Raw genomic sequence first — 144179 nt, forward strand, 5'->3', positions numbered from 1 at the left:
TGACACAGATATATATTGCCCAGATACAGTATGTGCAGCTGATGTATGTCAGTGTTCTTCTTTATTTGGGACTTGTAGAAGGTTGCCAAGACTGAACAGTGTCTCTTATTACAATGCTGATGTCGTTATGTGATTCTAGTAGAGGCATCTTCTGATTTAGTTCTCACTTTCAGAAAGTGCAAAGGTACTGTGTCCATAAATTGCTACTCAATAAAAACTGGAAAAGATCACAATAAAATTTCACAAATAGCATTACAATGTATATAGTTATTATAGAAGAGATAATTTCTTTTCTTTAGCTAAAGTAAGTTTCACTATATGAACTGTTCTTTACTGCAGGACATCTCAAGGATATGCGAGTCATTATTGCTGAAATCCTAAGATTGCTGCTCTCCTGCCAATGTTATTTGTGGTCATGGTTAACTGAACTTGCCATTATGTAACTAACTAATTGTGCACTATACAGCTAAGTTTCCTTAACTCCTGCCTCACTCGAAGCTGTTTCCAAGAGGCTCACCGCCCTGGAGAATAAAATCACTGTGTGAGGAACTCCTGACTTCCTGTAACAGCCAGGATCCACCCCATGTCTCCGCACCCAATTAAAGACCAAAGATCAACACCCAACTCGAGCCTGTGCAAAGAGAGACTGAACCCCTGAATGTTTCCCTAGATAAAGCAACATTGCAGGTTGTTGGGAAGATATAAGAATTTTACCATCTCCATCGCCAAAATGAGGTCCCTGTCGGACATGAACATCCAAGTCCTGTGAAAAAGAAAAAAAGAAAAAAAATGTAGTATACACAATACACTAGAAACCACCAGCTCTCAATGAGTGTAAAAATATGAACTGTCTCACTCCTTCCCCATATATATATATATATATATATATATATATATATATATATATATATATATATATATATATATACTATGAAGATAAAGCTGAAGGGACCAGCAAAACTGAAGTTTTTTTGTGCAATATAAATGTATTACAAGCTTATTGCTGTTCTTTTTCTCCCCAAAAAATAGGACCAACAATTCACCTACGATATAGCTGCATCTCGATAGAAATGACATAGTTTTGCTGTCTTCTTTCATAGAGGAAAATGACATACCTGCCTATATATCTATGTACATAGATATATACATCTATTTATATATGAGAAGTATTTATATAAGTGTATGTCTTGGAATGCTAAGATCACATGTTTAAACAAATCTAAGTGATACATTACTCTGCGTTTGTATATATCATTACAGGCAATTTATTATATTGTTTCACACACAGCTACAGACTATCCCCAACCAAACAGGCCCCGTACTAATGTGCATAATAGTGGCCTGTATGTCGCTCTCTGTATGAGTAAAGCAACGAGATCACATGTTTTATGTGCAAAACATGCACAGAAAACTGGAAAATTAAATATTTTAATACACTGTTATTTGTATTCATCTAACTGAAGTGATCTGTAAGCAGAAACATGATAGATTGCACATCATTTGTGATTTTGGCCTGGATGCATTTGACAGTTTTGATGAGTTTTCTCACTCACCTTTATCTTTTTCTTGCCTTAAATATACATTTTCAGCACCAATGAAGTAAAACAAAAAATACCAAGAGAAAAGACATATAAACGTTAGCTAGTAAAGACTTAATTTTAAGTACTTTTTGGCTGGCAATCTGCTTATACTTTCTAGATAAAAATAAGAAAAACTTATGGGAAATCTTTATTGCATCCAGGACATCACTGATTACTCTTAGGTGATGAAACCATTTTGGATTCATATTTTGAGATATTGATATACACATATATATGTGTGTGTATTTGTGAGTATATTTTGTACTGTGTCAGAAGAATATTTGCTTCCCCCCTACTTAAAAAGTTAATATATAAAATGTACATAAAATATAAATATTTCAATGTTTCATTTTGTAAACGTCCTTTTCCATATCCTTTGTGAATTCTACTTTCTGCTTGTCAATTTAAGTTAATTTAAATGTTAAACTTGTTCACTGCCAAAATAAAATAACAGAAAACCAAGTGTGAGTCATTTGATGATGTTGTCTGGTATTGCACTTCACTTAAGTGTAACCACATAGGTGTAACGAACCACAAAACTGAAAAAGACAGAGATAATTAGTGGTGTGTTTATAACATTGATGCTCCCCTCTGGCCCTCGACCCTCCTCAGACGACATATTTTAAAAGAAAAGGGAGTGAGGGAAGGAGGGAGGAGAGACAGAGAGCCCGATATATTGCAGTATGTACTGTTACTGAAAGGTGTTGTTAGTAAGCATAAAAAGAGTATTACTCACAAAGGAGGGTTACTACCTCAAAGGCAACCACTATATAGGAAGGTGGGGCATTTAGACCTGACACTCAGGTTAAGTAGTCACTCTCTGTAGTATAAAAAAAAGGAGTTACACCCCTCCACCAAGGGTTGATATCAACAGGTATCACTGATTGCAATAACAAAGGTGCCAACAAAGAATAAAATACATTTTAGATTAAAAGGGAGGCAGTGGTGGACTTACCTCTAGGTAGTCCAACTGTCCGATTAAATAAGTCTAGTTTCAAAACACCTTTGTTTTGAAAAAACTTCAGTTGCAATGTGTTTTCCAGGAGAAACCTGCTTCCTCATAATTTTGCCTGAGGATGTCAGTTTACCTCCCACGAAACTCAGTGCATTTGGAATTTTTGAGGTGACTGTGAAAATAAAAGTTCTTTTGAAACTACAGTAGACTTGAGTCTGAGACTAGACTTGAGTGTGAAACTAGAGATTGAGTCTGACTATCTGGAAGTAAGTCCACCACTACCTCCCTTTTAATATGCTTTTCAATCTATTTTATCCTTTGTTGATGCCTCAGTTATTGTTATCAGGGAAACATATCCATTTTAGTTTTCTGGACAGAGTTACAGGGGACTTTGAGGTCCACTGACAGCTCTCATTGAATCTGTAATGTGTTTTACAGAGAGAATTATTCAGTAATTCATTAACTGTTAAAATATTAGTGAACTTATACATTTCCTAAATCATCCCTATATTATGCATTATGTGGCTCTGCCCACATAATGAAATCTTAGAACATCCTTAAACTGTTAGCTGTGTATATGTGCTCCTCTCTTATCAGCATCCTATACATCAATCAATATGTGTGTGTTGGCTATGAGTGAAGAAGCCATTAGCAGATAGTAGTGGACTGATTAAAGACACCACCTTTATCATGAGAGTTCACATCCTGGCTGGTTTCAGTTAGAAGTCCCTGTGCAAGACGTTTTCTAATGCTCTAGGTTGGCCTGCTGAGCATGTCCTTAGTGGCTGCAGCTAGTGTTGGCGCTAGGTTCAGAACACAAACACACGCATTCAGCACTATTTCAGGAAAGAACAGCAGGAATGGTGCATTTCATTTATCTCCAATACTTCCTTTTTCCAGCTTGAAAGCCGGAAGTAACAGAGTGATATAAAACACAACCATGCTGCTGTTCCATGCTGAAATGGTGCTGAATTCCTTTGTTGGAGTTCTGAACTTCGCATTGCCGAATTGAAACACCAACACTAGCTGCAGCTCTCAAGTACATTTAGTCGAACAGGAGAAAAGTGCCATGCAAAGGATAACATTTCATTCTATATGCTTTTGTGCATGCTGACAAGAATGTGTAATGTTTAACTTTCTTACACTGGAGTTCCCTTCCTAAGAAGTAAATATCAGGTTGTATCTGCTACACGAGGGCCCTCTGCTGACTTGGTCAGTCACCGAGCTTCGGTAAGGGTAACATTACAAAAATTAAAATGTAATAGTATCCATGCCTCATTGCTTTGTTTCTATGGGCTGCACATCTAGAATAAACCATCAGGATTCAAATCACCCTTAACAGAAACAGCTCCACTACAAGGTGTTCATGTTACCGTTATATCTAAAAGTGTAATTGCTTTTGGACATACATCTATTTTCCACATACGTGTCCTTGCTTTACAAGAGAAGATGTAGAGTAAAATCATTACAATTAATACCTACACGGGGGAAAATATGTAGATATCATCAGCCAGAGCCAGGAGTCCTGAGATGATTGATGTTCAGAGTAAGTTCCTCATTAAACCAAAAACACAAAACCCTGTAGCTGAATACACCGTGCTCGTCTTAATCAAACAGTCACAGCTCTTGCACAGTGTCACAGATGAGGGCACACACGTAGCTGGAAAAGTGCAAGTGCGTTTTGCTGAGTGCTTGTATGGAGAAATTAAATTATGACTTGGAGATTGAAATAGCCATTGTTATACACGGTGGTATGCTGCTCAGTGCCATTCCGCACTATATAGCACAAAAGCTGGACATATAATTAGGCATTATATTAAAATTAATAACGTGCCACATTTGCAGAGCCATTACTGTACCAGCTTTACTTTTGGTTCACTGACACCTACATAAAAGCTCAGCAGATTCTAGAGTGGACAGTATGAGTCCAGGTACTCTGCAAGCAGCTCATATTCAGTAACCTTCTATTTGTTCTAGCATGGCCAGCACAATTGTTTCACTAAGTTTATTCATACAAGCGTATGTCCAACTGGTGTATTGTAAGGCAAAAGAATTAATCATAGTGCTAATTTCCTACTTCCTTTTCTGTGAGTGTACAGACATCTCAAAATGGCTCACAAAGCTCAGAATATTATTGCAGTTCTATCTTTTTGGAAGAGTTGAGAAAGCAATGCTATGTCTGACGGGTTACATAGTTACATATTTACATAGTAAGTTTGGTTGAAAAAAGACATCCGTCGATCAAGTCCAAACAGAAAAAAAAAAAAAAAAAAAAAACCACCATCCTGAACTTGCACGTATCCCAGTTGATTCATGGAAAGGCAAAAAAAACCTTGGGCCAATTACAGTATTTTCCGCCGTATAAAACACTTCGAAATATAAGACGCACCCATGTTTAGAGGGCAAAAATAAGGGAAAAAATTATAAACTAAACCTAGTGCGTCCATTTATCAGGAGTGTCTTGTACATGTCCTCCCCAAATGGTGTCCTCTTATGTCCCTCATGTGTCTTCCTGTGTCCCCATGTGTCATCCTGTATGACCCATGTGTCCTCTTGTCTCCCCCTGTGTCCTCATTTCTCCCCTGTGTCCTCCGCTCTCCCCCTGTGTTCTCAGGTCTCCCCCTTGTGTCCTCGGGTCTCCCTCCTGTGTCCTCTGGTCTCCCCCCAGTGTCCTCTGATCAGCCTCCTGTGTCCTCTGGTCAGCCCCCGTTTCCTCTTACATCCCCGTTGTGCATGTCTCCAGGCCCCCATGCCTGCAGTGGCAGCAGCTTAGCTCCTCCATCATAGCCGCAGTGATTGAAGACATCCAGCTTCTCCGTGCGGCTTCCTTTAGTGCCAGGCTTCTAATGATGCGTCATCATTCTTCTAATGACGGGGATTCCCTGCCATTGTTGTATAAGAAGCTGGGACTTTTTCGCTCCACATTTTGGGGAGAAAAAGTGTGTCTTATATGGTGGAAAATACGGTAGCCTTGAAAGGGAAAAATTTGTTCCCGACTCCAGATGGCAGTCACATAAATCCCTGGATCAACTCTTCTGGAAATTACCTAATAATTATAGCCGTGGATGCCCTTCAATGCAAAGAAAGCATCCAAGACCTCTTTAAAAGCAGGTATAGAGTTTGCTATAACTACTTCCTGAGGTAAGATATTCCAGATTTTAACCACTCTCACTGTGAAGGATCCCTTTCTAAATAGATGGCAAAAGCTTTTTTCCTCCATATGTAAATCATGTTTCCTTGTTTGTTGTACAACCCTAGGAACAAAAAAGGTAATCTGCCAAGCTTTTGTATTGCCCTCTGCATGTTAATCAGGTTACCTCTCAGTGGCCTTTTTTCCAAGCTAAATAAGCTCATTTTGTAAAACCTTTCTTGGTAAGTGAGCTCTTCCATCCCTCTGATTAATTTAGTTACCCGGGTTTATACCCGTTCCAGAAGGTCAATGTCCTTTCTTTAGTGTGGTGCCCAATACTGAATCCCATGCTCCAGATGTGGCCTCACAAGTGATTTATACAGAGGGAGTAGTATATTAGCATCTCAAGTTGCAAAACCTTTCTCTTTAGTGTTTCTTTGTTTTCTGCCATTTACTCACTTCCAACTAGGAATGGTCAGAAAATCTCCAAGGAATACCAATTTCCATGTTTCCAGTCGGAAATGGGCTTACCGCAGCAGTAATTGGAAATCGATCTTGGAAATCGTTTTCCCCCAAAACACTGCATTACCGTAACTCAGAAATTTTAGCCCAATCACCTGGACCAATCACAGGCTGCAGAATTCTTCCATGGAAATCGTAATTCCCTAGAAATTTTAGATCAATCACAAAATTCCGTAAAACTCAATAGTATCTGAGTATTGTGGTTGGTCAAAATTTTTGTGGAATTGTGATTTCTGTGGTACACGGATGCAATTCTCTGATTGGTCTAATACTACCTAATATTTACTCATTTCAAGTGTTATGATTGGCCTAAAATTGGAAACTTTAAGCCAACCACAGGACAAAGAAATACTGTAGTATTAGACCAATCAGAGAATGCAGAGGTTCACCTCAGAATATGGAAACATTTTGAAGCCTGTGATTGGTCCAATGCTTCCAACTCAGTATAAGTATTTGTCCAATCAGAGAATTCGGTACTGTATCAAGCATGTCCATATAATAGCGGACATCCACAAAATTTATATAACAAATATGACAAAAAAAACCCTTTCTGCTGAAATCAGTAATCGGTATCGGAAATTCTGATTTCTACGGAAATCTGCAGAATCAGTAATTGGCATTTCCGGTAATCAGAATTTCTGCAAAAAAAAGAACATAGCATCGATTCAATTTTGGAATGATTACATCGTTCAAACAGAGATTTAGGCTGTATTCACAGTGGGATGTTGCGTTTCAATGCAATGTTAAAGTCGCAACGTGTCTGCGTTAAGAGGTAATGCACTGCAAGCAGTGAGTTACCACAATGCAACATTTTTAACGTGACTTTAATGTCACACTGTGAACGGCCCATAGGATTAGCATTGAAGTGCGTTAAGCTGCGTTATAAGACTTTATGACGTGCAACCATAATGTCCCACTGTGAATGCAACTTTAGGCTTAATGTAACGATTGGTGTCAGCAACACAGATTTTTCTGATTATTGGTGATCTGCAGTATCACCAATAATACAGATGCTATACCTGATTATGTGGTGATCTGCAGAATCAACAATAATACTAGTATAGCTAGACACAGGACAACCAATGTGGAATTGTGTTTTGGTGCAACAGTAATGAGGAGAGGAGATCTCCCGAGGAGCGGGAGATTCAGACAATACTGCAGCCAAGAATCCCCTGAGGGGCAGGGAATTCAGACTGCACTGCAACCAGTGGACACCTGAGGAGCAGGAACCACTGACTGTGCTGCAAGAATAACCACCTGAGGAGCAGGTGATTTAAGACCACACTACAGCCAAGGATCCCCTGAAGAGCAGGGGATTGAGACTGTACTGTAGCCAGTGGACACCTGAGGAGCAGGGACCACTGACTGAGCTGCAAGGATGATCACCCGTGGAGCGGGTGATTAAGACTCTACTGCATCTAGCAGACACTTGAGGAGCAAGTGTTGCAGACAGTGCTGTAAAGACTGATCACCTAGGGAGTAGGTGACAGCTCTTGGAAATTCCTCACTAATGACTAGACCCACTAGTGAGGACAGGAAAGTCAGACAAGCAGGGTCAGCAACGTACGGACAGATAAGGTACAAAGACGGAAAGCTGATTCAGTGTTAAGGTTCAGGCAGTGTCGGCAACAGTAATCAGATAGGCAGAAGTACCGAATCAGCAAACAGGAGAGTAGTCAGGGAAGCAGAAGATCATAACAGATAAACAGTAGCAATATAGCAATATCCTAGTCTAGGTGTGAAGTCCTTGGTTTCAACACCTGGGATCTAGACTAAAGTATAGTACACAGATATCACAATGCAATTAGTACTTTAAGCTATCAATGGAAACTGTCTAAGTGTGAATTCCCAGCTCTAGCTTGTTCTAACACACTGTAGAATCTGACTAGGGTCTGAGCGCTAGCACGTTAACGTTTGCAACAGCAGACAACCAGCAACTGACAGGCAGGTCCTATATATACTCAAAGCGCTCCACAGTGCCGCCCCAGTCACTCAGCCAATCCGGAGCACAACTGGAGTCAGCTGACCGGCTGATCAGCCGACTCCCCTTTTACTTGCATAAAGGTCCTGTCGCCTGGTGCGCGCGCGCGTAGCTTTCAATCTATGTGCACCAGAAGGACCAGGCAAAGCAGCAGCACGTAGCTGGGTGGCAGAGGCCGCCGGCTGATACGCGGAGATAGCCGCCATGCCGCTTGCCCATGCGGCGGTATCTCCGCTATCCTTTACACTTAACTGTGGAAAAGTTAGAGCTAAGCCGCTGCAAGGCAAGAGAGCTAACCACTACGCCACTGTGCTGCTTTCTTTATTGGCAGATAGGTATAATCAACACAATAATAGCTGTAATAATCTGCTCTGCTGTCTGCACAGGCAGGCAGCTTTTTGACCATTTTTCAGGTCTGAATGCTGCAGGTCCCTGGAAAGGAGACCTGTCTTCACTCTGCAACTTTCAGAGTTGCTTTTCTGTTGAGGGATTTGCACCCACTTGTCATGCAAATTGCTTAGCTGCTTTCTTTGAAGGCTTGCAGTATAAATACCATTTCCTTCCAGAATTCCCTGCTGGTCATAAAGGTTTGGTTCTGCTGGACTTGCCTTGAGTTTCAGCCCCTCTGCTGATTGTTTGCGAATATTCTAGTGTAGTTAATTATTGGGGAGTGCATCTTGCATTCTCTATAGTGCAGTCAGGCTTTGTATTATTTGTACTGTTTATTCCTGTGCTGTTTTGTCTTGTCCCTGAGATTGTACTATCACCTGCGGCGGCTGGCAGTAAATCGTTTGGTCTCGTTCCTAGATCGCATTCGACCTGGCGGTAGAGGCGGTGGATCTCCTTTGTCTCTTGGTTGCTACTGGTTACTCCTTTAGTCTGTCTTGTCCAGCACGAACACTTGCTGTTGTCTGGTGGGAGGCAACCGATTAGCAAGCGTTCGCGTTATTTGTCCGTCATCTTTGTCAGGTTTATGTGTTAGTTAGGGTTGGTACGTTTTGTCACTGTTGAATTTTGCGTGCGGTGACCGTGCCTGGCACGCGCTTTGTCGCTATTGCGCTTAACGTGTGGTGACCACATGTAGCTAGTCCTGTCTGCTCCTTCGTGTTGGATTACAGTTTGTCTTGGTTCTGTCTTTATCCTTCCTATGCTCTGTCTTTGCTCAGTCTTGTGTCACTGTTAGCAATCGCCATTCTTGCGATTGCTTTCTCGCTTGGTCTTCGCTGTTGTGTGTCCACTGTCACCTGTTGGCAACTAGATTGGTGGACATACATACATTCTGTCTCTGTGCTCACTCTCTCGAGACAGGCTTTCTTGCCCTGTGTAGCTTCACTTCGTACAATTTCTAACTGGCATCTGTGGCAGTGCAGAGGGTTTATTCCGCTGCACTCCACAGCTCCATCTGCAGGTGGGAATTCCTCTCTACAGGTGCATTGCACCAAAGCTGGGTTCTGTTATTTAAGCGTTTGTGGAGGGTTTCCGCAGTGCCAGCGCAGATCTTGTGCGCTGACCACGGAGGTAATTCCCCATTCGTTACAATAGCTAAATGAAAGGTGTGTCTGGTTTTATACCAGAGATAGACCTGAATTTTAGGAGCCTATTACAAAACCTGAAAATTACATCTCAGAGTTAGATAGGGCTCACAGAGCAGGAAACCCTCCATTTAAATGTTATGATAAGTCAAAGGATGAGTGAAGAGATGTGGTGTGTAGGTTCCATCATTATAATCTGAAAGAAGAAATAATGCAAAGGGCCACGAAGACAGGTCAAGACCTTCTCCAAACACATGAAATATATCTATTTCCAGATTTTTCCTGAGTGGTTAGAATTAAACGTAATAGTGTCCCATACAGTTGGGGGCTCCTCTTCCAGAGACAGGAGGTTATATTTTTGTGATCAAACCTGAGGATCTAAAAATGTGTTACAGTAATGTTGAAATAGAGCAAGACAGTAAAGAAGCCAACATCGAGGCTGAATTACCGGTGAAGCAAACAAGAATCAATTATAAATGGAATTAATGTGTAGGTCTCATATATATATATATATATATATATATATATATATATATATATATATATATATATTTATGTATGTATGTATATATATATGTATATTTATTTATATGTGTGTGTGTGTGTGTGTGTGTGTGTGTGTGTGTGTGTGTGTATGTGTGTGTTTGTGTGTGTGTGTACACACACATCTATCTATCTATCTATCTATCCCTCTTTCTCTCTTTTAAAAAAAAAAGTTAAAAAAGTGAAGCAGGAAAATTAGGAAAAGGAAAAATTGATTAATTGATGTCGTTTCAGATTATCGATGTTACAGCTTAACCAACAAAAAAAAAGTTAGTATTAGAGTTTAAAATTGTGCGCACGATTGTAATGAATGCATTATATTTTTTTGATTGATTAAGTAGTTTCAGATTATAGATGCTACAGTTTAACCAAAAAATGGATTGGGGTTTAAATTTGTGCGCACGTTTGTAATGTGCACACAAGGCCATTTAATTCATTTCTGAGCATTTCCCAGATATTAACAACTTTAACTTCAAATCAGTAGTTGCTCGCCACTTCTTTTTTTCCCATAAGGCAAATGTCTTTTTTTTAGCATAGTGGCCTTGGGGGTTAAGTCCCCTTGGTGAGGCAGCAGAGGTGGCATCACGAGGCTGATTCCCAAGAGATTTAGTGCTGAAAGAAACTGATCATTTGTATTGTTCACAATGATCAAACATGTTTTGTAGCAAGTAGAGAGATTAGCAACAACATGGTGAGGACAGTGATTTATTGTGGCAAGCTACGTACACAAGCTGGTCTGAATTCTGCTCCTTCGTAAGCCACTTGTTCTTTCTACGCCCTCCTCCATAGCAATAGATAGGGACAGTTCTCTGGAGCCCAAAGGCAGAGGCATAGCAATAGGGGGTGCCGAGGTAGAAACCTCATCGGGGCCCTTGGGCCCAAGGGGGCCCCAAAGGGCCCTCCCTCAACTACAATATTAGCTCTCTATTGGTCCTGTGCTCATAATAATCACTTCTATAGATACTTTGAATAGTGGTAATAATTAACAAACTGTTCCCCACCCCCTCCTTGCACCTCAGACACTGTAGTTGCTATTGGCAGGTTTTGGTGTGCCATATCAATTGTCATGTATAGAGTGCTTGGCGGGCCCCATTGTAAAACTTGCATCGGGGCCCAGTGCTCCTTAGCTACGCCACTGTCCAAAGGAATGTGTGTACCAATCCCTGCTGGGCAACAGAGATCCCCAGGAGATACCCCAGTGTGTACAGGGCATTATGGAGTAAACATATTTGCCATTTCGCAGTTATGAAAAGACTGGTCATTCATGTGGGCTACACTGGAATATTTGAGTTTAGAGTATGGGTTTACAACCCGGATAATAATATTCATACTTATTTGTGAGTCCTTTCTTTGCAGAATGTAGAATATATGGTATTATGAATTGTAAGGGCGTGGGGAATACAGTGTGTGGGGGTGGTCAGGAAAATGTTGCGGCTACTTTTGCAGATGACTTATTATTTTATATATTACACAACCAAGAACACAACTACTGGTATTGATGAGAGCAATGGAAAGGTTTAGTAATCTGAGTAATTACTAAATGAATCCTGCTAAATCAAGAAACTTGAACATAAATATTCCTCAGTAAGAAGTTGAACTGCTGAAAACAAAATATTTTCTTTTAGCTGCAATGATAGCTCAATTAAGTATTTGGGAATCAAAATTACATCTAACATACCTGACTTCAACTATATATGATGAATTATCCTCTCCTAAGAGTACTGAGAAAGACTTAACAAGATGGAAACAGCTTCATTGCTGGAAAAGGTAAATGTGGTGAAAATTGACATGCATGCTGTTTATTTCAGACCTATTAAAATACCTTGTGTTTATTGTTTCTCAAAAATAGCATGTACAGTGTGTTAGACAGGTGTTGCTGTTGGAGGAAAAATATCTAGAAGTAAAAGACCTCAAAAATAGGATGGTTTGATGATCAAGTATGTACTAGTATATCTATCATGATATACTAATGGAATAATGACCGGAACCTTTGGTTTACATTGACTGTCCACAATAAAGGAATTACCTTTCTTGATTTACGTTAACAGCCAGTTTCCACCCTTCGCATACCACTCGGGTCCTACAAGTTGGTCAATTTTATCACATGCAATGCAACTGCTCAGATTTGAGTGATTTCATCCAGGAATCCAGATCATTGGCACAGCGATTCATCAAGCATAGATATGATCCATGCTTTCCTTTACAGCCCACATCCAAGGTATTGCCAGATCCTGCAACTTCCACCTCCGCAACATCTCCAAGATCCGCTCCTACCTGTCCCCTGACACCACTAAACTCCTTATCCACGCCCTTGTCATCTTCCGCCTAGACTACTGCAATTCTCTTTTATCTGGCCTCCCCTCTAACCATACTGACCCACTTAAATTGGTAATGAATGCGGCAGCCAGACTGATACATTCTTCTCACCGCAGCGCCTCTACAACTCCACTCTGTAAAGCCCCACACTGGCTCCCCATCAGCTTTAGGATCAATTTCAAAATCCTGTGCTTGGCCTACAAATCAGTGCACAAGACCTGCCCGACCTACATCTCTGATCTAGTCCACAGGCACATACCAGCCCGCCCCCTCCGATCCTCCAATGATCTGCGCCTAGTCGCACCACGCATAACTCAGTCACACGCACGATTGCAGGACTTCACCAGGGCTGCCCCTACTCTCTGAAACTCTCTCCCACCAGCCGTCAGACTCGCCCCCACCTTTAATACCTTCAAACAAGCTCTCAAGACTCACCTCTTCACGCTCGCATACCCCCCTACACCAGCACCATAATATGTTCTGTTTGACCCCCTCTCAAAAGACACACCTATTGTCTCCACCCCAACCTTTAGATTGTAAGCCTCTGGCAATGCCCTCCTCCCTAATGTATCCAGCTTGATTATGCAATCTTACTCACAACCACCCCTCTTGTAGACTCGAACAGTCTCTATTTTGACCTATGACACTGTATTGTTATCAAATCATTTGCATGATCTTGTTTTGTTGTGAGTTTCCGTATGTTCTACCTGTATGTTAACCCATTTATCTATTGTGCAGCGCTGCGTAATATGTTGGCGCTTTATAAATGCAATAAATAATAATAATGATAATAATAATAATGTTAATCACTCCTACGGCCGTGTGTTAAATAAGTCACAAGAATTTCTGCTGCAGCATTGTTTCTCAGTAATGCCCGCTAAGTCCACAATTTCTTTCACTACATGTTTTGACACTCACCATGAGACTGTGATGGCTGTTGCAGACCCATTGGCATGTGCTATGATTGGATCCCCCCTTGCCCCACTTATTCCTCTCTCTCCACACGCACGAATGGAGACTCATTAGTAAATAGTCATTTTTCAGGCTTGACCGTCAGACCTCATTGCTGAGTCCTGGCACCTACACCTGTGGTGGGTGTGCCTACTGTAGGTGGCTTAAGGTAGGGCGAGAACGAATGATTTCCAGCTGGCATGCTTTTTTGTCCCAAACATTAAGTTAATTTTGTCACCCCCTTAGTGGTATATCTGATCCTGTACCACTGCAGGGCTTTCTACGTGGACAAGACCTCAAGGCTATTCAAGGAATTAATTTCTGAGCATTTCTTGGATATTCACAACTTTCACTTCAAGTCAGTAGTTACTCACCACTCACCACTCACCACCACTCACTATTTTTCCCATAAGGTGAATATGTCTTTTTTTTTTTTTTTTTCTTACATAGTGGCCTTGGATCGTGTCCAACCAAACCCCCAGTGGCGGCAACATGGATTGGTTGCTGCTCCAAACCGAGATGTCACCTATTCCTCTGTTGCATCTGTTGCACATTCCCTGCCTGTGATGATGCTACTGCTTCTTCCTGCTTTTTTACCAAGAGTCATTGAGCAGTGATCTATCCCAAATGCAGCCCTGTTGGCATCAGGAAAGGCTGTACACAAGCTTCTGAAAAGCCACCTCCTCATCGTGTTTCCTTCTCATCAGCCTTAAAGAGAAACCATAACCTAAAATTGAACTTCATCCCAATAAGTAGCTGATACCCCGTTTCCCATGAGAAAGCTTTACCTCTGCACAAACGGATCATCAGGGGGCACTGTATGGCTGATATTGTGGTGAAACCCCTCCCACAGTGTGATGTCAGGACCATGGTTCTGACATCACACTGGGGAGCCTTGTTGCATTATGGGAAATAACGTCTCTTTACAGCTGTTTCCAACTACCAAAAAAGCAAGTAGCATCTCCTTTCACTGACATCACCTGCCAGCAGTAAAAATGTCACCATGTGATAAATGTCAGAATGTAAATCAGGGAAAGGAAAGATTTTACAATGGGCAAACACTGACTAAATCCTTTATGTAACGATCGGTGTCAACACGCAGAGAGAATCTGATTATTGGCAATCTGCAGAATCATCAGTAATACACCAGATTATGGATGATCTGCAGTATCACCAATAATCCAGGTATGTCTAACCTCTTGACACCTGAGATACGAGTGTATAGTATAACAGTAACACTTTGAGCGAGAATCACCAGTAGTACTGGAGATTAGGATGTAGAGAGAATTCACCCCAGATTGAGGGTGAATCCCTGTAAGCCAAAGGCTCCCTAGGAGAGGGGCCTAGGCTAGGTTGCAGGAAGCCCTGCTGCTAATAGAACAACTTGCCCTACTGGATGAGAGGCTCTGGCTCTCTACACCCTAGTGGTGGGCTAAGGTAGTACAGATACTCTGTGCTAGTCCTGAGTGTGACGTTTGTAGTAACAGCACCCTGGAACTAGCATACACAATAATGATATAGATTCCTAGTGTTGGGTGTGAGCTCCGTAATCACAACACCCCGGAACTAGTCTATTATATAACATAGCATTGAGACAGTTTCCTAAGCTTGGGTGTGAGGTCCGTAGTCACAACACCCCGGAACTAGTCTAGAGCATAACATAGCATTTAAGGCAGTTTCCTAAGCTTGGGTGTGAGGTCCATAGTCACAACACCCCGGAACTAGTCTAGAGCATAACATAGCATTTAAGACAGTTTCCTAAGCTTGGGTGTGAGGTCCGTAGTCACAACACCCCGGAACTAGTCTAGAGCATAACATGCAAGACATGCGAGAATAATCTAGCTCAGTGTGATTTCCCAGGTCCGTCCTGGTTCTAACACACTGTAGGATCTGACTGAGGTCTGTGTGCTAACACGTTAAGCGTTTGCAACGGCAGACAACGTGAGACTGAGGGACAAGTGGTTATATAGTGCGGCGTTAATCAGCGCCGCCCAGTCCCTTCCAGCCAATCCGCTTCCATCCTCGGATAAGCTGGCCAAGGGAGTCAGCTGATCCGTCTCTGCTTCCCATAAAGCTTCTGCCTCGCCGCGCGCGCGCGTATTCCTCAGCCTGTGTGCACAGGAAGGCTGAACCAGATCAGAGACATGTCGCCGTGTGTAAACCGCCGTCAGAGCACGCGGCGGCTATTCCGCTATCCTTCACACTTTATACATAATTATTGTAAAAATGAAGCACTTTTTTAAATTACATTATTTTCCTCTTTAAAGATTTAAACATTTAGGTATGCAAGTGATAGTTTATCTCCAGTCGGGACCCAGTCAGACTATAGCATAATCTTCACTGATAAGGAATTAGAGCCATAAAACTCTTTCCTGGCAGAGAACTGATTCTGAGTGCAGAGGGTAGATAAAAAAAAGTCAATAGTTCATATGTATTTTAACTACTATTTTTTATCTACTTCTTTAAGTTTTTAAACATAGAATAAAATTGTGGGATATCTAAAAAAAAGTGTCATTATTAGGAGTAGGAGGATAGATACAATTGTTTATCTCATTGGTTTATTTTCATCTCAGGTATAGTTTAATTATTATAAGGCATTTGAAGATAGTTGTTTTATTTATATGTTATGCCAGGCTGAAACTTTGCTTTAAAGTGTACCTGAGGTGGAATAAGCTCAATAACTGGGACACAGAGACATGTTAGTCATTTAATCACATACCTCTGAGTCCTTTCTGTTCTTATGTGTGTGTCTCCGGCTGCTGCATTACCAACAAGGAGCTTGCTAAGGGAATGGTAAAGGCATTGCCCACTCAGCCCAATAAATGCAAAAGGTAAAGCGCTTTCAGGCATCGGGAATGCTTCTTCTCCACCTTTTTGTGCCCCTTGACTGTCTCTCCCCCGACCCTTCACCAACCCTCCCCACCCCTTATCCTCCTCTCCTTGCTCTGTGAGAGCACAAAGGTAAGCTGCAGTGTTGTGACCCCGGAGTCGATGCCATTTAAAAAAAAACTGAAACAAAAAGATTGCAAGGAGCAGCAGGGAGCAGCGGTATGGGAATCTACCTGATCGGATCAGGTAGTATGTTTTTTTAAAAATACTGTACTATTTAGACAGTTAGCAGTAAGGCTATGTTCACAGTGGGATGCTGCGTTGCATTCCCTGTGTAACAGGAACACAACGGAACTGAAAAGTTGATCTACTCATTACAGCCGTGTTGTGTCACATATACTGAAGCATACAGTCAGTGAAAAATATGGCTCACCATGCTTGTTGTGGCCTAACACTAAATTCTGAGACAGAAATTAAATAAAAAATCTCATTGACAATGAGATGTTGTGTGTGGTTGCAAATGTATACACTAAGGGAAAAAACAGCAGGTCACTTTTATAATTGGATGAACTCAACGTTTTGAGCTTTTATATCACATTGCTAATGATGATGGTGAACAGTAAAAGTGATAGGACTATAATGTGCAGACAGTCAGTGGTGCTCACTGGTTGTCTTACAAATACAGTGTGAATGGACCACAAGTTTGGGTCTACAGCAATTTGTCTGGATCAATGTGTCCGTCGATGGTGTGAAGGATCACAGAGGGTCACGAATCAGTAACTGATGCCAATTAAAAACTGATCCATTTCACGGATCAATTTTTACATGGATCAGTTTTCGATCTGTCTAGTGTGAACCGGGCCTAATGGTTATTTATCACTGTGCTACAGACAAACATTCCATTCCACAAACCACAACGTAAAAAAGTAGATACGTAAAATGCAAAAAATAAAAAAAGGACAATCCAGTACTTCCTAAGCGAACATGATTTAATAAAAAGGAATACTATGTATTGAACTAATTAGTGAGCATGTACACAAGAACATGTCAAGACCCGCAATAACAAGGAAAACAATAATAATGTTGTTATAATAATAATATCAAAAATAATGTTCACACTTTAACAGGCACAATCATTTTTGACAAGAAGGAACTCGTAAAGCAAAATAATTGTAATGTTTTTATCAGCATGCTCCAATTTATCCTCATGTGTCACTTACTGAAAATGAAGGTGGGAAAAAAACAAACCTTTCAAAATCCAACTTCTTTTACACAGATATTTAATTCTGTATTAGAGTAGATAGGAAAGAGAAAAAAAATCTATCCACAAGTTAGGAGACATAAATCTAGAAAATAGGTCTCTTATACCCACAGCAACCGAAAGGGCAATCTATATAACATATAATAATTACAAAAGCTTTTTGTAACAGAATTACCTTATATATTAGCACTACAGATTTCCACCAACGTTAACAGTATACTGACCTCTTGTGATGATTCAGCGTCTCGAGTTTGGGACCTGGGGTACTTAACAATTCAGTGCAGACACAGCCCAGGTGTCTAAGCCTTACAATAACACTAGTTTGTTTGCATTACATAGAGTATGCTTACTGGTCTGGCACTGATGTGCTTATTGTAATATTGATAGGCATTTCCCAGATTTTTTTTCAATAAGCACCAGTACAGTAGAACCTTGTTATCATAAACTCTGATATAGTAAACCTCTGGATATAGTAAACTCAGTCCTCAGGTCCCAGCAAATGTGTCTGTATAAATATGCAGTGTATGACTAATACCGTCCGATATAGTTATCTTCTTCTGATATATTAAACTACTTTTCCTGGTCCCTTGGAGTATACACTAAAGGTATTCTACTGTGCATTGGCTGACCAATCTTTAAGTCACTGAACAATAAATTTCTGCTTTCTGAGGTGAATGTCCTTTTCCTTTCCAGTGTTCCTAGCAGCTATTCTGCTGATCGGGTGACTATTCTCTGACCTCGAGCTGTCAACAATTTTTCCTTATAGCAGAGTATGTTGTCATGTTTACCTTAAAGTCATATTGTAGTGCTCTTTTGTGCCCTTTTTCCTCAGTCCTCCATTATTTTCTTATTGTACTCCGGCTCCTATTCACCTACTCGACTCGTATGTGTCCTTGCTGTCTCCTTATCCGTATTCTCCTTACAACATCCATGGATTCTCCTTACAGACATCCATGTCATTCACTACCTTATGTGTCTCCTCCATTTACCTTATCCAGTGTACCCCCTCTACACTTGCTTTTTCCCTGAACCTCATTCATTTCATTGATACTACTTACTGCTTACTCTCAAGCTCCATTCACCTACTCACATTTCCCCCTCTGATCTCTCTTATTCACATCGTTTGGTGTAGTCCTTCAGCCAATATTCACTTCACCAGGTATAATGTCTACTATTATCTTGTGTGGGGCATCCACACTGGGCTACCTGCTGTTCTCCCATTTATGTTAACGCTCCTCATCCACTGACCATTGAAAATCTCTCATGCATTGTCTCTCCTCACCACATCCATTTCATTCTAAGCAGCACTCCCGTTGCTCCTCACTCCACTTTACTGTGTGCTCCCCACTAACCTCTCAACCTTCATCTAATTTGAAATTTGAAATGTCTCCAGCTGTTCTTTTCCATCCCTCTCATGACTGCCCTCTGCTGCTCCCCATACTCACCTCTTGTGACTACTCTTTGCAGCTCCTACCATTTCATTTTCTTTCACATGCCCTCCTCTACCGTGTGCTCCAGGTCTCTAGCTGGCACGTGTGAGGAGGCAGAGGTCAGGATATATTGGTTTTTTTACTAAACTTTTTGACCTCCAGCAAAATCATAATCAACACAACTGACAGCGGACAAGTCAAGAAACATTTATATTGTGCTTTTCTCCTGGCAGACACCAAGCGCCAGAGCTGCAGCCACTAGGTCACGCTCTATAGGCAGTAGCAGTGTTAGGGAGTCTTGTCCAAGTGTGTCAGACCTTCAATTTAGAAAAATGGAGCATCATTAGCATGAGAGATAGCTACCAACACTTCCTGGGTGGAGAGGATAGATAGAGGCTAAAAAGTCACATGACCTTGCACTCAAAGCTGCATCTCTCCAAGAAGCTGAAGCTTTTGAAGTGAGTAGAGCTGCTGCACCTAGAATGAGCAGGATTTACTGGATATAGAGCAGACAATCTAAATCCCCGGAGTTCAGCTTTAGAACGGATATATCCAGTCACCCAGTCACTGCTCTCTCAAATGTCTATTACCAGTCTTGGCTTGAATTATAGTAATGCTTTGTGTGGCGGTAGAGCATTTTCTCATAGAGACAGCTCAAGACTTTGGAAAATATAACCCTTGCTGGCCAGCCTGCACTGCAGAATCTGTCAGGTTAAACTGATCACTGACAGACTCCTGCAGAGTAGAACATTATCATTCACATTTCCAAAGCCTTGAGGGAGGAACAATATTTACGCTCCACAGCTAAATACATTCTGGAGGAATTGAAAGCAGAGTCTGGAAAAGAGCAGGGGAATTTTTAATTAGATCTTAATGGCTCTCTAATTACTCTGCATACAGTGAAGGAGAACTGGTGTTTATTTTACACTGTCAGCTGTAAGTGGGGGGCAATAAATTTAAGAGATCTTTGAGGCAGGAGCTCAGAGTGTTTTTACTGCTGCACTCAGCATGCAGCTCATAGAGAACCGGGCCCAAGCATTAGTGGAAGAGACGGTATAATAGAGCATGCTGTCGGCTGAGACACTCACATCTAGTCGCGTCTCTTGGGTTAGTTTACATGACAAATCATACAGTGTCACAATCTCTGGATAACTATCCTAACAGGGAAGGCTTCATTAGCTCAATGCTCATGCAGTGTGCAATCATAAGTTTAATACAGCACAAGCATTCAGCAGATTAACCCTTCCCTATTATACAGTATTAGTACACAATACGATGGTGGCACCAACACAGCACACATTCCTAAGTGCCTCGCTTTTCCATTCAATACAAATTAATTAAAGTCTTTATGTTTCCTTCTACACAGTAGAAAGCATCAAGTTGTATATACCTTTCACAGTGGGTGTCGGGATTTTATGCATATTTTTTTTATTCCTGCATAATGACAAGGTTGCTGATTGTTTTTTTTTCAGCTGTTCTGCTTGGGTAGAGTGATTATAAGCACTGTAATTGTGCTAATGCTTATGGAGAAGCCCCGTCTCAACAGCACATTTCCAGCCAACATCCTTATTAAAGCCCTCAGCATAGCTGGAGATTTGTGTTAGTGAATGATGTGATCGGGCAGCAGCTAGAATACGCCACTGGGACCTTATGTTAGGTAAGTAGTTGGTGTGTGCTCTTGTCTATACGTGTTGGACCAACACTGCAATATTAAAGAACTAGCAAAAAGGCCCATCCGTTAAAGAATGGGCGCTAGGCCACGGCTGCGCATCTCCACTTGAATGACGGAGCACCGCTAGGAGACTGTTAGACGGCAAAACCGCCGTCTATTTACATAGTACAGCGCTGCAATCTAGGGAAGCACTGTACGGGGGACAACCGTGTGACACGGCTGTCCCCCTGGGATGCACAAGATCAATCAGCTCTTATTGGCTGAAGCCTGTGACGGCTGAGGGAGGGAGGAATGGAGTGTAGGGGGAAAAAAATAGTAAGGCTTATAGAAAAAAAAGAGAGCTTTGTTAATGGGCAGAAAAGGGGGGGGGGGAATCCCTTGTGTGCTTAGTTGTACGGCCCTGCAGGGAGCCCTTAAAGCTGCAGTGGCCTAATTAGTGAAAATGGCCCGGTCACCAGGGTGGTTTAAGCCCAGGGACTTACAAGCCCAAATAAAAAAAAAAAGTTAAGTACCTGCCTGAAATTTGAATGCATGGAGGACACCATCCGCGCCCTCCGTGCAGTTCCGTCGAGACACCCCGTAGTTAAATCGTCCCCCCGGGCCGCTCCTGACCCCACAGCCCGGTTGGGGCTCTCCTGCCTCTAGCAAAATGGCCACCTGAGCTGGCCGCGGCTGCGCAGTCCGCACAGACGCGAGTGCGACTGCGAGGCTCTAGGGCCTCCCCCCAATCCACGCTACAGGAAACAGCCTGTAGCGTGGATCAGGGGGAGGCCCTAGAGCTGCGCAGCCGCACTCACGTGAAACTGAAATAAATGAACATTTGCACGATACTCTAATTTTTCGAGGTTCACCTGTATTCCTTAAAAAAAAAAAAAAGAATCTAAAAAAGAGCAACAATACATCTTCCAAATACTCTCTCTAGTTGGTTGGCCTACTCATAACATATTTACGTGACTCGGTAAGCATAAAAACATATTACGTGAATTGAAGCTTCAGCGAGAATAGTGTTATCTTTAAGCAGAGATAGGGAAAAGTTGAAAGCCCAACAAGGTACAAAAAAGGTGGTTATAATTTGATATCAAATATGTTGTTTAATAACTCCCACATCCTATAAAGACTTTATTTATGAAATGTAAAGGGCAGGATAGACAGACTTCAAAGGAAAACATAAAGGATGTTATAATATCCCGTGTTTCCCCGTAAAAGTGGCCCTTTATGCTTCTAAGTAATATATTTATGCATTCTGAAATCAATAATAGAAGCTGTTTATCATTGTTTACACAGCAGGATGTATTAAACTTAATAATCACTAGTGCCCCAGCTTCATTATATTCACATTTGTTAAGACTGATTGTTAGTTCAGCAGTAAAAATATTAAGTTAAAAGATTTTGATGAGCTCAGTGCACATGTTAGCGCACCCATTCATTTTTCCTATAGGGCTCCAAAATACTCTAATCAGAGATGCCCTCCCTAATGCTTAGTCTTTCCTCTTACCTTAAACTGCAGTTAACTGGGGTAAACCCAGTGCTAGAGTAGGTATTATACTCTGCATATTTGGTGATAGTCTTTATATTTTAGGATACCATTTTAGTTGAAGGATAAGGAAAGGGGAGTTATGGTGGCTACACTTGTTATGGAGAGAGGTGAGCTATTCTGACCACTGTTCTTTGGGGGAAAGGGGAATCTTTTCCGGTTATGGAGGAGGTGGTGTTACGTTGACCACCTTTCTCATGGGTAAAATGGTGACAGTACTTGGTATGGATGGAGGAGGGTGAGTGCCGTTTGCTGTTGGGGGGGGGGGGGGGGGCAAGCTTGCTATGGGGGCGGCGGGTGTAAATGAAGGGTCTTCTGTGACTGAATTTGAAAGGTGGGGGTGGTGGTCATGCAGAATAATAGGGGGAGAACACAGTTGAGGTGGTCATCATGTTATGAGCAGTAAGATGAATTATGATGCCTGTACTTGGCTGGATAACAATGAAGCTACCATAGGTTGAGGGAGTTATGTAAGGAAAAAGAGGCCCCAACCAAGTTTCTCTGAAAAGCCCTATGGGTTAAAAATACAACTCTGTTAAGAGTAGGCTAGAAATGGAAACAAAAAGTAACAGTGAGGAAATTTTTCAAAATGTGTATTACACATTAGACCATTTACAAACCTAGTTCAATGCATAGTTTGTATTTTGTATGCACAGAGTCTCAAGTAAAAATCTGCGACGTGAAGATGGTCCTGAGATCTTCAGAGGCAATCACCAGAGAAGCTGACTATGACTATGGCTGCTCCACTCAGCATTTGGGGTGAGAAAGAGTGAGAGCAGTGGCACTTGTTATCGAGAGGTGGAAAATTGAATTACGCACACTAATGGAAAGGAAGGAGGATGCAGCACCAGAAACTCTCTGGCCCCTTACTTAGACCTTTGGCCTTCAAGCTATGACAAAAATGTAAACAATCATGCAGTGGTCTGTCCCTTGAGAACAGCAATTAACAATATATCACAGGTAAAATCCACCCTTTTTTGTCTTTCTAGAGACGCAATCCTAAAGGTGATTCAGCAGACCATTTGTGGGAAATTACATCTTGGGCAACTTAACAAAAGCATCTTAAATGGTATTTTGCACCTTTTTCAAATTTAAAGCTTATTACATTGAAAACTCTTAAAGATCTTCTTTAAGGATTAGTCCAACCAAAAGTGATATTTCAATGATGAGATTGAGATTGTTGGATGGAGCCATCAACTGGCCATTCATTTCTTGAGATTCAAGCAGTAGCATCTTCCTTTCATAGACTTTAGGTCTGTTGATGTTGAAGTCCATCTTGGAATCCTGGTTTAGTTTGCTCAGGACAGGAATGTTGCCCCATTTCTTGTGAGTACCTGCAGTTTAAAGTAATGAAAGTCTAACAGAGAGAGTAGGTGCAGCTGAGAAACTGTCGTATGATTCCATTCTTTAGCATCTAGCAGCAACTAAAAGATCGGATTCAGAAATGGGTTGAAAATTCAGTAAAACATTATCGAATACATTGCAAGACTTACCAACAGATTGATTTCTGCTTGTGCTGTCCTGAAAAAAGAGACAAGAAACACATGATTGGATCCAATATTTGGCAGTTGTGGAGATGGAAAACTATAAAATACAGCAAGAGAAAGCAAAAATGTGACTGCAGAATGAATAAAACAGATGGTGATGGCCAGAGATAAAGAGAAACAAACAGTCTAGATGGACCAGCTGGCTACTGTCTGACATAAAATTATATGTTGCACTGGCTTACTTAAGCATTTTAAATTAAAATTGCAATTAGGGCATATTTTCCCTTTCATTGCATTTTTAAATCCATGTAAATTTGTTTTTATCATTTATTTATCCTACCTAAAATTAAAGTGAGTGATACACAGACCAGCTTTTACAAGCAAAGCACCATCCTCTATCATACACTGGTCAACCAAAACATTAAATCCTGCCTAACATCGTGTAAGTCCTCCTTGTGCTGACAAAACAGTTCTGACCTTCTGAGGGTATCCTGTGCTATCTGACACCAAGAAGACCCCAAAGGCTCAGGCCTAGGGCAACTACTGCACAAGGGGGTGGCGGGACATGAAAGAGGAGTTGCTACATATGGAAGACTGCAAATGGGGAACAACACATGGCAAAGGTGGCTGCTGCTTAAGTAAGCTGTATATGAAAAAGGGGATGCTGCTGTACATAAATGATACCATAGAAGTGGGGGCTATGCATGGAGAGCGACTGCTGCGTATGGAAGGGAAGCCACAAGAAAGTTTGCCTAAGGGATGGATAAAGTAAAAATCATGCCTAGCGACAATAGTAACAGTTTTTGTTTTTCTAATCAACAAAGCACTGTTTATTAAAGAGAAATACAAGTCACAACAGTCATATGATATAACATCAATTATTATAAAGTCAAAACAAAAAGTCCAACATGCACTATCATTCAGGATCTACACTGTGCCTCCTAGACACCCCAATCCCTAAAAGAATTTGATCCCTAAACAGATCAGGATCGACATAATCGTGAGTTGCAAGCCAAGTTCACCAAATCTTCTCAAATTTAGCGGGGGAGCCCCTGTGTGCGTAAATCACTTTTTCTAATTTCAGGGCATCATTCCCTTGTTTAATCCATAAAATCGAATTTGGAGGCGCAGTGTTTTTCCAGAATTGAAGAATTAGCTTTCTAGCTATAAAAAGTGAGCGAACAACAGCTGTCCGGACATGTTCTGATATACCATCATCCTCACAAGCGCCTAGCAGGTCCATTTAAACCCCAGTGCACTGCACATAAACCAGCAGCATAACAATGGCCCCCACAACTCCCTACCATCGCGGGGGCCCAGGTGCTAAAGAGGCCGCCGGTCCTGTGGCAAGGTGCAAAGCAGTAGCAGCAGAGTGTCATACTTTTCCTTCTGCCAGCGATTCATCAGGCAGAGTTTTGCTGGCCACCATGGACCACATGGCACTGAAGATAATAAAGAGCAGGGCCAGCCTAAAATTTAAAAACACACAGGAGCCAGATGAGTCTGAGGTGCAATGACTCCCAAAGGATGCTGAGTCAAATCCAGTGACAGTGGCAGTGCTCAGACAACTAGATCTGTGCTAGCATTGACAGAGTCTCAGTTCATGTCAGTTCATGTCAGTTCATGGAGAGGAGATGGGTTATAGGCAGCCATAACGAAGTGTCCCCAGTATGCATGGAACAGTTAAGAGAGCTTTCCTGTTTAGTGGCTGGGGCATGGAAGAGAAGCACACAACCGCTGGTGAAAGGGAGCAGCAGGCAGACAGAGAAGCTTGCACAAGATGGAGGATCTGCTGGATCTGGGTGAGTAGCACTATCTAAGAACAAGTAACCTACCAGTGCCAAAGAACTGTATACAAAGCAACCAACCTGGGAACGTGCTGTTCAGTGGGCAGCACACGATAATGCTAAAGTCCTACAAAATACTGCTTGGTTGGCAGCAAGTTCACTGCCAGGGTTTGCCCTGCACTCCATTAGGTACGTATATTAAACAAGTATTTCTTGCTAATTATTGCTCTTTAATAAATATAACATCTTGTAATGCAGACACGTGTCTTCACATCTCCATAGCAGAATACCCAAGAAGCTTGGGGTGACCCAAAACCACTGGGAAAGAATAGGGGACTAAAGGAGACCGAAAAGCTCTCCTTCTAAAAACAATTCTTGGTGGCGTTTGCCTTCTTAAAACAGAAGGTATTTGGGATAATTCATCTTTAAGTGAACATCTGTGGTTACCCACAATGCACCGCTATGGAATATGCAAATTATCTCTTTATGCCCTTGAAGCAAAGCTTACATCCAGAACCGCTGGTGTATAGCATGCCTATAGCTTTACATGTTACAGATCACACATCAACCCAACATGCAGACAGCCTGTTCTGGACTTTTGGTCCTCCTCAGTGCATGGCCAGGATTGATATGGCTCTATGGGATAGGGCTTGGACCAGTACAACAGAATACCCCAAACCACTAGGAAAGTATAGGGGACTAAAAGAGACTGAAAAGCCCTCCTAATAGGCCATGGCCTAGGGCGCAAGAAAATAAGCCCTGTTTAGAGCGGCTGAGGGCAGGATACATTTGTATGCACTAGGCGGAATAAAAGCGCCCATCCGCGCTAATCATTTAAGCTGTAATGACTTCTTTATTGTGCAGCGGCTGCCCTGCATTAGTTAACACATAGCAGTGGCAGCCGCAGGCAAGCAGGTAACTCGCACGCTGGTAGGGGATGGAAGTGCCCGTGGCTGGCAGAAGGAATAAGGATCCCAGTGGCGGCGAGGCAGGGCAGCTGATTGGAGGAGCAGTGTTGGGACGCAGAGGAGCCTGGGAAGCCCAGTGACAAATGCAAATGCACGGAGGCACACGCAAAGAGCGTGGCCTCATTCAGGAAAACTTCACAAGATCAAGACCAACTACTGATTTCGTTTGTCATCGACGTGGGCAGTCAGAGTAAAAGCACACACAGACATGCAGAGCAACATCCATGCTTGCTGCTGCTGCCGCCTCCAGTCTTAGTCCAAGCTGGCTGTTTTTTTTTGGGGGGGGGGGGGGGTTGTACTGTTGGCCCCCTGGAGCTTCACGGAGGAGACCGGAGAAGATGTTGCGCGTCAGGCTTATCACTGCTCACAGCTCCTGTCCTGCTGAGAGGGACGTTCTGTAAAAGGAACTTCAGTACACCCTGGCTGCTTCTGTGGGTATGTGTATAGTGTATTGTATTTTCCGCCTGCCTGTGCTGGAATGCTGTGGGGGATGTGAGAGAATTGCCGGGGACTCAGGCTAAGGTCTGTTTTAACAAGTATTGTGTTATTGGCTGTTGTGCTGTCTGATCTCTGCCCAAGATTGTTATGGTGCTGTATAACAAGCATGCAGACCAGGTGCTTTACTCCCATCTCTTTTTACTGGCTGCATGTTTTCTACAGTTTTGTGATTATATATCCAATTGCATTTCACACTCCTTTTAATTTAGGTTTAAGGCATGTTTCATGGGGGAAAGAGGGAGGGAGTCTGTGGGTAGGGGGTCAGTGGGGGTAGGGGAAGAGATGTGTTCAGATTTACTTACCTGGGGCTTTTCCCAGCCCCCCAGTCTTATCAGGTCCCTTCCTTGCTATAATTCCAATCCCCTCCAGAGTGCCACTGGCCCTTTCAAAAGATCTGATAGTCACCCAGTGTCAGGCACTTTGGCGCATGGGTCAGCCTACGGGTGCCTCCTCAATCGCACTCCCATGGCCAGAAGCATTTGCAGTTCACAAAGACTTAAACCGTGCAAATACAGACCACTCCGAGCTATAGGAGCGTGATCGAGGAGGTGTGCAGATAGGATTGTGCATGCGCAGTAGCCAGATCTATTGGAGGGGACTGCAGCACCATGGAGGGAATCCGAACTAAAGCAAGGTATCAAATAGACTGCTGGGGCTGGATAAAACTCAAGGTAGGGAAATCTGATCTTACCAGCCACCCCTTCCCATGTATTCTGTAATAAGCAGGGCTGGGATGGACATGGGCCATGCAGTGGTACTGCACTCCATCAGTGTGTGTGTGTGTGTGTGTGTGTGTGTGTGTGTGTGTGTGTGTGTGTGTGTGTGTGTGTGTGTGTGTGTGTGTGTGTGTGTGTGTGTGTGTGTGTGTGGTGTGTGTGTGTGTGTGTGTGTGTGTGTGTGTGTGTGTGGTTGGGGTTAAGGCTGCAACAAGGGTCAAAATGTAAAGTGAGATATCTATAGCAATATAAACTAATAAATACCTGTCTGATTTCTCAGTGTGATTACAGCTGAGCACACTCCCGCTCCTCCCTGCCTCCACCTCCCTAATGACGTGGCTGTATTGTCACGCATAAATGGACTTGATCTGTGCGGCTTTCTATTGGCCTGAACATGCTCACGTCACAGTGACAGACAGAGTGTGCAGGTCAATGGAAAACCGCACAGCTCAGGTGCATTTATGGGGCTGATGCGTCACAGGAAGGAGGAGCTGGAGTTTGTTCAGCACACTGTGCTGTAATCAAACTGAGGAATCAGTTGGTAGTGATTAGCTTATATTGAAATATAGATCTACATCTATGTATGTACATGTATAATGTACAGTATATATATATATATATATATATATATATATATATATATATATATATATATATATATACACACACTCACTCACACACACACACACACACACACATATATATATATATATATATATATATATATATATATATATATATATATATATATATATATATATATACACAGGTCCTTCTAAAAAAATTAGCATATTGTGATAAAGTTCATTATTTTCTGTAATGTACTGATAAACATTAGACTTTCATATATTTTAGATTCATTACACACAACTGAAGTAGTTCAAGCCTTTTATTGTTTTAATGTTGATGATTCTGGCATACAGCTCATGAAAACCCCAAATTCCTATCTCCAAAAATTAGCATATTTCATCCGACCAATAAAAGAAAAGTGTTTTTAAAACAAAAAAAGTCAACCTTCAAATAATTATGTTCAGTTATGCACTCAATACTTGGTCGGGAATCCTTTTGCAGAAATGACTGCTTCAATGCGGCGTGGCATGGAGGGAATCAGCCTGTGGCACTGCTCAGGTGTTATGGAGGCCCAGGATGCTTCGATAGCGGCCTTAAGCTCATCCAGAGTGTTGGGTCTTGCATCTCTCAACTTTCTCTTCACAATATCCCACAGATTCTCTATGGGGTTCAGGTCAGGAGAGTTGGCAGGCCAATTGAGCACAGTAATAGCATGGTCAGTAAACCAATTACCAGTGGTTTTGGCACTGTGAGCAGGTGCCAGGTTGTGCTGAAAAAGGAAATCGTCATCTCCATGCGTATGTGTTCTGCTATGTGCTATGCTTATGTGTTCTGACACCTATTTTTAATGCCCAGCATTAAATGTTTCATTGATTTGAGCTCCAGTAGCTGTTCTGTTTCATCAGGCCATACTGACTAACCATTGTTACCTCATTGAGCTTTGAGTAACCATGACTCAGTTCACTAGCTTATTTTCCGCCTTTGGTAATTACAAAAAATTACACTCTTGGAACATCCCACAAGTCCTGTTGTTTTGGAGATGATCTGACCCTGTAATTATCATTTGTCCGTTCTCAGAGGGGCTCAGGTCCTTATATTTGCCCATATTTCTGCTTCTAGCACCTCATCTTCAAGAACTGACTGTTTACTTATTGCCTAATATCCAAAGTCTTGACAGGTGCCATTGTAACAAGATAACTGAACATACAGTATATTAATACACTTCACCTGTCAGTGGTGGGAGTCGGGTAGTATAATTTCAGTTAAGATTATATGAGAATCTTCATCCAATGCAAAATGATTTTTTATAGAACATAGAGATCTTACTTCTGGCTGGGAAAAAAAATCTTTTCCTTCCAAGTTGAGAAAATATGGGTATTATATTCGCCTAGCAGATGATTCAAAGAATAGACTGCAGCAGACTTTGACAGCCCAACAACATATTTCTCAATTTTAATTTTTTGTCTGCTGCTTTTTGCAAGAATTTCGAGCCTACAAGAAATACATTTAAGTTTTAAGGGTTAACAACAATGACACTCAAATATATGCAATATATATATATATATATATATATATATATATATATATATATATATATATATATTGCATAATACATATAAATATACATATGTCAACAGCTTAAAATATTAAAGTATCTGTCATTTTTATCTTAGCAGCCATATTGCAAAATACAATGTCATGTTCATTCAAGCCCTACAGTTCTCAACAGTTATGAGTGAACTTAAATCTGGCCCTGTAAAAACAAATGCAAAGCATCATCAATTCTGTCGTTTGTGCACAGAGGGAGTGTGCGGGACAGTAATTATGTGCCAAGAGGCTGTAGAAACACTGAGAATTTGACTGCTACCAGCACCTGAGGACAAGGAAATCAGAGGTACAGAAACTTGGAACCCTTCCTTAAAAAAGGCCTAGGTAATTTGCCCATCCAATAGTAGAACTACCATCCAATCAAACTGACTTCAAGCCTCCACTCCTCCCCGTTGGCTGCAGCCATTAATACCAGTGCACCGGGCCTGCAGCCAGCCATCATCGAGACCAACAGAGGAGTCAGGCCTTTGCTCCTTATGCTGCCAGAGTACAGCTTACAGCTCACCCCTGTGGCTAAAAACTGCACAGCACTGAGGATATGCCTCCTGCAGGGGCGTAACTAGACATCACTGGGCCCTCTGCAAAACTTTGGATGGGGCCCCCCCCACAAAACTTTGGATGGGGCTCCCCCACCCCCCTAGCTTTTTGCACAGGAAAACTGAGGACCAATGTGTTTTCCCCATGCAGATAATAGATAAAAACACTTAGACTTAAAGGAAACGTCAGGCAATCTATGCTACCCCTAGATCTACTTACCCGGGGCTTCCTCCAGCCCCTTGCAGCCGACAAGTTCCTTGTTGCAGCTCTGCTCCCAGTACATACATACACACACAGCCTTTTTATTTTACTACATGAGAGCACATGCTATATAGAGGAACAACAATGACATGCTGAACATAAGATATAGTATTCACTGTAACTTTGGCAAAGCATTCAGAATGTCACTGATTGATATTGTTATTACAAGAACTTGGACTCAGTATGAGACAAAAAGCTCTCAATGAAGCAGCAACAGTAAGACATCAATCTCCACTCCACTGTGTTGTAAAAGTAATCAGAGCCATAAGGTCATTAGCCTGTGTGTGATAAGAATCTAGAAATCCTTTCGGAGTGATTGCTGAAAAGGGAAAGTCTACAACATTTTTTTCAAAATGTGACTCCTTTGTTTGTAAGGTTGTACATGAAGTCATCAGAAATTTTTAGCAGTGAGAGACAGATGTTTTTTACGTACCCTAGGGAGAAGGGACAGTGTACAAATTCCAAAGTGTGTATGAGTCCTTATCTGTGTTGTGGACACATGCAGTCAATATAACAATGGTGCAAGAGCAGAATACGTTTTTTCTCTCCATGCCCTTAGCTGTCAGTCTCTCAAACTTTTCCAGCTTACCCTTATTAGCTACATCTACCTCTTAGACTGCTAGCTTGAAAGGGAAGGGTCCCTCAAGCTATAGTATTTTGACATACAGTATGTGTGTTTGTATACATGTATATATAGATAGATAGATAGATAGATAGATAGATAGATAGATAGATAGATAGATAGATAGATAGATAGATAGATACAGATATATATATATATATATATATATATATATATATATATATATATATATATATATATATATATATATTCCGCAGCGCTTTACAAAACACAGTAAGACAACACAGGGAACATAGGTATAACAAAAAAATATACAGCAGAGTCTCAAGCAACACAAATATTGCAAAAAAAAAAGAGTAAACATTAGGAGGATGACCCTGCTCTTGCAAGCTTACAATCTAAAGGGTAGTGGGAGACACACTAGGTAAGGAGACGTGGAAGGGAATGGATGAGGCAGTGAGCCTTTGCCTCTGATTACACTGTGAAAAGATAAGTAAACCGGGGCTAAAAAAAATTATAAGCTTGTCTGAAAAGGTGTGTTTGGAACATGACTTACAGGCTGTGGAAGAGAGTTCCAAATGAGGGGTGATGCTCGTGTAAAGTCCTGGATGTAAGCATGAGAGGAGTTGATCAGCTTAGAGGCCAGGAGAATTTCTTGGGAGGAGGGAAGGTTGCGGGAGGGACAATATCTAGAGATTAGTGAGGAGATGTATGGAGGGGACAGCTCGTGAAGGGCTTTGTATGTTAGAGTCAGGAGTTTGAACTGCATCCTCTGGGTAATGGGTAGCCAGTGGAGGGAACAGCACAGTGGGGCTGCATCAGAGGCGCGTGGAAAGGTGAATGAAGCAGGCAGCTGAATTTAGAAGGGATTGGAGAGGTGCTAGCCTGTTTTTTTGGTAGACCACAGAGCAGGGTGTTGCAGTAGTCTAGACGGGAGATAATTAAGGCGTGTACAAGCATTTTGGTGGCCTCTTGTGTGAGGAAGGGACGGATACGGAATATATTTTTGAGCTGGAAATAGCAGGTGGTGGTTAATGAGGCAATGTGACGTTTAAAGGAGAGCTCTGAGTCAAGAATAACCCCCAAGCAGCGGGCCTTAGAGATCAAGGTTATTGGGTTGTTGTCTACAGTTATGGTTGCAATTGGTGGGGGTGTAGATTGTAATGGTGGAAAAATCACAATTTCTGTTTTACTCATGTTGAGTTTGAGGAAGTGGGAGGACATGAATGCAGAAACGACACCTAGACAGTCTGGGACTCTGGATAGTAGTGAGTAAAGGTCAGGGGCTGAGAGATAGATTTGGGTATCATCCGCATAGAGGTGATACTGGAAACCAAAAGAGGTAATTAGTTGTCCCGGGCCACAAGTGTATATTGGGAAAAGAAGTGGCCCAAGAACCGAGCCTTGAGGTACACCAATAGACAGTGGGCGTGGGGAGGAATTAGTGTTAGAGAAGGAGACAGTGTAAGAGCGTCCAGAAAGATAAGAGGAGATCCAGGAATGTGCTTGGCCCTTGATTCCTAAAGATGACAGCGTCGGGAGAAGCAGAGCATGATCAACCGTGTCAAAGGCAGAGGAAAGGTCGAGGAGTATTAGAATGGAGAAGTGGCCTTTGGATCTAGCTACTAGTAGGTCATTAGCAACTTTAGTGAGGACAGTTTTAGTGGAATGGTGTGTGCAGAATACAGATTGAAAGGGGTCAAGTAAGGAGTTAGTAGAGAGAAAAGCAGATAATTCTGAATGGATATGACATTCCAGCAGTTTAGAAGCAAAGGGGAGGAGCGAGACAGGATGGTAATTAGATAGAGAAATTGGATCAAGAGAGGGTTTTTTGATAAGTGGTGTGATGATGGCTTGTTTGAATAAGGAAGGGAAAGTGCCAGTGGAGATAGAAAGGTTGAATAGAGTTCTTAGAGCGGGATTAAAGGAGGAGGAAAACTGGGGGATTAGATGAGAGGGAATGGGGTCCAGGCCACAGGTAGAGAGATGTGCTTTGGAGATTAGTGAGGAAAGACGTTGTTCAGTGAGTGTGGTGAAAGATGTTAGAGTGGTCTTGTGGAGTGGGGGATAGGCAATTAGTAGTGAGTGAGGGTGCAGGCGGACAGAAGGAATTTACAGTTGATGGTTGAGCTGGTAAAAAAGGTTTGCGCGTTGAAGCCATTACTTATTGCATCAATCTTGCTTGTGTAGTATGATGCAAAGTCGTCGGCTGACAGACATGTGGTAGGTAGAGATGGCCCGAATGGTTCGACGGCGAACGGTTTCCGGCGAACTTCCGGGGTTTGCGATCGCGGAGAACCGCAGTGCAGACTCGCTCATAGGAAAAGATTAGTTAGGCTCTTGTAAGCTTGTTAGCTTGCTCCTTGCTCCTTGTTCTATCATTGAGCTACCACAGCCCAGCGACCATATGGGCTTGAAAACCGCCACGGCCTGCACTCTCGCCATGGTGCACACCAGTCTAGCACGGCCGTCACTACGGAAACAGCTGTTTGCGGTGCGTTACACAATGAGTTTGGTGTGTCAGTGTGAAGCAGTACTCTAATTACACTCCCTGATTGAGGTATACACATGCAAGATGTTTTAAAGCACTTTAGGCCTGCAATTTAGCATTCAATGTGATTTCTGCCCTTAAAATGCTGCTTTGCGTGAAATCCAGATTTTTTTCCCGGGAATTTTGGCGTCTATCCCACTCATCCATTCAAAGGCTCAGATGTTAGACCCCTTGAAACATCTTTTCCATCACTTTTGTGGACAACATCAATTTTTCTAGTTTTCAAAGTTTGCCTCCCCATTGAAGTCTATTGCGGTTCGCGGAAGTTTGCTCGAACCAAACTTTGGGCGGAAGTTCGTGAACCTCGACGAAAATCGGAGGTTCTCGGGCCATCTCTAGTGGTAGGGGGAGGAGGTGGAGGATGAAGTAGGTAGTTAAAGGTGTTGAACAATTGTTTTGGGTTGTGGGACTGTAAGGAAATGAGTGAGGAGAAATAAGACTGCTTGGCAGAGGGCGTCCCTGAGCTTTTGCATAGTTTGTTTATAGTGATGAAAGTCCTCTACAGCAGTGCTCTTTCTCCTGCACCTTTCAGCCACCCTGGATCGCCTTTTCAGCTGTTTGATTGGCAGTGGCGTAGCTACAAACCTCTGGGCCCCGATGCGGAATCTGGATGTGGGTCCCCCCCCCCCCGGCAACAACAGCCCCCCCCCCCCTCCCCAACACTCGACGCACACACATATCCGAATCTCTATAGCCAGCTATAGGTCCCCCCAGTATAGGTAGCCAGGCATAGGTAAGCCAGTATAGTTGCCCCCGGTATAGGTTAGCCAGGTAGGTGCCTCCAGCATAGGTAGCCAGTATAGTTGCCCCCAGTATAGGTTAGATAGGCAGGCACCGCCGGTATAAGTTAGATAAGTTAGATAGATAGGTGCCCCCAGTACAGGTTAGCTAGGTGGGTGCCTCTAATATAGGTAGCCAGAATTTTTGCCCCCAGCATAGGTTACATAGGTAGGTGCCCCCAGTATAGGTTAGTTAGGTAGGTGCCTCCAATATAGGTAGCCAGTATAGTTGCCACCTGTATAGGCTAGCTAGGTGCCCCGAATACAGGTTAGATAAGTAAGTGCCCCCAGTATAGGTTAGATAGGTAGGTGCCCCTCAGTATAGGTTAGATTAGGTAGCTGCCCCCCAATATAGGTTAGATGAGGTAGGTGCCCCCCAGTATAAGGTTAGATGAGGTAGGTGCCCCCCCAGTTTAAGGTTAGCTGAGGTAGGTGCCCCCCAGTATAGGTTAGATTAGGTAGCTGCCCCCCAGTATAGGTAGGTTAGATTAGGTAGGTGCCCCCAGTATACGTTAGATTAGGTAGGTGCCCCCCATTATAGGTTAGATTAGGTAGGTGCCCCCCTAGTATAGGTTAGATTAGGTAGCTGCCCCCCAGGATAGATTAGATTAGGTAGCTGCCCCCCAGTATAAGGTTAGATTAGGTAGGTGCCCCCCAGTATAGGTTAGATTAGGTAGGTGCCCCCCAGTATAGGTTAGATTAGGTAGGTACCCCCAGGATAGGTTAGATTAGGTAGCTGCCCCCCAGGATAGATTAGGTAGCTGCCCCCCAGGATAGATTAGGTAGCTGCCCCCCAGGATAGGTTAAAGTAGTTAGCTGCCCCCCAGGATAGGTTAGAGTAGGTAGCTGCCCCCCAGGATAGGTTAGAGTAGGTAGCTGCCCCCCAGGATAGGTTAAAGTAGTTAGCTGCCCCCCAGGATAGGTTAGAGTAGGTAGCTGCCCCCCAGGAGAGGTTAGAGTAGGTAGCTGCCCCCCAGGATAGGTTAGATTAGGTAGCCGCCCCCCAGGATAGGTTAGATTAGCTAGCTGCCCCCCCCCCCAGGATAGGTTAGGTAGGTAGCTGCCCCCCCAGGATAGGTTAGGTAGGTAGCTGCCCCCCCCCCCCCCCAGGGGAGGTTAGGTAGGTAGCTGCCCCCCCCCCCCAGGATAGATTAGGTAGGTAGCTGCCCCCCAGGATAGGTTAGGTAGGTAGCTGCCCCCCAGGATAGGTTAGGTAGCTGCCCCCCAGGATAGGTTAGGTAGCTGCACCCCAGGATAGATTAGGTAGCTGCCCCCCAGGATAGATTAGGTAGCTGCCCCACAGGATAGATTAGGTAGCTGCCCCCCAGGATAGGTTAGATTAGGTAGCTGCCCCCCCCCCGGATAGGTTAGGTAGGTAGCTGCCCCCCCAGGATAGGTTAAGTAGGGGCAAATAGATTAGGTAGCTGCCCCCCAGGATATTTTAGGTAGGTAGCTGCCCCCCAGGATAGGTTAGGTAGGTAGCTGCCCCCAGGATAGGATAGGGTAGGTAGGTCAGTAGGTAGGTGCCCCCCCATAATGGAAGGGGGAGCCACAGCCACGGGCAGGGCAGCCCGACCTCTCCCTCCCTTCCTCTCCCCGGGGCCACCCCTCAGATGCAGAGTGAGCGCTCACTGAAGCGCTGTAGGCAGAACTCACCTCCGTCCCTGGTTCCAATCGCCGCTGATCTCCTCCCGCTCTGTATAGATGCTGATACACACACTGCTTCATATTTAGCCGGAAGCAGTGTGTGTATCAGTTTCTATGCAGAGAGGAGGTCAGCGGCGATTGGAACGCAGGGAGGTGAGTTCTGCCTACAGCGCTTCCGTGCGCGCTCACTCTGCATCTGAGGGGGGGCCCCGGGGAGAGGAAGGGAGGGAGAGGTCGGGCTGCCCTCCCCGCGGTTGCGGCTCTTCCCTCCCAATAGCGCGCAAGAGCCACACGGCCCTCCAAACGGACATGGGCCCCCCGGGCCCCTCCCCCGCCTCCTCAGGAGCCGGGTCTGGTCGCCAAGGCGACCGTTGCGACCGCGGGCCCTACGCCACTGTTGATTGGTTCAGTGAGCCAGGGTTGCCGGTTGGTTCGGCGGGGGAGGGCGGTGGTGAGTGGGGCAGCTAAATTCATGGCATAGGAGACTACACTAAATAAGTAACTGGATGCTGCCTCAGGGTCAGTGTAGGAAGACAGAAACCTTAGAGGTTACAAGGCCTCAGTCAGGGAATTCAGATCCAAGTTGCGGTAGTTCCTGCGCAGGTCCATATGGTGTAGTGTTGGAGGAATTGATGGTAGAGAAGAATTGATTGTGAAGGGAAGAAGTTTGTGGTCTGAGAGGGGAAACAGAGTGTTATGGAAGCTTGAAATAGAACATAGGCGGGTAAAAACAAGGTCAAGAGTGTGGCTGTCTTTGTGTGTGGAAGTGGAGGACCATTGGGAGAGGTCAAACGAGGAGGTGAGAGAGAGCAGTTTTGTGGCAATAATAATAATTACTATCGATGGGTATATTGAAGTCTCCAATGATGATAAAGGGTATGTCAGTAGAGAGGAACTGGAGAAGCCATGCTGAAAAGTGATCTATGAAGGTAGAGACTGGACCGGGAGGGTGGTAGATAACTGCAATCTGAATGTGGTGTAGAGTGTAGAGGCAGAAAGCATGAACCTCAAAGGATGAGAGTGAGAGCGCCGGCAATGGTGTGAGTGGCTTAAAGGAACAATGTTCAGAGAGGAGAATCCCCACCCCGTCTCCAGGGGCATGACTACATTTTAGACCACCATCTGATAGAGCAGCTGGAGACACAGTGTCTGATGGAATTAGCCATGTCTCAGTGAGCCCCAGAAAGGTATTGGAGATACACATACATACATACATACATACACACTGTATTTTTTCGGACTATAGGACACACTTTTTCTCCCCCCAAAAGTGAGGAGAAAACTTCCCTAGATCTTCTTATGAATATAGGGAGTCCCCGACTTATGATCATTCACTGAAACAAACCTTCGACCCGCTGCATGTCGGGGGGCCTCCTGCACTCCCCGTGTGTCTTGTAAGTGTCCTCCTCTGTTTCCCCCTTTGTGTCAGCCTCTGTGTCCCCCTTTGTGATCGCCTCTGTGTCCCTCTTTGTGTTCAGCTTCTCCTCTCTCACTCACTACTTCCCCCAAGTGCTGACACTTCCTGGTCAAGTCATTATGCATGCAACCAACACTAGGAGGAAGGAGTGAGCATGAGAGGAGAAGCCGCTGTTTGCTGTGGGCACCCTCTGTCACAGGAGCCCTGGTGGCTGGAATGCGAAATGCCTTCCAAACGGTTCCAGCGCACAGATTGTGCAAACTGTGGTCGCAGTCAATGCGCAGAAACCGTTGGGAATTGGCCTCAGACAAACCAGAAGGGAGCCTGGGGGTTACGGAAATACACTTTACACACTATTTCAGGGTATATCTGCCACCACCACTGGTATGGGCCAGTGGTCCCTACCGACTGACTGACTGATCCTGAAAATAAAACGGTTAAAACACGCTGTATCCTGTCTAGATATCAATAATAGTAGCGGCTCCTCAGAGACCTGAGTTCAGTTTCTGTGTATGGCTGTATAGCAGGGGTAGTGGAACAATAAACGACTTTGATAAAGTCTTTATTTACGTGCAACATAAATAATTAATAGATACAGAAAATCGTTAAAATCAACAATTATAGAAACAAATGATAACACAGTATAAAAGAAACTAAAAGGGATAAAAAATACTTAGATTTGTGGAAAGATGCCCTTTTGTGGGAAAAACTTGTAGAGTTCCTTTTGTTTCAGTTCAAAGTTCAGAGTTCAGACCAGGTGACAGGCACAAGTCCAGCCTCGGGAGGATGGAGCAGGGGCTGTCCCATCCTTACAGACCCTCAGACTGGCAGAATTCTAGTTCGGCCCATCTTGGGGTGCACGTGGGGGCAGTTAAAACCTATACCGCATATTCACACTCAGCATGATTTTACGAATCCTAGGACATGAAATATGACAGATCTATCATGAGAATTTACCCCCCGTCTCTTCAAACCCATATTGCTATGAGAGTTTAGGGTACAGAGTTCTGGGAATTTCACAGAACAAGCACCGGGACTCATGCTACACTTTCTCCACGCTTGGCGAAGCTGCCATCTCAGGAACCCTAGAAATATGACAGATCTGGGAAGTTATGGATTATGCTATGTGCCTCAGGTCATTCAGGGTGTGTGCTGGCAGCTGGCTTCCCTTTCATCCTTACCAGGGAGCAAGGTGTCAAGACCTCCCGGGGATTCGTAGCCTGCCTGGCTGAATCTAGGCCTCCTTATCAGAGTGAAACAGCTGGCATATCCTCTGAGAGGGGCCATTAGCTCTCCAGGGGGTCGGGGAACCAGCTTGTTACAGCTGTGTGCTAAACGCAATTAACTACCTTTCCCAGAACTGTCTATCTTAAAACCAAAGTTTGTCATTCTGTGCCCTGCAATAGATGTGCGATCGATTGCGGTGATCAGAAACGACTGCTGGATCTGCGATTTTTATGCGTTTTGGACGACTGGGCATTGCCTGACGTCACACCTCCCCCTTCCTGAGCTCTGCTCAGGGAGATGTCACCAGGACGCCTTCCGTAGCAGCCATTGGCGCTGTTGGGTCGAGTTCCCCCTGACACCGGGACAGCCCATCGGCGTTTGGTGTCGGCTGCCTGGCTGGCGGGTCTCCAGCTGCCGGTACGGCGGGAAAACCTATTGGAGCCTGCGGCTCGGTTCACCTGGACAGGTCGCTGTCCACTACCCTCAGGTTTGACCTGGCATGGACCGTTCTGGACAGGACGTTTGTGCCACTGCGGTCGGATGTGGTGTCTGCCAGGACTGCTAACAATGGGCAATAGGTTGGTTAGGTCAACAGCCAGCCCACGCAGGGTTTCCCTGCTAAGTGGCTGTGGACCTAAGGGAACCCCGCGGGAATCCCTGGACCTTTCCAGCTCCTGACAGACGGCACATGCTTTGCAGTAGTTTGCCACATCCCTGTATATCCTGGGCCAATAAAACTTTTTCCGAATACAGGCAAGTGTCTTGCGGACACCTGAGTCAGAGGATTACCATGTGCGGATTTCAGCACATGTCCCCTGAATGCACTCGGGACCACAAGCCATTTGGTATTCGCTTGCGGTTTACTGGTAGGGGGCTGTACAGACTCACTGTACAGTCTCCCACCTTCCCAGTACACCTTGAAAGCGGCCCCGTCTGCGAGGGACTCAGCGGCTTGCTGCCTGTATCACTTTGTAGTGCTGTTGTGAGTACAGCTCTGTCGGTTTCAACCAGCTGGCCCATGACACATGAAGTCAGCGGCTGAAAGGTCCCTGTGCTGGGGTCAGTACTGAACGAGGAGTTCGGCGCTGAGCCCACAGGGCTGGAAGCACCCTGGGTGACTGCCAGTACAGGCACATCATTGTCATTACAATAATCAACATTCTTCACATCATTGACACATGCCTTAATGACAGTGACAGGTACCGACATATTTTCATTACAGACAGTTCGTACAGTAAACTCAGGTACAGTTACATCATCATCACAACAGACAGTCTGTACATCAAACTCAGGTGCCTTTAAAGAAGGCACTATTGAACCTGGTACCCTTGAACTGGGTACATTCAACCCACCTCCCCCTGGCGCCCCCCCCAAGTGTGTAAAGTACCTGGTGGTGGGCGGAGAGTCCGTCTCCTTCCGTGAGCGACAAGGGGGTTGTGGCAGGTTCGTAGTAGGACACAAGCTTGCCCAAATCAGTCCCCAGCAACACAGGGACTGGGAGAACCTTCACAACCCCAACAACCCTTTCTTGGACCCCTACCCCCCAGTCGAGCTTCACTCTCGCTTGGGCTATGTGCAAAAGGGTGCCCTCTACTCCAGTAAGGGCAAGGGGTCTGCTGGAGCTGATGCTCTCCTCTGGCACAAGGTGTGAGTGAACTAATGTGATGTCAGCTCTGGTGTCTCGAAATCCGGTGACAACCTTGCCAATCACTCTAACAGGCTGCTGCTGGTTGGTTCGGTCGCGGATTTCCTTTCCGCGGGCAAACAGAACAAAATCTGATGATCCAGGCTGTGGTTCGCTGGCTGGTTGCCTCTGCTGTGGGTGAGGTACAGGTGGTACAGGTGATGCAGATGATCCAGGTGCTGGTGGAGTCTGCCTCTGCTCCGGACAGTCGAATTTCATGTGTCCGGGCTGCCGGCAGTAGTGACAGGTGACCCCCTCAGGGGCTGCAGCCCTGGGCGCAGCAGCTGCACTGTGTGGCCTCTGTGGCTGACGGCTCACAGGGGCAGGAGAGTCTGCCAGAGTATTGGGCTGACCTCCCCTCCAGCTGGATGGTGCAGTTCTGCGTGTGTCCGGCACCCAGGTAGTCGCAAAAGTTTCAGCATGGTCTGCAGCGACAGTTGCTGACGCAGGCTTGCGCTCTAGCACAAACTGTCGTACATCAGCAGGGCAAATGTTCAGAAATTGTTCTAGGACTATCAAGTCCTCCAGGACATCATAAGACCCTTTGGTGAGGCCTAGAGTCCACTGGTGGAGTGTGGTGAGCAAGCTGCTGACCACATCTCGGTAAGAATCAGAAGACTTTTTCTGCCAGGACCTGAACTTTTGCGATAGGCTTCTGGCGTCAGCTGGTATTTGGTAATGATAGCGTCTTTTATAGCAGCATAATCATTATCTTTTTCCGCAGGTAACTCTGCGAAAGCATCAAGCGCTTTGTAGCGCAGCAAAGGTGTCAGATGTCTGGCCCACTGACGGCATGCTTTTTCAAAAGACCGCAAAAACAAGTCAATGTCAGTGACTTTTTCAATATTAGCAAATTTAAATTTTGCACTTACGGGTGATGCAGTTCCTTTAACAGGGAGGCTGGGCGAGGAAATCGGTCTGGCCTGTTGCACTTGTTTAGCTCATGCTGTCGTTGCTGCTCCCGTTCTGTAGTTTGGTGCTCCCGCTCCTCACGCGCTTCCATGTACTGCAAGTATTTTTCCAGGTCAGTGTCCATCAGCTTCTGTAATGCCTGCTGCATTAGCGGGTCAGCGCAAATGAACATTCCAGTACTTGCCGGTTCTGGGCGAGTACTCAGGGAGAAACTCTGCGATCGGGGTCCACACTGACAGTCTCCTGCGTAACTGTTGCCGCATTGCCCGCAGGTTGCTCAACCTCTGTAAGCTCAGGATCTTCAGTCTCTGGTTCCCCTCGACGTGAGTCAGATGGGCTGGTATCCACTTCAGCGGGCACATCCAGCTCCCGCAGTTGCTGGCTATCCCATCTGTACAAGTCCGTTACCAGGTCCAGTTGTTTCTTGTGGCCGACATCAATGCCTCTCGCTTGGCAAAGATTTTGCAGGTCCGCCAGGCACATGTTCTTGTAGTTCCCAGACATTTCCATGCCAAATAAAATAAAACTTTTGGGTAGGGGTACTGGCTACACAGTCTCTCTGTATATATAAAAAATATATTGCATTCAGCTACTACCAACGAATTTAGTTCGTTTCTCGACAGGGCTAATCTCATAGCGCTATCTGAGATACTTTCAGCTCAACACAGATCCCAACCACTGCCAAACACTGTCACAGGACCACTGGTGGCCAGACCGCAAATGCCTTCCAAACGGTTCCAGCGCACAGATCGTGCAAACTGTGGTCACAGTCAATGCGCAGAAACCGTTGGGAATTGGCCGCAGACAAACCAGAAGGGAGCCTGTGGGTTACGGAAATACACTTTACACACTATTTCAGGGTATATCTGCCACCACCACTGGTATGGGCCAGTGGTCCCTACCGACTGACTGACTGATCCTGAAAATAAAACGGTTAAAACACGCTGTATCCTATCTAGATATCAATAATAGTAGCGACTCCTCAGAGACCTGAGTTCAGTTTCTGTGTATGGCTGTATAGCAGGGGTAGTGGAACAGTAAACGACTTTGATAAAGTCTTTATTTACGTGCAATATAAATAATTAATATATACAGAAAATCATTAAAATCAACAATTATAGAGACAAATGATAACACAGTATAAAAGAAACTAAAAGGGATAAAAAATACTTAGATTTGTGGAAAGATGCCCTTTTGTGGGAAAAACTTGTAGAGTTCCTTTTGTTTCAGTTTAAAGTTTAGAGTTCAGACCAGGTGGATGCCAGCATATCCTCAAGCTGGCACAGATGTGATCAAGATGGTGTTTCAAGGTGGAGGACACTTGCGTTTCAGCCTGTCAATAGTTTTATCACCCATTGCTGCGGGGAGTGGCTATGACAGGCACAAGTCCAGCCTCGGGAGGATGGAGCAGGGGCTGTCCCATCCTTACAGACCCTCAGAATGGCAGAATTCTAGTTCGGTCTGTCTTGGGGTGCACGTGGGGGCATTTAAAACCTATACTGCATATTCACATTCAGCATGATTTTACGAATCCTAGGACAAGAAATATGACAGGTCTATCATGAGAATTTACCCCCCGTCTCTTCAAACCCATATTGCTATGAGAGTTTAGGGTACAGAGTTCTGGGAATTTCACAGAACAAGCACCGGGACTCATGCTGCACTTTCCCCACGTTTGGCGAAGCTGCCATCTCAGGAACCCCAGAAATATGACAGATCTGGGAAGTTATGGATTATGCTATGAGCCTCAGATCATTCAGGGTGTGTGCTGGCAGCTGGCTACCCTTTGATCATTACCAGGGAGCAAAGTGTCAAGACCTCCCGGGGATTCGTAGCCTGCCTGGCTGAATCTAGGCCTCCTTATCAGAGTGAAACAGCTGGCATATCCTCTGAGAGGGGCCATTAGCTCTCCAGGGGGTCGGGGAACCAGCTTGTTACAGCTGTGTGCTAAACGCAATTAACTACCTTTCCCAGAACTGTCTATCTTAACCACTTGCCGACCGCGCACTCATACCGCGCGTCGGCAAAGTGGCAGCTGCAGGACCAGCGACGCAGTATTGCGTCGCCAGCTGCAGGCTGATTAATCAGGAAGCAGCCGCTCGCGCGAGCGGCTGCTTCCTGTCAATTCACGGCGGGGGGCTCCGTGAATAGCCTGCGGGCCGCTGATGGCGGCTCGCAGGCTAAATGTAAACACAAGCGGAAATAATCCGCTTTGTTTACATTGTACGGCGCTGCTGCGCAGCAGCGCCGTAAGGCAGATCGGCGATCTCCGGCCAATCAGCGGCCGGGGATCGCCGCCATGTGACAGGGGACGTCCTGTCACTGGCTGCACAGGACGGATAGCGTCCTGTGCAGCCCTGATCTCCGGGGGGGAGCAGGTAGGAGAGGGAGGGGGGAATTTATATATATATACAGTATATATATATAAATTCCCCCCTCCCTCTCCTACCTGCTCCCCCCCGGAGATCAGGGCTGCACAGGACGCTATCCGTCCTGTGCAGCCAGTGACAGGACGTCCCCTGTCACATGGCGGCGATCCCCGGCCGCTGATTGGCCGGAGATCGCCGATCTGCCTTACGGCGCTGCTGCGCAGCAGCGCCGTACAATGTAAACAAAGCGGATCATTGGACAAACTTACAAAATCAGTGAGGGGTCAAATAATTATTTCCTCCACTGTATATATATATATATATATATATATATATATATATATATATAATTTTCCCTATAATAAAATTGAACCCATTTCCCCTCTATAGTATGGCACCTTCGCCCTCTTTATTTAGTATTTCCCGCTATGTCCCCCTTAACAGGTATGGCCCCATTTGTCCCACTTGTTAGCAATTATGGCTCCCATGTGCCCTTATTAACAAGTGTGGCTGCTTTGTCCCCCCAGTTTGTTTGGCTGCTATGTCCCCTTTGTTTGTGGGACTGCTTTGTCTCCCGTTTCTGTGGCTACTATGTCCCCTGGTTTGTGTGGCTTCTTTGTCTGTGTGCTGCTTTGTCCCACTTTTCTGCGGCTGCTTTGTCCCCCCTTTCTGTGGCTGCTTTGTCTGTTTGTGTGCTGCTTTGTTCCCCGTTTCTGTGGCTGCTTTGTCCCCCCTTTCTCTGGCTGCTTTGTCCCCCCTTTCTGTGGCTGCCTTGTCCCCCCTTTCTGTGGCTGCTTTGTCCCCCCTTTCTGTGGCTGCCTTGTCTGTTTGTGTGCTGCTTTGTTCCCCGTTTCTGTGGCGGCCTTGTCCCCCCTTTCTCTGGCTGCTTTGTCCCCCCTTTCTGTGGCTGCCTTGTCCCCCCTTTCTGTGGCTGCTTTGTCCCCCCTTTCTGTGGCTGCCTTGTCCCCACTTTCTGTGGCTGTTTTGTCTGTTTGTGTGCTGCTTTGTCCCCCGTTTCTGTGTCTGCTTTGTTCCCCGTTTCTGTGGCTGCTTTGTCTGTTTGTGAGCTGCTTTGTCCCCCGTTTCTGTGGCTGCTTTGACCCCCCTTTCTGTGGCTGCTTTATGCGTTTGTGAGCTGTCCCCCCTTTCTGTGGCTGCTTTATGCGTTTGTTCGCTGCTGTCTCCCCTTTCTATGGCTGCTTTGCTCGTTTGTGTGCTGCTTTCTGCCCTCTTTCCCTGGCTGCTTTGTCCCCCGTTTCTGTGGCTGCTTTGCCCGTTTGTGTGCTGCTTTCTGCCCCCTTTCTCTGGCTGCTGTCATTGGTGTCAGCGAGTGCAGGGGAAAAAAAAACCATACTTACCATCTGACGTCCTTTCCTCCTTCCTTGAAGCTGGGATCTTGTTACAACTCCTGCGTGTGCCGGTACTATAGAGCTGGCTTCGGGTGATTCGGCTGCTTTATAGATCCATCCGCCACATCACTCGCAGCAGCATGAAGGAATCCTCCTGCAGCAAACCTATGGAGAAGCGGGACTATAATGTCCCGTGGAAGTGTCAAATTGACACGAAACCCCTGGAGGGTTCTCGCAGAACCCCGATTGAGAATAGCTGGTCTAGCATATGTGCATATAGGGGGTGCTATATAAAACTTTGTATTATCTGTATTGCCCTTGTCTCTGCATGATATTTGTTTGTAAAATATTTATTATACAGCGCTTCAGAAGATGTTGGGGCTTTTTAAACAATCAATAATAGTAATATATATTTTTTGTGTGCTGACGGCAACACTAGTGACCTTGCATTGAGAAATTGTTTTCAATTATTTGACATTAAGTAGCCTAAAATATAATCTGCTGCACTGAAGGGAGTTCTGTTATTCATATGATCTGTGCTGATTACAGTGCAACTTACCTACCAACTACGATAATATAGTGCTCTTCTACACAAACCCACTATGTGATTATTCCTAATTTATTTGACAACTCCTGTCAAGCGAGACTGAAAAAGCATTTCGGATCACTGAGATATTTGGATGTTATTAAAAAATATCTAACCAATTTGGGAACACGTTTCTTCTACTTGCACACCATATTTTATTGGGAATTACACTGTAGAGAGTTCAGGCATTTATGTAATTGAGGATTACAGCAGACCAGCCAAGTCTATGCCGTTCAATAGCCGTCAGTGTTTGGAGATGTTTCACACTTTACAACTCCCAGCAAGCTTTCTATTTCATTTACTGGAGTCATACTTGCAACACTTAGATAGAGCTGTAATCATCATAATTATGAAAGTGCAAATAAAATATTTCACAAGTCCCTGACAGCCCAAACTGCACTCCCTTCATTTAACTGCTTTGCTCTAATATAAGCTGGGCTGAGGGCTCTAATTCTTCCAAAATACGTTGTTATTCAGTAGGTGCACGCTGGAAACTCTAACTTACAAAATGATATGAATAATTACAGATATTTGGTCATTCTACAATATGTATGCTCTCTGATTTAGAACTGCCATTGAAACTGATACTTGAACTTAGAGTTTTGCATTTCTATAAGTTCTTTGGTTTAATCAGCGATGTAGCAATGAGGATTGAGGAAGCCACAACAATGATCATCCTCTGTTCCTTTATAATAATATTATTTGGGATGGAGTGATCTATTTTCACCTGAAGAACATCACAAAAATCAAGCACCTCATCCCCCCAGAAGATCTGCCAACCTTAGTTCATGCCTTCATTACATCCCGACTGGACTATTGTAATGCTCTCTACACCGGCCTTTTTTAAAAAAAAGGACTTGTACTGCCTACAGCTGATACAGAACACTGCTGCCAGACTGTTAACCAACCAACCCCGTCACTGCCACATAACACCAGTCCTGCACTCCCTTCACTGGCTACCTATAATGTGGAAGATCCCATTCAAGATTGGCCTACTGACATTTAAAACACAACATAATCTGGGCCCTGGATACTTGAAAGAAATGTTGCAGCTGCGTAGCAATCACTGCAATCTCAGATCCACAGGTTGTAATAATCTAGTCATACCCAGAGTCCACCCAGAAACTTTTGGTCCCAGAGCCTTCTGTCATGCTGCTCCCACATTATGGAACTCCGTCCTTACCTCAGCAGATCAGGACAGCTCCATCTCTGGACGTGTTTAAATCAAGACTGAAAACCTTCCTGTTCAGTTTGGCATTTGCAGAAATTTTTGTTGTGTTTATACGTCATCCTACTACCAATTACTGAATTTGAGAGAGCTTAAGCGTTTTGAGTCCTTTGGGAGAAAAACACTATAGAAATGTTATTGTTGTTATGATCATGGATGTCCTGGGAAATGTCACTGGAGCGGGAGCCACCATTTTGGTTAGTAACCCAAGCCTAGAGTTTAAGCCTTTGATGAAAATTGTGCAAAGTATAAAATGGTATAAAAAGGAGACACTGAGAGACCAATTTAGTGTAGTATGTAGTGGAAATGTGGGTGTGAGAGGGTGAGTGTAATGTTATACCCACAAGTCAGGGTTATCATCCAGGCAACCACTATATAGGCAGGTGGGGAGCATTAGACCTGTCCCCATTCAGGAATAAGAAATGGCTCTTTGTAGATCAGAAGAAAGGGGCAAAATCCCCTGCTCCCGGGGTGGATAAGATTAATGTACAGTTGTACAGAGGCACCAGTAGTGTAAAAAGAGCTAAAACATTTAAAATGAAGGAGGCAGCGGTGGACTTACCTCCTTGAGGTAGACACAAGTTACTGTCCAGTAGTAAGCTACTAGACCTGCATGAGTTGTGTTCTCCTTGTTATAGCCTGATGAAGTGAGCTATGCCTGCGTAACATGTGGCACTTGTCTGGAGTATGTAAATAAATTGTTTTTTATTGAGAAAATCAACAGTATCTTGTGTCTACCTCAAGGAGGTAAGTCCACCTCTGCCTCCTTCATTTTAAATGTTTTAGCTCTTTTTACACTACTGGCGCCTCTGTTCAACTGTACATTAAAAGTATAAAATGGAGCTTAAGGTGAAAGGAGGTGGCCTAGCCTGTAGTGAGGGATGTCACTATTAATGTTAAAGGACAACTGAAGTGAGAGTGCTATGGAGACTGCCATATTTAGTTCCTTAATACCAGGTGCCTGGCTATCCTTCCGATCCTCTGCCTCAAATACTTTAAAGAATACATCCAAGCTAATAAAAAAAAGATCCACTTACCTGGGGCTTCCTCCAGCCCGTGGCAGCCGTCCTGTGCCCTCACCGCAGCTCCGGTGGCTCCCGGTCTTCTCCGCTGTCTCAGCCGACTGAGCCAGGTCGGGTTCTGGGTCGGCTTCTTCTGAACACCACTGCGTGGGTCACGTGGTCTCTCTGACATCATCAGGATGGTACTGCAGAATCGCAGTAGTTCTGCACCTGCGCAGTACCGTCCTGATATCGTCGGAGAGACCACGTGACCTGCGCGGTGGAGCGCAGAAGAAGCCGACCTGGAACCCGACCTGGAACCTGACCTGGAGAAGGCGGAGAAGGCGGGAGCCACCGAAGCTTCAGCGAGGGCACAGGACGGCTGCCACGGACTGGAGGAAGCCCCAGATAAGTGGATTTTTTTTATTAGCTTGGATTACCCCTTTAAGCCATAGACCCTGAACGAGCATGCAGCAGATCAGGTGTTTTTGACAGTATCGTCAGATCTGACAAGACTAGCTGCAAGCTTGTTTCTGGTGTTATTCACACACTACTGAAGCCAAATAGATCAGCAGGGCTGCCAAACAACTGGTATTGTTTAAAAATAAATAACTATGGCAGTCTCTATAGTCTTCTCACTTCAGTTGTACTTTAAGGTCTCTGCAGTAGGAGCACAGCTTTATATGGTTGTATGTTTAACCACTTCAGCCTTCTTTCACCTCTCATTAATTCGCCAATAACTTTATCACTACTTATCACAATTAAATGATCTATATCTTGTTTTTTTCGTGCACCATTTAGGCTTTCTTTGGGTGGTACATTTTGCTAAGAATTATTTTATTATAAATCCACTTTTACAGGAAGATTAAGAAAAAATTGAAAAAATTCATTATTTCTCAGTTTTCAGCCATTATTATAGTTTTAAAATAATACATGTTACTGTAATTAAAACCCATTGTAATGCTGGTGGGTCATACTTTCTGACCACCCAGTGCAACAAGGCTTAGAGCTGGATAATGGAAGAGGCTCCACAGATGGACACAGGAGTAATGAACAAGGGAGCAAGATGGCCCAGAGCAAATGCAGCGCTGGGCCGCCTATCAGGCTAGATGCCATGTGATACAATACACAACAGACGTAGTTGGTAACAGATTTGGGTCATACACGTTAATTCAGAAGTGTCGTATTGGAAGGATTAGGCAGATTTATAGTCGAGAGGCAGGCAAAGGTCGGTACACAATACAATATTACAATAGATGTTACTTCAATAATATTACTAGAATATTACAAATAAATTACAAGATATATAACTACAAAGTACAAGACTGACTGACTAGAGTACATATATATCATGCTGATGCGCAATATATGAAATGTAGCTCTCAAATAACTCACTAGCTACACACTGAGATAGACAAGACTAACAGGTAGGAGCGAACTAATGGCAACCACTGCTATAGTTCGTCCTCAAGAACAAGGCTAGAAGGACTACTACCAGTCACCAGCGTGGTGCTGGCAGAACCTAACTATCAGGATCAGAAGGACTTCACTGACCCTCGCAGGTCAGCAAACATCCAGCAGACAATACAATACACAGCAAGGCATTATACATTAACAATAACAACTTTCACAGCATAGACCCAATGACAACTCACAGAGCTGAACGCTATGACGGGTGGGGTAGGAAATGGGAGGCAGACTTTTATGCTGGCATCAGCCAATGGATGCAGTTATGCAAATTCCCACACAGCTGAATGGTAATCATTCAATCCTGAGCTGGCTTGATTACTATTTGCTAGTTGACTGTGAATGCAAAGGACTCCCATAAGAAATACATGCAGTATTATGTAACATGCATGCAGGAAATCCAGGGCTATATTGCGAATGCACAACCAAATGCAAGCAGATAAGCCAGAACTGTCCATTTGCAGCTCCACTGCAACGGACAGAACACGCTACAGGAGGGATCCTTACACCCATGTATTTTATTTTCCCATTTGTCCCAGTTATTACACCATTTCAAGTATGTCCCTATCACAATGTATGGCGCCAATATTTTATTTGGAAATAAAGGGGCATTTTTTCAGTTTTGCATCCATCACTTATTACAATTATTTTATTACAAATTTTAAAAATAACAGTAATATACTTTACTATATACATATTAAAAAAAAGTTAAGTCCCTAAGGTAACTATTTATGTAATTCTTTTTAATTGTATATTTTTTTAATTATTTATTATTTTACAAAAAAAATTATGTGTACATTTCGGAGAGTGTGGGAGGTAAGGGGTCAATTTTAACCGTAAAAAAAAAGTCATTATCTGGAAATTTTTATTTCCAGATGTAATTTTACTATTTGGCCACAAGATGCCCTCCCAGCTCACTTCTGCATGCGGAAATTTCTCTACAAAGCGGAAGTGATGCGTGGCCGGGACAGAAGGGGATTTGTGAAAGACAGAACCGTCTCATTGACGGTGTCGGTCTTTCATACAGGAACTTAGATCAATGAATGGGAACACAGTTCCCATTCATTGATCTCTGGGATAACACTCACCAGGGCTGGGCAGCAGTGCAGGCTATCTGGACGGATATATCCATCCACATAGACTTAAGTGGTTAATCACTTCACCACTAAGGGGCTTTTCCCCTTATGCACTAGAGCAATTTTCACATTCCAGGGCTCCTCTCATTCATTCACCATTAACTTTATCACTACTTATCACATCAAAATGATCTATATCTTGTTTTTATTGCCACCAATTAGGCTAAGAGGTACATTTTGCTAAGCAGCTGCTGGTGAGATACACAAAGAGCGCACTTCTCCTGCATAGACTGGAGCTGACTGACGTAAGTAATGGGACCCAGTTCCCGAATCAGCGGGAAGCAGAGGACGGTGGCGTGGGACCGATCAGAGCAGATGGGGCTGGAGGAAGCCCCAGGTATGTATAAATCTTTTTCATTTTGTCAGCTCTGGTACACTTTAAGCCTTTAGCTACACACACGCTAACAAATAGTATTATTCTGCATTTATGGACAACCTTTTTTCATGATTTGTAGGTCTATTTTTCATTCATTTATCTATGCTGCATAACGGTACATAGGTACATTTTTGGAAGTTGCAGCCTTTTTTTCAACCACGTCATCTAAATACGGGTACTGGCTGCTGCCTTATCTTTCTGTAAATAAGAAAAATATAAGAATATTTATTTAATAACATAGTATATCTGTATCATTGCTGACAGCTCCTTTTTAAAGTGTCTAATGAAAATCTTGGGCAAATGCATTTATTCTTTTAATCAATTTTTGCCGTTACAACTCAAAATCATTATTCTTTTCAGCGAGTTACTAATTACAATCCGTAGCCTTTGAGACGGATAACCCTTTTAGACACAGAATCATGAGTTGTTAGAAGTAGTCCAAAGGGTTCACATTTCATTATTGGATGTACAAAGGAAAAGGAACAACCTGCGTCCAATGTCATATTAACAGCTATATATATTCTCTGCTATGCCCTGCAGCTTTGGGAATCTGCAGACATCCAATTAAAAAGTCAACAAGAACACATATAATTCTGTTGTGGGAATGAACCTTTGAGATCCCAGGTATTCTTACAGCTTTCAAGGCTTCGCCAGTCTCAGTAGAAATACAATTGATTTAACGTTAAGAATAGACACTTTGTTTTCTCTATTGTTGGCTTTGTATCCCATATTCCTTTTCATACCATGCTGGTTTCAAACAATACAAAAGTACCAAACATACACTGTGCTTTTAAATGTATGCAGACACACAGACACCATGCCCATATATGTGCCTATTAATCATTACATTTGAAATCATAAGCATTAACATGATGTTACCACCGCTTGCTGCTATAATAGCCTTCATGCCTCTTGAAAAGCTTTTTACAAGGTTTTTTTGAAACATCATTGTAATCAGTCACTGATGTAAGAGCAATGGTGCCAGAGTCACTATTAGGCTAGGTTTCCACTAGTGCATTTTATTAAAGATTTATTGCATAGAAAATTTGCATTGATTTGGCAACTAATGGTAGTGAATGGGGCTGTTTCCATGCAATGCAAATTTTCATACGCATTCATACTCGTGAAAAAATCAGGTGTTGCGTCATTTTTTGGACATTGCATACGATTCGCATACAATGCTTTGCATAGCAATGTGACTTTTTGTGTTATTTGGGTGAAAATTTGCACTAAATTCATGGTTCCAGGAAGTTGTCAGCAGTAATCACTTCCTGTCTGAGTCAGGACTGAGTCAGCCACTTACATACCTGATGTTTAAGTCTTTCAGGCAGAGAAAGAAAAAAAAGAACGCATCCTAGTTATTTGTGTGCTCGGCACTGTTTATCTCATCATGTCACATGTCACCTCGGGTATCCTTTAAAAGGAACCTGAAGCAAGAATTGTATGGAGGCTGCCATTTTTATTTTCTTTTAAACAATACCAGTTGCCTGGCTGTCATGCTAATTATTGAACGATCAGTATTGTCTGAATCACTCTCGTGAAACTAACATGCAGCTAATCTTGTCATATTTTTTGTCAGATACATCTGATTTGCATGCTTGTTTGGGGTCTATATCTAAAATTATTAGAGGCAGTGAATCAGCTGAACTGCCAGGCAACTGGTATTGTTTAAAATGAAATAAATAAGTCAGCCTCCATAACTCCCTTACTTCAGGTTCCCTTTAAGGCATGCTCATGAAAATCTCTTCTAACTTACTTAATATTTGCAGCTAAGCTAATTATCGCTTGCTAGCAGCGATACATTTCTTCTCCCTCTCTTATGGGATGGGTAATCAAAATTCATCAGATTAAAAAATAAATCTGAAGTGATTCAATGGTCAACTCTCCACAAAAGTGGCTACTTCATGAGAATTAGGTCTTCTCCAGCTACATTCTCGGAATCAGATATGTTTAGAAATGTTCACCAATTCTTGCCTAAGCGGTAAAAGGTATTTGATGTGATTCTATTTGTTAGCATCTGTTAAAAAAATCACCTTGTTGCAACTCTTCTGTGCAATTACAAATATATATTTAAACTGAACTCCAAGCAGATAACTAAATATATATATATGAAGTACAGTATATTTTAAATGTCTTGTCTGCAGTGTAACAGAGTAACCAAGCAGCTCAGGGTGACCCAAACTACTAGGAACACCAAGCTTTGTCTGCAGTGTAAATCATAATTCTGTCCAGCCAGTTCCCTGATTCAGTTAGTTAAAGTAAACATGAGACGGAGATATAAAAAAATATACATACCTGAGGTTTCCTCCAGCCCCCTCCTACCTGATCGCTCCCTTGCTACCATCCTCCACTGCCTTGAGCCTCTGCAACTGGCCACGGTAAGTTGTCCAGTAGGGGCCAGTTAGCGCAGGCGCATTTGGGCTGTGTGAGTTCCCCCATCGTGCGCCTGCGCAGCAGTACTACACAGACACAGTCACACAGAACACTCCTGGCCACAAAACAGCAGTCTTGAAAACTATGCTTCGCCAGCCTAGAACTTTGCTCATTTACCTGCTTCCCTTCTGGTGTATAGGCACTGACAGCTCTACTGTATTCACTAGTGTTGCTCGGATAGTGCTTTTTAAAATCCGAATTGATCCGGATACCTAGATATCCGGATCCGGTTCGGATATCTGAATCCAGCCTTTTATATATCCGCGTGAACGCGGATATCCAGTTGCATTATCCGCAGATATCCGGGCTATTCGGATATCTGGATAGAAAAACCGGAAGTGCCCTTTAAATAGCTTTAAAAGGTGTTTTTAGGATACATGAGGCATGTATCATCATTATTTTGCAAAGGGGAACACTAATTGATGATGTGGGGACTTAAAAAAAATGGCTGTCAATTAACATCAGGCCTAGGTTCCAGTCAGCGGTCGTGCAGCCCACATTGTGTCCAAAGTCCAACCGCACAACTGGGACATGACAGTTTTCAGCCAAGACACCTCCAAATGAAATTATGCAGCAATTGTGTTTTGGATTAAATATAGGTGGCATCAGTGGCCTGTGGCACCCTGGCCTGGCGATGGGAGCTGCACAGGCAGCAGGAGCAGGGCAATGCAGCAGCAGCAGGTGTAACGTATGCCAGGAGCCTGCCGGACGTGGCACGTGGCACTTGGCACGTGTCACGTGGCACTTGCCAAGTGTCATCTGGCACTTGTCACGTGGCACTTGGCACGTGTCGCTTGCCAAGTGTCTTGTCACTTGGCACGTGTCACGTGGCACTTTCCAGCCACGTGCCATGTGACACGTGCCAAGTGCCACGTGCCAAGTGCCAAGTGACATGTGCCAAGTGGCACGTGCCACGTGCCAAGTGACACGTGCCACGTGCGAAGAGACACGTGCCAAGTGACAGTCAGACAGCAGAGGAGAAGACACTAGTGCACACTAACACATTAATTAATTAACAATAGTGTAATGATAGTGAAGGGGTTAATCACTGAGCTTATCACTGTGTAAAGCCCTTGGCCCAGCAACAGCACTGCAGCTGTGCAGCACACACTCTAACTGTCACACTATGAGATAATCAATCAAGCTAAATAACGATTACTATAGAGTAGTGAGGGGGTTAATCAATGAACAGCTTTAGGTTTATAACTGTATACAGGCAGCCCTCGCTAGGCCACCAGCACTGCAGCATGTCTCTCAGGAAGCATTCAGCAAGCCAAAACGATCTGTCTCATCATGGCAGCCCTCCTTATTATACAGTGGGGCTGGCCAGTGTTCCTTTCTGTGATTGGTTGCTAGGGCTTCTGCTGGGAGCCCTCTGATTGGCTCCAGGACGTCATCACCTTAGTTACAGTATTTCGGATTCGGATATTTGCGGATATCCGGGTCATGCATCAAACTATCCGCAGATAGCTATGCGGATTTCTATAGCTATCCTGGATCCAGAATCTGATCCGGATAGCGTAAAAATGGTCGGATATCCGGGTTAACCCGGATATCCGGATTCCGGATGAGCATCACTAGTATTCACTTCAGTGCCAGAGCAGTTAGTTAGTTCTGAGCAAAAGTGTAACTACAATAATAGCATCCCATAGCGAACCTTACATGGAGTCCCCTGCACTGGGCACAATCTAATTTTCCACCAAGGATGAGGAAATGAGGCATGAATTCAGGACAGATGTAAAATTACTTCACTACCTTCAACAGTATACAACATACAACTGCCACTGCCACAGGAAGAGGTAATACATGAAACAGGAACTGTGCAAGTTAGAGAACTTGGGCAACCTTTAACCCTAGGCAGAAAAGCAGCTGCCATGGCTATTGCTATGGCTATGCACTTGGCTCTGTACAGCAAAGAATACATGTCAGCAAATTCAACATTTATAGTTTGTTACAACGGAGTGTCCCCATTAATGTTTCTTCACAAAACCTGACAACACTTTCCATACTTTTCCATTGGTGCCTAACCTTAAAGAGGAACTCCAGTGAAAATAATGTAGTAAAAAAAAAGTGCTTGATTTTTACAATAATTATGTATAAATGAGTTAGTCAGTGTTTGCTCATTGTAAAATCTTTCCTCTCCCAGATTCACATTCTGACATGTATTACATGGTGACATTGTTACTGTGGGCAAGTTATGTAGCTGTTTCTAGCTGCTCTGGCTGTTACAGACAGCTTTAAACAGCCATTTCCTGTCTGTGAACATTGTTATATTGTGGCAGTTTGCCCAGAGTACCGCGGTATTCAGAGCCTCTTGTGGGAGGGGTTTCAGCACAAAATTAGTCACACAGCGCCCCCTGATGGTCTGTTTGTGAAAATCATTCTATTTCTCATGTAAAAGGGGGTATCAGCTACTGATTGGGATAAAGTTCAATTCTTGGTTGGAGTTTCTCTTTAAAGTGAACCTCCGGACTAAAATGCTACTCAGCAGAACTGGAAAGGCCTGGTGTTTCTTTAACAGTTTCACAGCATCAGAACTTTGTTTTTCTTACCAAAGCATCATTTTTAGCTGCATTTTTAGTTATGCTCCAACCATCAAAGAAAAAAAGCCCGGGCTTTTTTCCCTGATGCTGTGCAGAGCATGTTGGGATTTCTTATGTTGTTATTCAAGTTGCCTAGCAACTGGGAGAGGTGATCAGCACACAGGACAGTTGTAATTGTGTATCATGCTCCATCTCACCTCCTTTCAACGAAAAAGATGGCTGCCATCATCAAATCAAACATTTGCCTGTTCTTTTAAAACAGTGTGGGTAACAGATTATATTACCTATCTATTTTAATTAACATAACTAATGTAACTTAATGACAGTATGTTTGTTTAGGCTGGAGTTCCTCTTTAAGGTGCCTTTTGGTGCACAGCCTTCAACTTTTACTATGAATCCCTACTTGTATCAATTACTAAGTGAAGTGTAAAACAAAAGTTCTCCATTTTCCTCTAAACACAGCATTTAACTAATGCAAGGGGCCTAATTGATACTGATGCCATGACGAACAGGAGGCAACACCAGAATGACTCAGTACCAGTATTAGAGAGTTGAGATTACAGTGATTGCCGTGTTATATTGTGCAAAGGGTTCGGAGAAAGTGGGAATTCCAGTGCCTTTGCTCTCAGCACCTGAGTCATGTCAGGACCACTCAGGGGCGTAACTAGAAATCACTGGGCTCCCCTGCAAAACTTTGGATGGGGCCCCTTCCCGCCAAACCTCCCACCACAAACCCCCTCCTCCCCTTTCTGCACAGGTAATCAGAGAACCAAAGTTATTCAATTATCTAGTGCACACACAGATAAAAACAGTCAGCAATAAAGCACTGCATGCATCACTACAGTATACAGACCTTGGTGAGGGGCAGAACACCCTGTACACAATACCCTGCTGAACACTGAGTAAGGACTGTCTACAAATCTTTGTCTGGAAAACTTTGCATGATTCCCTATCAGTGACTGAGCAGATGCAGTCATAATAACAATTGTGCAGAGAGCAGAAAGTTTTTTTTCCTCTCTGTGTCCTTAGTTGTCTCTCAGGACAGGGCCCCTGTTTCTTCTGGGCCCCCCTGTGGCTGCATCCTTTTCAGGGTCTATTGTGTTACGCCCCTGGGACCACTACCTCAGGTACTCCATTCCTGTGAATGAATCTGACAGCACTAGGGAGTAAACTGCTTCCTATAATAAAGAGTGCAGTCTGAAGTGCTCACAGTACAGTCCTACCTCACTTAGATAGTAAAGCAGAGTGTGCAAGGACTGTATGAGCTTATATCATGAAGAATCAAGTACTTCTACCTGATTGTCATTTTTATTATGCACATTACTGTTGTTGCCTGGAGCAGAAAGGAATTAGGATGAAATTAGGCCCAAGGCAAGGTAATGGCCCTTCCTTCCTCCTGTAGTCTTTTTGGTATCAAGAGAGGGATCCAAACAATCTGGAAAGCTAGATTATAGTGTACAACAAGGAAGGGATCCGCAAACTTCAGTTGAGTTCATAAAAGCCGGTTATTCCACACATAAGACATAGGCATCCACAGTATCAAACTGACGCATATCGGGTTCAAGGTGTGCCCTTAGTCATAGTCTTTTTGGTATGTTGAAGTGGGAGAGTGGTCACAGAAAGTGGCCTATGGGTCCATCGATGCCCACTAGGCCCCCAGGAGTTGCCTAGGTTTCCTTGTTCTGACCTAGAATACAAATCCACCATTGCAGCAGGGGCGTAGCAATAGGGGGTGCAGAGGTAGCGACCGCATCGGGGCCCTTGGGCCAGAGGGGCCCCGAAGGGCCCTCCCTCAACTACAGTATTAGCTCTCTATTGGTCCTGTGCTCATAATAATCACTTCTATAGATACTTTGAATAGTGGTAATCATTAACAAACTGTTTCCCATCCCTTCCTTGCACCTCTGACTCTGTAGTTGCCATTGGCAGGTTTTGGTGCACCGTATCAATTGCTATGTATAGAGTGCTTGGGGGGCCCCATTGTAAAACTTGCATCGGGGCCCACAGCTCCTTAGCTACGCCACTGCATTGCAGTAATTCATTAATACAATTGTAGTAAAGCTACAAAGTCAGAAACATTACTCATGGCTCTATGCTCATTGCCCCCAAAAGTAGTTTGAGATCAAGGTATGGAAATCCAGACATGTCCACTCTTGGCTGCCTCATCATCATACACTGCAATCTGGTCCAATGCAGTGGTTACACAGAGGTCAAATGGTTTGGATATACAGTATTACTACTATCTTACTTTACAGATTCACCAGTTCAGGAACCTGAAGTTATTGCATTGGGGTAAAGCAGCCTTATCATTAGTCCATGGTTCAATGATCCGTTATAGAGTCACCTTAAATTTTCAACCTTCTTTAATGGGGTGTCTCCAGGGCCGGATTTACCATAAGGCACTATTGGCACGGGCCTACAGGTGCCTGATGTATGAAAGGCGGCTAACTCCTCTCCCCTAGTGCCTTCATCCAGCCTTGCCAATGCAGAGTCCTGAGCAGAGTGCAAATGAAAGGTTACTCATACGGGTCCTGGCATTCCACAGACCAGATCTCCCTTCAGTTGGGGGCACCATTAGCTACTTTATACTGAGGGTACCTCTGGCTACTTAATTCTAAAGGACACCTGTAGCTATGTGGCAAGGGAAGTCAGGGAGAAGTGACAGCAGCACACGTGTGGAGCAGTTTGGTGGGGGTTTGTAGGTTCATGAAGAGCGAAGTCTAGGGTGCCAGGACATCCAGGGCCAGCGCTACCATAGAGGCAGAGGGGGCATTTTCCCCGGGGCCCCGACCCCTGCTGAGGCCCCCGCAGAACCGACCCGGCTACATTTTGCATGCTTCCCCCGCTCGCACTGCTCCCCGGGCCATGAAAGTATAACAGCAGCCATAATTACCTATTAGTCCCGGCAGGTAAGCAGATGGAAAGCGGATGCACTTTGAGACACGCTGTCTCCCTCCCACTCTATGACCCGGCGTGTGTGTGCATCCGCTGCCCATCCGCTCACCTGCCGGGACTAATAGGTGATTATTGCTGTTATTATACTTGCAGGGCCCCATGGAGCAGAGGGGCAATGGTGGGGGGGGGGGGCAACACTACGTTTTGTCCCAGGGCCACAGGGCCCCTTAAACTGGCCCTTAGGACATCTGTGCCTATAGGCTTCTCTGAGGTAAATCCGGGCCTGGGTGTCTCTATTCTGGTTGTTGATGTATTATAATAAAACCCAGCCTGGTGGGAACAGATTACCGTATAGCCACTGAAAGGTTAAGTTAGTTAGAAAAGGCATTTAATGTAATGAATACATAATCATCAAACAGTTTTATTCTCAGGATAAGCCTCAGGCTTTTAAGATTTCTCCTGATAAAGTCTAATTTTTGAATTACGCTTACTTTTCATTTATTGCCAGCACTTGGTGTGCCTTTTTTCCATGTACTGAAATTCTTTATGTACTGTAAAATAATTGATGGTATGAATGGAAGAAATTCCCATATTACCCATTAGGCAAAGTAAATAATATTCAACTGAACTTGTTATTTAAAATGTATATTAACATTAAAGCAAGCACTGGTTATTTTTTAAGAAACAACCACATAATAATTTCAGATTCTCACAATGTGTGTTTTTGTTGCTGTTGGCTTCACTGTTCAGCAAGTTTGTCGATTTTAAATGTGCATTGTACGGTTTTACAATGAAAGGTGTTTCCAAGTTTTTGTAACTTTGCCTACTTTGAGAAAAAAAGGTCAGTAAACAAGCAGCTTTCTGTTGTCTGTCAGGGATGGCAGCAAGTGAGGCTGCATTTAATGTAATACAATAGATAGCTTTGTTTCTTTCTTCTCTTAGCCGGCTACATTCATGGATATTCCTGTATGTCTTTAGATGTGCTGTGACATGATAGCAACCTTCTGTAGCAGTCCTTGACTATGGAGAATATTTTTCTTCCAAAACAACAAGCACTGCATCTGGGAATGAACATTAAAGTGTCTGCACACTTTTACAGAGCAGCAGTTTCCACTTATAATTCACTAATTCCCCATAAACCTGTGTTTGCCAAAAGCTGGTGTACACTCATTTACTAACAAAAAATACATCCAAAAACAGAATCCCAGCTATTAGCAATGATGTGGTGTTCAGACAATGCAAATAAGGACATAGCTCACAGAATGACTTACAACAATCATTTGTTAGAGCAACAGGACAGGACACAATCCAATTCAGTTTTTCTCCTAGGACATATTTTCACATCTTATCAATAATATTTTTCTTAAGCCACCCGCAAGCATACTCAGAATAATTTTGATAGTACTTTTCACCTACTTTTTGGTACTTTTTTAATTGCAGTGGTACAATTTCAATCGAGTATTGAAAAATGATTTTGAACAATAGATGAAAAATGATCTCCTAGGAGAAAACTTAGGAGAAAAAGAGAATTGGATCAGGCCCTACATATTTTAGACATTGCCTTTCATCAGGTGTTACTTCTTTACATTGCCTGAAATATTATTGCAGAAGTGGTGGACCTGCTGGAAGACAGGCACTGGCTGTACCAAACCCAGAGAATTGTAACATCCGAGGTAAGATTTGCACAATGAATTGATGGTGCAATGTTCATCTGCTTATTAGCAATAGAAGTATGTATGTTCTGGTCGCATTTGTTTTAGACACAGGGAGATACTGGAAGATGGCTCTCCCTGCCCAAGGTGATGTAGGGAATTATAAAAAATATATTCCCCTATTGAACACCTAATTTCTTCCCTTCTGCATGTAATTCGGGGTCCGGCTATTGCCAGCACATGAATTACGGTGATCGTACTGCCATGCCCAAATGCAGCACACCGAGTGGGTGCCAAAATGACCTGCTATAGGACCTCCCTACATCCACTTTATACTGTTATCTCCCAGTGTGCTGTTAGCAGCACACTCTTTTAACAAGTTTGTAATAATGTACTAGTTTTATGGATGTGCTCAATTTCCTCTTTTTCCTTGTCTGAAATATTGGATAATCAGCTCCATAGAATGGGTGTCATAAAAGTGCATGTTCACTGTTTTCCTTAAATTGTACCTGAGATGAATATAAAAAAAATACATACATACCTGGAGCTTCATTCAGCCCCCTTAGGCCTGATTGCTTTCATGTCACCGTATTCCGCCTCCTGGATCTTCCGTAAAGGCTCCCAGTATCCCGCATTTGCAGTGCAGCTGCTCCCACAGCCAGGAGAGTTCTGAGCCTGTGCAGTAGTACAGTGCAGGCTCACAAAGCTCCCGGCGACCGGAGCGTGGCGGGGCATGTGCCATAAGCCCCAACTGGTCAACATACCGGGAGCCCTTACGGAAGATCCAGGAGGTGGAGGACAGCGCTGAGGAGCGATCAGGCTGGAGGGGGCTGGAGGAAGCCCCAGGTATGCATTTTTTATTTCTATTAATGTCAGGTTCCCTTTAACTGTTTGATTCAATAGCAGGCTAAGTTCTGCAGCCATATCTTTATACTATGCAGGGGTGTATTTTAAACATTTTTCTAAACAATAAAGTTTCTAAAACATGCTATATTTGATCTTTAACCTCCTTGCCGGTTATCCCGAGCTGAGCTCGGGGTAACCTGCGCAGGAGGATTGCTCTGGCCCTGCTGGGCCGATTTTCACAATTTCTTTTCCTACACGCAGCTAGCACTTTGCTAGCTGCGTATAGTACGCGATCTCCGCTGCTACCCGCCGATTCGCCGCTACCCGCCGCGCCGAGCCACCCCCCCCCAGACCCCTGCGCAGCCTGGCCAACCAGTGCCAGGCAGCGCTGAGGGGTGGATCGGGATTCCCTCTGATGTCCTGACATCCATGACGTCGGTGACGTCATCGCGCCCCGTCGCCATGGCGACGGGGAAAGCCTTGCAGGAAATCCCGTTCTGAACGGGATTTCCTGCTTGCTCTGATCGCCAGAGGCGATCGGAGTAGGTAGGAGTATGCTGCTGCTCAGCGGCTATCATGTGGCTAGTGCTAGGCTAGCTAGATGAATTTAAAAAATTTTTTTTAAAATGCTGCGCTGCCCTCTTGCCGCAATAATTGGACTGGCAAGGGGGTTAAAGCACATCCGAGGTGAAAAACGATCTATAACAAGTAACTTGTCTATATATCTTATCTAAAGTTTAGATAGTTTACCCAGCAAATCTAGCTGCAAACAGAATTAATAGAATATGATTCTTTCTTCCAATGACAGCAGCCATGTTGTTTATAAACATTACACAGAGGCAGGCTTATCTGCACTATCAGCACTCAGCCTGTGAAAAAAACCTAAACCCCCCTCCTCTCTACTCCCCTCTGCCTCTAAAATCAATGGCTAGTAACACCTTCTCCTCCTCCCCCTGCCCAGACTGAGCTCCCATGAGCTCTTGCTACTGCCAAGGCTCTCTGAAAACCTGTGGGCGTGGTTTATTTAGTTTATAGGGAATTAGAGTATTAAAACAAAAACAAAAAAGTATTTGCCTTGAGGAATGCCCTATAAACAATAGGAAAGGAACACAATTATGCAATGAGTAAAAGTTCACCTCGGATCCACTTTAAGGTCTTAAATTTTTTTCAAGGCATAAATTCCCCTAACATTAATTCACACATAGTCTGAATTGTGGGTAGATTTAAAATGAGCAGCAACACGACAATCTTCAGTCTTAGCAGGTCAAATAACTGGGAATGGCCCTGAAATGACAGGATAGATTAAGGATCAGGAAGGCTCGATGCATATGGTATCCAGAGCCTTCTTTCTACACATAAAAGTACCTAGCCCGAAAATGGTTTCCTCACTTCAGGTCCACTTTAAAGTGGGCACCGAGTGCTGTCAATAGTTGCAGAATGTTCTGTTGTCAATATTCTACTATTGGCTTGCCTAATACATAACTCTCACCCTTATCAAAAAATTAATCGCTTGTCTTTATGCCTAACACTAACCTACTCCCTATTAACTCTATGCTCCTCCTACTCTTTTTTTCTAACACAAAAGGTGGCCATACACTGGTCGATTTGCCATCAGATAGACCAACAGATAGAATCTGATCAGAGAGGGATCGTATGGCTGCCTTTTCACTATGAATACATACATTACCTGATCCGGCCGGTGTGAGTCCTCCGGTCTCCGATGTCTTCTTCTCCGCGCTCGGCTCCAGCTTCACTTTACTTCCTGCCAGGGGAATTTTAAACAGTAGAGGGCGCTCTACTGTTTAAACTTCCTGTTGGGACAGGAAGACGTGAAGCCTGCCGGAGCCCTCAGCCCAGCGGAGAAGGAACAGCGGTGACAGCGGGGACACGCACCGGCGGAGCAGGTAATGTATTGCCGCTAGCGTTGGTCATCGGGCATTCGAAAGCCGCTATCGACACACTCCCGACGCGCCGGGGATCGAGCAAAATCTTCCGCACGGACGGATCGACAAGAACAATCGATTTCGGACAGAAATCAATTGTTCGGTCAGCAACGATTTCACAGCAGATTCGATCACAGTGATCGAATCTGCTGTATATCGGCGGGAAAATCGTTAAGTGTATGGGCCCCTTAACCCTCTTTAAAGTCCTTTAAACAAATTAACCTTATCCTATCTCCCTATCACACTATCCAGAATTGTTTGCAAGCCTTTAGCAGGTTCTTCTTATACGTTGAAACACCTGATGAAGGATAGTTTTATCCGTAACATGTAGTGTTCTTGTCCATTCTATACAGGCCCTGTACTGTGGTAATGATCCCTGACTCTCAGATACTGTGGTGTTGGTTTCAGCCAATAACGATTGTAAGTCGTTTAAAGGGAAGGTTCAGGGAGGGTGGGTAAAAAATAAAAATCAAATTCCACTTACCTGGGGCTTCCTCCAGCCCGTGGCAGGCAGGAGGTGCCCTCGCCGCCGCTCCGCAGGCTCCCGGTGGTCTCCGGTGGCGCGCCCGACCTGGCCAGGCCGGCTGCCAGGTCGGGCTCTTCTGCGCTCCAAGTCCTGGTACTTCTGCGTCCCACGCCGACGCTCTGACGTCATCGGACGTCCTCCGTGCTCTACTGCGCATGCGCAGTAGTTCTGCGCATGCGCAGTAGAGCCCGGAGGACGTCCGATGACGTCAGAGCGCCGGCGTGGGACGCAGAAGTTCCGGGCCTTGGAGCGCAGAAGAGCCCGACCTGGCAGCCGGCCTGGCCAGGTCAGGCGCGCCACCGGAGACCACCGGGAGCCTGCGGAGCGGCGGCGAGGGCACCTCCTGCCTGCCACGGGCTGGAGGAAGCCCCAGGTAAGTGGAATTTGATTTTTATTTTTTACCCACCCTCCCTGAACCTTCCCTTTAAGGTTAAACAGTCCTCAAATGACCAATTTGGTTGAAAGCCAAGATGTCCAATCGTTTACCCCCTTTCCACAGTAGAATGTCCACCAAACTTCCTGTGGATATTCATGTTTCTGATGTTTTTGTATAAATCAATCTCAAAGCGGGTATAATCAAAAGTTCCAGACACTACAACATTTAGACCCTTCTCCAACACTTCAATACAGGCTTTGGGCAACACAGTTCCAGACAAGTTCATCACTTGTAGTTTGTCAGCATAACCGCCAGCCAGGCTTCAGCATCATGGCCAGCCAGGGTTCAGCATCACCACAGCATAACTGCCAGCATAGCATCAACGCCAGTCAGGCCTCAGCATCACTGCCAGCCAGGCCAGCACAGCATCTCCACCAGCAAGCACTGCGTCATCCCTAGCCAGGCCTCAACATCACCGCCAGCCAAGCACAGAACACGGGCCAGCCAGCCGAGGACAAGAAAGAAGCCAGGTGAGGGGACTCTGCCTATTAACGCCCTTGGCGTTATAATTCTTTCCAGATTTTAGGATCTAAAAGTGGTGCAAATTTTTGCACCCTTTCAGACCCTAAAACCTGGAAAAATAGCATGCTGCCAGGGAGATCTGCAGCAGTTACAGTAATCACTCACCTCCCTGGCTCCAGCGCTGCAGTTAGACTTCAATCCTCCGGGTGGCACTGCAACTCTAAAGTGATATTGCCAGCTGTCGTCATGACGACAGCCGGCAATCTCAGCAGCAGGAAGCAGAGCCCCGGAGGAGAGGAAGAAGAATGCCAGGCGACGTCAGGATCCCCGGGAGGTATGTAGAAACGCTCCCGCTGCACACATTGCTCTGCATACAGCCTCCGGCGGCTACCTCGAGCAGAGGTCGGAATTACCACTCTTAGCTGTGGTTTTCCACTCCGACCCTAGCTCGGGACAACCGCCAAGGAGGTTAATGTGAAATGCTGCCTATTTAATATATTTAAGTTACACGGCTGCAAGGTTTGTGTATATTTGGGTCCACTTATGACCACGTCCACTTTTCCACTACATGACCAAGCCCATTTTTTTGCTGCAGCACATTGACTCTCCGATAGTGTCCAGTGGTGCCTCAGAACTCCCAGGATCGGTAGCAGGAAAAAAGGGCTCCGGCTGAGGGTGGACGAAAAGGGCGCCGCCATAGACTTTAATGCAATTATCGTTAATACGGCGAAAAAAGCAGAATAAAGGGCGCCGCGAAAAATGTCGTTAATAACACTAGAACATTATAGTTTTTGAGGTAGTTATCGTTTTAGAAGTTTACAACGTTATAGTTTTTGTCATATTATTTTGTTGATAAGTACAGATTTTCCGTTTTCAAAGGTATTATCATTAATATATGTAAAAGGGTGCTTCTGCAGAGGGAGTGGTTAGGGTTAGGCACCACCAGTGGGAGTGGTTAGGGTTAGGCACCACCTAGGCAGTGGTTAGTTTTAGGCAACACCAGGGCTGGTGGTTAGGGTTAGGCACGACTAGGTAGGTGGTTAGGGTTAGGCAGTACCGGGGGGGGGGTGTTAGGGTTAAGCACCACCAGAGGGTGGTTAGTGTTAGGCGCCACTAGGGGAGTGGTTAGTTTTAGGCACCACCAGGGGAGGGTTCTGTGTGAGGGTAGGGTTGGGTTAAGCAGTATTGACGAAAAATGCAACGACATTTAATGTTAATATTTATTCGTTATTATACCTCGTTTGTTTTTTGCAACAGTAAATATCGTTTAAAAAGCTTGACAGCGATGGGTTTTGTCATCAAATTTCGTTAATACCTGGCGCCAAATTCATTAATAAGTCGGGCCCTTTTTTCACGGCGCCCTTTTTTCATGCACACCCAGGATCCTAGCAAGGCTCCTGATTGTATGTATGCCTATTTATTGTCCAGTACTGCATAATATGTTGGTGCTTTATACATACTATGTTAGCGCTTTATAAATACATTAAACAATAATATTAATCCAGAGCTCTGCTACATAATAGCAAAGCCCTGGCACCCATTAAACTGATATCTGGAGGTGCTTGGCTATATAATAGCAGAGTGCCAGAGCCTGATAATACCCTGACCAGAGCCTGATTATAAAATAGCCAAGTCTCAGCACCCCCAGAGCAAGCGCCCAGCACTCAAATTACTTTCCTAGCAGTGTGCCCACTTTGACAGCGTGCCCATTTTAGCTGTTTTGTAGGCCGAGAGGCTGCTGTAAATCATGAAGGCCATCATTAAGGCAGATGCTTGAGGTGCTGAAGGCACAAGGTGAAAAGGCTTTTGAATGGATGGAATGGGGAATATTTTCCATTTACAGTTATGTCCATAAATATATGGACAGAGACAACTTTTTTCTAATTCTGGTTCTGTACATTACCACAATGAATTTTAAATGAAACATCTCAGATGTAGAAGACGTGCAGGCTTTTAGCTTGAATTCAGTTGGGTGAACAAAACGATTGCATAAAAATTTGAAGCAACTGAAACATTTATTTAATAGAATCCCTTCATTTCAGGGGCTAATTGGACAATTAAATCAAAGGCTATTTCAAGGGAAGGCGTGGGCAAGTCTGTTGTTATGTCATTATCAATTAAGCAGATAAAAGGCCTAGTTTATTTAAGGTGTGGTACTTGCATGTGGAAGATTTTGCTGTGAACAAACAACATAGGACAACAAAAATCTACTCAGCAGAACTGAAAAGGCTTGGTGTTTCTTTAACAGTTTCACAGCATCAGAACTTTGTTTTTCTTACCCAAGCATCATTTTTAGCTAAGCTCCGCCCCATCAAAGAAATCTGCCCGGGCGGGTTTTCCCTGATGCTGTGCAAAGCATGATGGGATTTCCTATGTTGTTATTCACGTTGCCTAGCAACTGGGAGGAGTGATCAGCAAGAAGGACAGTTGGAACTGTGTCTCATGCTCCCTGTCATCTCCTTTCAACCAAAAAGATGGCTGCCATCATGAAATCAAACATTTGCCTGTTCATTTAAAACAGGGTGGGTAAGAGATTATATTACCTATCTATTTTAATTAACATAACTAATGTAACTTAATGACAGTATGTTTGTTTAGGCTGGAGTTCCTCTTTAAGCTGCAAAAAAGAAAAAAAATCCAACCAAGAAATTGCTCCAATATTACGAGTGGCAACATCTGCAGTTTGGTTCTGGTGAGGTGAACCCACCAACTGCAGGGAGAGCTCATTTGACCTCATGATCTATTCTCTGTACAGCTTCTAAACTATCCCCACCAACACTTCACAGGGCATCATAATATTAAAACAAAGACATAATTACCCCTTCACAACTAGTGCTCTGCTTCTCTTCGCAGACACACAGTGATGATGTTGTTTCCTGCATCTAGTGGGCATGTGCAAGATTTACATAATACTACCCCTACCAAAGATGAATTTGTAGTCATGTCTTCCACTGCCCTATCCAACATGGCCACTCCCACAATGTGCATCATTGGGCCAATACTACATCTGGCATTCACATGATGGGGTAACATGTCACTATTTATATCATGTCTATATATGCCTCTATATTTGATCTCTGGGTTCAATTGGCATAGTGTTATTTTTCACTGATGGTCCTCTTTAACTGGAGGTAGTCGCTGGCACAATAGTGTGCCGCCTCCATTTTTTCATTATTTGCTTAACACACATTATACTGGTAACATGCACAATGCGTACAAAGTTGTGCTACGTGTGCAATGCAAACTACATTCCTTGTTTGAACACAGAAATTCTACCTTTCATGAATATACCCCTTCATTTCTAATGTAATTATTGGATTCTGGGAAAATTGTAGTCTGACATCTATTGTTCTTCCTACTTTGTTGGTCACATAGTCACGGCTGCTTAACCTGCAAACCGCATGATGCATGACAAGAAGAGAATGCTGGGTATTACAAAGTATTATCCATGCAATATTATAATAGCAGGTGATGGGTCTCATTTACTACTGAGATAGATAGTCTTCTTGGCCATATTTTCTGCTTTGTTTCCTACATGTGCATTGTGATCTCATTTACTAGTATCCCAACCCTACCTTTGCTGTCATCCATTATTGTTTACAGATCTTTATAGAAAGGCAATTTATTTTCCAAGTTGTCATACTCTATACACAATAATGACAGTTCTGTTTGTCTCACTTTTACATTAACTGCCATTAACCTTTCATTTAGAAAGTTTCAATCTGCACTTTTTCTTCATATTTGGATGTATCCGTTGCAGCTGCTTTCAGCACTCCACTGTACAATACTATATCAATTTCAACCTAACTCTTTGCGTCTGTTGCGTCTTTCATTTCTCCAATGCAAGATAACTAAATCTTGTATTAATTTTACTCAATCAATCTCTTTTTCCGCCAAACATATTATATTCCATGTTTTAAATAATCTATGATTTTGTAGACGTTTCCAGTGCAGAACCTGTTTCCAGTTTTTTTTCTCTTTCCTATTCTTTTAATCCATTTTTATTCTGACTTATGAGGGACTGGCACACAGAGCAGAGCCGGGTCATCCACAAGGCAATTCTAGGCAGTTGCCTAGGGCCTGGAGAGAATCTAGGGGCCTGGTGGATGCCCTCACCAAGTCTTACTAAAAAATCCAGGTAACCATTAGTGGTGGGCAAAAACTGCTATCTTGCCTAGGGCCCCATGTCATCTTAATCCTTTTCTTACACAGAGTACTAGTCTAAGGGGAATGCCACTCAAGGCCTCCAAGTCTGCATAAACTAATCTAGCTTTGATCATGGCTTTTTCCCCCAGATATTGGCGACTAAATATTCCACTGATAGACAGCAGGCTTGATCTGTCACAGGAGAGGAGGTAACTGAATGATTTCTTTGGGCATTAAAAATCTAAGTTGTACGTTTGCACTTGCTATTTGCACTCCCTCCTAAATTGTTGTCAAAGCCATTCACCATTTACACTTTTAGGCTAGGTCCACACTAGGCACGGTTGCAGGATGGAGCCTGCAGTCCATGAACCTAGCGGTCCATGGACCTAGCCAAACCTGAATGCAAACGGATCCATGCTGCTTTTTGCAGCATGGTCCATTTGCGTTTTGGGTGGAGGGGCATAGCATGCAGGACAGGGGTGGCAGCGGTCAGCGGGGAGGAGGGACGTCCCCCCTTCCCTCACCTGGGTCCCCCGTTGCCCCCTCCAGCTAGTTTGCGCAAAAGTTCCCCCTCCCCGCTGACCGCTGCCACCTCCTGTCCTGCCGGCTCGCCCCTCCAGCATGGCGGCCCCCTCTCTCCTCTATAGGTTGGGACACAGAAATGGATCCATTTCTGTGTCCAAAATGGCCTGTGTAGAGGGGGATCCGTTTTCCCATTGCCTGCCACAACCCCTGCGTGCATCTGGATCCATATGCGTTCTGCAAAAATGCTGCAAATGCATATGGATCAGTTTTTTGTGTGGATGAAGACGGCTGCTATTTTTAACATTGCTATCTGTGTCTCCGGGTTTGATTCGGTTTTAAAAACGGAGACACGGATACGGTTCCAGACGTAGTGTGAACCAGCTCTTTAACAAGGTGTAGGGGTGTTGTTTATTTGATGTCAGCACAAATGTGCTGTCACAGGCAGTTGCGGGGCCGCAGACGTGTCCTGGAACCGCCCGTGAAGGAAAAGCGATCGCACTCGATTCTCTGCATCGATTGCGCTTCAGATCAATAGAATCTGCGTTGATTGTGTAAGAGGATCTATAGTCTTTTCTTAGCTGAGAGAATCTCTGTAAAAGCCTGGGGGGAGGTGTTAATTAGCTTGGACATATTCCCTGTGGAAGGCAGAATTAACATGGAGGCATGAATTCCCTTTTCTGTTCTGGGAACCAGGTGCCACCTAGCTGATCTCATGTAGATGTTAATTAACCAAAGGGTGATAAGGAGGCCTAGGTTCAGCCAGGTAGGCTACGAATCCCCCCGAGGTCTTGACACCTTGCTCCCTGGTAAGGATCAAAGGGAAGCCAGCTGCTAGCAGCTAGCACACATCCTGAATAACCTGAGTCTCATAGCATAATCCATAACTTCCCAGATCTGTCATATTTCTGGGATTCCTGAGATGGCAGCTTCGCCAAATGTGGGGGAAGTGTAGCATGAGTCCCGGTGCTGGTTCTGAGGAAGTTTCAGAACATTCTGAGGTAAAGACTGCCAGTTAGGTAGTTTGAAAGTGCCCTGATGATACCACAGGGGTCCCACCCCTCATGTCTGGTATCAGGGCGCTGGGTAAATCGAGACAGACCTGAAAATGTTAATAAATCCGCCCTGACCTGTACCGTTCTGTGAGATAGAGCCCATGTATGGTTAGATATGATTTCTGGTCCCCAGGACAAGGGGAGGGCTCATCTTCTAAGGGGGTGTGTGGCTCCCCGCCCTCACTCCCTCCTACTGAATCAGGGGCATAAGAATGGCAGAGGACCCAAACTCAGTGTCCTCCACCCTGAAACATCATCTTGATTTCATCTGTGCCAGCTTGAGGATATGCTGGCATCCACCTGGTCGGAACTCTGAACTTTGATTGAAACCAAGAACTTTACAAGTTTTCCCACTAAAGGACATTTTTCCAGGAACTAAGTATTATTTCTCCCTTCTTTTATTTTTCATACTGGCTATTACTGTTTTAATAATTGTTGATTTTAATAATTGTCTGTATATATTAATTATTTATATTGCTTTCAATAAACCGACGCTATCGTCAGTTGTTGTTCTAGCTACCCTACTATTCAGCACACACACAGAAACTGATCCCAGGTCTCTGGAGAGACGCTACTACTATTGTTTGTTGTTGGCTAGACAGAATAGAGTGTGTTTAACCGTTTTCATTCGCAGGACTAGTCAGTCAGCGGGCTCATCGGGCCCATGGTAACCGAGGTGGTGGCAGTTATACCCTGAATCGTGTGTACGTTGTAATTACCTGTACCTCACAGGCTCCCTTCTGGTCGGGCTCCTGCCCAAATTTCTGTCGGTTTCTGCGCAAAGATCGCGGCCAAAGCTTGCATGGTCTGTGTGCTGAAACCGATTGGAAGGCAATTTGAGGTCTGACCACTAGGGGGTCCTGTGACATGTGCCATTTCACAGTGTTGTCTATGGGTATAATAATATTTAATAAAGGTAATCCTGCCAGGGGTTACCCTCTCTATACACAGCTAATGCAGCTGCCTTAAAGGGAACCTTAACTGAGAGTGATATGGATGTTTCCTGTTAAACAATACCAGTTTCCTGGCAGTCCAGCTGATCTCTGTGGCTGCAATAGTGGCTGAATCACACCCTGAAACAAGCATGCAGCTAATCGAGTCTGACTTCAGTCAGAGCACCTGATCTGCATGCTTGTTCAGGGGCTGTGGCTAAAAGTATTAGAGACACAGGATCAGCAGGCGATTCAGGCAACTGGTATTATTCTAAAAGGAAAAATTCATATCCTTCTCAGTTTAGGTTCCCTTTAATACGCTACTGCTTATTTCATCTTTATCTCTATATCTAAAGACCATCCCATTACCACCAGCTGATTAGCTGAGGCTTGCCCTGAGATTGCATACATCTCCCTATAAATACACTAAAAACTGAAATCTGATTGGATGCTGTCCTAAAGACTTATTTACACCAAATATATTTCCTTGGTCTGACCATGTGGCACAACAGGCACTGCAACTGTTCACAAATAAAGGCCTGGACTATTGCTGCCAGCTATGGGGAGGGCTGCCATGATGATGGTTTAGCAGCCAAGGAGGTAGAAGTGAGCAGAAGGGGGGTGATATGGATTAATAGTTTAGGGCAAGTTAGTGTATGTGTTGTAAGGTGCAGGCAATTGGGTGCTAGGAGGCAAGGAGAAACTTAGGCTGGAAAAGAAAGGGAGGGCTCACCATTCCCTGTTTAGCTTTTGAGGAGTTTCCCTCCCACCCACTTACCCTTAGTTTTCCCATATTTGTTTTCCCTAGCTTACTGCAGAGTGAGTTAAAGCAGTAGGATTAGCCAAACTATGCCAATGAAAAAACACATACTGTATATAAGGAGATAAATAGCTGATCTACTTACATAACACGTGTATTGCACCTCATACCCCCAGAAGATCTGCCAACCTTAGTCCATGCCTTCATCACATCCCGACTGGACTACTGCAATGCTCTCTACACTGGCCTTCCAAAAAAGGACTTGTTCCGCCTACAGCTGATACAGAATACTGCTGCCAGACTGCTAACCAACCAACCCCGTCACTGCCACATAACGCCAGTCCTGCATTCCCTTCACTGGCTACCTATAGAATGGAGGGTCCTATTCAAGATCGGCCTACTGACATTTAAATCCCTGAATAATCTAGGCCCTGGATACATGAAAGATATGTTACAGCTGCGTAGCAATCCCCGCATTCTCAGATCCACAGGTTCTAATAATCTAGTCATACCCAGAGTCCACTTGGAAACTTTTGGTCCCAGAGCCTTCTGTCATGCTGCCCCTACGTTTTGGAACTCCTTACCTCAACAGATCAGGACAGCCCCATCCCTGGACGTGTTTAAATCCAGACTGAAAACCCACCTGTTCAGTCTGGCATTTGCAGAAATATAACTTTTGTTGTGTGAATACTTCATCCTACTAATTACTGAATCTGAGAGAGCCTAAGCGCTTTGAGTCCTATGGGAGAAAAGCGCTATAGAAATGTAATTGTATTGTATTGTATTGTATTGTACTGTCCACATTTTGATTTCAGTGAATTTTATATAGTAAATGAAGAGAATTCTGTTCCTGTTGGGAGCCATGTCTTTTGCCCACAGCTGAGGCTGAATCCTGATGTTATTTCTGCCCTTTACTTTTTTTCTTTTCTCCTCCAATCGCTGAGTCGCCTCAGCTTTGCTTGTAAACACAAGCGTGCAGGGGATCAGGTTTCAGATAAGCAGCCAGGCAGTGAAATAAAGGGAAGAGGGGGAATATATTATAGATAAAAAGAACCTCCAGCACGCAACTGTTTGGCACTGACTACTAAAGGGCCAGTGCTCCTTAAAGCGGAATATAACCCTGCATTTCAACTTTGCTCTAAAATATTATTTACAGCATATTATATACAAAAAGCATTTTTTTTACTAGCCCAGCATTGGAAGGGTTAAACACAGAGGTTTAAGGCTAATTTCACACCAGGACGTTGCGTTAGAGGGGGCATTAAGGTCGCATAATGTCCCCCTAACGGAACGCCTGGTGGTGCTGGATCTGGACGTCAGAGTGAGCCGCGTTGTGCAGCTCACTCTGGCGTCAGTGATGTCGTGATGCGCACTCTTGTGCGCATGCGGCATCACGTGGTCCCGCCAGCCAATCGCCGCACAGAGCGGCTGCTCCAGGAAGTAAACACTGCACGTCACAACGTGCAGTGCATATTAATTAGCCATGTGCCTGGCCGCTCTCCGCTCCTCCACAAGATTACTGAGCATATGCAAGCAGTCTAATGCGGCTCAGCCGCATCTAAAGTACTGCATGCAGTACGTTGTCTTGTGACGCAGCGTTACAATGTAACGCAATGTGGGCACTGTGAACAGCCCCATTGATTTTTCATTACTGTGCGGTGGGCTGCGTTACAGGCTGCTCTAGCGTGCACCTGTAACGTCCCACTGTGAAACCAGCCTAAAAGTCCGTGGAGAGATATGCAGAAGTTCAGATAGATACATTCTATTTAGTTACATGTATCTATTGATAAACAGTTACACACTCTTTGGCTGTCCTCCAAGCTCCTTCTCAGTCAGAGAGATGAGTCACATTTAACACTTAGATACATTTATGTAAACAAAATGTATCTATTTCAGCTTCGGATGCGTCTGCAGAAATCTCCAGGAACTTTAAAGCCCTGTGTAACCCTTCCAATGCTGGTCTAGTAAAAAAAAAAAATGATGGTTGCATATAATATACTGTAAATAATGTTTTAGAGCAAAGTTGAAATGCAGGGTTATATTCCGCTTTAAGTATGTGATAACACCAAATCAATGATCATAACAGCAGAAAAAGTTTTGAAAGTTTTTAATGCAGGATTTTATCACTTAATACACTCAGACCAGTTGCTGTTGAAATTTGATTTTTATGGTGACACTCCCACTTTAGGATAGTTTAATTTGTCATTGCAGCAAGAAGGGATGAGACTTTGTAAGTCAGATAACAAAAGACCTGTATTCAGTATGGATTCTTCTAGATAAGATGTGGTTGAGGTTGGGGAGGACCATTTTGTGTATCAATGCACAGTTGTAGACCATTTGGTGTTTGCGATTATGGCCAGTTTAGAGACTGTTTTGTGTCCTCTGGAGCCCCTCCCCAGGTTTTGTGTATTTTCTGATGTTTTGAAGGTTCTTCTCATTGTTGTGATAAATGTATATATGAAGATGTCATGATTGATGTGCTATATATATATAATTTGTTGATTTATTATTATTGGTTATGTAAATAAAGGTATACTTTTGGCATTAAATTCTATTGAGAAGTTTTCACCTGCCATACATGTATAAAGGGAACCCAAATAAATATGGCACTGGATCAAAGAGAAAAACAGCAACTCACCTCTACCACTGGACTTCCAACATCCTACTCTTAACACTATCGGCATGTCTCACACACACCTGCAATATCTGCTGTCATCATCAAAGTCATTCATATGCTGCTTAATGAGCCCTGCCACTGTTCTCTGCCATTATCCAAAGTCGTACTCTGCTTGGTGCAAACCTCCCCTGCCACCACCGCTATATATAAGTTAAACTCTTGGCCCAAAATACCACCACCGCTGCTCCCACTGCTAAACCGGAGTTTAGTTATCCCAGTGCCCATAGCACCAAATATACTCACCAGGCGTCACCATAGCCATGAGTGACATTGTGGTCTACGAAGGTAACGTATCTTTTCAATGGCCCATGCGCCATAATTACCTGCTTCGACTCCCTCAGAGGCCCACCTAGGGCCCTGCATCAGCTACTGCATTAGTGCTCCATTCTGATGCAGTGGTAATGGTTAGTAGGAAACTGCTCTTCTCCCTGTGCTGACATCTCTTACATGATAGTTGCCTTTGGACAGCAAGTTTTACTGCTCTGTATCATGTCGTAGTTATATATATGATCCTGGGGATTAGAGTTGCTTAGTGTAAAATTCACTGAGGCCCATAGCTCTGAAGCTACACCACTGCAAAAATCAATGCTTGTCTGCACTTCTTTTCCTTCCAAGATATCATCCTGAAACACAACAGCTTGATACTATTCAAGTCAAGACCAATAGAACTGATTACAGCTACCATCCTGCACAATGTTACCCGTTATCCACGTGAGCACATTAAAAATATGCGGCAGGTAAAGAAAAGGTTTAGAGATCATGTTACATCTTTTGATAAACAGTTGAAGTGGGCACATGAAATATTGTAGTTTAGCCACACTCTCATTTATCGACTCCAACTAACCCTAACTTTGATCTTGTGACTAACCTCAACCATCTCTCCTCAAAAGCCTATCCCTAAACTTAATTTTCAGTTAACAATAACCTTAAGGCCTCATTCACATCTAACAAGCGCAGATAGCTGTGCAATCGGAACGCAATACATGCGATAGCACAGCATCTGCGCCGCTACCCACTCCGCTGCTGATCCCATTCATTACAGTTAATAGGTCAGCTCTGCACTTGCGGGCAGAATGCATGCAGCAGTATGCAAGTGCATCATAGCGCATTGTACTGCTGTACAGCGCATATGATGTGAACATCAGAGTGGCTGTCTATGCACTTCTGCCATTCTTGCGTGTCACGCATGATAGCTCCCTGTATTCTCCTTCATTACTCCAGCTGCAGTGCTTTCCACAACTCCCTGAAGTACCTTCTATTAACCCCCTTTAGTTTCCACAATTGCCCGCTATAGTGCTATCCATAGCCCCTTGTAATTATATTAGGTGCTGCCTTTAGTACCCTCCATAGTCTTTTTCTGGTACCCTTCATAACTCAATTTAGAGTCCTAACTCCATCTCCCTTTGTAGTGTTCTAATTTGCCTCCTTGTAGTGTCCTGTATTGTCCCCTGTAGTACATTACCCTCCATAACCCCCGGTAGTGCAAACTATTGCTGCAGTGCCCAATAGCTTTCTCCAGGACAAAATAGTCCTACTTCAAGATTTCCTATGTGCGGCCAGTCAGGAGGCAGAAGTAGCAGTCCTTCATGCACCGAGGCTTCATGCTTCGGTGAAAATAGGAAAACCCAATCAGATCTGCTCTACTGCGCAGGTGCAGCGTGTGCCTGCCCAGTAGAGCTTACCCTATTGGCAGGGCCGGTTCAAGTAACAATTAGGTCCTAGGACACAATTAGCCTGGGGGCCCCTCAACAGACACCCCCGACCAAAAAGCGCCATTAGAGTCCCTTTGTTGCAGCCAAATTTCCCTCCTGGGCCCCTGAGCTGGCTGCTGACCCTCCCCCAATCACCTCCCAACTTAACAGACTCTGCAGAGTCCCTGGGGAGCAACAGTTAATATGGGGGAGGGACACCTTGGGGGCCCCTACAGGCTGTTTCCGACAGAGCCAGGGGGAAAGCCGCTAGTAAGCCTGCGTAGGAGCTGTGATAAGTGGACTTTCGGGGGAACCCGTTCTGAATTCCCTCCTCTGCTGAGGAGGACGGAGGAAGCCTATTTAGTATCCAGAGGCTTCCCCCTCATAAGGTAAGTACCCCCTACGAGCACTTGTTTCCCTTCAGGCACACCTTCAATGTGTTCTGAGTCTCAGAGATGCTCAGCATGCAAATGAGTTCTTTTCAGAGTCATGAAGCCCAGAAACTACTTCATCAGTAGTATATACTGAGGCAGAAACAGAGAGACAATTTCAAATCCAGGGAGCAACTTACCACACAAGACTTTTCATGTCGTTATAATACAATTTGTGTTTGCCAATAATTCACCTAATAATAATGCAGTTATTTGCTGAGCTCCAACTTTCACCATCCTGGGTGAAGCTAATGGAAGATGGGACAATTTGCACATCACCGCTGGTCACTGCAACTGCTTTTGGTGACCACAGATTTACTAAACTCAGCATTTGTAACTACGGAAGAGTGATCAAACCCAAATAGTGGCAATGTGCGAGCATCTTTTGTTCTGAAACCTGCCTGTAACAACATTTATGAATGGTGACTTGGCTTAGCTAAGATTTATTTTTTCTTTCACGGTCTCCAGAAAGCATAGGCTGACTGCAAAACAAGAAACGCAATACCTGCACAAGGAAAGTCTATTTGTCTCCACAAAGCTCTGGAAGAAAATGTATTGTGGAAGAAAACATATTGAAGGAGGGCAGCAAATAGTGTGATACAAAGACATGTCTTCTGCTGTTTATAGTGCTGTGTTGGCTTGTGAGTTTCAAGTATTCTATAAGGGAAGGTAATATGTCAGAGACAGCTGGATATCCTTTCACTAACATTGTGTTCTAAAGGTAAAAACAAGTCTTCATCACTACAGACCTCTTTGATGTAAATTGATTGACTGTAATACCACTTCTATCCACTTGATGGACACAGAGAACCATAATCCAGAGACATAATATACAAACTGCTGCCTACAACTACTATTTTGACTTGGTCTGCTGTGTCCACTGTTGTCAAGGTACCTTAAAATGTTCCCATTGTCTGCCAGCCAAATAATTCATTTCACATACATACAGTGTCTGTATATCTTCTTAATCAGTCTTTTGCTTTATCTCCTTATTTTGCTTAGTGCTATGAGGTTTTATGTCTCATAAATGTCACTTGTAGGAACCCAGGGATAGATTGTACATACTGACTTTCACTTTTGTAGCTGGATAAAAATATCTTTGTGTTCCGGCATTTGAAATATAATTCTGCCTATTAAAAAAATGGAATATATCTCTTTCATTATAACTTACAAAGATTCTTCAGTCCTATCTATATAATACGTCTGTACAGTCTGTCATCTCTTCTCTTCTTATCTATTCATAAAACTGCTGTCTTTTTATTTCTGTCTATAATTCTCTGGTAATTCCTTCCTTTTTCTCCATGCCACTGCAGTTCTGCCTACAATATCTTTTCTCCTGCCCTGTGTCTCTGACCTACACGCTATAGCAGTTGAAAACTGCTGAGTTTTTTAGATTTTATTATATCCCAAACTCTACAGAGAGACTTCGTCCTGAACTCTGCAACCTCATATCTCCCAGAATCCTCTGGTTCGGCAGTTCAGGAGTAGCCTGCGGGAAAATTTTGGGTTATATCAGTTCTCCTTGGTAAATCCCATAAGTGAACAACAATAAAGACGTAGATACACTAGTAAAACAGCTGCAGCATTTAATGGGGTTGGCACTTTATTAGGTTCTGACCCTTTTTTGCGCTGTAGGGCCTTATAATTTATATAAGAGCGGGCAATGAAGATAAAAAATAATGCAAAATCAGAGAGGAGTGAGTGAGTGAAGCTGCCAGAAGGGAAGTGAACAAGGAGGGAGGGAGGATCTGAGAGGGAGAAGAATTGATGTAATAAAGGAGAAGACAATTATTTTGACTGTCATGTAAATCAAAAATTACGCCTAATTAATCGGGAGCTAACCTCTTAATTGCAAACAGCCACAGGGCAGTGTTTAACCCTTGGCATGCTAAGAAGCACTTAGAAGAATGATTTCTGACCCGTGCCTAAATAGAGCAGCCTTTTCTGTACAAAACAACCCTCTTGACATAGAGCAGCTGAGCAGCTAATATAGTACAATTCAGAGCTCCTCATCTAACACACACCAGCTGCCCTATAATTCTCTAGGATCTTGCAAATACTGAGTGCCCTACTTTAATTGGAAGCCCCTCTGACATAAACACCAGCTGCCCTAAAATATTTTTGAAGCAGACCTCTTATAATTGTGGCCCCAGGCCTCTTTAAAATTGCAGTTGCTGGCCTCTGATTGCCATTAAAAGGAGACCAGCTCTCTCCAAAATTCTCAGCACCTTGCTCCGTTAAAATGATTTGTTTGCTTTAACAGTTGGGCCAACAGTTGCCGTGTTGATCATGTTTCTGGCTCTGCTGCTGTTAGCTCCAATGGAATGAAAGCTGAAATGTGGAGTATTTCGGAAAACCAAAATTAAACAGACCATTGTGATTCAAAAAGCTATTTTCAAAACGACTGTAAAAGATTGGAAAGTGTAATTTTGTTCACAGCTCTGCCAAGTAAAATTCAACACTGTGTACTGAAGACAACAAAGCCTACAACTACACTCTGGTGATAACTACAGGGTGTGTTTTTTTTCTGACCGACCCCGGGCAAAAGCAAAATAATCACTGTAATTCAATTATCTTTTCAATTAAGAACTATTTAGTGTCTTTATATCAGCTTTATGTAATCACTGCACAGCAGCAAGCAGCCGAATTGAGGAAAAACAGTAATGTGGGCCAATCAGGTGCTACTGAATTGCCAAAGTTATTCCAGTACAATTATGGCCAAAACACATCAATTTTAAAAGGTTTTTTTTTTTGCAAAGGGATTATACAGCAGAATACAAGCAAAAACAATCAACATATTAAAGCACACCTAAAGAGATTTAAAAAAATAAATAAAAGTTATATAGTTAGCTCAGTAGTTAGAAGCCTCTGGTACAGCTCACCATTCTAGTGCAAGGGCCCCTCTTCATCTTCTGGGCACTCTACCGGACGTGACCAACATTGAGGGCATCTGGCCAAGGCCTTCATGACTAAGGTCCATACATGCCCAATAGAACAAACCCTCTGTGCACAAGCGTGTCATTCTACTGGCCATGTGCAGACCTTACTTGTGCATGCCCTCAACCAAGGCTGGACTTGTGGCCAGAAGACACCTACTCTACTGAATTGAATAGGGCTCTGTTCCCACTAAAGTGTACAATGGACATTGTTTTGTCCATTCTTAGCTCATCGAATTAATGGCTTCTCTTTCATAAATAGGAGCTGTTCACACTTGTCATGCTGCAATGGATCTGCAGGATTTCTGTGCAGTCCGCCACAATCTTGCGCAGGCGGATGTGTTTTCTATTATAGCCCATGGAGGAACGCATTCATTTTAATGCCAAAATGTCTCCAGTCTGATAATTTGATCAAATCATATTAAGCAATGAAATGATAGGATTGCTACATCTATGGCTCCAATAACAGTAGCAGCTTGGTTACACGAAGAACACTAGAATGATGAGCTCATCCTTGTGCTGCTTCACTTCATTGTCTAATCAACAACCATAGAGAAGGATTCTGCCTAGGCATCAGTGTGTCAATAGGGTATGCAGAGGTTGTGACTGCACCATGGCCCCTAGACCTGAGGGGCCAATATGGGACACACTTCCAGTGGCTGTGTTAGCTCTTTATTGATGCTGTAGATGTAATGATCACCTTTATATGTGCTTTGAATAGTGGTAAATAATCATTAATAAACCAATCCCTTTCCTCTATTTATATCTCTGCCCTTGGAGATCTGACTCCAGTGGCCTTCTCTATGTAATTATTAAACACACACAGTGCTGGGGCGGAAGGGCTACAGTGTACAATTTGCACTGGTGTCTACAGTTCTCCAGCTATGCCACTGCACCTGGGCTACCTTCTTTAATTGCAGGACAGGAAGCTAAGACCCTCCTGACTGGCTAGGCTGTTTGATTAGGGGATCTGTATCACAGGACTGTCTATACAGATTTAAAAACAGTTAAAGAGGAACTCCAGTAAAAATAATGTAATAAAAAGTGCTTCATTTTTACAATAATTATGTATAAATGATTTAGTCAGGGTTTGCCCATTGTAAAATCTTTCAAAATCCCTGATTCACATTCTGACATTTATTACATGGTGACATTTTTTACTGCTGGAAGGTGATGTAGCTGCTGCTTGCTTTTTTGGCATTTGGAAACAGCTGTAAACAGCTATTTCCCACAATGCAGCAAGGTTCTCAGGCAGGAAACTGCCAGGAGTACCACGGTCCTCAGAGTTTCTTGTGGGAGGGGTTTCACCACAATATCAGCCATACAGAGCCCCCTGATGATCGGTTTGTGAAAAGGAATAGATTTCTAATGTAAAAGGGGGTATCAGCTACTGATTGAATGAAGTTCAATTCTTGGTCACGATTTCTCTTTAAGACATTTCTCAAGTCATGTGTTTTAACTGTTGATTTATCAACCTGCCTTAGGGTTAACCATTGAGGAGATTTTTCTTCTAAAAGTGTTTACATCAACTAAGGCCTGGGACACAATATGCAATACCTAATTAATGATGTATTAGTTTGTTATAAGCAGTGTCAGTTTTACTTCATGTGCCAATAAAGGTAGTCAATCCTTTAAATTAATTTTCTGGCAGATTCAACCAGTTTGATCAAATCTTCCAGTAACCTGTTGGCGGGGCAAGATGAATCATTATTGATTTTTGATCCCTAGCAATTTTGGCTCAAATCATTTTTAGGCATGGTAGCAAATCTGAATTTGATGAGTTGGATGCAGATTTAATGGCCACATAGTATTTTACTTCAACGGTACAAAGTTAGGCCTTTTTCGCATGGAGGCTGAAGGTGGAGAATCCACCACCTGTCAGCTGCTCTTGTGCACTGGAAAGGCATCCTGAATGTGGCTACAGCCACTGACATGCATGAGGTTACAAATGCTACCATTCAACTACATGAGACTGCAGCCAGACTCAGGGGCGAAACTAGGGGGGAGGGCCAGAGGTGCGGGGGGGAGGGCAACTACTAACCTTCCCTTTCTCTGATACTCCAGGTCAGGTGTATTTATGGCTACACATGTTATGGGCTATGAAGATCCTATTTTACATACTTGTTTTATGATCCTTGTGAGATGCCCCCCCCCCCCCCCCGGCTGTGAGGGTCACCAAGTAGAGGCAAAGTCAGGGTTTTGAACATTAAGGGGCCCCATCAAGGTTTTGCTGGGCGGGCCCCAATGATTTGTATTTACGCCCCTGGCCAGAATACACTCGGTGGCCAGCAGATGGGAGGCTGACCTGTTCACCAAGAACTCAGTTCAGCTTCCCATGTGAAAGAGGTCTAGCAGCAATCTGATATTTCTGAGTTCATACAGGATTATGCAAATTCTGTATGCAAATGTTTGCAGCTTGAAATAAGTCCCAGCAAGGTGTAAATTGTTTGGTCCATTTTTAAACTGCATACATTTGCATACAAATGCTACATAATCCTGCATGAACTTGGAAATATTTGCATCTCCTTGATCATCCCTACTAAAGAGGGGTTATAGATGGGAGCAGTCAGTGTGGGGTGTGCTTAGAGTGGGAAGCAGTCACTATAAAAAGGGGTTACATGGGGGAGTAGTCACTACATAGGGGTAACAATGGGAAGCAATCACTACAGGAAGATTATAGAGTTAAATAGTAACTATAGTGAGGATACACTATGGGAGACTTTTTACAGAGGAGAGCAGTCACTACTACATGGGTGGTTACAGAAGGGGCCTATCATTACAGAGCTAATTGAAAGAGGGGAGAAGTCACTATGTAAGGATTTCAAGAAGACGCAGACTAGCACAGATGACAGATCATAGGAGCAATGAGGTTAATAGGGGAGCAGGATGGAACACTGGAAGGGTAGTCGGCTCTACCCCTGATCCAGGTGGTTAGAAATTGAACTAAGCAGTGTGTGTGTGTGTGTGTGTGTGTGTGTGTGTGTGTGTGTGTGTGTGTGTGTGTGTGTGTGTGTGTGTGTGTGTGTGTGTGTGTGTGTGTGTGTGTGTGTGTGTGTTTGTGTGTGTGTGTGTGTGTGTGTTTCTGTGTGTCTGTGTGCATGTGCATCTGTGTGTGTGTGGCTGTGTGTGTGTCTGTGTGTGTGTCTGTGTGTGCGTGTATGTCTGTGTGTGTGGCTGTGTGTGTGTGTGTGTGTGTCTTTGTTTGTGTCTGTATATGTGTGTGTGTGTGTGTGTGTGTGTCTTTGTGTGTGTGTGTGTGTGTGTGTGTGTGTGTGTGTGTGTGTGTGTGTGTGTGTGTGTGTGTGTGTGTGTGTGTGTGTGGCTGTGTGTGTGTGTGTGTGTGTCTTTTTGTGTGCGTGTGTCTGTGGCTATGTGTCTTTGTGCGTTTGGCTGTGTGTGTGTGTGTGTGTGTGTGTGTGTGTGTGTGCAGGGGGGAGATAAGTCATTTATCCAAGACACATTATTTTGTTGTTGTTTATTTAATTCCACTTTAAATTATACCTTCTATTGACTAAATAAAAGACCTAGGTCCATATGCAATTAAAGGATAACTGTAATGAGAGGAAGACTGCCATATTTAATGATTTTTAAACAATTCCAGCTACCTGGCTATCCTGCTGATCATCTGCCTTTAGTACTATTAGCCCTAGCCCCTGAACAAGCATGCAGCAGATCAGGTGTTTCTGACATTATTCTCAGATCTGACAGGATTACCTGCATGTTTGTTTCTGTTGTGATTCAGACATTACTGCAGCCAAATAGATCATCAATACTGCCAAGTAACTGGCATTGCTTAAAAGTAAATAAATATGGCAGCCTCCATATTCTTCTCATTACAGTGGTCCTTTAACTCTGCTGCTGAGTTTTCTCCCAGATATTTTTTCATCTTCCATTTCAGCACTTTGTAATTGAAAATCTACCAAAACGAAGGTAAAAAAGTACCAACAAAATTATCTTTCTCTCTGGTGTTTTAAAAGGCATTTTATTGACAAATTTAAAAATAACACCTCGGGAAAACTCAGGGCATACATGAAAAAAGGGGCGCAGGAGTTTGCTGCTAGTAGAATCTTGCTGAAGTTAGCAATATTCTACTACTGAATTCTGAATAATATTAACCAATATTTTACTATGGCTAAACCTAACCCTACTCTCCCACAGAACCGTCCCTCTACCGATGCCTAAGCCTAAGACCCACCTGGTGTTGTCTAGCCCTAAGAACCCCCTTGGTGGTGCCAAAACCCTCCATGGTGCCAAAACCCTCCCAAAGTGCTAGCTGCGTGTATTAAAAAAAATTATCAAAATCGGCCCACAGGGGCCGGAGATATCCACTGCGGCGGTAATGGACGAGCTGAGCTCGTCATTACCGCTAAGGTGGTTAATAAAATGGGAATGGTTGGTGATATTAACTTCCTGTTTGTGGCACATTAGTATATGTGAGGGGGAAAACGTTTCAAGATGGGTAGTGACCATGGCGGCCACTTTGAAGTCGGCCATTTTGAATCTTGTGAAATTCCTAATAAGTTTGATGTGTCAAATGACCCTCTTCCTATTGAAAAAACAAAAGTTGGATTCAAAATGGCCGACTTCAAAGTGGCTGCCATGGTCATCACCCATCTTGAAAAGTTTTCCCCCTCACATATACTAATATGCCACAAACAGGAAGTTAATATCACCAACCATTCCCATTTTATTAACGTGTATCCATATAAATGCCCCACCCTGTATATCGGACCATTATAAAAGCTGCGATTTGTGGCAAAGAAGGTACATTTCGGCGCAGCCGCAATGTGCCCAAATTTCCTTTCTTTGCTGCTAATCACAGCTTTTATAATAGGCACCTCCTGCCTTTTAGAAAAAAGGGCTTCGAAACTCAGAAGGTAAATTTAATTGCATATGGGCCCAAGACCCTTATTAAATTCACTTTTTCTCCTAAGTTTTCTCTTAGGTGATATTTTCACACCTTATTAATACAATTACCAAAAAGCAAGAAAATACTCAGAAAAATTTTGACAGCACTTTTTCACGTACATTTTGGTACTTTTTCAATTGCAGAGTGCTGGATAGGTATTTTAAACAGAAAATAAAAAATATGATCTCCTAGGAGAAAAGTTTGGAGAAAAAGTGAATTGCATAAGAGCCCTAGTATTTAAAAAAAAATACATTACATAAATGATGGATGTCATATTGATAACAACATTATTACTACTGTTTCAGTTAGTAAAAACAATATTTTGCATTTCAGGATGCCCTGTCTCACTCAAGCTGTCTCCAAACCTTGTTATTGTAATCAGTTAGAGAAGAGAAAGTATTATTTAACAGTATCTCTAATCAAAGTGAGAAGTGGCACATTTTTTGTTTATTTGTAATTTGTTATATTAATTTCTGTGCCACCCACAGTGAGTTTCAAGATAGGAAGTGGGCAGACATCTACCAAGCTGAGACACGGGGTAGGATTTAAAAGTCATATAGCTTCAGACAGCCCAACGACATAACTATCGTCGCCAGTGTGCAGTGCACAATCAATTTTTATTGAAACTAGAGAAATGAATGAACCTTTAAACACATGCTCCGACACTTTCATCAGTGTTATTGAATCAGATCATTTGTCTTTAGATTTCTACTGATGGATAGTAATACTATAAATATGTGGTCTTGGTTGCACAACATAAAGCAAAAAAGGTAATAACTGTAATTTCAGTGTCATCTTACCATCCGCTGAGAGCAATAGCGATGTACAATGAAACTGTGACGCAGTAGCAGAGCAGGGACAAGCTCCTCCAGCACCCAAGGCTGAGACACCAAAGTGCGCCCCTCCATCCCTCCCACCCCAGCCATCACACACTGATTGCTATTAGACTAAGAGGCCCACAACCTCCCCAACACCTTAATATCTAGTTATCTGACTTGCAGTCACTGCTATGTATCCCCTTTTCTTATTTCTCTCTGCTTCATACACAATTAGGAATGACAGCTGAATGAATTGTGCGCCCCCTCATACACTGCGCCCTGAGGCTGGAGCCTCTCCAGCCTATGCCTCGGCCCGGCCCTGCGCAGTAGACAGTTGACTCAAAAGGAATTTTAAAGAGTAACTGTCAGGCTGCAAAAGCTAATTTAAACCTCTATTCTCCTGTGTTAAACAGTTTAGAAGGAAGCCAAAAATGCAATACTGAAGTTAAAAATCTCTCTTACTTTTGATGTGTGTTGAACAGCAAGGCTGTTATTCCCAAGCTCTTAAAAGTACGAGAGGCAGCATAACATACTGCAAAGCATTCTGGGGCTTTCTCCCCACCTTGGGTCCTCCCCTCGGCTGCTAGTGAGAAGTTACAGGCTCATGTTACAGCAGCTTGTAATGCAGTCCTCACAGCACTGAAAAATCACAGGGCAGAGTATACTGCATGAGTCCGCTATTGTTCCTATGGCTAATTAACCACTTTACCCCCAGCGGTACGAATTTCTCCGCCCCTTTTTTCCCTCCTAAAAAACCAGGGACGGAGAAATCCGTACCTTCCGCGCTACCGCCGCTGTCCGCGCTCCCGCCGCTCGTGCGCGCGCACCCGCCGCTCGTGCACGTCCCCACCCGCTCGCCCGGAGATCAATGAACGGGAAAATCCATTCCCGTTCGTTGATCTAGCCCCCGCAATGATCTGCTGCTTCTTTCAGAAACAGCGAGATCATTGTGCGTCTCCCAGCCTCCTACTGCTTCCTGTAAGCGTCCTTCCGGACGCTTACAGGTCGCATGTAAACAAACACTCTGTGGCCATCTTGTGGCCAAATAGTAAACTACACCCTAAAAGCATTTTACACATACAAACATTACATTTACACAATAAATTAACTCATTACCTCCCACACTCCCCAATTTTTTTTATTTTTTTTTTGTAATTAAAAAAAAAAACAATACAATAAAAAAAAAAACATAAATAGTTACCTTAGGGACTGAACTTTTTAAATATTTATGTCAAGAGGGTATAACACTGTTACTTTATAAACTGCGGGCTTGTAATTAGGGATGGATGCAAAACTGAAAAAAATGCACCTTTATTTCCAAATAAAATATTGTCGCCAAACATTGTGATAGGGACATAATTTAAATGGTTTTATAACCGGGACATATGGGTTAATACATTTCATGGGTTTTAATTACAGTAGCATGCTTTATTTAAAAACTATAATGGCCGAAAACTGAAAAATAATATTTTTTTCCCAAATTTTTTCCTATTTCCCCATTAAAACACATTTAGAATAAAATAATTCTTGGCATAATGTCCCACCTAAAGAAAGCCTAATTGGTGGCGGAAAAAACAAGATATAGTTCATTTCATTGGGATAAGTAATAATAAAGTTATAGACGAATGAATGGAAGGAGCGTTGAAAGGTGAAAATTGCTCTGGTGGTCAGGGGGTAAAACCCCTCAGTGGTGAAGTGGTTAATATTCACTGCACACAGTAGTGTTGGCCATTAGGATCTTTTTTGTGAGTCGAATCAACAGGAAGCAGGGAGGACATGACGACACAATTGGCTTCATAGGAGACAGACAAACATGGAACCTGCCATGAGCTGTCAGGAGCATCATTCTCTGCAAATACTATATAAAAATTCTGTGAAATCCAAACGTGGTCAGTGAAATGCATATGTAATGTAAGTACAGCCAATATTTAGCTACTGATATATGTGTTTTTTTTTCCTCTGAGACGTTATACCTAACAGCTCCTCTTTAAGTTCACTCTTTTTTCAACATAGAATTAAAGTCAACGTTTAAATTAAAGAGGAACTTCAGCATAAACAAACATACTGTCATTAAATTAAATTAGTTATGTTAATTAAAATAGACAGGTAATATAATCTCTTACCCACCCTGTTTTAAAAGAATAGCAAATGTTTGTGATTTCATGGGGGTAGCCATCTTTTTGGTTGAAAGGAGGTGACAGGGAGCTTGAGACACAGTTCCAACTGTCCTATGTCCTGATCACCCCTCCCAGCTGTGCGCCCTAGGCAACGAGAACAACATCAATAGAAATCCCATCACGTGTTGCACAGCATCAGGGGAAAAATGCCCAAGCAGATTTCTTTGATGGGGCGGAGCTTAGCTTCTATGCAGCTAAAAATGAGGCTTGGGTAAGAAAAACAAAGTTCTGATGCTGTGAAACTGTTTAAGAAACACCAAGGTTTTTCAGTGCTACTGAGTAGATTTTTAGTCTGGGGGTTCACTTTAAAGTCAGATAAACAAAGAAGCCCACCATAGAGCAATAGTAAAACTAGTAACAGATTTAAAGCCTACCTTGCAATTAAACCATTTTATAGTTTCAAAATGCTTTATTGGAAGAGTTTGCAGAATAAAACAGCAACAAATATAAAAGTCATCCCACACAGGGGAGTCTTAACATCAAACACATAAACACATGTGAAAAAAATCATATGTATGGTCAAAAGACCGTACAAACGGTAATAGAACAAATACAAGATACATCCTTATAAGCTCTCAGGACTATTCAAAAACAAATTTCCTACAGAGATAGTGGCCCATATGCAATTCCAGTTTTCTCCTATGTTTTCTCCTAGGAGATAATTTTTCATCTTCTATTTGAAATAATTTTCCAGCACTTTTTAACTGAAAAAGTACTGAGAAGTAAATACAAAAGTATTATCAAAATTATTCTGAGTATTTTCTTGCTTGCTGGTGGCTTAAAAGGCATTTTATTGACAAATTTAAAAATGTCACCTAGGAGAAAACTCAGGTGAAAAAGTGAATTGCATATGGCCCAGTGAGTTTAAAATTATGAAGGGCAAAGCTTAATCCAGTATTTTCTAGCCAGAGGACCCAGGAATCCCACGTATTGTAGAAAACCAGCATGTTGTCCTGGAGCTTTGCAAACAGATGTTCAGATGGCATGGTATCAGTGAGAAACTCACACACCTGATCTGGAACGAGATGTTGGGAATACCATTGTCTAGAGAGAGTAGGGTAGGGTATTTAGCATTTTGGAGTTTAGCCCCCAGGAGAAGTATGCAGGGATCAAAAGAGATGTTGAACGATATGGCCTCACATATTCTATTCCAGACATGTCGCCAGTAGCAATGGGCATTGGGACACGCCCACCATATATGCCAAAGGTTACCTCTCCTGTTGCATCCTCTAAGCATAGGTGAGACTTTGAGCTATCTATTTTAGCAGGTGTATCAAGTGTAATATAAGTGTGTTGAAGCAATTTAATAGAGGATTCCAAAGTGGAATAATGGATGCTGTTTTTTGTTAAAGTGGAACAGCAGTAGGCCCATAGCTTTTCAGGAATTGAGCGGCCAATATCTTGTTCCCATTTATGTTGGAAAGGTAGGCCTACATTAGATGGAGGGGTATTTAAGATGGCATATAGATCAGAAATGAGCCATTGTCCAATGGTTGATCCTTACACCAGGCCTTAAAGTGTGAACAGGAGAGGACATCCTGGGCTATATTAAGTGACCTAAGGTAATGGAAGACCTGTCGAATTCTAAAACCTTTAGAGTTTGCATGTGCAATTGTTAGGCAAGGAAGTTATCTGGCCTTATTATTATTTTTGTTCCCGTATCCTAACTCTACATCATATAAACCTGAATGTTTATTCAAAGCATTCTTTTCAGGTGGTATAGGATTGTTTAATAAGAGAGGGTGTGGCCTAAAGTGTTTCACACTAAAGGCACCTATACATGGTAGAATAAAAACATTAGATTTTCCTGTTTATTTGACCAAAATGATCGAATCAAATGAAAGTTGAAAAGAATCTTTTTTTTCAATTAAGAAAATTGAACGATTATCCCTTTTTTCAATAAAAATCCAATCGGACATGTTAGAAAAATCTTTATATTCGATCTAACAAAAAAAATCTAACTAAATTATCTAATGAAAAAAAATGAAAAAATTGTACCATGTATGGGCACCATTAGGGAAGATTCTGAGATGATGCAATTGTTATGCTAATTTTATGAAAATGTATACAGCATGGTAATGGATCAATCAAATGTAGCTGCTACATTTGATTAGTCAATTTCCAAGCTGCATTAATTCGCATAAAATTTGCATTAACTCAGGATTATTAGCTTCTCATTGACCATCCCTTTTCCCGCACATGTTAAGGTGTGCATAATTATTAGTCAGTTTCATTACCTCGAGCTAAAGAGAGATTTAACCTAGAATAAAAATGTTGTGCTATTTGCACAACATACACTACAGGTGTGTAACTTGTGTAAGTACCTGTAAATTGCTGTATTTAAAAATAGATTTCTTAAACAGAAATCTGCCCTCTCTCCCTCTTTACAATATATGGGGAAAACAGTGACTGGGGGTACTATTACAAAGGGCGATATATGGGAAAGATGCTAACTTAGGGGCACTTTAATGGAGACAATATGGGTAGAAACATGATCTTGGGTCACTATATGAGGAAGAAGCACCTACTGGGGTTCTGAAATATATGGAAGAGATGCTAACTTTAAGGCACCACAACGGGGCAATATGTGGTGGATACACCAACTGGGGACATTACAACAGGGGGCAATTTGTGGAGGAGACACTGGGGCACTACAATAGGGGGAATCACTAAGTGAGGAATTATAATATAGCAATATGTGGGGGTGGGAGTTTATCCTTAGGTGCTATGGGGATATACTAACTGGGGGAACAATAACAGGTGACACTATGGGGGTAGGCTAGGGGCACTAAAACCGGGGGCAAACTATTGAGAGCCTCTAACTGGGGACATTATAATAAAGGGAAGTCAGTAACTTGGATGATAAAACAATGGGCAATCTTTGGGTGAGACACTAACTGGGCAATTTATGACAATGGACACATTAATGCATGGAGACATTAAAATGGGAGCTCTATAGAGGGAAACACTGACTGTGACAGCACAGTTAATGACACAGTAATGTTTACCTTTAAAAAGTCTAATTTACAGCTTTGGCCCCACCCCTTTCTGTCCTTGGCTGCTGTATTGTATTGTATTAACACAATTACAACTGAAGAATACTTCTAGTAGGATCTGGGAAACCTCTAGACCATCCAGAAATTTTCCACTTCTTAGGTATATATATACCTTTTAACCTTTTCTTCCTCACAGGTTTGCTTCCAAAGAAAGTCTAGGCTCACATGCTTTTATGTTGCAAGCATAACCTATACATGGTCATGCTCACTTTACAATGTACTACGTGCACTGCACATATCTCCATCCCTTGGTGTACAGAGATGCCTGAGCTCTTTTTCAATCCTAGCAACCCCCCTTTGAATAGTTATTTGACATACCAATTAAAATGGAGACTGTACCTTGGACCACTCAGAAAATGCCATCAACTCAAGTGTGAAGTGGAGAATGCTGGCGCAGGGGAGGGGTGTCTCCTACAGATTAACTCAAATTTCTGACCCAATCAGTTTTCATAGCCTGCATTTTTATCACTACAAGTTGAACTTGAAACGATTTACACACATATTTCCTAGACTACACTATCTATTGGTATCTATCTACAGACCTTGCAATTGACATTTGCCCAACTTCGTCTAGCACACAAACACCATCAATCTTCTCTTGCCTAGTTCATGCAGACTTGCTCTTTAAGAATTCAGAGCAATTTTACTCTTAGCCACCTATTCAATGAATAGCCATACTCTGCAGAATTTATTAGTGCTATTCCTCTGACATACACAATGCAGCAGCCTAATGATTGCTCCCCGGCCACGCCATTGGGCTGCAGCAGCCAGTCCCCATCACCCTTCACCAGCCTGTAGGTTCCTAGCACCGCTCTTATCTTTCCTTGCAGGGAGAAGCGGTTAATAAAATCTCCCTTTCCACTATAAAACCTTATTTAATCTTTTCTCCTCCACTTTTAATAGCTCATCAAAATCTCTTTATTATAAGATTTCTGTCTGGATTGATATAATAAAACTGTAGGTCTGTGGGCAGGGAAGATAATATCACTTATTTAATGTGAGGATCATAAATCAAAGTCAGCGGGATTCTCTTCTCACTGACAGGCACCTTGGAGAGAGAGAAATCCTATTTGGGATTAATTTAGTAGTGGCCATAATGTTTATGATTCACATGCATCCTGTGGACATAATAAGAGGCAAGATAATGATTTGAAATTGAGATTTTGTAGCATTAGAATTCAGTTTTTCTTTTTAATATACCGCAGTCCCTTAAGTACGCTCTTGACAACTTGTAAAGAAGAAGCTGATGAATCTGAGGGAGTAATATAGAAATACAGGGAGGGGGTAGCATTGCCGGGCGAGGTCCCTCATTTCATTCAGTTTTTAAGGCATTGTACTGAAAACTGAGGGCTTTGCTGATGTGTGCACTACAAAGCCTTTGTCAATGAGATACACCCATTCTGTTGTTCAGACATAATGGTCTGATCAGGATTCAGATTACCGCTCTCACTTTTCTTCACACTATTATGTATTGGGCAGAAAGATTTCTGAAATGTCACACGTTTTCACTTCATAGATTAAACTGAGAAGAGATATGTGGCCGCATGACTGTCTGATCAGAATTAAACTCAAACAAAACTCTGTAAATTAAATGACTCCCCCTGTAGTAAGTCCATACAGTGGCAAGCTTAAAGAGGCATTGTAACAACATATAGTAGAATGTAGTAAATCATTCAGGATACCCACTTTTACATTAATTATCCATGTCTCAGCACCAGAAACACTACCTATATTGCTGTATATTGGTATGCAGCCCTACCCTCCCAGTGATGTTTAGCCTAGGTTATTTAGTTATGCACCCTTGTCCTCCCACTGCACTCTGGGAAACCAGGTGTTGTTTCTGCTCACTTTGTAAGACACAAAGAAACATTTCACAGTGATGCTCCTTGTCAGCAGTAAATATGTTGCCATCTGTGAGGAAAGATTTAACAACTGACTAAATAATGTATACCTGAGTATTGTAAAACATAAGCAATTTTATTCACTAAATTATATTCAATAAAGTTCCTCTTTAAGTTCAATTAAACCCAAAATCGTAAAAAAAAAAAAAAAACAAGTCTGTATGCTAAACAGAAGAAGCATAGGTAGTATAGTTACTAGCATGAGCTCTAGCCCATCTCTTGTGCATTAAATGGAATATGTATGAGGTAAGAGGAAACCACTTGTTTCTATACCTTGTTTATGTGGCTTCACTTATCAATCTGATTGTTTTTAGAATTTGCCTTTATGTGTTTTGTTTCTAATCAATTCATTGCACATGTTTTGTGGCAGATATCATCCACACATGATTCCTTTGCAGCCAGAAGCATAGCTAAGAAGTTTCATGTTGGGCCTCCTCAGTCTATCCATGACAATTGATAGAGCACAAAAACCTGCCAAACATAACTGTAGCATCATAAAATTTGAGCAAGAGAGGGGACCAGTTTGCTATTGATTTACTAATAAAAGCAAATATAGGGCTGATCATTACCAGCATAGCATAAGTTGAGATAATGTAGCAGTTGATGGAGCGTCACTGTGGTCCATTGGGGCCCAGTGTGGTCACAACCTCTGCATCCCCTATGGATACACCAATGTTTACAGTCATAGATGAAACCTGTAGTGAAACAGGGATGTGGGAGGGATAAGTAGGTAAGTGGGAAGTAGGTAAACCTATATTCATCCTATAGTCATCACTAGTTCACTGTAAGTGCAATTTCACATGTGAAGATTCAGATTATTACTTATACTTTTTTACTACTTCTTTTTAAAGAGAACCTGACAGTAAACTGAAGACAGCTTCTCATGAGAGCTACATAATTACTTCAGCAGCCAATGGAAACAATGAGAAAGAACCTCTCACCCACCATAGCAGAATTTAATTGGTTACTAATCTTCAGAGATTACATAACAGACTCTGGCTGCTGAAATACAATATGAGGTCTAGAAAGCTTGCTCTATGTAGTGCAAATATTAAAAAGACTATTAGGTGTAAAACAGACATGGTATGCATGGTGTTCTAAAAAGTTATAATGACTTTGGCAGTGTTTTCAGTCTAACTCACCCTACAAGACCATGTTTGTGCCAGCTTCCGGTGCTTAGCCCCGCTCCCGGCATATGAGTGTCATGGTACTCTCTGTCTCGGAGATACAGAGTGTCACCGAAGTGCCATGGCACACTTCTTCAAGGAGGCGTGGCTAAGTGATGGAAGCTGGCACATACATGGTCTCATAGGATACGTTAGACAAAGACCGCCAAAGTCATTATAACTTACGACGAACACCATGGAAGCCATGTCTATTTTAGACTTTACAGCCTCATTAATTTAGCGCAATAAAGTGGTTCTTTAAATAGAATCTGACACTAAAAATAATATTTACGATGAATCAATGGAGTGCCTCTCAAACGTAAATTATCTTTACTTAAAATATACCTCTCTCCTGATATGACTAAAAGCATCACTCTCAAATTTCTGCTTTTATTTTCATTGTAGGTTCAAAAAAGTCACATTGTAAAGCTCATTGAAGTCAAAGGGTGCAGAGAGTCACACTTATCCAAAGTCCTTCTTGAGCTTTACATTGTAAAGCTCAAGAAGGACTCCATTGCACATTGCAGGCACAAGAGATAGCATAAGGTTCAGATAAGCATGATAGTCTGGTCAATTGCTGCATGAAACATCTTTCCCTATCAAAATTAAAGATATTTTTCGGCTGAAAACTCAATCTGTTGGAACAGTTCCTTTTTTTCTAGGAATCTGGGGAACATCGCTCAGCAGTAGCATCCCATCTGGTGGTGAATGAAGGAATTCCAACACCATGGCATCGGCATACCACCAGCTGAAGTTTGTCAGTTGAAATTGAGCCAGTAGAATCTGTTTCAGGAGCCTTTGGTCTGCAATGTCACATGAATAGGATACATATAGCAGGCCAGGCACAAGAGCTTTCTAGCCCATCATCTGTATTTATATGGTGCTGACAATTTACAGAATTCACTTAAAAATATATTTCACTGGCTATTCCTGAGAGTAGTAAACATTCTAAAATCCCTATCATAGTTATAGTCCAATATCTATACATAGAGTCAATATGGTCTAAAGCCAGTTAACCTACAAGTTCTTGGATATGGGAACACACCCTTGCAAACACCGGGAGAATATACAAATAATGTCTTGGCCAGGAATGAAACCTGGAATTTCAGGGCTGTAAAGCAAGAGTGCTAGCCACCTGGCCATCATTGGACTCATCTGTAGACTTCAAGTGTACCTGAAGCAAAATTTAAAATACAAATCGGATACTTACCTCCAGAGGCATCCCTGATCTTCCTGAAGCCCACAACTCTAGTAGTGCTGCATCCCTCTGAACATTATCAACAAGAGCTTGTTGAGTATGCTTTCATGATGGACCGCATTCCCCCATGATCAGTACAGACAAGTTCATAGATAGAAGGGAACATAGCCATTAAAAGGTAAGTACAGAAATCAAACTTTATTTTGGCGACCATAATGATCTTTTGTGATTATTTTGGCAGTCGGTGTGACGTCTCTAGACCATGCACCATCATCTGCACCCAACTTAATGTGGATGACCGGCAGTCAACCAGGCTGAATATTTTCAGGTATTTTGCCCCATGCACTGTGGAGACTCTCCTGCTTTTCCTACCCCTCCTTCCTCCACAGTGCAAGGCATACTTGAACTATCACTACATGGCAACAAACTGACAATTCCAAATGGTTGTTTTGGCCAGAAGAACTTTGATGCCAGTACAGTTCTTTACGTATAATATATATGGCAACTTTAGTGGAGTTTTTCTGTCATATTTATATAAACATTATATACTGTATATGAATGAGAAGTGTTTAGTAACAACTCAAATAATTGTTCTTACTCTGTACCTCCTGTCTTCTGTTTTATCCAGTCACATGAAGCTCCTACATTTCAATCTAATGAGTAGTCAATTTACAGCTGAGCTTGCTGACACCCATGTGATCATCGACCCTTATCCTCTATCTTCTGTCGACTCATTATGCCTAGGTGGAGAGAAGACAGCATGAGTCATCATCAAAAGGGAGGAAGTCGTGATCATGTGGAAGTCAGCAAGCATGCCTAAGCGAGCTGCAGGATTTTTTCATAAGTTTAGATTAAAAAAAAAAAGAAAAGTAAAACTGTTTAAAATAAGAAATATTAGTACTTTTATTTGAAACATCCTTTTCAGTATATACAAGCAAACTTATATGCATGGATCAAAAACATAGTCACTTTAATCAATGGCACCTGCCTGGGTGAGATAAGGGACCCAAGAACAGATCAGGTGCGCATGACAGCGGCCGCATAGCGCCAGATGACAGCGTGGCTATAGCAGTAATGCTGTAGTTCGTGCCCCACACAGGGGCAATTCGGGGATCTGGCAAGTGCAGGACCCCAAATTACTTAATCCTCAGAGGGGGAATAGTATTTAATGCCACCGGGTGACAGCAGGGCGAGCCATCAAACTGTACGTACGCACGCAAGAAGTATTGCAGTAGTAAAATGCCAATGTGAAGCATTGCTGGATAAAAATTTGCAAACATGGCAAACCCACGTATGTTTGTGATTACAATTTTTCCAAAGGAACAATGTGTTTACATAGCCAAGATTATCAACACTGAGATCACCTTTTTCACATGCATACCTAAAAACATTTCAGTGTCTAACGTGCTGCTTTAAATCCCACCTGCCTTGCTGCTTCCGAGCGCAGCAGTCATAAATTGACAGTGTTAGCTCAGGAAGCAGCAGATTGCCTATGAACATGTTCATCCAGCTGCACAAGAGGTCTAGGTGGTGGGGAAGCATTTAATGAAACCATTAACCCTTTCATTTCTGGATCACTAAGCCTTGATGGAACAGTGCCCTACAGTGATGGCTTCTCTTGTTTGGCATAAACACTTTAGTCGTGGAGCAACCTCTCATTGCCTGATCTTATGCTGGAAGTCACCTGGAGATTCTGGGAACGTCATGTGCTATAAACATGGCTCTTTAGAATCTACAATAAACTTTACAATGGAGCAGATAGCACTCCCCACTATAAACTCTTTAGAGTGTCACACCGCAGGAAGGCTTCATAGGGGCTGCAGAAAATCAGTTTACATATGAAAAATACAATGAACATCTCTTTCTGCGCAGCTCTACTGTATAAAAGCTACGTCCATCTGAGTGGAGAGTTTTCAACAATCATGTGGGTCATACAAAACAGCGTTTCTTCCTATGCAATGAAAATGTAAGTGTTCTTTATGGAAATATGATTCACATCTGTGCTTCATAGACACTAGCATTAGAAGGCAGTGGAGAATTCCAGTCCTTATGGAATATCACTCTAATAGGCTGAATTGCAGCAGCAATCGTTTCCTCTCTCTGCAAGTGAGCAATTAACTGCTGAATACAAACTGCCAGTCAAAACTCAGAGTTGCAAGAACGTTTTAAAAGTATCTTTGATAAACATTTGGAGAATAGCTAGATATTGGCCATTGTTAAAGGTCTGTTACGAGAGAAACATATGCATATGCATGATATGCTTCATCACTTAACCACTTCCCGACCGCCGTATGTACAATTGGCGGCCGGGAAGTGCACCCCGCAAGGACCGCCGTATTGACAATTGGCGGCGGTCCTTGTAGGGGCATGGGCGGAGCGATCGCGTCATCAGTGACGCGATCCTCCGCCTCCGCCTGGCGCCGCTCACCCGCCGCAACATCCCGCCGGCCATACGGAAGCGCCGGCGGGATGTTAACCCCGCGATCGCCGCATACAAAGTGTATAATACACTTTGTAATGTTTACAAAGTGTATTATACAGGCTGCCTCCTGCCCTGGTGGTCCCAGTGTCCGAGGGACCACCAGGGCAGGCTGCAGCCACCCTAGTCTGCACCAAGCACACTGATTTTTCCCCCCCCCTGCCCCAGATCGCCCACAGCACCCATCAGACCCCCCCCTGCCCACCCCCCAGACCCCTGTTTGCACCCAATCACCCCCCTAATCACCCATCAATCACTCCCTGTCACTATCTGTCAACGCTATTTTTTTTTTTATCCCCCACCCTGCTCCCTGCCCCCTCCTGATCACCCCCCACCCCTCAGATTCTCCCCAGACCCCCCCCCCCCAGACCACCCCCCCTGTTTACTGTATGCATCTATCCCCCTGATCACCTGTCAATCACCTGTCAATCACCTGTCAATCACCTGTCAATCACCCATCAATCACCCGTCAATCACCCCCTGTCACTGCCACCCATCAGCCAGCCCCTAACCTGCCCCTTGCGGGCAATCTGATCACCCCCCCACACCAATAGATCGCCCGCAGATCCGACATCAGATCACCTCCCAAATCCATTGTTTACATCTATTCTCTCCTCTAAACACACACTAATTACCCATCAATCACCCATCAATCACCCCCTATCACCACCTGTCACTTTTACCTATCAGATCAGACCCTAATCTGCCCCTTGCGGGCACCCAATCACCCGCCCACACGCTCAGATTGCCCTCTGACCCCCCCTTATCAATTCACCAGTGCATTAATTACATCTGTTCTTCCCTGTAATAACCCACTGATCACCTGTCAATCACCTGCCAATCACCTATCACCCATCAATCACCCCCTGTCACTGCCACCCATCAATCAGCCCCTAACCTGCCCCTTGCGGGCAATCTGATCACCCACCCACACCATTAGATCGCCCGCAAACCCGCCGTCAGATTACCTCCCAAATGTATTGTTTACATCTGTTATCTTCTCTAAACACCCACTAATTACCCATCAATCACCCATCAATCACCCCCTATCACCACCTGTCACTGTTACCTATCAGATCAGACCCTAATCTGCCCCTTGCGGGCACCCAATCACCCGCCCACACGCTCAGATTGCCCTCAGACCCCCCCCTTATCAATTCGCCAGTGCATTAATTACATCTGTCCTTCCCTGTAATAACCCACTGACCACCTGTCAATCACCTGCCAATCACCTATCACCCATCAATCACCCCGTCACTGCCACCCAACAATCAGCCCCTAACCTGCCCCTTGCGGGCAATCTGATCACCCACCCACACCAATAGATCGCCCGCAGATCCGACATCAGATCACCACCCAAGCGCAGCGTTTACATCTATTCTCTCCTCTAAACACCCACTAATTACCCATCAATCACCCCCTATCACCACCTGTCACTGTTACCCATCAGATCAGACCCTAATCTGCCCCTTGCGGGCACCCAATCGCCCGCCTACACGCTCAGATTGCCCTCAGACCCCCCCTTATCAATTCGCCAGTGCAATATTTACATCTGTTCTCCCCTGTAATAACCCACTGATTACCTGTCAATCACCTATCAATCACCCATCAATCACCCCCTGTCACTGCCACCCATCAATCACCCCCTGTCACTTCCACCCATCAACCACCCGCTGTCACTGCCACCCATCAATCAGCCCCTAACCTGCCCCTTGCGGGCAAACTGATCACCCACCCACACCAATAGATCGCCCGCAGATCCGACATCAGATCACCACCCAAGCGCAGTGTTTCCATCTATTCTCTACCCTAAACACCCACTAATTACCCATCAATCACCCCCTGTCACTGCTACCTATCAGATTAGACCCCTATCTGCCCCTAGGGCACTCAATCACCCGCCCACACCCTCAGAATGCCCTCAGACCCCAGCCCTGATCACCTCGCCAGTGCATTGCTTGCATCTATTCCCCCCTCTAATCACACCTTGAGACACCCATCAATCACCTCCTGTCACCCCCTAGCACACCTACCCATCAGATCAGGCCCCAATTTGCCCCGTGTGGGCTCCTGATCACTCGGCCAATCCCTCAGATCCCCCTCAGACCCCCTTCCGATCACCTCCCCAGTGCATTGATTGCATCTATTTTCCCCTCTAACCACCCCCTGAGACACCCATCAATCACCTCCTGTCACCCCCCTAGCACTCCTATCCATCAGATCAGGCCCAATACAACCTGTCATCTAAAAGGCCACCCTGCTTATGACCGGTTCCACAAAATTCGCCCCCTCATAGACCACCTGTCATCAAAATTTGCAGATGCTTATACCCCTGAACAGTCATTTTGAGACATTTGGTTTCCAGACTACTCACGGTTTTGGGCCTGTAAAATGCCAGGGCGGTATAGGAACCCCACAAGTGACCCTATTTTAGAAAAAAAGACACCCCAAGGTATTCTGTTAGGTGTATGACGAGTTCATAGAAGATTTTATTTTTGTCAAAAGTTAGCGGAAATTAATTTTTATTGGTTTTTTTTCACAAAGTCATTTTTCACTAACTTGTGACAAAAAATAAAATCTTCTATGAACTCGCCATACACCTAACGGAATACCTTGGGGTGTCTTCTTTCTAAAATGGGGTCACTTGTGGGGTTCCTATACTGCCCTGGCATTTTAGGGGCCCTAAACCGCGAGGAGTAGTCTAGAAAACAAATGCTTCAAAATGACCTGTGAATAGGACGTTGGGCCCCTTAGCGCACCTAGGCTGCAAAAATTGTCACACATGTGGTACCGCTGTACTCAGGAAAAGTAGTATAATGTGTTTTGGGGTGTATTTTTACACATACCCATGCTGGATGGGAGAAATTTCTATGTAAATGGACAATTGTGTGTAAAAAAATCAAACAATTGTCATTTACAGAGATATTTCTCCCACTTAGCATGGGTATGTGTAAAAATACACCCCAAAACGCATTATACTACTTCTCCTGAGTACGGCGGTACCACATGTGTGACACTTTTTTACACCCTAAGTACGCTAAGGGGCCCAAAGTCCAATGAGTACCTTTAGGATTTCACAGGTCATTTTGCGACATTTGGTTTCAAGACTACTCCTCACGGTTTAGGGCCCCTAAAATGCCAGGGCAGTATAGGAACCCCACAAATGACCCCATTCTAGAAAGAAGACACCCAAAGGTATTCCGTACGGAGTATGGTGAGTTCATAGAAGATTTTATTTTTTGTCACAAGTTAGCGGAAAATGACACTTTGTGAAAAAAAACTATTAAAATCAATTTCCGCTAACTTGTGACAAAAAAATAAAAACTTCTATGAACTCACCATACTCCTAACGGAATACCTTGGGGTGTCTTCTTTCTAAAATGGGGTCATTAGTGGGGTTCCTATACTGCCCTGGCATTTTAGGGGCCCTAAACCGTGAGGAGTAGTCTTGAAACAAAAATGACCTGTGAAATCCTAAAGGTACTCATTGCACTTTGGGCCCCTTAGTGCAGTTAGGGTGCAAAAAAGTGCCACACATGTGGTATCGCCGTACTCGGGAGAAGTAGTATAATGTGTTTTGGGGTGTATTTTTACACATACCCATGCTGGGTGGGAGAAATACCTCTGTAAATGACAATCTTTTGATTTTTTTACACACAATTGTCCATTTACAGAGGTATTTCTCCCACCCAGCATGGGTATGTGTAAAAATACACCCCAAAACACATTGTACTACTTCTCCTGAGTACGGCGATACCACATGTGTGGCACTTTTTTGCACCCTAACTGCGCTAAAGGGCCCAAAGTCCAATGAGTACCTTTAGAATTTCACAGGTCATTTTGAGAAATTTCGTTTCAAGACTACTCCTCACGGTTTAGGGCCCCTAAAATGCCAGGGCAGTATAGGAACCCCACAAATGACCCCATTTTAGAAAGAAGACACCCCAAGGTATTCCGTTAGGAGTATGGTGAGTTCATAGAAGATTTTATTTTTTGTCAAAAGTTAGTGGAAAATGACACTTTGTGAAAAAACACAATTAAAATCAATTTCCGCTAACTTTTGACAAAAAAATAAAATCTTCTATGAACTCACTATACTCCTAACGGAATACCTTGGGGTGTCTTCTTTCTAAAATGGGGTCATTTGTGGGGTTCCTATACTGCCCTGGCATTTTAGGGGCCCTAAACCGTGAGGAGTAGTCTTGAAACGAAATTTCTCAAAATGACCTGTGAAATTCTAAAGGTACTCATTGGACTTTGGGCCCTTTAGCGCAGTTAGGGTGCAAAAAAGTGCCACACATGTGGTATCGCCGTACTCAGGAGAAGTAGTATAATGTGTTTTGTGGTGTATTTTTACACATACCCATGCTGAGTGGGAGAAAGATCTCTGTAAATGGACAATTGTGTGTAAAAAAAATTAACAAATTGTCATTTACAGAGATATTTCTCCCACCCAGCATGGGTATGTGTAAAAATACACCCCAAAACACATTATACTACTTCTCCTGAGTACGGCAATACCACATGTGTGGCACTTTTTTGCACCCTAACTGCGCTAAGGGGTCCAAAGTCCAATGAGCACCTTCAGGCTTTACAGGGGTGCTTACAATTTAGCACCCCCCAAAATGTCAGGACAGTAAACACACCCCACAAATGACCCCATTTTGGAAAGTAGACACTTCAAGGTATTCAGAGAGGAGCATGGTGAGTCCGTGGCAGATTTCATTTTTTTTTGTCGCAAGTTAGAAGAAATGGAAACTTTTTTTTTTTTTTTTTTTTTTTCACAAAGTGTCATTTTCCGCTTACTTGTGACAAAAAATAATATCTTCTATGAACTCACTATGCCTCTCAGTGAATACTTTGGGATGTCTTCTTTCCAAAATGGGGTCATTTGGGGGGTATTTATACTATCCTGGAATTCTAGCCCCTCATGAAACATGACAGAGGGTCAGAAAAGTCAGAGATGCTTGAAAATGGGAAAATTCACTTTTTGCACCATAGTTTGTAAACGCTATAACTTTTACCCAAACCAATAAATATACACTGAATGGGTTTTTTTTTATCAAAAACATGTTTGTCCACATTTTTCGCGCTGCATGTATACAGAAATTTTACTTTATTTGAAAACTGTCAGCACAGAAAGTTAAAAAAATCATTTTTTTGCCAAAATTCATGTCTTTTTTGCTGAATATAATAAAAAGTAAAAATCGCAGGAGCAATCAAATAGCACTAAAAGAAAGCTTTATTAGTGACAAGAAAAGGAGCCAAAATTCATTTAGGTGGTAGGTTGTATGAGCGAGCAATAAACCGTGAAAGCTGCAGTGGTCTGAATGGAAAAAAAGTGGCCGGTCCTTAAGGGGTGGAAAGCCCTAGGTCCTCAAGTGGTTAAGGTGGCCACACATGATACAATAAAATGATCCGATTTTACGTTAATTCAATAAATAAGATCGGATCTCCGCAAAAGATCGAAAGCTTTTTTTGAATACAATACAATATAATGGTCACCTGTGTAGGTCTACAGAATTAAGTACCTAATCAGTTTTATAGTCTTTTCTTCTCAGACTAGGATGGGCAAGAGCCTCTTGAAGCCACTCCAAAGATGTCCAGAATATTTGGCTGAATAGTGAGAACCCACCCTGTCCCATCGATTCAGTTACAATCTGATTATATATCCTTGGGTCTGAAAGGATTTTTGATACTCAAAATGGCCCTGTAAACACCTCTAATTTTATTTATAGCAACCAATAACTAAGACATAAATCTAGGAACAAATGGTCAATGATACACAGCCAAGTCAGCCATTATGAACGAGAATCTAGCAAGTGTAGAGGAGTCTTTCCTCCGCACCACCACCTCAACATCTGGCATTATCTTGGTCTGGATCTTCAGAGACAAGGATTCCTGATCGACTCCCAAAGTACATTGTTCCCCTCTTCCCCACCAGCCGGAAGCGGCTCCATTGTAGGGGGCACGTTGTCCTTCTGACTCTCTCCATAACAACAGATGCCTCTAAGCTAGCTTAGGCGTGCTACAGGCCAATCAATAATGGAAAAAGAAAGAAGAAAAAGAGGCCATACGAGCACCACTCAGGACTAATATGAGATAATGTGGTATAAATTCATCTTTATTAATGATCCAATAAATTAAAAACATATAAAAACAACAACCACAACATGGGTCTGGGGTCCCCAATACAATAAATGAAATTGACTTTTTTCTACAGGATCACGTGATCAGCTTGGACTCATATGTGAGGGACTCCTCAGATTTAATCACCAAATTGGATGATGTTGTCTTGCCGCCGGATTCATTACTCATTACGTGTGATGTCGAATCCCTTTACACAAATATCGACCACAGAGATGCCCTATCGACAGTCAAATACTTTCTACAGACGACGTCAACCACAATGGATGACTTTAACACCTTCCTTCTACAACTACTAGACTACGTTCTCAATCATAACCTCTTTCATCTTCAATGGTAAATATTATCTACAGGTGCACGGCGTTTCAATGGGGGCCAAATGTGCCCCATCAATCGCCAACCTATTTCTAGGTTGGTGGGAAAGGGAAATTGTGTGGTCATCAGACATGGCGAATTTTCATGATAATGTATTGGGCTATTTCAGATATGTGGACGATATATTGATATTATGGAATGGAGATATTGAGAAAGCTAAAACATTTGTTTCTACATTAAATAATAATAAACACAATATCTTTCTTACTGCCAATTATTCTCCTTCTCAAGTTAACTTTTTGGATCTCAAAATAGCATTGGATAGGCAGGGCAACATACATACTTCATTGTATCGTAAGGAAACCGCTGTTAACAGCCTGTTACATTTTGACTCTTTTCACACAGACACACTTAAACGTAATATCCCGGTTGGTCAGTTCCTTCGACTGAGACGGAACTGTTCAAACCTGCTGGATTTCGAGAAAGAAGCTGAACTACTTGCTCAACGCTTCCAAAACAGAGGTTATTCCAAGAACTCTATCAAAAAGGCTCTGTCTAGAGCAAGATCGAGTAATAGAGTGGATTTGCTGCAGCCGAAGGTAAAGAAAAAAGAAGATGTGGTTAGGTTCTGTACGGTGTATAATAACCAATGGAGTCAGATTCGTCACATACTAAACAAGCATTGGCCAATAATCCGTAGTGAACCAATCATGTGTGACTACGTTACGGAACATGCTTCGCTAACCGCAAGGAGAGCTCCCACCATCAAGAATATGGTGTGTAGAAGCCATTATAGTAAGCAAAACATATCCACGACTGGAGTGAGAGGTAGTTACCCTTGCAATAGTTGCAATATATGCTCAACTATGACACCTACGAAACTAGTATGGAATGCATCCCATACGAGATTTTTCAATTTGAAACAATATATTAATTGCCTAACCCCAGGTGTCATCTATCTTTTGGAGTGCCCCTGTGGGCTCAAATACATTGGCCAAACAAAAAATATGCTTAAATTACGTATGCAGAAGCACTTCTCCACCATCAGATTATCAGCGAAAGATCATTTAGAAGGCAAAAAGATTACTCCTGTGGCCCAACATGCCCTAACATATCATAACAGTAGCACAGTGGGTTGGAAGGTCACTGGCCTACAGAAGATTACACCTCCATTACGAGGAAGAGATATCACCCAGTCCCTACTTAGGGCGGAGACAAGGTGGATATTTGAAATGGGCACACAAACTCCTGGCGGTCTGAATGAAGATTTTTCGTTCAGCAGCTTTTTGCATTGACCTTCTTAGATAATTATTCATTCTTTTCCCCTTTCCCCTTACTATGTATTGCCATGCGGAGTTTTTGCTTTTTTATGCGATGCATCCTACTATTTTGGACACAAAAGGAGTCATTGTCTTTGTGCTACTCTAGTTTGATGCATAATTTTGCCTTTGTATTTATGGGACATATTATCTTTCCTTGCTACAGCTGTGGTATTCTCCTCTTTCTCTCTGTTTCTCTCTCTCTCCCCCCTTTTTTTCCCCCCTTTGGATATGTGGGTACCTCTGTTCACTCCCTTTTGGAGGTCTATATTATATACATATCTTACCCTTTGTGCTATCTTTCCTCCACCCATTTTGCCATGCTATGTTCCTTATTATGGATTATCAAACAACCATGGATCACCTATCAGGCCAGTGTTTCCTCAGTTACCTATACTCTGCTACAGCTATATTTTCTTCTTTTCTTCTGGTTCTCATATCCCATTTTTTGGTTTCCTTTGGTCCATCATTATTACTGATAAAGTTCTGCCAGCGTAATGGTTTGTACATCATTAATGATTTTTCATTCTTTTTACCTTCTCTCTCTCTCCCTCCCCCCCCCCCCTTTCTTGTTTAGGTTTTTATTGTCTCTTTTGAGGATTACTTCATCTACCTTCATAAAGAATGCCAAGTTGATGAAACGGACTATTGAAAAAACAAGATTTCACCATCAAGAAACATATACATCTTTATTACAGAGACTTTTTTGATCTATATGATTGTGGGCCACTAGATGGCAATGTTTCCCCTTCTTTTTTGTTTTCTCCTATGTTGGCAGGTCAACCACCACTATTGTATATATTTGTTTCCCATTTATTTGCTATTATATAAATATATTTATGTGTATTTCATATTTTTTATCCTTCATCTTTATTTCCATGTTCCTTTCTGCCCTTCCATTATTTCCCCGATTATCTTCTTTGCGCATGCTTCCTGTTATTTTATTATTTGGCTCCCAAGACAGCGCCGCTATTTTCGGGTTGTCATGACAACCCGACGTAGCTGGCGCCATGACGCGGCCGCGTCTTGTCTACGCATTGCGCTCACGTCATTTCCTTTTTATCAGTTTAAAGGGCGGCACATTACGCTTACCATTCAGCCTCCTCAGAAGCGGGCGTCTTACCCGCGAGGTGCACTAAGGCTTCCCGGTGAGCCTGGGGTCCCCCTCCTTCTTGCCTCCTTTTGCTTCCATAGTGAGTATCCCTCATTTCCCTTTTTTCACCCTCCGTGGTGCATCTTATGTACATTGTTTGTGTGTTTTGTCTGGTGCACTTGTTCAGCCGATGGCTGTCGTATGTATTACTGTTTGCTCAGCATATTCATTGTTCTTATTGTTGCACATAGTCACCTTATTTTTGGTTTACCTCATTGTTACTAGCACTTTATTGCTCTTGGAGTGGTTTCATCCATTTATTCATTGATTCATTCATTACCCATGTGTATGATCAACTTGTATTTACCCATTTATATATATATATTTATACTTTTTCTTGCTATACATATTATACTCTATTGAGGCAGTAGGTGTTCTCGATTCATTTATACCTCCTGTTTACACCTTGCACCAGTACATACATTTTTATGACTTTATTAGTGCAGGTGTTTCATTTATTGTATTGGGGACCCCAGACCCATGTTGTGGTTGTTGTTTTTATATGTTTTTAATTTATTGGATCATTAATAAAGATGAATTTATACCACATTATCTCATATTAGTCCTGAGTGGTGCTCGTATGGCCTCTTTTTCTTCTTTCTTTTTCCATTATTGATTGGCCTGTAGCACGCCCAGGAATTATCTATTATTATTCATTTAGTGGTGCTACGTTCCACATTTTTTGTTTAAATCGACTTATTGAGCGCTTCTCTGCTTTTTTTCAGGAACTACAGCACACCTTATTTGTGGAAATGAATTTCTACTTTATCTTTTATTCTTATTTTTCACTTTTTTGTTTGGCCGCCTTTGTGTACATACTGACATTATTTAGGGGTCACGGTGTACATTTGGTCCCAGCATCTATTGGGGTAATTTTACATCCCCACTATGGAGGTCCTTAGCCGTATGGAACAAATATGGAGTTCTCAATTGAACTCGGTCTTTGGTGTACCAGAGAGAGATAACCCTTCTAGAATTCCTTGCTCCCAGGAATTTAAAAAGTTATGTGTAGAAATTAAAGATGCCCATGCTGATTATATCAAACTGTGGTGGAATATCCACAGTTTGGAGCACTATTGTAAAGAAGGTATTTTTCCCAGAGGCTTACGTATTCAAATCTTTCCCTCATGGGAAGTTGATCTTAAGGAGAGGGGAGATTGGGAAACAGGGCTAGCCAAATGCTCGGTAATTATTATACAAATGCTCTTAGGCCATGATAAAAAGCTACTCCCCATCTTAAAGGGTCGAATTAATAGCCTTCTCCAAGATTTGAATAAATATGACTCTGTCACTCTGGTACAACCCTTTCTGAACCAATTACAGAGAGATGTAGCTAAGGTTGAACAGGACACTATAGAGATCAAAAAGAAAAAATTACAACGAGATCGAGAAGATTATAACCAAAATAAGGCATATCTATGGAAGCATAGAGGTAATCGTAGGGGGCGCAAATATGGCAAAAATCCAAGGAGATATCCCAAGGCTAAACCAAAGGAGGGGGCTATGGGAGGCGAACTACCCGCCAAACCCTCTAGTCATCTATCCTCTGATACGTCTGATTTTTTAGAATCAGAAAGCGAAGGCGAAGGGGTGGTAGGAGATATCAAAAGAAGATTGGCAAATTATGCCCAGTCCCCGAACAAGAAGAAGAGATTATTGGGGAGTCCGGGGGCCATGTAACAGCAGAGGAATTACAAATTATCAATCTATCTGACCAACCCCTCACATATGACGAAGCCAAAGTCTTGAGTAAGGGCCTATCGTTTTCTCTGACCAAAGATTTCGACTTGTTTGAATTAGTTAAGGATCTTTACCTCTTTTGTCGCAAATTAACTCTTAAATTTACTTACCACAACAAGAAACAGACTTCTCAGCAATTAGAAAGTACACTATTCCTTCCAGAAGCTATTGATCGACAGGTTCTACAGGATCTGCTTGATCTGGTAAGTGAGAATGAGTCTCCACAAGATGATCGACCTCAGACCAGTTTTAGGTCTCCTTCAAATTTTATGCCGTCTCTTGCATTATGTCCACAGGTAAAGGTTTTCTTCGAGATGATGCTGCAGGATCTGAAGAAAGTCCGAAATAACCCTAACAGACAGGATAATCTATCCAAAGGGGAGAAAGCAGCATTACAGGTATTGAGATCACGGACGGACATAGTTATAAAGGAGGCAGACAAAGGAGGTAACATAGTCATTTGGCCTACTGTACTGTATGAGAAAGAAGCCACTAGGCAATTGAGCAATAACAAATTTTATCGTAGACTACATACCAATCCTACGACCGTTTTCAAAAATAAGCTAGACTCAATTTTAAGAGATGCCAAATCGATGGGCCTCATTTCACTCAGAGAGTGGCAGTTTCTGACTGTTAAAAATCCGGTTATACCGACCTTATACCTACTACCGAAAGTACATAAAAGCAAAGAAACACCACCTGGGAGACCGATAGTGGCAGGTATCGGTAGTTTGTTGGAACGTTGCTGCTCATTTATTGACTTTTTTCTACAGGATCACGTGATCAGCTTGGACTCATATGTGAGGGACTCCTCAGATTTAATCACCAAATTGGATGATGTTGTCTTGCCGCCGGATTCATTACTCATTACGTGTGATGTCGAATCCCTTTACACAAATATCGACCACAGGGATGCCCTATCGACAGTCAAATACTTTCTACAGACGACGTCAACCACAATGGATGACTTTAACACCTTCCTTCTACAACTACTAGACTACGTTCTCAATCATAACTTCTTCACCTTCAATGGTAAATATTATCTACAGGTGCACGGCGTTTCAATGGGGGCCAAATGTGCCCCATCAATCGCCAACCTATTTCTAGGTTGGTGGGAAAGGGAAATTGTGTGGTCATCAGACATGGCGAATTTTCATGATAATGTATTGGGCTATTTCAGATATGTGGACGATATATTGATATTATGGAATGGAGATATTGAGAAAGCTAAAACATTTGTTTCTACATTAAATAATAATAAACACAATATCTTTCTTACTGCCAATTATTCTCCTTCTCAAGTTAACTTTTTGGATCTCAAAATAGCATTGGATAGGCAGGGCAACATACATACTTCATTGTATCGTAAGGAAACCGCTGTTAACAGCCTGTTACATTTTGACTCTTTTCACACAGACACACTTAAACGTAATATCCCGGTTGGTCAGTTCCTTCGACTGAGACGGAACTGTTCAAACCTGCTGGATTTCGAGAAAGAAGCTGAACTACTTGCTCAACGCTTCCAAAACAGAGGTTATTCCAAGAACTCTATCAAAAAGGCTCTGTCTAGAGCAAGATCGAGTAATAGAGTGGATTTGCTGCAGCCGAAGGTAAAGAAAAAAGAAGATGTGGTTAGGTTCTGTACGGTGTATAATAACCAATGGAGTCAGATTCGTCACATACTAAACAAGCATTGGCCAATAATCCGTAGTGAACCAATCATGTGTGACTACGTTACGGAACATGCTTCGCTAACCGCAAGGAGAGCTCCCACCATCAAGAATATGGTGTGTAGAAGCCATTATAGTAAGCAAAACATATCCACGACTGGAGTGAGAGGTAGTTACCCTTGCAATAGTTGCAATATATGCTCAACTATGACACCTACGAAACTAGTATGGAATGCATCCCATACGAGATTTTTCAATTTGAAACAATATATTAATTGCCTAACCCCAGGTGTCATCTATCTTTTGGAGTGCCCCTGTGGGCTCAAATACATTGGCCAAACAAAAAATATGCTTAAATTACGTATGCAGAAGCACTTCTCCACCATCAGATTATCAGCGAAAGATCATTTAGAAGGCAAAAAGATTACTCATGTAGCCCAACATGCCCTAACATATCATAACAGTAGCACAGTGGGTTGGAAGGTCACTGGCCTACAGAAGATTACACCTCCATTACGAGGAGGAGATATCACCCAGTCCCTACTTAGGGCGGAGACAAGGTGGATATTTGAAATGGGCACACAAACTCCTGGCGGTCTGAATGAAGATTTTTCGTTCAGCAGCTTTTTGCATTGACCTTCTTAGATAATTATTCATTCTTTTCCCCTTTCCCCTTACTATGTATTGCCATGCGGAGTTTTTGCTTTTTTATGCGATGCATCCTACTATTTTGGACACAAAAGGAGTCATTGTCTTTGTGCTACTCTAGTTTGATGCATAATTTTGCCTTTGTATTTATGGGACATATTATCTTTCCTTGCTACAGCTGTGATATTCTCCTCTTTCTCTCTGTTTCTCTCTCTCTCCCCCCTTTTTTTCCCCCCTTTGGATATGTGGGTACCTCTGTTCACTCCCTTTTGGAGGTCTATATTATATACATATCTTACCCTTTGTGCTATCTTTCCTCCACCCATTTTGCCATGCTATGTTCCTTATTATGGATTATCAAACAACCATGGATCACCTATCAGGCCAGTGTTTCCTCAGTTACCTATACTCTGCTACAGCTATATTTTCTTCTTTTCTTCTGGTTCTCATATCCCATTTTTTGGTTTCCTTTGGTCCATCATTATTACTGATAAAGTTCTGCCAGCGTAATGGTTTGTACATCATTAATGATTTTTCATTCTTTTTACCTTCTCTCTCTCTCCCTCCCCCCCCCCCTTTCTTGTTTAGGTTTTTATTGTCTCTTTTGAGGATTACTTCATCTACCTTCATAAAGAATGCCAAGTTGATGAAACGGACTATTGAAAAAACAAGATTTCACCATCAAGAAACATATACATCTTTATTACAGAGACTTTTTTGATCTATATGATTGTGGGCCACTAGATGGCAATGTTTCCCCTTCTTTTTTGTTTTCTCCTATGTTGGCAGGTCAACCACCACTATTGTATATATTTGTTTCCCATTTATTTGCTATTATATAAATATATTTATGTGTATTTCATATTTTTTATCCTTCATCTTTATTTCCATGTTCCTTTCTGCCCTTCCATTATTTCCCCGATTATCTTCTTTGCGCATGCTTCCTGTTATTTTATTATTTGGCTCCCAAGACAGCGCCGCTATTTTCGGGTTGTCATGACAACCCGACGTAGCTGGCGCCATGACGCGGCCGCGTCTTGTCTACGCATTGCGCTCACGTCATTTCCTTTTTATCAGTTTAAAGGGCGGCACATTACGCTTACCATTCAGCCTCCTCAGAAGCGGGCGTCTTACCCGCGAGGTGCACTAAGGCTTCCCGGTGAGCCTGGGGTCCCCCTCCTTCTTGCCTCCTTTTGCTTCCATAGTGAGTATCCCTCATTTCCCTTTTTTCACCCTCCGTGGTGCATCTTATGTACATTGTTTGTGTGTTTTGTCTGGTGCACTTGTTCAGCCGATGGCTGTCGTATGTATTACTGTTTGCTCAGCATATTCATTGTTCTTATTGTTGCACATAGTCACCTTATTTTTGGTTTACCTCATTGTTACTAGCACTTTATTGCTCTTGGAGTGGTTTCATCCATTTATTCATTGATTCATTCATTACCCATGTGTATGATCAACTTGTATTTACCCATTTATATATATATATTTATACTTTTTCTTGCTATACATATTATACTCTATTGAGGCAGTAGGTGTTCTCGATTCATTTATACCTCCTGTTTACACCTTGCACCAGTACATACATTTTTATGACTTTATTAGTGCAGGTGTTTCATTTATTGTATTGGGGACCCCAGACCCATGTTGTGGTTGTTGTTTTTATATGTTTTTAATTTATTGGATCATTAATAAAGATGAATTTATACCACATTATCTCATATTAGTCCTGAGTGGTGCTCGTATGGCCTCTTTTTCTTCTTTCTTTTGCCTCTAAGCTAGCAACATGTCTATACAGCACTTGGCCACGGACCTTGCCGGAAGGGTCGTGTGCCAATCCCTGCAGGCAACAGTAATTGTAAATGTGTACTAGGCCCACAGGCACACACAATACAATTTTTTATATATTTTTTTTAATTCAAGAATTACGATACAATTTTCCAACTTGTAACTTTTCCAACTTGTAACTTTCCACAGAAATGGAAAAAAACATTGGAAACTCCAAAAGTAATTCTTGGGTCAGTGAAAAATTAAATTTACCATCTATCCTACAAAATTAAATCTTCTGAAAAATCAATCAAAATTTTCCACAACAGCCAATCAAAAAATATTAAAAAAACAGGAAATGAATTTGCATTTCTAGATCAAACATTTTATTGTACCCTATGGGGTCACCTTTAAGGTGGCCACTATGGGAACCGTTCACTGGCAAACCCCTCACCCTGTACTACTTCCGGAGTAGTATGGCTGCACTGGGCCGGTGGTGCGCATCCTTGATCGCGCGCCTGTTGCCGGGCACTTTCTGCGCATGTGCGTGACGTCATGAGTGACGTCACTCTCATGCGCAGATGCAGCCGTACTACTCTGGGTCATAGTGACCCGGAAGTAGTAGCGGCCCATAGAGATTCGCTGGCGAACGGTTCGCCAACATCTCTAGTGGCCACACATTAAACAATAAAATGATCCAATTTTATGGCAATTCAATAAAAACGATTGGATTTCCTGGAGGTTCGAAACTTTTTTTTATTCGATCAAGAAATCCAATCGGATTTACCATTTTTATTTGATAAAAGTTGACTGGGAGTGGTGGATTTTTCTGATCGATTTTTATGAAAATTGAATGGTGTGCGGTAGATTGTCAATTTATTAATATATACACCCAAGCAATTTTATCAGAGTTTTCAATCATTTTTTTCATAATTGGGGAAATATTGAACACATGTGTGGTACATTGGTCAGATTTTTGAAACGTTACAATCAGTCAGAAAAATTGATTGCAAATTTGCAATTCTTGAATTGGAAAGATATTAAAAAAATTGCATGGTGTGTGGCCACCTCTAGAGTGGGTCCTTTTTGATACATGACATTATTACATGTTGCCCTCTCTGCTCAGTGAAGCACCAGAGAAGGTTGACATGGCTTACTTCACAAACACAAGATTTTATGTATAAGTGTATAAAAAAGAAAAGAAAGAAACAAAACCCATTAACTTAAAGGAAATGTACCCACTTCTTACCAAGTTACCAACACAGCCATGAGCTCTTCTGATTGCCCATTACTTTTGGGGATATAACAGGTCTTATCTTCTTGATCCGAAGTGAGATTATGTTTACACATGAGCTTTGTGTGGTGGGTGCAGTTTTTTCTTTCTGTGCACACTGAGGGCTGGTGCACACCAAAAACCGCAAGCAGATCCGCAAAACGCTAGCAGATTTTTAAACGCTTTTTTTTATTTTTATGAGGCATTTTGCTAGCGTTTTGCGGATTGCTGCTGCGGTTTTCAGTATAGTAGATTTCATATATTGTTACAGTAAAGCTGTTACTGAACAGCTTCTGTAACAAAAACGCCTGCAAAACCGCTCTGAACAGGCGTTTTTCAGAGCGGTTTGCGTTTTTCCTATACTTAACATTGAGGCAGAAACGCATCCACAATCCAAAAAATGCCTCACCCAGGCATTTTTCGTTTCTGCAAAACGCCGCCTGCTCCGGTGTGCACCACCCCATTGAGATACATTGACCAAGCGGATCCGCAGCCGCAAGCGGATCTGAAAACGCCCAAAAAGCCGCTCGGTGTGCACCAGCCCTGAAAACACACTCATAATGTAGCCATTTCACTAAGGTACCTATACTTGTTTAATTGTTTAGCTGTCTGTTATATTTTATATCCATAAAGGAAAAAAGAACTATTGGATCATATTCATTTGGGCATACACCTTTTTTTGCTGTTTTTATTTTTCCACTTGACAAATAATTAAAAAAAATTGTGTTTTTTTCATTTCATGTTCATTTGTCTTTGAAATAGAATTCAAGGCTATCAATAAAAATGTAATCTGAAAGAAGAAAAGTATATACTCACATCTCAACAAGACTCCCCTCCTTCCTTTGCAGGGGTTTTCTCCATTGACACTGTGCCATGACTGAAGAGCTATCTTCCAGATAAGTGTCACCATTTTAGAACAGCTTTAATTTAATGTGGAACTACCCACTTATCTTTCCCAAGCCTTGGAATCAGCTTATTTTGTTTTAGTTAAATAACCCCTCCTACCCCAACCATCTATTCCAAACCAATGTTGGCACTTTGTACTAATACATACACACTGCAACCTGTGACACAAACTGCGACAAAAGTATCTACTTCAGAGGATGTAACCTTTCATTGTGAATTGGCTTGAAGCAAAAACGCTGTAGTTTTGATTGAAAACTTACTTTCCATTGTTATCACTATGTGTGTTACAGGCAGTGGTGGCGCCAGGCGGGTGCTTGGGGGTGCTCAAGCACCCCCTAAATTTTTCCAAGCACCCCCTGGCGTGAACTGACTTCAGGCGTCTAAGAGACGCCGAGTCAGTTCACAGCAGCAGCCCGGAGCAGCAGGCAGGGCTACGGTAAGATGGCCGCCCGAAGCCCTGCTCTGCAGACTTGGAGTCTGCAGTGCAGGGCTTCGTTCGGCCATTTTCCCATAGCCCTGCTCGCCGGGTAATGCAGGCTGCTGCAGGAAGGAAGAGGATCGTGGGAGCTGAGCTGCGCGCCACAAGGAGGTCGGAAGAGGAGGTCTTCTGACTAGGTGAGTAAATGGGTTTTTCTTTTCTTTTTCAGGTGGTGCTGCTGATTGTGGTCAGATCTGATTAGGATTGTGCATATTGGGGTCAGATCTGATAAGGATTGTGCATATTGGGGTCATATCTGATAACGGTTGTGCATATTGGGGTCATATCTGATAACGGTTGTGCATATTGGGGTCATATCTGATAACGGTTGTGCATATTGGGATCATATCTGATAACGGTTGTGCATATTGGGGTCATATCTGATAACGGTTGTGCATATTGGGGTCATATCTGATAACGGTTGTGCATATTGGGGTAATATCTGATAACGGTTGTGCATATTGGGGTCATATCTGATAACGATTGTGCATATTGGGGTCATATCTGATAACGGTTGTGCATATTGGGGTCATATCTGATAACGATTGTGCATATTGGGGTCATATCTGATAACGGTTGTGCATATTGGGGTCATATCTGATAACGATTGTGCATATTGGGGTCATATCTGATAACGATTGTGCATATTGGGGTCATATCTGATAACGATTGTGCATATTGGGGTCATATCTGATAACAATTGTGCATATTGAGGTTATATCTGATAACGATTGTGCATATTGGGGTCATATCTGATAACGATTGTGCATATTGGGGTCATATCTGATAACGATTGTGCATATTGGGGTCATATCTGATAACGGTTGTGCATATTGGGGTCATATCTGATAACGATTGTGCATAGTGGGGTCATATCTGATAACGATTGTGCATATTGGGGTCATATCTGATAACGATTGTGAATATTGGGGTCATATCTGATAACGATTGTGCATATTGGGGTCATATCTGATAACGATTGTGAATATTGGGGTCATATCTGATAACGATTGTGCATATTGGGGTCATATCTGATAACGATTGTGTATATTGGGGTCATATCTGATAACGATTGTGTATATTGGGGTCATATTTGATAACGATTGTGCATATTGGGGTCATATCTGATAACGATTGTGCATATTGGGGGTCATATCTGATAATGATTATGCATATTGGGGTCATTGAACGTGTTTTTTGTTCAAATCTGCTCACATTACGTGTATTTTCTTGAGAAAACCTGCACAATTATGTGAATTTTCTGGGGAAAGGGTCACCAAAACTTGGGCCCTCTGTCTTTGCGTTGCACTTTTAAAGGGAACCCGAGGTGAGAATAATATTGAGGCTGCCATATTTATCTCCTTTTAAGTAATACCAGCTGCCTGGCTGCCGTGTTGGTCCTCTGCCTCTAATTCTTTCAACCATAGACCCTGAACAAGCATGCAGCAGGTCAGGGGTTTCTGACAATATTGTCAGAACTGACAAGATTAGCTGCATGCTTGTTTCTGGTGTAATTCAGTTCACTACTGCAGCCAATAGATCAGCAGGGCTGCCAGGCAACTAGAATTGTTAAAAAGGAAATAAATATGGCAGCCACCATATCACTCTCACCCTGGGTTCACTATAAATTACAGTTAGCCCCGCCCTCATCCGGTCATGACCACGCCCATCTTTTCGCCGCGGCGTGCTTCGCGCGCTGCAGGTTGTAGCCACACCCATTTTTTGCCGCGGCACGCTTCGCACGCCGCAGGTCGTCAGCTCCCCCGGAAATTGGTCCAGCACCTGCAAAGCACCCCCTAAAAAAAATTCCTGGAGCCGCCACTGGTTACAGGTTGCTGTGAGTATGTATTACTATTCCCTTTTAAAGGTCTCTGCAGAAGGAGCACAGCAATATTTGTTTCTGAATATACACTCTCCCTCTAGTCACATAGGTGAATTTTGAATCCTTAAAGAGTACCTCCACTGTAATTTGGTGAACAAATCAATTCAACTAATCTTCCCCAAATAGTACCCTAATAAAGGTTCGGCAGACGAACAGGGATTAAATTACCTTTTCATTTGGAAATGACCATAATTGGTAAACCCTGCCCCAATGCAAAGCCGAAGCCTCTTCATTGAAGTTCTGTTGCCGCAGCCCGCCCCCAGCTTTGCAGCTGACATACATGCTGCAGCTGCTGAGCTGTGGGTCAGGCCACAGCACACAGTGGGGGTGGCCACAGAGCTCCAGACTTCTCAGCAGGTTTCAGGCATAAACCGCTGTGGCTTTTTTTTTAAACTGGAGGAGTGGAGTTTACCAGTGATGTTAATTTCCTGACAAATGAGTGAATTATATCCCCATTCATTTGCTGAACCTATATTAGGGTACTTATATCAGAAACACAGAGGCGGCAAAAGGCTAAAAAAATGTTTGAATTAAAATTAGGGGAAGAGGTACTCACCTCCCCATAGAAGATTCATCAAGATAAGCATTTTAAAAGTATTCTTTAACAATATACTCCAATAACTGTGACGCAGTTCGTGGGACACAGCCCACTTCCTCGGGCAGTGGAACAGGAGCAGCTGATCCTGCTCACTTTGATAATGGATCAGCTACATTGGAGGTACTCTGTTACATAATCCAAAATATATTTACTTTGAAGAAAGTGACAGTCTCATTTACATTACATTCTTGTTTCTGAGTGCAGCCATTCAACATTGTCTTCTGGGAAGCATAGTAGCCGGACTTCTGCTCACTTCCATTCCTAGTCAGGACATGGAAGAGTCCCTACTCCCTAGCATGCTTTTCAATCCCTCTCCAATAGGGGTCTATAGACAGTGGTGACACAGCCAGTGGGAGAGGAGTGTGGTTATGTGGATGGCATGCTCTCATGATGTACATAAAATAATCTACTTCTCATTGGGAACAACATGGACCACCATTGCTTCTTTCAAGATAAATTGTATTCATTATTACTATTATTAGCAATGTAGAAAATAAAATGTAAAAAATGAGTTAGCAGACTGGAGGGAGGGATGCTGGACGGGAGCTATAAAGAAGAACTCTGCTTGAAAAATTGTTATTGTTTGCCAGAGTACCATGCTGAGCAGAACTACTTATGTACACATTGTTTTACACTAAATGTGGAAGGTAGAAGTAATGGTTATTTTTAGAAATGACAGCATACCTGTTTTAAAATGCTAACCTATATTAATATAAATCTAAATTTCCTCTATAAATAGTAAGAATACCCTTTTCATATTCTAACTACTCTATGCAAAACAGCAGAAAAAATTACATTCAGATGAGTTACCTGTTCTGATACTACTGTGATGAGTGTTGATAAGGGACAAGATTCTTATTAAAGGACCACTATAGCAAAAAATTGTAAAATGTAAAATACATGTAAACACATACAGATAAGAATTATGTTTCTTCCAGAGTAAAGTGAGCCAAAAATTACTTTTCTCCTATGTTGCTGTCATTTACAGTACAAATCTGACAAAACTGACAGGTTTTAGACTAGTCTATCTCTTCATGGGGGATTCTCAGCATGGCCTTTATTCTTTATAAAGACACTAACTGAAAAGGATGTATACAAAGATGCTGGCCAGCCTCCCTGCTCACTGCACATTTCTTTGACAGTTGGATGGTACAACTGCCATTCACTAAGTTCTTTTGAAAATAAAGAAAACTCGGAGAATCCCCCATAAGAAGATGAGCTAGTCCAAAACCTGCCGGTTCTGTCAGATTTCTACTACCTATTGAAAGTGATGGCAACATAGGAGAGAATACATGTATGGCTTATTTTACTTTGGAAGAAAAGTACTTTTTATTTGTATGTTTTTACATGTATTTTACATTTGACTATATTCGCGATAGTGGTCCTTTAAGAATAACTAAGAGCCAATTTTTTTTCTGCCAACAATAACCTCCAATGGCTATGCACAACAGAAGATGATTTCTATTACCAAGATTTCTGTAGCTTTCTGCAACAGGCCAGTGCTAGAAGACCCAGAATTCCATGATATGTTATTATATTCACTTTTCTGCTGCTATCCCAATACTTGCTACTATAATCTGATGATATTGTGTTTTGTAGTTCAGCTAGAAATGATGTTTTGTTTATTTTAAAGTAACTGTATACATTACAAGCTCTATGCCAAGTCTGCATTAAATATACACATTTGTAGATTAGCCACTAGAAGGAGAACTGTATTCCACTGGAATTACTCTGCAGGATTCACCAGCTATCAACCATAAAGAGAACCAAACCTGACCTACAGACCTCAACTACCCCTATTCAACACCACAAACCAGAAGCAGAACCCATCAAAGCAATACAGCCACTGCATGTTACTGCAGGGGCGTCGCTAGCCCTATTTTGGGGGGGCACGTGCCCCCAATCTGTCCTGGGGTGCCACGGATCTCCGCCCGGCCGCCCCCTCTGGCAGCGGCTCCCTCCAGCCGCGTCCGCCGCGTCACTCAGACCTCAGGATCAGGCGGCGAGCCGGCGACCAATCGTGCGGGCGCTAGGACGCAGCGCCTGCACTGATATGCGGAAGTGACATCACTTCCGCATATCGAGCGGGTGCGTCCGGCGCCCGCTCTTACCGGTCGGGTCGCCGCTGATCCTGAGGTCTGGTAAGGGGGGTGGGGGGAGCAGCGGCGGCTGGAGGGGGGCCTCCCTGGCACTCACTCACTCCCTAAAGGGGCTCCATGGCACTCACTCACTCCCTTAAGGGGCTCCCCCTGGCACTCACTCACTCCCTAAAGGGGCTCCCCCTGGCACTCACTCCCTAAAGGGGCTCCCCCTGGCACTCACTCACTCCCTAAAGGGTCTCCCTGGCACTCACTCACTCCCTAAAGGGGCTCCCTGGCACTCACTCACTCCCTAAAGGGGCTCCCTGGCACTCACTCACTCCCTAAAGGGGCTCCCTGGCACTCACTCACTCTCTAAAGGGGCTCCCTGGCACTCACTCACTGCCTAAAGGGGCTCCCTGGCACTCACTCACTGCCTAAAGGGGCTCCCTGGCACTCACTCACTGCCTGAAGAGGATCCCTGGCACTCGCTCACTACCTAAAGGGGCTCCCTGGCACCCACTCACTACCTAAAGGGGCTCCCTGGCACTCACTCACTTCCTAAAGGGGCTCCCTGTCACTCACTACCTAACTGGAGGCGCCTGTCACTCACTAGCTAACCTGGGGGTCCCTGTCACTCACTACCTAACTTGGGGGGCTACCATATTAAGGGGGCATTCAGCCTATTTATGTGAAATGCTGTCTATTTATGTGCCTCATGACTGCTGAATTTGTCTTGTTGGGAGCCTTATGATTTGTTGGGGGCCTCAAGATTGCTGAATTTGTCTTGTTGGGGGCCTCATGATTTGTTGGGGGCCTCATGATTGCTGAATTTGTCTTGTTGGGGGCCTTATGATTTGTTGGAGGCCTCATGATTGCTGAATTTGTCTTGTTGGGGGCCTCATGATTTGTTGGGGGCCTCATGATTGCTGAATTTGTCTTGTTGGGGGTCACATGATTGCTAACTGCGAGACTATGGAAAAAGCTGAATCCTTATCATATGAGACAATAGCATTAAACCTACTTTTTTAGCTTTTTAAAACAGAAAATAAAACTGGGAGGTTCTAAAAAACTGAATACATTTTTCAGGAGTAGGATGGATGAAATTGTTTATCTTCACAGTTTATTTTCAACTTGGATTTTCCATAATGTTCATGTATGAGTTAAAACGTTTGTACAGTATTTAGTTTAAATTCTGGTTGCCACTTTGCGATAGATAAGTGACTTTTGGATTGCAGTTTGGGCACTCGGCCTCCAAAAGGTTCGCCACCACTGTCATAATCTAATGTCCCACCAGGACTAGGTTCATGTAAATTTGTCTCCACCCGGCCATTACCACACCTATATTCTGGTCCATGGCCCACCCATTTTTCGGTGCGGCACGATAAGCACGCCGCACAACGTGATCCTCATATTTTTGGCACGCTAGCTGCAGTGTGCTGAATTCTGCTGCCTACAGTATGTACAGTATACGCTGTTCTCTAGTGCCTGCACTGTGTGCTGATTTACCTCCAGTGTGTACAGTGTAAGGTGTTACTCTGTGCCTTTATTGATTGTAAACCAGCTATATTGTATGCTGATCCCTGCTACTTTCAATATGTACAGTATTAGCTGTAAAGCCTGGTACACACATACAATTTTGATTAGCCAATTTTAGCTCTGTTCATAAAATTAATTGTCTGTTGGCCCACTTACTGCACGGGGGGTGGTAAAATTGGGGGTCAGTGATTGACCAATCAAAATTGTATGTGCGTATACATCTTTGATCTATGCCTATACTGATTGTAAATTATCCAAATAAAGGACAGGGGGCTCCATCCAATATTTTGATGGGCAGGCCCGTTATCTGTAGCTTACACCACTGCTAAGTTCATGTACATTTGGCCCCACCCATGGCCACGCCCGCTCACCGCATGGCCACGCCCATTTTTGCTGCGGCGCATATACCTCCCCGCCTGGTGCCCACAGGTGCCCCCGATCTCCAAGGACCCTAGAAACGCCCCTGTGTTACTGTAACGATTGGTGTCAGCACGCAGAGAGAATCTGATTATTAGTGATCTGCAGTATCACCAAGAATGCAGATATATACCCGATTATGGATGATCTGCAGAATCACCGATAATACAGATATATTGCTAACCTCTGGACACCTATAGGTATGTGAGTGTTTGGTGTAACAGTAATACTTTGAGTGATGCACCTGCTGAGCAGGTGATATAACAGTAAAGAGACACTGCTCTGGGAGCACAGGAACCTTCCAGCAGCCTGAGGCTCTCCAAGGGGAGGAGTCAGGCTGGAGACAGGAAGGGCCAGAGAGTGAGTGACACCTAAAGGTAGATGTCACTATCTGATCTGGAGACTATCTCTTAAGGGGAGAGATAGCTCTCGAGGTCGGACACGCCTGGTCGGCAACACACTGACAGAAAAAGTACAAAGATAGAAGGCTAAATCGGTATCCAAGTCAAGCAGGGTCTGGCAACGGAATATCAGATATGCGAGGTACCGAATCAGAAGACAGAGGAGTAGTCAGAAAAGCAATAAGTCATAACATATATCAACAATGCCTATTCTGGGTGCGAGGTCCTTGGTCTCAGCCCCCCGGAACTAGTCTGAAGTATACACAGATGATAATACAGTTCCCTAGACTGGGTGCGAGGTCTTTGGTCTCTACACCCTGGAACTAGCTTAACTACTTCCCGACCGCCGTATAGACAAATGGCGGCCGGGAAGCAGACGCCGCAAGGACCGCCGTATTGACAAATGGCGGCGGTCCTTGTTTGGGCATGGGCGGAGCGATCGCGTCATCCGTGACGCGATCCTCCGCCTCCGCCTGTCGCCGCTCACTCGCCGCAACATCCCGCCGGCCATACGGAAGCGCCGGCGGGATGTTAACCCGACGATCGCCGCATACAAAGTGTATAATACACTTTGTAATGTTTACAAAGTGTATTATACAGGCTGCCTCCTGCCCTGGTGGTCCCAGTGTCCGAGGGACCACCAGGGCAGGCTGCAGCCACCCTAGTCTGCACCAAGCACACTGATTTTCTCCCCCCCCCCGCCCCAGATCGCCCACAGCACCCATCAGACCCCCCCCTGCCCACCCCCCAGACCCCTGTTTGCACCCAATCACCCCCCTAATCACCCATCAATCACTCCCTGTCACTATCTGTCAACGCTATTTTTTTTTATACCCCCCCCCTGCCCCCTGCTCCCTCCTGATCACCCCCCCCACCCCCCAGATTCTCCCCAGACCCCCCCCCCAGACCCCCCCCCATGCACTGTATGCATCTATCCCCCCTGATCACCTGTCAATCACCTGTCAATCACCCGTCAATCACCCATCAATCACCCATCAATCACCCCCTGTCACTGCCACCCATCAATCAGCCCCTAACCTGCCCCTTGCGGGCAATCTGATCACCCCCCCACACCAATAGATCGCCCGCAGATCCGACATCAGATCACCTCCCAAATCCATTGTTTACATCTATTCTCTCCTCTAAACACACACTAATTACCCATCAATCACCCATCAATCACCCCCTATCACCACCTGTCACTTTTACCTATCAGATCAGACCCTAATCTGCCCCTTGCGGGCACCCAATCACCCGCCCACACGCTCAGATTGCCCTCAGACCCCCCCTTATCAATTCACCAGTGCATTCATTACATCTGTTCTTCCCTGTAATAACCCACTGATCACCTGTCAATCACCTATCACCCATCAATCACCCCCTGTCACTGCCACCCATCAATCAGCCCCTAACCTGCCCCTTGCGGGCAATCTGATCACCCACCCACACCATTAGATCGCCCGCAAACCCGCCGTCAGATTACCTCCCAAATGTATTGTTTACATCTGTTATCTTCTCTAAACACACCAACTAATTACCCATCAATCACCCATCAATCACCCCCTATCACTGTTACCTATCAGATCAGACCCTAATCTGCCCCTTGCGGGCACCCAATCACCCGCCTACACGCTCAGATTACCCTCAGACCCCCCCCTTATCAATTCGCCAGGGCATTATTTACATCTATCCTTCCCTGTAATAACCCACTGATCACCTGTCAATCACCTGCCAATCACCTATCACCCATCAATCACCCCCTGTCACCCCCTGTCACTGCCACCCAACAATCAGCCCCTAACCTGCCCCTTGCGGGCAATCTGATTACCCACCCACACCAATAGATCGCCCGCAGATCCGACATCAGATCACCACCCAAGCGCAGCGTTTACTCTCCTCTAAACACCCACTAATTACCCATCAATCACCCATCAATCACCCCCTATCACCACCTGTCACTGTTACCCATCAGATCAGACCCTAATCTGCCCCTTGCGGGCACCCAATCACCCGCCTACACGCTCAGATTACCCTCAGACCCCCCCTTATCAATTCGCCAGTGCAATATTTACATCTGTTCTCCCCTGTAATAACCCACTGATTACCTGTCAATCACCTGTCAATCACCTATCAATCACCCATCAATCACCCCCTGTCACTGCCACCCATCAATCACCCCCTGTCACTGCCACCCATCAATCACCCGCTGTCACTGCCACCCATCAATCAGCCCCTAACCTGCCCCTTGCGGACAATCTGATCACCCACCCACACCAATAGATCGCTCGCAGATCCGACGTCCGATCACCTCCCAAGTGCAGTGTTTACATCTGTTCTCTACCCTAAACACCCACTAATTACCCATCAATCACCCCCTGTCACTGCTACCTATCAGATTAGACCCCTATCTGCCCCTAGGGCACTCAATCACCCGCCCACACCCTCAGAATGCCCTCAGACCCCAGCCCTGATCACCTCGCCAGTCCATTGCTTGCATCTATTCCCCCCTCTAATCACACCTTGAGACACCCATCAATCACCTCCTGTCACCCCCTAGCACACCTACCCATCAGATCAGGCCCTAATTTGCCCCGTGTGGGCTCCTGATCACTCGGCCAAACCCTCAGATCCCCCTCAGACCCCCTTCCGATCACCTCCCCAGTGCATTGATTGCATCTATTTTCCCCTCTAACCACCCCCTGAGACACCCATCAATCACCTCCTGTCACCCCCCTAGCACTCCTATCCATCAGATCAGGCCCAATACAACCTGTCATCTAAAAGGCCACCCTGCTTATGACCGGTTCCACAAAATTCGCCCCCTCATAGACCACCTGTCATCAAAATTTGCAGATGCTTATACCCCTGAACAGTCATTTTGAGACATTTGGTTTCCAGACTACTCACGGTTTTGGGCCCGTAAAATGCCAGGGCGGTATAGGAACCTCACAAGTGTCCCCATTTTAGAAAAAAAGACACCCCAAGGTATTCTGTTAGGTGTATGACGAGTTCATAGAAGATTTTATTTTTTGTCAAAAGTTAGCGGAAATTGATTTTTATTGGTTTTTTTCCACAAAGTGTCACTTTCCGCTAACTTTTGACAAAAAAATAAAATCTTCTATGAACTCGTCATACACCTAACAGAATACCTTGGGGTGTCTTCTTTCTAAAATGGGGTCACTTGTGGGGTTCCTATACTGCCCTGGCATTTTAGGGGCCCTAAACTGCGAGGAGTAGTCTAGAAAACAAATGCCTCAAAATGACCTGTGAATAGGACGTTGGGCCCCTTAGCGCACCTAGGCTGCAAAAAAGTGTCACACATGTGGTACCGCCGTACTCAGGAAAAGTAGTATAATGTGTTTTGGGGTGTATTTTTACACATACCCATGCTGGGTGGGAGAAATTTCTATGTAAATGGACAATTGTGTGTAAAAAAAATCAAACAATTGTCATTTACAGAGATATTTCTCCCACTTAGCATGGGTATGTGTAAAAATACACCCCAAAACGCATTATACTACTTTTCCTGAGTACGGCGGTACCACATGTGTGGCACTTTTTTACACCCTAAGTACGCTAAGGGGCCCAAAGTCCAATGAGTACCTTTAGGATTTCACAGGTCATTTTGCGACATTTGGTTTCAAGACTACTCCTCACGGTTTAGGGCCCCTAACATGCCAGGGCAGTATAGGAACCCCACAAATGACCCCATTCTAGAAAGAAGACACCCAAAGGTATTCCGTACGGAGTATGGTGAGTTCATAGAAGATTTTATTTTTTGTCACAAGTTAGCGGAAAATGACACTTTGTGTAATAAAAACTATTAAAATCAATTTTCGCTAACTTGTGACAAAAAAATAAAAACTTCTATGAACTCACCATACTCCTAACGGAATACCTTGGGGTGTCTTCCTTCTAAAATGGGGTCATTAGTGGGGTTCCTATACTGCCCTGGCATTTTAGGGGCCCTAAACCGCGAGGAGTAGTCTTGAAACAAAAATGACCTGTGAAATCCTAAAGGTACTCATTGGACTTTGGGCCCCTTAGTGCAGTTAGGGTGCAAAAAAGTGCCACACATGTGGTATCGCCGTACTCGGGAAAAGTAGTATAATGTGTTTTGGGGTGTATTTTTACACATACCCATGCTGGGTGGGAGAAATACCTCTGTAAATGACAATCTTTTGATTTTTTTTACACACTTTTGTCCATTTACAGAGGTATTTCTCCCACCCAGCATGGGTATGTGTAAAAATACACCCCAAAACACATTGTACTACTTCTCCCGAGTATGGCGATACCACATGTGTGGCACTTTTTTGCACCCTAACTGCGCTAAAGGGCCCAAAGTCCAATGAGTACCTTTAGGATTTCACAGGTCATTTTTGAGAAATTTCGTTTCAAGACTACTCCTCACGGTTTAGGGCCCCTAAAATGCCAGGGCAGTATAGGAACCCCACAAATGACCCCATTTTAGAAAGAAGACACCCCAAGGTATTCCGTTAGTAGTATGGCGAGTTCATAGAAGATTTTATTTTTTGTCACAAGTTAGCGGAAATTGATTTTAATTGTGTTTTTTCACAAAGTGTCATTTTCCGCTAACTTTTGACAAAAAATAAAATCTTCTATGAACTCACCATACTCCTAATGGAATACCTTGGGGTGTCTTCTTTCTAAAATAGGGTCATTTGTGGGGTTCCTATACTGCCCTGGCATTTTAGGGGCCCTAAACCGTGAGGAGTAGTCTTGAAACGAAATTTCTCAAAATGACCTGTGAAATCCTAAAGGTACTCATTGGACTTTGGACCCTTTAGCGCAGTTAGGGTGCAAAAAAGTGCCACACATGTGGTATCGCCGTACTCAGGAGAAGTAGTATAATGTGTTTTGTGGTGTATTTTTACACATACCCATGCTGAGTGGGAGAAAGATCTCTGTAAATGGACAATTGTGTGTAAAAAAAATTAACAAATTGTCATTTACAGAGATATTTCTCCCACCCAGCATGGGTATGTGTAAAAATACACCCCAAAACACATTATACTACTTCTCCTGAGTACGGAAATACCACATGTGTGGCACTTTTTTGCAGCCTAACTGCGCTAAGGGGTCCAAAGTCCAATGAGCACCTTTAGGCTTTACAGGGGTGCTTACAATTTAGCACCCCCCAAAATGTCAGGACAGTAAACACACCCCACAAATGACCCCATTTTGGAAAGTAGACCCTTCAAGGTATTCAGAGAGGGGCATGGTGAGTCCGTGGCAGATTTCATTTTTTTATGTCGCAAGTTAGAAGAAATGGAAACTTTTTTTTTTTTTTCTCACAAAGTGTCATTTTCCGCTTACTTGTGACAAAAAATAATATCTTCTATGAACTCACTATGCCTCTCAGTGAATACTTTGGGATGTCTTCTTTTCAAAATGGGGTCATTTGGGGGGTATTTATACTATCCTGGAATTCTAGCCCCTCATGAAACATGACAGGGGGTCAGAAAAGTCAGAGATGCTTGAAAATGGGAAAATTCACTTTTTGCACCATAGTTTGTAAACGCTATAACTTTTACCCAAACCAATAAATATACACTGAATGGGTTTTTTTTTATCAAAAACATGTTTGTCCACATTTTTCGCGCTGCATGTATACAGAAATTTTACTTTATTTGAAAAATGTCAGCACAGAAAGTTAAAAAAAATCATTTTTTTGCCAAAATTCATTTTTTGATGAATATAATAAAAAGTAAAAACCGCAGAAGCAATCAAATAGCACCAAAAGAAAGCTTTATTAGTGACAAGAAAAGGAGCCAAAATTCATTTAGGTGGTAGGTTGTATGAGCGAGCAATAAACCGTGAAAGCTGCAGTGGTCTGAATGGAAAAAAAGTGGCCGGTCCTTAAGGGGTAGAAAGCCCTAGGTCCTCAAGTGGTTAAGCATAAACAGAATACAATTCAAATAATCTGGCTAAGTGTGAATTCCCAGGTCCACCTGGTTCAAACACACTGAAGGATCTGACTAGGTCTGAGTGCTTCCACGTAGTGATCGCAACGGCAGACAACTTGCAAGTGACCAGCAGGAACTATATATGGAGTAGTGCTATCCAGCACCACCCCTAATTGCTCAACCAATAGTATCCTGCTCTGGAGTCAGCTGATCGGCGTGGTCAGCTGACTCTTCCTGCTTAGTATAAGAATTCTGCCTCTCAGCGCGGGCGCGTGTATTCCTAAGCCTATGTGCACTAACAGACTCAGCCACACCAGACACGCCGCCGCGTGCAAACCGCAGCGCTGGACGCGGAACCAGCCGCCTTACTGTTGTTACATGCGGCGGCTTTTCCGCGTTCTGCCCCGTTACCAAACACACGCTTCCACGAGCAAACCACCGCACTGGACCAGGAATCAGCCGCCTGCTCAGTAGCACATGCGGCGGCTTTTCCACGATCTCTCACAGTATCCTTCCCCCCCGAGGAGTGGACTCCGGACATCTCCTGCTCGGCTTCTCAGGATGCAATTTATGAAACTCCCTTTTCAACTCCTCTGCATGCATGCGACATTCTGGCACCCAAGTTCCCTCCTCAATGCCATACCCTTTCCAATGCACCAAATACTGCACGGAGTTATGCACAAGTCGGGAGTCAAGAATCTTCTCAATCTCATATTCAGGTTGGTCATCAATTAACACGGGGGGGGGGGAGCGGAATCCACATGCACTGCCGGCTTGAGCAAGGACACATGGAATGATCTCACACCCCGCAAGCTGGCGGGGAGATCAATGGCATAAGTGACATCATTAATTTTCCTTATCACAGGAAACGGACCCACAAATCTGGGACCTAACTTGGGAGACAGTTGCTTCAGAGCCAAATGTCGTGTGGACACCCAGACCAAGTCACCTGGAAGAAACTCCCACTCTATGGAACGTTTTTTATCAGCCTGTTTCTTCTGACTCTGAAAAGCCCTCCTCAAGTTTCTTTCTACCATTCCCCACGTCTGCTTCAAGGACCTCTGCCAATCTTCCAGGGCTGGAAACGGGGTGGCAGCCACTGGCAGTGGGGTGAACTTAGGTGATCTTCCAGTCACCACCTGGAATGGAGAAAAACCTGAAGAGGAGCTCCTCAAGTTGTTGTGTGCAAATTCTGCAAATGGCAGGAATTTGACCCAGTCAGTTTGAACATCTGCCACATAACATCTCAAAAACTGTTCCAGGGACTGATTGGTTCTCTCGGTCTGGCCATTGGTCTGTGGGTGGTAGCCTGATGAAAAAGATAGCTCCATGTCTAACTGATGGCAGAATGCCCTCCAAAACTTAGAAACAAATTGGACTCCCCGATCTGACACAATATTTTCCGGAATACCATGCAGCCGGAAAATATGTTGGATGAAGAGATCGGCCAACTCCTGGGCCGAGGGGAGGCCCTTAAGGGGGACGAAAGGGGCCATCTTGCTGAAACGATCGACTACCACCCAAATGACCATCATGCCTTCAGACCTAGGGAGTTTGCCCACAAAATCCATGGACAGATGGGTCCATGGTTCCCTCGGGACTGGCAGTGGTTGTAATGTCCCAACAGGTGCCTGACGGGAGGGTTTGCTTCTCGCACACACTGCACATTCTCTTACATACTCTTTGCAGTCAGTTGCCAATGAAGGCCACCAGGCACATCTCGCTATGAGGTCCTGAGTTCTGGTGGCTCCTTCAGGCTTTCCCTCAGGTACATCCTGTTGGAACGGACTCAACGTCTTAGTCCAGTCCCTCCAGGTCTCAGTGGTGGCCAGAACCACTTTCTGCGGCAGAATGGTTTTTGGGTCTGAGGGCTGTGCTGTCTCGGGCTCAAAACATCTGGACAAAGCATCAGCTTTGATGTTTTTACTACCAGGGGTATACGTGATTACAAATCTGAATCTCGAGAAGAACAATGACCACCGAGCCTGTCGAGCTCAATGTACTCCAAATTCTTGTGGTCAGTATAGACAGTAATGGTATGTTCTGCACCCTCTAGCCAATGTCGCCATTCCTCAAAGGCCAACTTAATGGCTAGAAGTTCCCTATTGCCTATATCGTAGTTTTTCTCAGCGGGTGAAAACCTACGTGAAAAATAGGCACAAGGGTGTAACTTTCCCTGCAACCCAGAACGCTGAGACAGCACAGCCCCGACCCCTACCTCTAAGGCATCTACCTCCACGATAAAGGGGAAGGTGGTGTCAACATGTCTCAAAATGGGTGCAGTACAGAACAATTTCTTTAGAGTGGAGAAAGCATCATGGGCCTCAGGGGACCAGTGGTGAGTATCTGCCCCTTTCTTTGTGAGACTGGTGAGAGGTGAGATCACCGTAGAGTACCCCTTTATGAACCTTCTGTAGTAGTTAGCGAACCCCAGGAACCTCTGGAGAGCCTTCAATCCCACAGGTTGAGGCCAATCTAACACAGCTGAAACTTTCCCAGGGTCCATAGAGAGGCCAGAGGTTGAAATTATGTACCCTAGAAAGGCGACAGAGGTCACTTCAAATATGCATTTCTCCAGCTTAGCGTACAGCATGTTCTGTCTCAACTTCCGTAACACAAACCTAACATGATCTCTGTGCTCTGAGAGGTTGGACGAGAAAATCAGAATGTCGTCCAAGTACACCAAGACAAATTTGCCCAATACCTCTCTAAAGACCTCATTGATCAGTTCTTGAAAGACAGCCGGGGCATTACCCAACCCGAAAGGCATCACTAGGTCGGGTGTGTTAAAGGCCGTCTTCCATTCATCACCGTCCCTGATTCGCACAAGGTTGTAAGCACCCCTCAGATCCAATTTCGAAAAAATCTTAGCATTGGTGACTTGAGTAAACAAATTGTTTATTAACAGCAAAGGATAGCGATTTTTTACTGTGATTTTATTTAAGCCCCGATAGTCAATGCAAGGGCGTAGGCGTAGGCCACTATCCTTCTTTTTCACAAAAAAGAACCCTGCCCCGGCCGGAGATCGAGAGAGCGAATAAAACCTTTAGCTAAGTTTTCTCGGATGTATTCCTGCATGGCCAATTTCTCTGGCCCAGATAAGTTATAGAGGTGACCTCTAGGGGGCATACAACCACACCTAAGATCAATGGGGAAATCAAAGGGATGGTGTGGAGGAAGTTTATCTGCTGACTTGGGGCAGAATACGTCTGCAAATTCTGAATATTGATCTGGCAATCCCTCCATGTGAATCTTGGTTTTACCAAAGGTTACTTTCGCAAGACAATGATGATAGCATTGGGCAGACCAGCTGGTTAGCTGACCCGTGGCCCAGTTGATCTGAGGCGAGTGAGTCTGTAACCATGGCATGCCAAGAATGATCATGGAGGTTGCCATTCATAACACAAAAAATGATAAACTTTCTTTATGCAAGACCTCTATTGTGACCCCCAAATCTGGGGTCTGGGAAAGAGGGTGATTACTCTGCAGAGGGGAGTCATCCACCGCAGTGACCCGAATCTGTTGTTTTAAAGGGGAGATCGGGATCCCCAATTTCTTAGCAAATTCGTAATCCATAAAATTAGCTGCTGAGCCTGAATCAATGAAGGCCTCAGTAGTCTCTGTCTTATCTTGCCAAGATATAGTGCAAGGGAGAAGAAAACGTTTATCATCGAGAGGTAACGACTGCTCGCATAGGGTATTACCTCCAACTACACCTAGGCGGCAGCGTTTCCCGACTTCTTGGGACAATTCTGTACCTTATGACCCCCCTCTGCACAGTAAAGACAGAGCTGCTCTGTTTCCCTGCGTCTCCGTTCCACCTGAGACAATCTCGACCGACCAATCTGCATTGGTTCCGGTGAAGGCGAAGCAGGTGGAGATGGAACAGAAGGAGACGTTGCGTAGGACAAGTATCTCACATTGTTCCTACCCCGGGTCTGTCTTTGGTATCAATGGCGTAGGGCCCGCGGTCGCAACGGTCGCCATGGTGACCAAGTCCGGCTCCTGAGGAGGCGGGGGAGGGGCCCGGGGGGCCCATGTCCGTTTGGAGGCACATGCGGCCATGCGGCCCGTGCACGCTATTGGGAGGGGGGAGCGGCGGGGAGGGCAGCCCAACCTCTCCTTCCCTTCCTCTCCCCGGGCCCCCCCCCCCTCAGATGCAGAGTGAGCGCGCACGGAAGCGCTGTAGGCAGAACTCACCTCCCTGCGTTCCAATCGCCGCTGATCTCCTCTCTGCATAGAAGCTGATACACACACTGCTTCCGGCAATGTGTGTATCAGCATCTATACAGAGCGGGAGGAGATCAGTGGCGATTGGAACCAGGGACGGAGGTGAGTATTGCCTACAGCGCTTCCGTGAGCGCTCACTCTGCATCTGAGGGGGGGGGGGGGGCCCGGGGAGAGGAAGGGAGGGAGAGGTCGGGCTGCCCTCCCCGCGGCTGCAGCTCCCCCCTCCATTATGGGGGGGGGCACCTACCTACCCTATCCTGGGGGGCAGCTACCTACCTAATCTATCCTGGGGGGCAGCTACCTACCTAATCTATCCTGGGGGGGCAACTACCTACCTAACCTATCCTGGGGGGGCAGCTACCTACCTAACCTATCCTGGGGGGGGGGCAGCTACCTAATCTAACCTATCCTGGGGGGGCAGCTACCTACTCTAACCTATCCTGGGGGGCAGCTACCTACTCTAACCTATCCTGGGGGGCAGCTACCTACCTAACCTATCCTGGGGGGCAGCTACCTACCTAATCTATCCTGGGGGGGGGGCAACTACCTACCTAACCTATCCTGGGGGGGCAGCTACCTACCTAACCTATACTGGGGGGGCAGCTACCTACCTAACCTATCCTGGGGGGCGGGGGGGCGCAGCTACCTAATCTAACCTATCCTGGGGGGCAGCTACTCTAACCTATCCTGGGGGACAGCTACCTAACCTATCCTGGGGGGCAGCTACCTACTCTAACCTATCCTGGGGGGCAGCTACCTACTCTAACCTATCCTGGGGGGCAGCTACCTAATCTATCCTGGGGGGGCAGCTACCTAATCTATACTGGGGGGCAGCTACCTAATCTAACCTATACTGGGGGGCAGCTACCTAATCTATCCTGGGGGGCAGCTACCTAATCTATCCTGGGGGGCAGCTACCTAATCTAACCTATCCTGGGGGGAAGCTACATAATCTATCCTGGGGGGCAGCTACCTAATTTAACCTACACTGGGGGGCACCTACCTAATCTAACCTATAATGGGGGGCACCTACCTAATCTAACAAATACTGGGGGGCACCTACCTAATCTAACCTATACTGGGGGGGGCACCTACCTAATCTAACCTATACTGGGGGGCACCTACCTAATCTATCCTGGGGGCAGCTACCTAATCTATCCTGGGGGGCAGCTACCTAATCTATCCTGGGGGGCAGCTACCTAATCTAACCTATACTGGGGGGAACCTACCTAATCTAACCTGTAATAGGGGGCACCTACCAAATCTAACCTATACGGGGGGGCACCTACCTATCTAACCTATACTGGGGGGCAGCTACCTAATCTAACCTATACTGGGGGGCAGCTACCTAATCTAACCTATACTGGGGGGCACCTACCTCATCTAACCTTATACTGGGGGGCACCTACCTCATCTAACTTATACTGGGGGGCAGCTACCTAATCTAACCTATACTGGGGGCACCTACCTATCTAACCTATACTGGGGGCACTTACTTATCTAACCTGTATTGGGGGCACCTAGCTAGCCTATACAGGTGGCAACTATACTGGCTACCTATATTGGAGGCACCTACCTCACTAACCTATACTGGGGGCACCTACCTATCTAACCTATGCTGGGGGCAACTATTCTGGCTACCTATATTAGAGGCACCCACCTAGCTAACCTGTACTGGGGGCACCTATCTACCTAACTTATACCGGCGGCACCTGCCTATCTCACCTATACTGGGCGCAACTATACTGGCTACCTATGCTGGAGGCACCTACCTGGCTAACCTATACCGGGGGCAACTATACTGGCTTACCTATGCCTAGCTACCTATACTGGGGGGACCTATAGCTGGCTATAGGGATTCGGATATGTGTGTGCGTCGGGTGTTGCCGGGGAGGGGGGGCTGTTGTTGCCGGGGGGCCCACTTGCAGATTCCGCATCGGGGCCCAGAGGTTTGTAGCTACGCCACTGTTTGGTATCATACATAACGGTCAATTCTGATGGCCAATGAAATGGCCTCATCGAGAGACTTGGGCTCAGGATGATTCAACATCAAGTCTGAGACCGCGTCTGACAGCCCTGATAAAAAACAGTCTAATAAAGCGAATGAGCCCCTTCTGGCTGAAACTGCCCACTTCCTGAACTCAGCTGCGTAATTTTCGACCGGATCTCTGCCCTGCCGCAACGTCTTGAGCTTCCGCTCAGCGGTAAAGGCAATATCTGGATCATCGTAAATTATGGCCATAGCGTCAAAAAATCCCTCAACTGAAACTAACGCACTATCACCTGGCTGGAGACTATATGCCCAAGTCTGGGAATCTCCTGATAATAGTGTCTTGATAAAACGTAATTTTCTGTGCTACAGTTCCTGAGGAACTAGGTCTTAACTCAAAGTATGACAACAATTGATTTTTAAAGTTTCGAAAGTCAGATCTGTGGCCAGAAAACCTTTCAGGTACGGACATACGTATGTCTGTGCTAGGAGGAGATCGCACTGTACCCACAGCCATCTGTTGGGCTTGCGCAGACCCATTTAAGGTGTTGATCTGGGTCTGATGATTGTTCAGCACTGAGATGAAATTTTCCACCGAGGTGGTAAGTGCATCGAGACGGCTGCGGAGTGCGTCCATTTGGGTTTGGTCTGCCGTTCTGTAACAATTGGTGTCAGCACGCAGAGAGAATCTGATTATTGGTGATCTACAGTATTACCAAGAATGCAGATATATACCCGATTATGGATGATCTGCAGAATCACCGATAATACAGATATATTGCTAACCTCTGGACACCTATTGGTATGTGAGTGTTTGGTGTAACAGTAATACTTTGAGTGATGCACCTGCTGAGCAGGTGATATAACAGTAAAGAGACACTGCTCTGGGAGCACAGGAACCTTCCAGCAGCCTGAGGCTCTCCAAGGGGAGGAGTCAGGCTGGAGACAGGAAGGGCCAGAGAGTGAGTGACACCTAAAGGTAGATGTCACTATCTGATCTGGAGACTATCTCTTAAGGGGAGAGATAGCTCTCGAGGTCGGACACGCCTGGTCGGCAACACACTGACAGAAAAAGTACAAAGACAGAAGGCTGATTCGGTATCCAAGTCAAGCAGGGTCTGGCAACGGAATATCAGATATGCGAGGTACCGAATCAGAAGACAGAGGAGTAGTCAGAAAAGCAATAAGTCATAACATATATCAACAATGCCTATTCTGGGTGCGAGGTCCTTGGTCTCAGCACCCCGGAACTAGTCTGAAGTATACACAGATGATAATACAGTTCCCTAGACTGGGTGCGAGGTCCTTGGTCTCTACACCCTGGAACTAGCTTAAGCAAAAACAGAATACAATTCAAATAATCTGGCTAAGTGTGAATTCCCAGGTCCACCTGGTTCAAACACACTGAAGGATCTGACTAGGTCTGAGTGCTTCCACGTAGTGATCACAACGGCAGAGAACTTGCAAGTGACCAGCAGGAACTATATATGGAGGAGTGCTATCCAGCACCACCCCTATATGCTCAACCAATAGTATCCTGCTCTGGAGTCAGCTGATCGGCGTGGTCAGCTGACTCTTCCTGCTTAGTATAAGAATTCTGCCTCTCAGCGTGCGCGCGTGTATTCCTAAGCCTATGTGCACTAACAGACTCAGCCACACCAGACACGCGCCGCCGCGTGCAAACCGCCGCGCTGTACGCGGAACCAGCCGCCTTACTGTTGTTGCATGCGGCGGCTTTTCCGCGTTCTGCCCTGTTACCAAACACACGCCTCCGCGAGCAAACAGCTGCACTGGACGCGGAATCAGCCGCCTGCTCAGTAGCACATGCGGCGGCTTTTCGGCGATCTCTCACAGCTCCTATACATAATTACAAGCTGTATAGAGAAAAAGGATTTATAAACATTTTTTAAAAATAGTAATAGGCAGAAAATAATGACCCCTGTACACTGCATGACACTAAATCTTCCTTTTCAAAGCCAATAGTAGAACAATTATGGTGACAATGAAATGGAACAGTGCAGAGGGAATTAAAGTTGCGTTAGCATAATGGATCTAACACTGACTTTATTTTAATATGTTGATGTATTTTATACAGACAGAGATATTGATGGCAACATACTACAAAATAATTTCAACAAAAAGTGAAAGTGAGCAATGTAAGGTTATTTATATAAGTTGGGTTTCCCTGTCCTTATTTGTATATGTCAACTGCTGCTTCACTTCCAACAAAGGGATGTGGCATTCAACCCCCCAATCCCCATCCTCCTATTGTTAACCCTGGTGGAGTTGTGTGAAGACAGTAGCCTCACAACCCCCCCCCCCCCCTCCTCCTCCCCTTCAAATCTCTGGGAGAGGACATGGCATTAGCATGGCATGGTGAGATGTAGAGTTATATGTTGAGGTTCGGGGAGGAAGTTTCAATAACCCACTATTCAACTTTTCCTCTCATTTCTAGGAAAAGAATAATTGCTGTAAACTGGCTTTAGGCTCCATCTACACCGCCATTACTGAACCACTCTGCACCACCTCCCTACTGCCATAGGTTAGATTGTCCAATAACTATTTAGCAGGCATTCACACCAATGCTGTGTGCTGTGGCTTGCTAAAAGAAATTATCCCTTTATCAACAATTAGTGAAAGGTGTTAAAAGGTCGTACAGAGATCGACAGCCTTTTTGCTCCCACCATGTGGTGGTTTGTCAGAACAATAAGCCCGCTTTCTGACTTAATTAACTTACCAGTGTGGGTGGGTGCAAAATAGCTGTTGACCTCTGTATGTTTTGTTAGCACCTCTCTCCTTGTGTGAGTCAATATTGTTATCAATATACTGACAATTGTTTTACAAATGTTCCAATAAATCCATGATTGTACGCTGGATGTGCGCTGCCGCTGTGACTTCTAGAGACAATGGCATCCAGTCAACTAGTATTTTTTAGAAGGAATTGTGCATGTAAATATGAACCGTAGGATAAACAACATGTATATGAAGAATTAATTAAGTATCCTTTTTGGTGGTCACCGAATGGGTAGCCACTTGGACCTTTGAGGATAATAAATAGGATATGTTGATTGGAGTTGGGTTGTTTCAAAAATTTGTCAAGTGGACACCAACTGGCCGTATTTTAATTTTGGTTTTCTACTTTTTATAAAAACTGTTTCCATGGTAAGGCTACATAGACACAGCCTTGCTGTCCTTAGTCTGTTGCTTCCCGCATATCTCTTAAAGTGGATCCAAGATAAACTTTTACTCATTGCATAATTGTGTTCCTTTCATATAGTTTATAGGGCATTCCTCAAGCCAAAAATACTTTTTTTTTTTGTTTTAATAATCTAATTCCCTATAAAGTAAACAAGCCTTGCCCACAGCTTTTCCAGAAAGCCTTGGCACTTTGAGCCTTAGTAACAAGGGCTTAAGGGAGCTAAGTCTGGGCAGGAGGAGGAGGAGGTTACTAGCCAGAGATTTCAGAGGCATAGGGGAGGAGGGAGGAGGAGAACGGAGTGAAGTTTTCAAAGGCAGAGGGCTGGAGATACAGATCAGCTTGCCTGTGTGTTATGTGACAAACAGAACATGGCCGCTCTCATTGTATCACAGGAATAAATAATAATAAACTGTTGAAGGTGTTTGCAGCTAGATTTGCTGTGTAAACTATTTCAACTTTAGATAAGATATATAGACAAGTTACTTCTTATAGTTAGTTTTTCATCTCGGATCCCAATAAGTCCCCTGTGTTTCAGCACATTCATCCATTCTGGGCACACATTTAGGGAAGTACCATAACTGTTAAACTGCTTTGCAACTTCCACCCTTCCTCTGTTGTTAGGCAGGGAATTGGAGCGATGTCACATAGGGAGATAGGGCAGGATCCTACAGATGTGAGTTTAGGCACAGTACTGTTGCAGGTACACAACTGGAGGAACAACTAGTAGAGTTCCTGAGCCGAAAGTTAAATGACCATGAAAAAATAATGATGAGAAAGGAAGTTTGGCCAAATTAGTTTTTGAAGAATTGTGCTATTATTTCCTAGGTTGACATTATGACCCACTGAATGATCACGCCCTATTAAAGTGTATGGCAGAAAACAAACACAGCAGAAGTATGAATTGGTGGTTCATAATACTGCAGGAGTTCAGCTACTCTATCCATCAACATACTCCAATCTGGCAAATGTAAATGACCTTTACCAGATTCACTCTTTGTGAGCCAGCTGTTTCCACCCAAATCTTTTCTCTTTTCTGCTTTGAGAAATTGCTCCAGTTAGGAACCATCTTCTGTGCTAGAACCTTCCAGGATTTTCTTTCCTCCTATCGGAGTTGCCTGGGAGGTATCACAGAATTGTGACCCGGCCTCAACGTCAGTCACGAAATCTGCAGCCTCTATCATCAAATTTCTCCTCTGACATTTTCAGCATCAATCCAGCCTTGCCATAACTACAAGAAATGATCTTCTGACCTGAACTGGAAAGTAGGCAGCACTCCCATGCAAGTCTTTTATGACATTCAGCCAGGGTGGATGACCATTTGTAGCCAACTGAATGCCACCATGATGATTGGTCTGATCATTTCACTTGAAATATATTGCATGATTACTAGTGAATGAGAACTGGTGTCCTTTAAGCAACACAAATTGGTGTGAACGTAGACTAAAAAGTACAGGGGCATCACCTACATCTGTAAAAACATAATTTTACAATGGCATTGGTAAAGTATTCTTTTAGCTAATGGGTGAAATTTGAGGTTACATTTCAGGCAGGTAATGGTCCCAAGGCACTATATCCTGACAGCAAAAGCATCTTAGTAGTAACTCAGCAGCATCCCACACATCTCAGCAGGCCAAGTACAGCAGCCCTGTGGCTAAATCAATCAGACTTTCTATGAAAATAATATTTTTTATAATGGTATCCTACTTATAATAACTGAACGATGCAACAGGAATGTTTGGATCCAGGGAAGTCATTTTACTGCAATGGTGGGATGAGGGGAAGTTTTTTTTCTTTCCCCTGTGTAGAAGAAATGGGTCTGCTTGCCTGAGGGGGTTTTGTTTTTACCTTCCCCGTGACTGAACTTGATGAGTATGTGTCTTTTTTTTCAGCCTATATAACTATGTAATTTAGCATCAGGCGCATATTCGGCCTCCACAAATCTGCTACAGCAAAAAGAGGATTTATGGAATACATTTCATTTTGTGAAATACGGCCTTTTGAACAATCTTCAGAGCTTAGAGAGAGGTTACATAGAGTGCAGAAATAGTTATCCGATTTGCAATAAGACCTCGGCTCACTAACGACGCCTAATTAATTGACTCCCTTCATTTCTCAGTCATTATCAGCATTGTGCAGCAGTCAGCTTTCTGTGCCCTGGATTTACATTCTATCTTCACTAATGATCTCCTACATCTAACCTGTGTTGCGCCTATAGTCTGCGATACAATACAGTGCCACAAAAGGACTATAATCAGCAGCAATATCTGTCACCGCAATAAAAAGAATGGTGTGAGCAGCTGACCACATTGGCCATTTACGCTAATGCACCTACAGAATAAATATACCCTAGTTGCCCTAATTTCTCAGGTATGCCAGCAAGAAACCAATCTGGTCATTATATTTATGTCTGTCAGCACAATTCAGTATAATCAATGCAAAGACTGAATCTTTTCTAAAGCTGAGCATAGACATCCAACATAAGGAAAACTTGTAGGCGTCATTTGACCAACCTCAGTACTAACAGATACTTCTTTCTTACAGTAAAACTCCACATTATTTAAATAAAATTGCTATAAATAAAGATTGGTGCTGCACGGGTAATATTGTAGTTTCATTTTTATTACAAATGATTCTCCATTTTATTTCCAGCCAGCTATAAAGTTCCAAAAATGACTGTAATGTAATTTCTTTGCAACCAAGTACTTAGATGCACAAAGCAGGAGTACATATTTTTAAAACCTGAACCAATGCAGTGAAAAGCAAGAAGTTTTTTTTCCAATACCATCTGGCAAAATGTGTAAGAAACACTATAAAAAGACTTGATGTACCTGAAAAATGAACAGACGCCTCTCCGTAAAGAGATTCAACAACCATACTCCTGCTAAGCAAGCCAAAAGAAGGGTTTTTAACAGTCAAATAAATAGTAATAATACTTAACTTTTATTGAACAACCTATGTAATAACACACAGAAAATAGGTATTGTGTATACCATCCACACTAAAAACATGTAAATGCAATGAGTCTATAACTGCTGAGACTGTATCATCAAGTAATCAGTTGCATAATGCACATGTCACAGTTATACTGAATGCTTCATCAGAGGAAGAATTCATTACATACAGAACCTTGCTGGGCTATTAGACACAATGAATAGAATACAATATGCCAATCCAGTCCCAGTCTCCTAGCAGGACGCGGGAGAGTGTGTGGGAGAGTGTGCTATAGGCAGCACCAGTTAATAAGGATGGTGAGTGAGATGCAACTGACTCTGAGTTGATGCAGAATTATGCACATTTTCTGTGGAAATGTATGCAGCTTAAAAATGACTACTTGAATAAAGCCACAATGGGATTCGATTGGTCCACTTTCTAGCTGCATACATTTGCATTGAAATTTTACATAATGTTTCATCAGTTTAGAATTATTTCCATCTCATTGACCATCCTTACCACCCAATGGGAAATACATGGTGGTGGCATATACTTGAAACCATTAACAATAATAAAAGGAGAAACAATTATATAAATTCAATAAGTTCTATACAGTACATGTGTATTCATGGCACCCAAACACAACATTATTTTCCTTAAACGTCTACATTTTTTTAGTTTAAAGTTACTCTTCTTTATAAATATGTTCCCTCTTGCTATCAGTGCAAGGTATACGTAGATAGCAAAATTTGCACTCTTTATATATAGACAGACATGAAGCTGGTGGAGTACCTGTCTAACCTGAGACAGGTAACAAAAATCAGGGCAGCAGCTGGCATCAAAGAAGAGGATGCTGGACAGAGGACACTAATTTAGCAATCTGAGCATCAAAATTTCAGGATATATTGAAAACACAGTCTAATAATTAAACACTAGATTTCAGCTTGGCCACCTGGAAAGCAAATTTAAATTTTTCTGTAACCAGGGATTCAGTTTAATAATTCATAAAGAATTCATTACCCAGCTTAGTGGTGTAGTGCCTTGTATACCAGCAGTTACAGCTTTAGGCTAAGTTCACAGAGGAGAGATGTGTTGCATTCCCTGTAAAAACGCAATGGAGGGGAAAAGTTGGATTGTATGTTATGTATGGATAATGCCCCTCTGCTGGCATCAGGGCCAGTCTCCTAGAGAATGCTCACCACAGGTATTGCCATGGAGAATCTTACCGCTCCCCATGGTTTTCATCATATGGTAGTGCCTTCTTGATTATGGAGAAACTGCTGGCTTCCCATTTTAGATACTGGGACATTGTACATCAGTGATTACATGCACCAAATTATAAATCTTTGGAGTCAGTGGGGGAGAATCTATACTGTATTTGTAAATTCTAAACCAATACAAAAAAATTCTGAAATGGATTGTCATTGAAATAGCATGAGATTCCTTCACAGCAGTAGGGACAAATGGTAATTAAAAAAAATCATTAAAAAAAACTGTCTTTGGTTTTCTTTAGTGTTGTAACTAGTTTTCAAAACATGCAGTCTAGGTGGCAAAGGAATCAATAACTAGTCAAGTGCATATGCCATTCAACATGGGGCTACCTTGCAAAAGGGACAGGGAGCAGAGCACTCATGTCTCCAATGGGGTCCACTTCTTCACCTGTATGCCTCCATCATAAGTATGGAGATTCCTCCAATCCTAGCTGATGCTTGACTTCCTGCCTGGTATAGGGATTCCTGGTGGCAAATGAAAACTCAGTTTCAGGTTTGAATGCCAAAAAATAACATCATCTGAGTAGAGTTTGCTTTGTATTTATGAGAGGTTTATCCAACATCCCAAAAAGTTATTTGGTGTCTCTCAAATGAGCACTGTGGTAGGCGCAGTAGATTATAAGCCCTGCTAAAGAACACTTAATGCTGGGGCTAGGGCAATGTACGTTGTAAAGCAATGTGGAAAAAAACAGACATAGCTGCATGAATGGTTTAAAAATAAAAACAGAACAATAGTATTTGGAATTAATCCCTTAGTCGTTGTTTATACTCATTACCAGTATTACCTTAGTTCCATATCAACTGCAGAGTAGTCATACTCATTATCTGAACTGTGGGAAATTGTTGGCCATGGGGTCACAAATCAGAAGCACATTCCCGAAAGACAGGCGGAGAGACAGTGACATTTTTACATTCTAGAGCATTCATTTGTTTGCCACGGCTGTTACAAAACCCACACAACACTTTTCACCACTGGAAACGCAGTCACGAAAGCACTCATATTAGGAAGATTAAAATTCCAGGTGGCTTTGTCTGGTTTGTTTATTTACAAATTAATTTTTGTTTGAAAAGCATGGCTTTGCTGTGAGAATAGGCCAAGCAAAGCAGCATACTGTGAGGAGAATTTTTTGTGTTGTTTTTCCTTTAGTATTTTCTGTGATTAAACAGGTTTGTCATCATATCAAAAAATAAAACAGTGATGAGTGAACTGATAATGACACAGTGGGCACTGCGCTCGGGATGTCTGCCTGAGCTACCTACAGGGCATAAACAGCACAGACCAAGCCGGCGGATCAATAGAGATGAGAGAAAAAAAGGTGGGAGGCAGGATAGTAGCTTTGTATATATAGATATGTCAAGAAAGAAAGCAGATATGAAAATAGATTAAGAGGAAGAAATAGGCAGTGATGCCGAGGACTCAAAATATAATGGCAAAGCACAGCGTAAAGTAAATGTAGAATGGAAGGAGCCACCTATAAGGGACAATATAAAACAAATGTGATGCAGAAGTAGGACATTTCTTGTAGAGTACCTACACTGATGTGTCAGATGCAATAATGATAACAGCAATAGTAAAATCAGTAGGAGTAAAAGCAGTAACAGTAACAATGGTAGTAGTCAGGGCCGGATTTACCATAAGGCTATGTAGGCACGCGCCTATAGGCGCCTGATGATGGAGGGGCGGCTCTCACTCCCTTTCCCTAGCGCAGACTCCTTAATTCCCTATGCAGAGTCCTGAGCAGAGCGTAAATGAGAGTTTAGTCACCTGGATCTTGGCATTCCACTGACAAGATCCTCCTTCAGTCGGGGCACCACTAGCTGGCTGCCTAATGCTACTGGTAAGGGAGAAGTCACAGCTGGGTAAGCCAGCACACTTGTGGTGCAGTTCAGCGGGGGTTTGTGGGTTTCCGGAGGGCAAAGTTAAGGGTGCCAAAATATCTGTGCCTATAGGCTCCTGTGATGTAAATCCGGGCCTGGTAGTAGTAATGCAGTTCATTGCACTGTTTTGCACCTGGACCCCAAGATTCCCTTCTCACACACTGGCTCATTCTCTAAAGCTCCCCCAAATAATGATGCACTCAGTGAGGCATTCTTCACATGCGGTTTTTCAGAGAACTTAAAGGGACACTATAGTGAGAGGAATCTGAAAGCTGCCATTTTTATTTTATTTTAAACACTACTAGTTGCCTGGCAGTCTTGCTGACCTTTTTGGCTGCAGTAGTGTCTGAAGTGCACACCTGAAACAAGCATGCATCTAATGGCCAGATGTTAATCATGACACCTGATGTGACAGAAAGTATTAGAGACACAGGAATTGGCAGGACAGCACAGCTCATAACTGGCCCTCTAATGGAGGGACAGTTCCTCTTTTGGAAATTTTTGAAAACAGGATATTTAGTTGCAGGATTTGCATTTTACACAAATATATAACATTTGATCTCTGTGTTTACTAGACTCAGGATGATACATTTAAATCTGTGCCTGAAGTTTAACTGCTTGCATACCACATGTTGGTCGAAATCCATGTCCTACATGTGGCTGAGTGGTTCTGACAGGAGGTAGATTTAAACTCACACCTCCTACCTCCCCCCCCCCCCCCCACACCCTGCACGCGTTCCCGCCGCTACTGCCATTCACATTGCTCTCTCCCCACCGCAGTTCACTCGCCCTGTCATCTATATGACGGCAGAGCTCTGTGAGCCGGTCAGGAGACGATTTCATTGGCTC

General features: G+C 43.6%; 1 protein-coding gene across 1 annotated transcript in view; it reads left to right on the forward strand.

The window, feature by feature from the left end:
* Positions 1 to 1868, forward strand: part of MATN1 (matrilin 1) — a 25610-nt gene extending 23742 nt beyond the window's left edge. Inside the window, exon 8 of the mRNA XM_068265456.1 lies at positions 493 to 1868. Coding sequence (XP_068121557.1) covers positions 493 to 545 — 53 coding nt within the window. The 3' untranslated portion in view covers positions 546 to 1868. The remainder of the gene's footprint in view (positions 1 to 492) is intronic.
* Positions 1869 to 144179: the final 142311 nt, after the last annotated feature.

This window comes from Hyperolius riggenbachi, chromosome 2 (assembly GCF_040937935.1).
Source record: "Hyperolius riggenbachi isolate aHypRig1 chromosome 2, aHypRig1.pri, whole genome shotgun sequence".
NCBI classification, from domain to species: Eukaryota; Metazoa; Chordata; class Amphibia; order Anura; family Hyperoliidae; genus Hyperolius; species Hyperolius riggenbachi.